Below are 141721 nucleotides of genomic sequence, written 5' to 3'. Positions count from 1 at the left end.
CTAAGTCTCTTCAAATATCCTCATCGCTTTGAAGCTTATCTGTAGTTATATAAAAAATACATATAGATTTAACTGTTTAAATATATTTAAACATTCAATAATTATGTTAAAATCAATTAATATTATATATTAATTTATTTGTTTTTTTTTTCTTCTTCTTTTAAAGGCTTTAAAGCTCTTCATTCAGACGCTCGACAATTTCGAGCAATGCGGTTGACATTGAATAGAGTATCTAAATAGAGAGCAAATCCCTTATTGTGTCATATTGAGCGCAAATTAACTGTTGGTAGACATTGAAACATTTTTCTCTCGTTCCCTCGCTCCTCCCCTCCCCCTCCCGCGCTCTGGCTCGTAAAACAAATGCAATAAAAGTGCACAAAGTCTTGCTTTTCATAGAGCTCATTGAAGCTTCGCTCACTTTGCATGTTCTGTATTTCGTATACTCTGCACTTTCGACCATTTGATTTGCCTTTGTGTTTGTCATAGATGCTGCGACTCACAAAATGAGCAGAAAACTGAATTTGGGAATTTCTAGCTCGCTTTTTATACCCTGAACCCATTGAAAATGGGAAATCAGGGTATAATGGATTTTTTGAAATGAATGTAACAGGCAGAAGGAGGCGTGGCAGAACCCACAAAGTATATATATTCTTGACCAGGGAGATGAGCTGAGTCGATATAACCCTGTCCGCCCGTATGAGCAAGCCGATCTCAGAAGATATAAGAGCTAGAGAACTGAAATTTGGCATGCATACACGTGTATACCATAGGCAGTACAAGCTTATCTTATTTTTTCGATAACTTATCCGATAGTTTTTTTATCGAGAATAATCGAAAAATCGAATTTGTTTTCTCAGCCTAATTTGAACACTCTTACGCCTTGAGACTTCAAATTTGCGTTGTATATAAAGTTAATGAATACAAAGATTTTGTAATCCTCCTACTAGAGACTTGTGCTTTGGAATGGACACACATATTAACCATTTAATCACCCTCTGAAAGATTCACTAGGATTGTATGTCTACAAAAGAAATTCTTTGACACTGCTGCGCAGCCCAAGAGCAGTCGCTGCTAACTGCGCAGTCAGCAGAGCGGGTCATATACGTGCGTGTGGATGCGTGTGTGCATAAAAGAAGTGCAGAATGAGTAGAATATCAGCTTAGAGGGTTCAGGGTATCTCGTAGTCGAGCACTCTCGACTAGAGCTTTCTTACTTGTTACTTTTTTGGTGGCTAGCTTGCTTTGGTTATTTTCACTGTCTGATCATAAATTCAGATGGTCAGCCTCAGTGGCCCATGAATAAGTGCTGCTTAACTGGTTGCCGGCAACACTGTTGCTAGCTTTATGTTGCGCATAAAATGCTACCGCGAATTGCAGCTCAAGCTGGGCCACTGGGAGACAGGGCAACTGGCTAGCTTGACAGCTGGACCGCGCTGGGCCAGCAACAAGCTTGCACGAAAATATTGTAGCATACTTTTCAGCACGCACAGTTTCATGCGAGCGACTCTGAGTGAGGGGACTGGCACGTGCTGGTTGGCATCTCAATGCGGGCAGCTGACTGATCTTTTGAGTGGGGCCGGAGCCGGAGCCGGAGCCGGAGTCGGAGTCAGAGCGAAAGCCTTTTTCACCATCATAATCATAAAATGCTGCTTAGCACTTATTTTGCTTGTGGCTCGCTGTGAATTGCACGCGCCAAGCGCAATTTTTATTACCGCTTCGCTCGCATTAAGTAAATAAGCAGATTTCGATGTCTCGACTGATGCTTTTATTTGCGTTGTTTGCTTTATTGTTGTCTGACCGGCCAGACAGCGAGCCACTGTCCACACACACACACACATGCAAACACCCACAAACACGCACACCGACACACATATGATACTTTGATTGCAGCAAAACGAGATCGTTAAATCAAAACAACGACTTTCAGCACGTGTTTGTCCATTACCATGATAAATGGCCAAGGCCAAGGACAAGGACATGGCCAGCTAGACGGTGTGTGTGTGTGTGTGTGTGTGTGTGTGTGTGCCTTGCTGATGTGCCACTGTAGCTATAGTCCCATTTATTCAGCCTGCATTTGATTGGCATTCGGCATAATTGTATGTTAATATCAAGGCGTCCAAGTGGCTCAACAGCTGGCGGCTGTTTTTACTGTTTTAACACACGCACACACACAAATGCCAGCCTAATGACAATAGCTGGCGACACACACACACACACACACACAGAGATACAGCTTAGTGCGGTTGTCATACGCGCTTATGAGCTTGACCTTGACATTGTCACTGAAAACGCTGATAAACTAAGCCCTAATCCACTGGCATTATGTACATTCGGCACTTTGCCAGACTTGGCCAGAACAAGCGCCAGCACGCACACACACAAACAAACACACACACACACACACATACACATACACATCCACAAAAATACGCAGTAAAACAAAAGCGTATGAGTCCTTCGGCCTGCCTCTACAGCCAAAAATAAGTACAGCTAGCACAAACTGCATAAGCCTGACTACAATATACCCTATATTCAAGCATAATACATACCCTGTAGAGCATATGCAGATGAGCGTCAATGTAGAGCCAAGCGCAAGCTCACATTCATTGATCTGCAAATTGCCAACTCAAAGTCGATCGCCCAGTCAAACAACCCTGCGGCTCATACTTACAGGGCATTGCGCGAAATGTGGACCACACAAAGAGCAGCAGCGAATGCGAAATAAAATCAATTTTCATTGTAATTGGCATCTTAAAGGTTTAAGCGTCGTCCATTTCTATTATTAAAGTGGCCGGCGAGCGCCTGGGCCACGCAGTAACAGAAGACATAAGTTTCGAATGTGCACAGTGGGACAGATAGCAGCCAACACGAGTATAAAACTGTTTTGGCTAACAATTTTCAATGACAAAGCTTATCAAACATGCCAACAGTTACCGATATCATAAGCAATTGCTAGAATACAGTTGTCGTAAATCGTCGTAAATCACTCCCACTCGGTCAAATTTTATAGTTTACCACAAAGAGAATTATCAATAAGTTTCAATAATTGAGAATCAGTCTTGAGCAATTCTATTATTTGGAATATATTTAAGTGCTCAATGCCTTTTGTTTACAGGTTTTAATTGTGCCCTTGTCTTGAGTAACACTAGTTCCTGTTTTTTTAACCAGTCTATAGATATATCTAATCTAATACCTAAGTTTCGTGTTTTCTAGCACTGTTCATTATTTTAGTGTTGACTAACACCGGTTTCTAGGGAGTGAAGATGCGACACATTATCATTTAATAAACTTTCTTCAACAGAATTGTTAATCGTAAATAGTTTTCTAGTGCTGCTTACCATTAACTTATCCATACAAAGCTCTGACAGAATTATAAATCATAAGCAGTTTTCCAACACTATTCAAACTTGTAACCTTGAGCAATACTGATTTCTACTTTTTATAGCCTACTCAGTGGGATTGATCTTCCCTATCACTCAATTCAATTAAGTTGAAAGTTTCTTAACACTTCTCGTAATTATAGCCGTGACCAACACTGGCTTCCAATACAGGTTTATACTTCACCGAATAGCCTATAGAGTGTCAATTATCTTATCTGTGCGCAATACACTTAAACAGAATCGTTAAACATTTACAGTTTTCCAACACTGTTCAGAATGGTTATCGGTCTCGCCCCTCCGACCAATAGAGTGCGCTGTAGTGCAGTTGCAATCAAAAAACCTCATTTGACGACTGGCCTCGTTTGTGAGTCGTTCGACGCTTGGCTGGCTGACAGCTGATGCTGAGCTGGCACATCAAGACACCAAGCGACTACTTGTGCCATGGTGGCCCAGGCAGCGGTTCCAGCGAATGCATTATCCTCGCTTATTGTCGTATATCAAATTTAATGGCTCCACTTGCCGCCTAGGCAGCTTCCTGAGCAGCTTTGCATTGTCTGCGGCTGTGCGTGCGCCGAGCTTTAATGGCGAGCTCACTGTCCCCGAGCAGCGCTCCCTCCCTCTTTAAAAGGGCCCTCTCCACGTAAGCTTGGCTGCCGGTACTCCGCCCTGGCACCGCCCGGCACCGCTTGGTCGTTGCCATTGTATGTTGGTTGTATGTTGACAACCAGACGGCGCCCATATGTATGTCGCGACGGGACGTCCCGGCAAGATGTGTTTGCCACATGGATTCATCCGTAACGCCGCCTGCCCGCCCGTTAATCAATCAACCTGCAAATTGAGAGTTGACATAAAAAAAAAAAATTGTAAAAAAAAAAAAGAAATAATTGAAAAAAGTGAAGAAAAAACAGTCGCTGAGAATCAGTCAAAAATATACGAAATAAATTAAATGAAATAAGACATGCATTGCAGACATTTCACATTTCATTAAGTGTATATATTAAGTGTTAATGTCTACAGGAGTGCGCATGCAATATAATGTAGCTGATATGAACATTTTTTTTTTTTTTTTTTTTTAAATATATATAAATGTACACATGAAAAAATATATGCAAATTAAGTAAGTCTAGTCAATGAATCTAAGCAAATTGAAACAAATTCTAGTTACATTTATTTTGCATGCAACTTTAATATTATTAAATCGAATTGAAAAACATTTTCAGATGAGTAAATATCTTGGAAAATATTTATTAAAAGCAGCTTAAAAATATTTTAAGACAAAAAATTGAATTGGGACTTTTTATGTTATTAATCAGAACAAATTAATAATAATAATAATAATAAAAGTAATTAAACAAATAATGAATAATAAAAAAAGTTTGATTTTAATTTGAAACTAATATTAATAATAAAAATTTTTAATCAATTTTATTTTTCGAATAAATAAAATAAATAATTATAAATAAAATTTCAACTAAGTTTTCAATCAAAGTGAATAAAATAAATAAACTGTTTTTTTTTTTTTTTTTTTTTTTTTATTTGAAAATTGATTTTATACACTTTGTTGATGCAATGAATTTGCTTGAAACTTCAGTTTCGATTATGTTATTTTTTATTTTTTTATATATATATATTTGGGTAGTCTAAAAAGTCTTTTCGTATTTGTAATGAAACTTCAAATCATATTTTTAAATATTTATAATAAACTTTATTAAATCAAATATGCACCATTTTGGTCGACCACCTTTTGCCATTTTTCCACTAGAGACATAATTCCATTCGTGTAAAACTTTCGTGGTTTCTCTTTGAAAAACTGCTTCAAGTGATTTTCACAGGCTTCTCTTGAAGCCAACTTTACTCCGTTAAGGGAGTTCTGCATTGACCGAAATAAATGGTAGTCCGAAGGTGCAAGGTCAGGGCTATATGGTGGATGCATTAAAACTTCCCAGCCAAGCTCTCTCAGTGTTTGCCGGGTCATCAAAGATGTGTGTGGTCTGGCGTTGTCCTGATGGAATACGATGCCCTTTCTGTTGATCAGTTCTGGCCGTTTTTTTTCGATTGCTTGCTTCAATCTCATCAGTTGTCCACAGTAAAGTGTCGAATCAATCGTTTGACCAGGCTGAAGCAGCTCATAGTGGATTATTCCTTTCCAATCCCACCAAACACACAGCATTACCTTTCGAGCCGTCAATCCTGGCTTTGCGACCATTTGTTGAGCTTCACCACTCTTGCACCATGATCTTTTTCGCACATTATTGTCGTATTTGATCCATTTTTCGTCTCCTGTTACCATTCTCTTCAGAAATGGTTCGATTTCATTTCGTTTCAGCAAAGAATCGCAAATGTTAATTCTGTCCAATAAATTTTTCACAGACAATTCATGTGGTATCCATACATCGAGCTTTTTTTTGTAGCCAGCCTTTTCTAAATGGTTCAGAACCGTTTGATGATGAATGTTTAGTTCATTTGCGATGTCATGGCTGCTTATGTGACGGTCTTGGTCAATCCTTTCCATAATTTCATCGACTTTTTCAAAGATTGGTCGACCAGAGCGAGGTGCATCTTTCACATCGAAATTTCCTGAACGGAAGCGTGCGAACCATTGTTGTGCTACACGAACTGATAGAGCATCGTCACCGTAAACATCACAAATTTCATTAGTGGCTTGCGTGGCATTCTTCCCTTTTTTATACAAAAATTTCAAAATATAGCGAATTTCTTCTTTATTTTCACTCATTTTTGAACAGCTGTAACTTTTTTCAAATTCTTTGAATTACATTTTTTTTTTTTTGGCAATCGAAGCTTAAAGTGCTACCAATCGAACACCACAATGTGTACACAATGTGATTGGTAGCACTGGAGATATACGACGCCAACGACATCTATTGGCAAAATACGAAAAAACTTTTTAGACTACCCAATATATTTTTTATTTTTAAATTTTAAATAGGAAATAAAGAAATGAACCTGATGGAAAACTTAACTTTATCTATAAAAATATCAATTAAATTGAAACTTGTATTTTTTTTAAAGGATTTTTATTATACATTTAATTTTTAGAGTATGGTTGGTTTAAAAACTATTACAATATATTTTTTGTTATCGAGCTATACATCTTTTGCCTTGCTTTTTGTTATGCATCACAGAGAGTGAATTGACCGGGTTTGCTCCCTTTGATATGCTTTACAAAGAGCTAGCTATAACCATAGAATTTTCAGTTGGTTAAAAATTCGCAAGAGCAGCAAATCGATGTCCGTGACTCTATTCATCGAAAGCAAAATTTAATGCCGATAGAATTGGAGGACTATTGAAACAGATTTACAGGCAAACTGTTTTATGAACGCTTTAATCAGGTTATTGCTAAACCTTAACCAATCAAGCAAAATTTTGGAGCGCGTATAATTTACCAAAGTACGCACTATATCTAGATTCGTATATTATTTTAATAATTTTTGAGCCATTTACTATGGGCTGTCGTAAAAAATATATTTTTATTGGCATTAAAAGTTAAATTATGTCCATGTATCTGTCCCTTAGTCTGTCAATTTACGTAAACGCCACAACTTCAAATGTCGAGGGACAACTCTAAGAGCTATAGAAAATATGCATTAATAACACAAGCCAAATATAATTTAAACAGCATTTCCAAGTTTGTTAACAATGTATTATGAATTGAAAGCAAAGTGAATAGATTTTTGGCTACATGAGGCATTCCTGTAAGATTTGTGTCCTCAGCATATTCTGAACACGCATGGGCAAACAAAATTCTCATTGTTTCAGCAATTATTTGGAAATATTTCAGCCTCCATTTGACCCGCTTCCTCATATTTTAGCCGTCGCTCAAAACAAAGTCTATTGAATAGATGCGTATGTATGGCCATTGTTTGCTCTAATCACAGCTTTTCAGTTGAGTGCACAGCGTATTTGATAGTCGGTCATGCCCCATCTTGGGCTGCTGTAACTCTAGCTGCTGCTTTTACTGTTCCTTGAGCAGATGCCATAAATTATGAGGCAAGAATGTTAAACAATGGAAAACTTTGCTTTACTTTTCACCAAAAGACTAAAGTATTTGCGCAGCTTTGGCTTTTGTTTCAGATTTTCTTGTTGTTGTTGTTGTTGTTGCTGTTGCTGTTGCTGCAGTCGCGAATGCAACAAAGCCTCCCCGGAGGCACTGTCTAACGGTTCAATGGCACACCTTTTGATTTTTCAAGTAATTTCTGCTCAGCTTTTCAGCTGTCAAATGTTGGCAACACACACGCACACACTCACCCTCAGGCCAACACACACTCACACACACACACGCAGACAAAGAATGGAAAACAGAAAATGAAGTTGTCGCGTGTTGCTCCTGCTGCTCCTGCTCATGCTCCTGCTGCTGCTGCTGATGATGACATGTCGCCAATGTTGTTGTTGATTTAAAAAAAAAAAAAAAAATTTTAGTTGAAAATCGAACAATTTTCTTGCGAGACTCAAAAATAGAGTGGGTGGTGCGATTCGACTAAAGATGTGGTGCGGGTGGTGTTGGTGGTGCTGCTGCGTTGCTTGTTTTCACTTTTCGCGCTTGTCCTTGGCTGCGGCTCGGGTGCGGGCCACGTGCCGAGCTGCTCACACGTCAAATTATGCTAATCAGGTGGCAGCCAAAAAGCTGGCACGGGGTAGGGCAGGGCAGGGGCCAGCGCCCTGAGTCTCAGCCACATCTCTAGCGCCGCTTAATCGATTGCTGCGCAGCCGAAAGACGAATGAAAAGCGCATAGAAAATGAATTTAATTTTCCAATATCCAGCCAGAGTCTAGCGCACATACATACATAGATATACCAGACAAGAAGCATACAAGGACACGAGCCGCAGCCTGAGGATGTGACAGCCGAAAAAAAAAAAAAATATAAAAAGAATTAAAGCTGTGCAATGGCAGATAAAGAGAGGCCTGCTCTATCGCCAGGCTCATCGATTGAACGCTGCTCACTGCAAGAGGACTTTCGTACGTCACTTAAATCTTGCAAATACGATCCGCCATTTGGAGTGCCTTCAGCTTGCCACGGAAATCCCCAGTTGGAGTCAGGGATAAACACAGCTTTAGCCGGGGTCAGCTCCAACACGGCTAGGCACTTGGCCCAGTTTATTTTAGTTGTGAACTGTTTTTGGAGCTCCCTTTCGACTGTCAATGCTGTCCTGCGATTTTTGAGCAGCTCTAGCTTAAGCTTAAATATGTTTAATGTTCGCTTTACAGGCTTGCTCAGGTTGAGTTTGAGAGAAGTAATATATTCGCAGTTATATATGCAGCCTCTTTTAAGAGGAGTCAAAGTAACTGCACGATCTTTCAATTATCAAACGTCGAGCTTCGTTTCAGCATCTTGCTGTTCATGCTCTGAGATTAACTCATTGATAACATAAGCAGAGAGTAAAATCAAACCGGAGCAGTTGAAATGATAAGACAGCCAATATTGAGATCAAGCCATTCTGCAGCTTAGAGTGGCAGAGCTACAGATATTGCTGTAGTCTCAGAAGAGACCTGAGAGCCGGAGCCCCTTGGAAATGGGAAATCAGTGTATAAAGGATTTACTCTAAATTTTAATATTTGGAAAAATATTCCTGCAAGAATCAAGGCAACTAAACCTTAAGAGAAGTAATGAATATACAGTAGAATTCGGTTGTAACGACTCCGCTTATAGCGTCTGTACGGTTGTAGCGATGATAGTTCTGGTACCCAGACAACTTTTATGAGCAAACTTATAGGGTTATACCGTCTTCCGGGTCCCTTGAGCGTATAAGTAGATGTTTACATATTGCTTTGAGTGATATATCATCTATATTCTTAAGGGAAAAATGAGTTTTAAGACGCACTCAACACAGCTAAAGTTGAAGGGTTCCATTTCAAATTCAGAAAAAAAAATTTTCTGCCTAGCCTTATATAATATGGTATAGAAGAGGAGCTATAAAGTAAACATCTATTACAAAACATCTCTTCTTTTAGCTACAGGCTAGAATTATACTCTAGAAACTGCTTGCATATAGAAAAATATATTTTATAGAATTTATCAGATGAGAAATCATTTTTAGAAAAATTAATTGTAATTAAATTTTGTTCTTGTTTTATTGAAGTTATTTTAAGTGCAGATTATCGCATATAGATCTATAGATTAGCAGCTCTTGAAGAGTTTTACTCCAGGCAGTCTTCGTTCATTCTAGAGCACTGCAATGAGAGAATGCCAATATCAGGTGACTTTGTAGCTCGGAATCTCAAGTCAGTTCAGTCAGAAATTTGCGTTGCACCAGAGAAAATTTAACTCTGTGAATGGTTGAGTCACTTGAATGCTTTATAGCAATATGTAATTATAAGCAACAAGAGCAACACTCGAATGGGAATTTGTAAGAGCGGGTGGGTTGCTCTCTCCTCCTCTACCCACCGCTCCCCCTGGGCTCTCGAGGCTCGCTCTCACAGTGCTCGCCTTCTGCAGTTGAGCAAATGATGAATAAAGGCATTGTTAAATTGTCGCTCCAGGCGGTCGAAAGTTATTGTGATATTTGTGAATTCATAAATGAGGGAAAGAAAGCCGAAAGTTGCTTTCACATCCAGGCATACTTTGCTTTCGCTTGAGCACATATGCAAATTTAAATTGGAAAAGCAGAGCAGAGGAAATCTCAGCACATCAACTCTCAGCTGAACTTAAATCTATTAATCTGCTGCAGCTCTTAAATGAAGAGGCGGGGCAAAACACAATGAGAAGAATAGATTTACTATGGATAGCTTAAAGTTTTTTTATGTCATTTATACTCGCATAGATTTGAGATGAGATGTTCAACTTTCTCTAGCATTGAAACTCATTTTGAGACTCAACTATGAATCGAGTGCTGTGGGTCATATCTATGTGAATGTATATAGGTTAGAATGTAATGTCGAAAATATAAATATTTTTTAAATCATGTAGAGGTCTATGAGAGTGTTCTCTGATAGAGATTGCTATGATATTCATGAAATATATATATATATTTTTTTTATTTATTTATTAGGAAGCACCAGAGCATATTATTTCTAGGGTTGCCGAATATTTTCGATGATTTTTTAAGTTTTGAAAAAATATCAAAAATATCAATATATATGAAATGCAACTTTAAAATATCGATATATCAATATTTTCCTACAATAAATTTAAAATCCGTACCAAAAAAAAAAAAAAAAAAAAAAAAAAAATAATAAAAATAATTATTTTTTTTTTTTTTTTTTTTATATGACAAAGACCACTTAACTCCAATATTTGGTACTCAAATTTATCATAGTTCCGTTTTTTTTTTCCATGTGCAACCCCATATCTGATGTAGTAGACATTTGTTAAAGTAATAAAACATTAAGGCACAAATTACATTTGGATGTTCCATTTTTATAGTCAGAATAATTAATTTTCACCATATTCAATTTCTGTACTTTTCGCTTAGTTCACTTATCACTCAAATATATTAAGAATATCTAACAAAAATATTAGATATTCAGGCAAAAAAAAAAAAAAAAAAATATTTATATATATACAGTTGCGAAAAATAAAATAGCACCACTTGCAAACGCAAAGTTTAAGAAGTTCTCCTAGGTGCATTTATCAATGTATTGATCTACTTTTTTCTTGTATATAAGCAGAAAGCAATTAATAATCGCAACAAGCAAGAATGATCCCAAAAATATTAATCCTTTTTAATATAATCCAAAAATTTCCAAAAAAGTCGTAAAAATGCCGAAAAAAATAATAGCACCACTAACCCTTTTCGAGTGAAAATCTGTATATATGTATATATATATATATATATATTCCGATGTAAATATATTTTTTATACAACAAAATATCGATATATTGATATTTTGATGTATTTTCGACATCCCTGCATTTGTCTCCCTTAAGAAATGTTTATAATCATAAGTTTAACTTATGAACAAATTTAAAGAAATAGTTGAAGTAAATGAAATATATACGAGGTCTATCTACATATAAATGCTTCTGGATATTTCTCTGAGTAATCCATACACCTTCTATGCAATCAAAATTCCTCAATGCACATTACACAGCTTAGACATCACACTTGCCTATCTCTCTCTCTCTCTCTCTGGCAAATCAACTGAGATTAGATTTGCAATTGTGTGATTGTAAAATGAATATAATTGAAGTTACTTTTGTCAGCACTCTGTCGCATCGACTCTTGATTGGTTATTTCTCTCCTTTGTGTGCTAGGCAAGTGTTGGGCAGCATTTGCCTGGCTGATGTGCAAATGCCAGCAGCTGACACAATGAAGCAAAAACAAAGTGTATAATAAAAGTGAAATTTGTCAAGGGAATCGACTGCATTCCGAGCGACGGCGACGGCGACGGCGACGGCAGCACAAAGCTCAAAAAACATCAATTTGTGCGAGGCGAGCCGCAGATAAAGCATGAAAATGCTATTGCAATGCTTCGCCAAGCAGCAACTCGGGGAGGATGGGCGTGGCTGGCGCAGATGAGGTCGGTGAATTGGGGGATGTTGTCACGTACGACTGGGTAGCATCCAAATTGATAGTGTCATCAGTTGTGAAGTGTTGCTGCAATGGTGGCTTGCTCTCCCTCTCCCTCTGCTGCTGTCTCTGCTACCTCTGCTGCCTCTGCTGTTGCTGATGTTGCTGCTGCTGCCTCAGCTGCTGTTCTGGCAAATTGTGAATGTTGCACTGCGAATGACAAAGCATTTTGCCACTGCTGGAAGTCGTGTGCGGCGGGGCGGGGCGGTAGGTGGGACACGAAACGTGTTAGACGGATTAACACGGAATAACCAGCGATTTGTAATCACATCGCTTGTCTGCCGGAATAGAGCAGCGACATAGGACTGCAAGTGCGGATTACAAATGAATATCGCTGCCCCATCAAATTGAACTGCAACATAAACGATTACCTAGAGCCATGGCAAAGCTAATGGAAGCCAAGTAAAATAATTATGATATTTATTTTAGTACAGCAATATTTTTGGAGTATATTCTACATGGCAGACAGAGAGAGAGAGAGAGAGAGAGAGAGAGAGAGAGAGAGGGAGAGAGAGAGGGAGAGAGAGAAAGAGAGAGGGAGAGAGAGAGATGGAGGGAGAGAGAGAGAGAGAGAGATTTGACTGCCAAGATTTCTAAAGCTTAGGCACAAAAGCAACTTCCGAGCTACTAAATCTAGACTCTAAGGCCTTGCTCAATTCTACTCAAATGCTCTCCTCTTTTAGAGAATAATAATATCTTGCATTTCCTTCGGCAGCTGGCCGTCCTTAACTTACTTGATTCCGAAAACTTTTGGCCATAAATACTCTCAACTTTTTAATTAATGAATTTTCGCACAATTTTAAAATAATATTTTTTTTTTTCTTCATAAATATAAATATTTCATTTCTTTAAATATTTGATGCCTGTATAGAAATTTCCATAAAGAATTTGTTTTTCACCTCTTTGTGCTCTAGTTCATTTTCATTTTTCGCTACAGCAAGCTTTTGTTGCACTTTCGCTCACTTTGCTCAGTCGTTCAGTCCGTCAATCAGTTCGGTCATTCGCTCAATCAGCAAAACTTTTTATCAGCACTGAAATGTAACTTGTTCACACTTAAAGCAAATGCTGCTCAACTTTTGAGCAAAGTTGCGAATCGCAGCATCCACTTCAAACTGCGAGCGACTTTAAATTGCCCGAGTCTGTGCTGCCACCTGAATTACTTAACTCTCTCTCGCTCTCGCTGTATCTCGCATTGTCTCTGTCTCATTCGCTGGCTGTGCCTGGTTGCGCGTCCGTCTTCAACTGGGCTGCTCGCCCGCGGCTATGCAGCCGAGCTGTTTAAAAAGCTTCGACATTTAGCTGCCGGCACTGTTTAAAGTTTGTACTTCAGGTAATTACTTAATGTAAATAATGCCCCTGGGCTAGCTACAGCTCTGGCCACCCCCTCCGCCACACAGTCATACTTTTGGACTATAAATGGCATACACTTTGTTTAGCCGTCGCTGGGGCTAGTTGACATCACTCAAGCAGCCAGCGGCTAATGGCCAACAGCCAACAGCTAACAGCCAGCAGGCCCCAGTTTGTTATCACACAAAGCCAATGAATGGCAATAATCACGGCAAACTATTTGTACCCGCCTATCGCTTAGCTACGCTTCCTGCCCACCGCCAACTGACAATTCCTGACTGCCTGCTGCCTGCTGCCTCTTGCCTCCTGCCATATTTGTGCGGCTGAGTAATGATTCAAAGAGAAGAGATCAGAGAAAAAAAAAAAAGGAAAGTAAAACAAAAATCACGCACGCATATTGCAAAAACAAAAGCCTGAAACACTTAAATGCAGTGTGAGGGGGGCGGGGTCTAAGTATCTTTGAGCTAATGTGTGAGACATGGGTAACGGTATATATGGCTGAAGGCTTATGCTATATGCCCATATATCTGAGTGTGTGAGTGCGTGTGTGTGTGTGTGGGTGTGAGTGTGCGGTGTATATGGCAGGCGACACGTCAACGGCAGCGTCTTGTGCTCCATTTGCAGGCATTTATATGTGTCAGCATGTCATGACCATCATCAATCACTTTTGAGTTATTTGTCAGTGGAGTTTCTCTTCTTTTCCTCTTCCATTTCCCTTTATTTTTTATGTTTAGATACCCTGTAATGAGCAACGATAGGGCATGGGTGGACAGTTGCACAGCTATGAATTGTAACTAGTAATAGCTCTAGGTCTTGATCTTTAATTTAATCTTAATCAAGCGATTTTATCGATTTTTTGTCAAATCGATTAATATCGATTTTAAAGCTCTATATCTATAGTTAATGTTGATACCAGTTAATTCGGATCTAGATCTATGACTAATGTCTATACCAATTAATGCAGATCTAGATCTATAACAATTAATAAAGATTTTAGGGGTTTAGATCTAGATCTAGATGTTCTTTTAGACAATATTCTAGAATGTCTATAACATGGATAAGGCACATGGCCTAAGATTAGAGTTGCTTTTTCACGCCAATAAAATGAATTTTCGTTATGGATATTTCCTATGTATATTTCCTATGGAGCTGCCTTGCGAAAAATATTGTTGATAAAATTAGTTTTCGTTTGCCCAAATATTAACTAAGTTGGATCTAACTTAGTTTTACTTAACAAACTTAGCAGGATATCAGCTATGTATAAGAGTTGTAAATTTCATAAAGATCCAGAGCTTGAGTTTACTTTCCCTATAGAGTGTGGCCTGGAATAGATTGATTCTATGAATGCTTGGTCTATCTTATATAAAAAATATCTATTATATTCCTAATCTTCTATGAAGCTTAGACCATATGCTATTATATCAGATCTATCTATCATATACTACTATATTTACTAAAAAAATCTACTATGTTCCAGATCTTCTATTTAGCTCATATACTGTTATACCATATACGGCTATATCAGATTATATCATGTACCCCTATATCTACGACTCCTTTTCCTTACTTACAGGGTATTTACTAAGCTGCTCCACTAAGGACTTGCCGTACTTTCTGACTTTGTGGTTGGGGGCTGAGCGGGTCGTGGGACACTCAATGTGGAGCTCGGTACATCTACATCTAGAGAGCTGACATTTATGAGCTGCCACTAGCCACAGCTCATGTGGGCAACTCGCACACCCCTGAACACACCCTCACACCCACACACACACAGGGGCACACACCCTAAATTTGGTTGCAGCTAGCTGCAGCGCCCCTTAAAAACTGAAAAAAGGAAGAAGAAGAAGAATTTGTTCGTCTGGCTACGTGTGGTCGCCATTTGTCTTGCTTAACTGAAGTGGCAGCATATTTGTGGCATCAATGTGGCCTACTGCCACCTGCCATGGCCCCGGGCCGGCCCAGGGGAGGCATAATTCCATCATCGATTCGTAAAGCGAATCTTTGCCTAGCGGCGAGCTGCGTCTATTTTTAGTCGCACACTAAATTAACAAATTATGCAATATATATTTTATTGTTGATTTTATTGTTTATTATCTTATTTTATACTTTGTCGGGTATTTGTTTGTTTGTTTATTTGGTTTTGGTATTGCTTTGGTTTTCTTGTTGTTGTTGTTGTTGTTGCTTGCTGTAAAAAGGGACTGCGAAAACAAACACAGCGTTATAAATAAATAAAGAAAAGTGTAAAACTTTTCAATTTATGCAGATACACGCACACACACACACACACACACGCACACTTTTAGTTGAGCTGTCTCTTTGCATATGAAAATGAGTTTGGTTTTTTAGCCATTTCTTTTTTTTTTTTTTTGTCCGATATTTTTCTCTTTAATTTTCAATTTTTTATTTTTGTTGTTGTTGTTATTTATTTTCCGCCGGTTAGCCTTTGAAAATCCAATTAACGAAGTCAAATTGAAAAACTATCAAAGTGCATTAATGTTGGAATTTTTTGACATTTTGATGGGCAGCGCTAAAATTAATTTTTTTCGCCCATTTTGCCGCCTCTTGCTAGGCGACAAGCAGTTGCCCTGCTCAGTTAATTGAAATGAATAATATATACACTGTACACTGAATCACTTATATATATATATACATAGATTCAGCTGTAGAAACTGTTGAAGCCTTTTAAAATTGTCTCAGCTTCACTTTAATGTGCTCGCATCGATTGCCTTGAGTTAGCCATCTGTCAATATTGGAATCGCTTGCTTAGGTAGGGTATGTGGCGAGCCCCTATGTACATACATGCATATATATATATATATATATATATATATATATATATATATATATATTTCCAATACAAAAATGTTTATCCATTTATTTACTTTATTTGTGATAGCGCGCTGTCAGTTTTAACTCAATCGTTAAGCCGAATTTCTGCTGTCGGGAATTAACATTTTAGCCTTGACATTTAGCTCAACATTTTTTCACGGCCTGCGAATGCTTGCGAATGGATTAAGTTCGCAGCTGTGTTGTAGGTTGACTTCAGTCAACTTTATGCAACGCAGTGCTCGAGCTGATCTAGCTGTCAATTGTTGCAGCACAGTTAGAGGTAAACCTGCTCTGCTTTGGCCCGTCTCGAATTAAATTGCATTCGCATGAAGTTAATTACTTAATTGCTTGCATAGAGTCAACGCAATTCCCAAGTCCGTTTCCATTTCCATTTCCATTTCTATTTCTAGTTCATTTCCATTTACATTTTTGGGTTTCGGTTTCGCGTTCGCCTTCATCTTCGATTCCGTGTGCTCTGTGCCCGGGCCCAGTGTTGGGTAATGCCCGTTTAATTAGCCTAATGATGCTGCGGCCGCTGCTGCTGCTTGCTGCTGGCAGCAAAGTTCTCCTTGGCAGCTGCCTCGTGTTCATAACTCATTTGCAACTAATTAAATTTTTGCAACAATTTGTCAGCAAGTTGCTCAGTCGGGTCACATAAACTTGCCAACTTTTCATTCCAGCTCATTACGAGCTGATGCTGATGCTGATGCTGATGCTGATTTTGTGCACCACCAAACAAACGAAAAGCAACCGCCGAACCATCCACGCACCACGCAGCGTCGCTTATAATTTCATTTCCGCCAATCCAGTTTTTGGCCATTGTGCATTGTGCAGGGCTGCTAGGAAATTAAATTGCAAACACTATCCGGCAGAAGCACTATTCCGACCCCAGCCAAAGCCATAAACATGACCTCAAGAGGGAACAGGGGTAGTGGCGGGGGGCTGGGGGCTGGGTGTTCCAAAAAAGTTTTGCAATTGTCTGTAGCTGACAGCAAACGCATCTGATTCGATGACTTAGTCTAGTTATATCCGTTGCGTTCTCTCTGTGTGTGACGCTATGCGAATACCCTGTAATTAAATTTTAACGCATGTTTACTTCGACATATGATGTGCTTGCTACAGGGCAACAAAAAACCTCAAAGCTCTGTGAATACCCTGTATAAATCATTTAAATCATTTTTGATACACTTTTCAAGGGTGTCACACAGTCACATTTTTTCGCTTGAAAACTCATATAATTCAATTCCAGCTCATTTTCTTTGAAATATTCATATACGAAATTTGTACAGGGCTGCTGCTGGCTGATCAGTTCATAGGTCGTCAAGCACCCTATAATTCAATTGCCACGCACAGGCATGGGACATACTTTTACAGGGTATCTACTAGTACAAAAACACTCATTTCAAATTAAATCAGAGCTTCACAAAGATCCTATACAAAATAATTATAAATTTTTATTTTGCTATCGACATAGACAGTGAAGTATGATACAAATTACAGGGTATCTAATTCTACCTGGAATCTCTGATAACATACGATAATTCTACTGAAAATTACTTCTGGCCTTACGATTCTTATATGTCCTTTTGCAAGGTTAGTATAGTTAGTATAGGGTATCTGCATGTTCATAGGCGCTCGTTCATCTTTTTCATCTTTTTTAAGGGTCACATCGTTTGGTCTTTGACGCCTGCCTCAATTTCCGTTGGGCAAAGTTTTATTTCTTTTTTTTTTCTATTTTATTTTTTATAATTATGTGCAGAGGCTTTGGCAAATGCGGACTCCACCTAGACAGTAGTTATCTCATATTTGTCAGCAGTTCGTCGCCTTTCCGTCGTCCTTTTTCGTTTCACAAATATCCTTTCTGCTTAAAGTTGGGCATGCAAAACTAAAAATGCTAAATTTGTTTACTACTTAAAAATGCGATTTGCCCAAGGATCGCAATTCAAGCAAAAATTTCAATTTAACTTGATTCCCGGAATAAGTAATTGTGAGGGAATATGTATTTTGTCTCACACTCTCTCTCTCTCTCTTTCACTCTTGGAGAAACGTCAACATATTTCTATAAATTGCTAATTGGATGTTTTCAGCTTAAGTTTTTAATTTTTTTTTTTTTTTTTTTTTTTTTTATGTGACATTAATTTTATTAATTTGTTTTTTTTTTTGTTTTTTGTTATTTCAGCTTAGTCTCAAGAAATAAATACATAAATAGATCAAAGTTGCAATCACAGCGCCTGTCCTTCGACGCATTTCTCTGCATTGCAATAGGATTTCGCAAATTGTCAGCCACAGGCAATGACTCAATTTAATCGATAATAGATCAAAGCTAATGCCAAGTGGATTGCGAATTTATCAAGCAAAGTAAGTTAGTCTATAGTGAGTGAGTGAGTTCGCTTAGAGCGAGTTTGCTAATCAACGACATCTGTTTCAGCAGTTCTATTTACTCCAGCTCATCATCAGGCTAATAGGAGTTGAAGGTATCGATATTTCGCTATCGATACTTAACAATAGTGTCCTCACTAACAGTGCCATCGATACTCAACTAGAAAGACATTAGGAATAGAAGAAGCGAGTCCCCTTTGGCAAGCAAAGGAAAGAAGATAAAATCAGAGTTGTGAATTAAAATTGAGAAAAAAACAGAAACCCTTCACAATAGTATTTAAAATTCTACAACATTCTAAAACACAAGAAATTGAATATAATAATAATAAATAAACAAGTAAGAAGGCTCCAGTCGAGACTGCTCGACTAGGAGATACCCTGAACCCTCCAAGCTGATATTCTAATCATTCTGCACTTCTTTTATGCACACATACATACACATGCATCCACACGCACGCACAAGCCTGCGCTCTGCTAACTGCGCAGTAAGCAGCGACTGCGCTTGGGCTGCGCTGCAGTGTGGGCAATATTATGAGAATTTATTTGTTGAATATTTTCTTTTGTAGACATACGATCATAATGAAAATTTTATAGTGTAATCATATGGTAAATATATGTGTACATTCCAAAGCACAAGTCTCTAGTATTTGAAATGCGTTTTTTACAAATTGGGGGAGAAGGGGGCGTGGTATCCAAAATCTGTAAATCAGAAAATCTTTGTATCGATTAACTTTATATACAACGCAAATTTGAAGACTCCAGGTCTAAAAGTGTTCAAATTAAGCTGAAAAAACAAAATCAATTTTTCGATTATTCCCGATAAAAAAGTTATCGGATGATTTATCGAAAAAATAAAGCAAACTCGTACTGCGTATGGTACACACGAGTATGCATGCCAAATTTCAGCTCTCTAGCTCTTATAACTTCTGAGATCGACGCACTCATACGGACGGACGGACGGACGGACGGACGGACGGACGGACGGACGGACGGACGGACGGAAGGACGGACGGACGGACGGACAGACGGACAGGGCTATATCGACTCAGCTCGTCACGCTGATCAAGAATATATATACTTTGTGGGGTATGCCACGCCTCCTTCTGCCCGTTACATACTTTTTTACAAAACCATTATACCCTGATTTCCCATTTTCAATGGGTTCAGGGTATAAAAAAGTATATGATAGTCTAAACCAGCTTTTTCGCAAGTGAGCTGAGGCAGCAGAAACTAAGCTAGGTGATCGAATACATTTGACTATGATGGTATTGATATTTATTCTTCTGAACCCGGGTTTTTATACCCACACTCATGCATTTTCAGCCATTATATATAGTGCGTCTATTGCTGGGTGTGTAAGGCTGAGCATTGGTCCATTACACATTCTTATCTTATCGCCGAGTTTGTAGTGTCCATCAGTCTATTTATAGAGTCCGTACATGTGACCCTTATCTTTTCACATCGCACTACCTTATAGTTGTTGAGTGCCTCGGGGGCTTGTATACGATCTTCGTATATTTGTATGTTATATCAAGCTAGCAGCAATTTATTTAAAGCTTCCACTCTCCAACCCTGTCAGAGAAATCGACATATTTCACCCACATTAAGGCGCACCTAACTAGAAACTCTCGATTCACTATTCGCTATTCATTCAAAATGAACTTATAGCTCCGATCAGAGCAAAATTCTTTAAGCTCAAAAGGTCAACCTTGGGGAATCTTTCTGCGAACGGCTTTGTGCATTGAGGGCGGCTCTGTTCGCCGCTGCAAATTGCGGCTGCGGGGCTTTAACCTTACCAAGAATATGGGGTTGGGGGCGCAGCTAACAGTATTTGCTTTGTGTGCGTTGCGTTGCGGTTAGCTGTATTGGAAAGGGGCGGGGCCGCGGTCGGAATTGTGGTTGCGGAGGAATACACTTTCGATGCTCACCTGCTGCACTTGCGAAGCTTGACCAGAAGCACAATAACAATAGAAGGGCAAGCGATGAACGAAAGAGGTTGTGCCGATCACCAGATACCCTGTAAACAGATTAAGACATTGGCTAACATAATCTAAGAAAGAAATTTAAACTCTGAATATATAAAAATAAATATGCATTCGATTTTATTGAAATGCATAGCTAACATGCTCACAGTGCTCTCCTATTTACAGGGTAGCGCCAGCCAACATATGACAACACTGGCAGCTGTTGCTGCTTCCACAATCTATTAGCATGCTCGAACATACATTTCACAGAGAAAGCCCGCCCGCCCACTCGCTCGCCTGCTTCAATGCTGTATGAACATTTAAAGTGCAAATGCAAATTTTGTTTGCTGTGAGTGCGGACTGCAACTAGGGCTATAATTAGATTAGAAAACATTAGCAACTAACTGGACTTTAACAGAATTATAGTGTTGCAAAATATTTGCTGTGCGCCGTGAGCGCTTGCAAGTGTCAACATGCAGCAGACGGGGCCAGCGACGCGGGGATGCAACGTGGTTGCAAGCGTGAAATTAAATGATGGCTACTGAGCATAGAGATACAGACACGCACACACACACATACACATACACCCTCACACTCACACTCACACTCACACCCACACTCATTCACATGGCAGTTGCGGCATCTGATATAAGCAACGTGGGTCGCACACTGTGCAACAAATATGAAAACATGATGCAAATTCATGCCTTAGCTCAGGCCCCGACAGTCGCTGGAGCGTGTGTCCACTGTACAGTGGGCGCTAGACTGGCAGGCTGGTGGCACTCTGGCTGCCTGCGAAAGGGATTGGTTGCCCAGCCGCAGCAACCGCAGTCGCCTCTCATGAATGTGACACGCACGCGACACACGGCCCATGGCACACGGCACCGGGTCGAGGCCGAGGCCGAGGCCTCAGCGCAGTTCACCCAGAGCTGCGGCTTTTGTCTTCTGTGCTTGTCATGCGACAGCGATGCTAACAGATAATTGCGATGGATATGGGCAGGGCTGTCGGCGGCAGCACTGATGGGAGTAGCATATCGATAGACGATTGTTTGCTGTCGATAAGCGATTAATGTCAGCAGGACTGCCGCAGGAGCAGCAGCGATGGTAGCATATGAATAGCTGAAAAATAAGAATTACATACGGGATTATGTCAGCCAACTGCAACTAAATCAGTTTATCGATAGGAAACTGATTGTTATCGATAAGCGATTAGTATATATTTGGCAGGTAACTAAATTTTGCAGGTAACTATTTTAGCAGTATATCGAAAGACGTTTGTTTATTTGCTATCGATAACCGATATATTTCGACATGAATTTTCCAATTTCGATGACTGCTTGTCATAGATTAACGATGAATATATGAATGTCTATTGCTGGCAAATATGATTATATTAGCATTTCGATAGACAACTACTGACTATCGATAGCAAATCGAATAAATGTCAGCTGGATTATCACACGCAGCTCCAATAGTAACAGCAAATCAATAGACAACTTCCTATAATAGATAAGCGATAAATATCGACCGTAATATTAGGCAATAGCGATGATACCAGCATGTCGATTAAAGACTGTGTCGACTTGCTATCGACAAACGACAGACATTGGCCTAGGCAACAGCGATGTTGGAGACAACGTCGATATATGACTGCTTGAAATCGATAAATGATAAATATAGACAGGGTTGTCCCAGGCGACAAGTGCCTAGGGCACTCGACCTGCTGCACTACTGGGCCCGGACGACTAACTTTTAATGAATCACTAATTAATTGATAGCTGATATTACATGCATGCATGGTTTTGCCCTGAATAAATATAGCCCAGGCGCACGAAATGAGTGAAAAGGATAGAGCAGGAGGGGAGGAGCATATACTCAAGGATATGTGTATATAATAATATATACGAGTGTTAATATGTAATGTGTGCTGGCATTGCTTTCGCCTTTAGCTCAAGTTTCGGGGTCTTAGTTTTCATTACGTGGCTGCAAAACTTTATTACACTTAACATTGAGCATTACACATTACACATTACGCATTACAAATTACTCATACGCCATGTAGTCAGGGCAACGAGCTGGGGCAAGTTGTTTTCTTGCAAATTACTTGCAACACTCGAAGCCTCGAGCAATTATTATCTGTTTTGTATCGCCCGTTGGCATAATGAAGGATGTCAACAACTTTGCCAAGCTGCCTAGCCACTGAGCCACTGAGCCACCGAGCCACCGACCTACCGACCTCTCCTTGACAAAGTAATTTTTCGTTATTTGATTTTTTTTGTTTTTGTTTTTTTTTTTTGTTTCTGTAAAAATAGGTAAATTGAATTTCGTTTTAATTAAAAGACTTTCGGCATCTTATTGAATTCTTGGCTATTAATAAATTTGATGGTATATCGTATATTCGTTACCAAGGTATTGCTTCCGTTCCGGCCCTCGTGCATATCGCAGGCATTTCAGAGTCACGGCGTGCGCTGACAATCGATCACGATATGCCATCAATCACGACTTTGCTTATCTATTCGAATCTCTGCCTGCTGTGCTCTTAATGAATATGAATAATAAATTTCTGCCCCAGCCAGACAGCAGCACGCGCCCATATTTTAGTCCAAGCACACACACACACACGCACACATTCACACACATATGCGCTGCTAATTTACTCTGTCCGGCAGCATATTATTAAAGCTAATTATGTTGATTCATAAATTAGAAACACCTTTTGATTGTACAACAACTCGTGTGACAAATGCGAGTCGGAGTCGTCCTGGCTGACGTACTCGTTGCGTGTGAGTGAAATGGTGAAATGGACGGGCGCTCACACCTGCGCGAGGCGCTATTTATGTCGACCCAGTTGCCAGCTAGGCGAATACACAAATTGAGCCTCAAATTTGAATATGACAATCTGGAGACATATAAGATATATAAATATGTAAAAATATGTACATACATATATGGATGTATATATCTATGGCTATGGTAAACTCCAGCGCTTGAGCAGGAAATTAGTGTGATTAAAGCTCTGTTTAATAGATGAAAATAATATGCCTTGCGTAAGCCAACATTCAAGACTTTCTTAAGAATTCATGTTGGTGCAATTTACATGGGAAATCATAATTATACATATATGTATATTGCCAATTAAATTCGAAAAACAATTTTAATTTGAGTAAGCCGCAAAAATTATGCGCATGTGATTTCAAGTAAGAGCACTCCAGTCGGGACTTTCCGACTAGCAGATACCCTACGCTAAGCTGATGTACCCAGAATTTTATGCTTCTTTTATACAGACGGACAGAGGGATGGTCGAATGGTCGAATGGACCAGCGGACGGATAGTCCGACAGACGGACAGTAGGACAGTCGGATAGACAGATAGTTGGACAGACGGATAGTCGAACAAGTGAACAGTAAGACAGACGGATAGTCGGACACACTGATAGTCGGACAGGCAAATAGTCTGACAGACGGGCAGACGGACACTAGATAGTCGGACAGACAGATAGTAGGACAGACGGATAGTCGGGCAAGTGAACAATCGGACAGACGGACAGTCGGAGGGACGGATAGTCGGACAAGTGAACAGTGAAACAGACAGATAGACGGACAGACGAATAAATGGATAGGCGGACAGACGAATAGTCGGACAGACGAATAGTCGGATAGACGGATAGTCGGACAGACGGATAGTCGGACAGACGGATAGTCGGATAGACGGATAGTCGGACAGACGGATAGTCGGATAGTCGGACAACTGAACAATCGAACAGACGGACAGTCAAAGAGATGGATAGTCGGATAGCCGAACAGATGAATAGTCGGTTATACGGATAGTCGGAGAGACGGATATTCGGATAGGCGGATAGTCGGACCAGTGAACAGTCGGAGAGACGGATAGTCAAACAGATGAATAGTCGGATAGATGAATAGACGGATAGCCGGACAGACGGATAGTCGGACAGTACTGTAGTCAGACACGGGTAGACGGACATACGGACAGACGGATGCATAGCTCTTAATCGACTGACCTTGGCGTCAGCTGTTTATGAATATATGTTTACGCCTACGCCCCCTTCTGCCATTTTTACCAAACCAATTTACTTAAATTTCCCATTTTTAATGCACTTGAGTTGGGTATATTAAGTAATGTGAATTGGGAAAATTTGTATAGCAAAATAATAGAGCAAAAGCTGAAGTAATATTTGCGTCTTCATTGCTGGCCAAAATGAGCTCTCGGGGCTCTGTTGTTTTTGGCCAAATGCATTAGCCAAGCACAAAAGGGCCGAATGTGCTGGTCATCGTTTAACATTATTTGGTAATGTCATGCCCGCCAAGAGTTGAATATAAATGATTGTAATCAAAGGATCTGACCCACTTATCAACCACTTGACAGGCAAGTGTTCCAGCAGCAGGAATATTAAATATATAGTCTAACTAGCAAATGGCGACAGACCTATTAATATGGCGCAATAAAGTTAAAAAAAAGGTGAAATCATATTTTAAGTTGTTAAAGAAATTTATGAAGGGGCTAAGTGGGGGAGAGAGCAAAGCAAAGTGAGGGAAAAAACTAATTAGAGTGGTTTTGGTAGGGAGCAGATATCCTGCAGTGCGTGTTTTGATTATTGATTTAGAGGATTGCTCAGCTCTGGCTAACATTTTTGTGCTCTACTGAAGAGAGAGAGAGAGAGAGAGAGAGAGAGAGAGAGAGAGAGAGAGAGAGAGAGAGAGAGACAATGAACGAATGAGCAGAAGAATGGAACAAGCCTATACAGACTCATCTATTGACGCTGTAGTTTAAGGGATCGAGCGCGTTTGTCACTGCTTGAACTCGATATATCAAAAGAGAGAACATCTTAAACACTTACCTAGGCTAGTCGTTCAGACTAATCGTAGTTGACCGTTGGATTCATTACGCTCTCCTCGCTCTGAGCAAGTGCCTTCGGTTCTATTCGTTTTTATTTCCAGTTGAGCGTCCTCAGCTAAACTTTTCGTGTGACGCTCCATTTACGAACTTCGTTTAGGGAGAGAAACGCTTGACGATCGCAAAATGAGACTCAAAAGTCCAATGCAAAAGGTCTTCACATACGCATACACGTGCACACACTGAATTCACTTATGCCATCGATGTGTTTAGCGAGCCTAACCACACCAAACGGCTTTTGGCTCAGCAACAATGAAATTTAAAATATTAGATTTTATGCGCTCAAATTATTTGCAGCTAAAATAAATAATGAAAACCACAGACGCTTACCAAGCCATAGTTCAGAGCCTGAAAACGACTTTTTAAGTTTTCGGCAAAATGAAATGGACACACAGACAGACTTGGCCTGGCCATTACACTATATGTATATACTTCATGTAATTCTAATAAATTTCATTCTATGGTCAAATTAGATGAGAGCTAACCAAAATTTTGCGGATGGCACTCTTTGAAGTCCTTCCGTCTGCTCCACTGGTTCGGCATGTCGTTGCGGCAACTATTGATGGCTCTTTGGGTGCCAGAGAGAGACACAATGGCAAAGCCGCATAATGTGCTACTGACCCTTTGGCCACACATTGTCGGTTGGACTCGAATTGGTGGCTTCTGGAACTGAACTGAACTGAACTAAACTGAGCTGCGTCAGCTGCAACGGGAGCTACTATATATCTGGCTGGACTTGAAGTGAGTTCTGTGCTAGGTTCAAATCGTTTCCATCATCCGCAGCTAATTATGTGCCAAAAGGTCATTCAAAGCACAACCGCATTTCACAATTGATAGTTCACTATGTTGGTGTGTGCGTGTGCTCCCTTTATGTTTGCTATGGCGGTTGCTGTTCGTATCGGGTTTTGGGGCTTTTGCAATTAGGGACAGCTGGACCAGGGTCAGGCGCAGCGCACCAACAACAAAGGGTCAGACAAAGCCTTCGCCCGACGTCCGACGCCCGGCAACATTTTAATTTAAATGCATGTTGCCATATTATATATGTATATTTGAGAATACATATACTATATACACATACATATGCACGTATACATTCACTCTTGTTGTTGTTGTTGCGCCTTGCCATTTGTCTGCGGTTTGTCTGAGCGTTTTTGGGTCCTTGGGCTTTATGTTTAATTGCAAGGGAATTTTTGCCATTTGGCGTCTTTTTGGCATCCGTTTTCGTTTCTTTTTTTTTCCCATTTTTTTTTTCTTTTTGTGTTTTTTCGTTTTTATTATATTTTATTTAGATGATGTTAACGTTCGCTCGTTTTGTAATTTTTGTAATTTGCGCTAATAGCCCGGAGCGCAGATATAAAACCTATTAACACAAATGAAAGGCAGTTGAAGCTTTCATTATGCTTCAGCATCAGAGATATCAACTAAACAAAGCGAAAGCCCCAACTAAATTTTATTCATTAATTAGCTTTAAGACAGCAATTAGAGCTGGCTTTGCAGTACTCTAGAAATAGTCATGGGATGTGCCTAAAATGTGTCTTTGCTATTTTCGCTTGTATTTTCACAAAACATTTCTGCAAATTCAAGATGGTTTTTTTTTTTTTTTTTTTTTTTTTTTTAATTTGGGCTAGTGTTAAATTGTTTGTGATAATTGAATTTTAGTGGATGTTAAAAGAAATTGTTTTATTTTATTTTTTTTTTAAATGAATTTCGAATAAAATTTAAAGATTTAATTTAATTAAAAGAAATTGAATTTTTTTATTAAATGAAGTTCAAATACAATTTATTTGTCATATTTTTAGATTTGTATTAATTTTGTAACTAATGAACGGGCCTAGGTGCTAATAGTATATCAACTTTTATTCCAGACTTATTTAACCTTAATTTGAGTAATTTCTATAGTTTACTGTACTCCAAGTTTAATTCATTGCCCGACCGGAACAGTGGAGGTTAGAATTTCAGTCATAGGACGTCCATTTGTTATTTGCTCACATTTGTCATGCGGATGCACAATTGTCTACACTTTACACTTGTTTCTCTGTTTAACATTTTAAGCCGTTCCCGAGGCTCATTTGTCATGCTTATGGGCTGCAGCTGAAGGATGACATTTTTCATTGCTAAAGAGCGAATGGATAATCGGATCTGTTGGAATATTTTTGTCAAGTGTTTACGCTTGAATACTTGAGTATTGAAATATTTCGTTATGCAGTATTTAGCGCTTGATTTATATCAGCTTCAAGATTGCGGAACTATTGAAAGCTTAGAGCATGAGTACATGGTCAGAGGGTGTTTGGTAGGAAGTAAAGCAGCAGATCAACTGAATAGAGAAATGGCAGAGTCAGGCTGGTGCATCAGGCAGCTGGATGTGGGGTTGACATGGCTAAGAGCTATTTTATTTAATTTTATAATTATAATTATTTTTTTTTTTTAATTTGCATATTTTATTAAATTGTTCTCTTACCTTTAGTGACATTTCAATTTAGTTTTATATCAAGAGAATTGGCAAATATATATGTATATGGAAATATTTTAACAAAATTAAATTAAATATTTTATTATTAATACACATATAGGTATATTAATAAAAGCTATTGATTGAGCAATGATTTAGTGTGAGGCAATGCATAAACCTAAGTAGAATTTCACTGGAATATCAACTGGTTAACAAATATCTGCCACAATCGACCTGAGCGAGCAAATCTGAATGCCAAATAAACAATGCCAAGGGCTCTAAGTTCCTTAATGAATAGCTGGCAGCTGGTATTACTCCAGCTGTGAGCGTGTGTGCGTGTGTGTGTTAGTGAGGCACCTAAATTCAATTCAAAATTAATTAGATACCTTTGCCGCTTGCCTGCCGGAGTGCAAAAACAATACTCAAAAGCCTAATTGCCTTTGATTATGTACGTTTATCGATGCTTGGACATTGCTGTGGGCTTAGGCGGATACGCACACACACACGCACACACACACGCACATGCACAGGCAGAGATAGACACACAAAGCCACACACAGCATTAAATTGGCATTAGGTGTCGGCAAACAAGCAGCTCTGTGGGTTCTCTAGCCTTGGACACGGCTTATTTGTTAGGCTCGGCGTTTCGCCTGAGGCTGAAGCTGAAGCAGCTGCTGGGCGTGGCAGGCGTTTGGGTGTACCTTTTCTTTTTTTTTTGTTTTGTTTTGTTTTTTTTTTTTTTGTTTGCTTCTTTCCTTTTGGCAACGGCTGTGGCAGCCTAACATGCCGCATTGTCGCTTCGACTTTTATTTATTTTGTTAGACGCATTTTGAAAAGCCAATAAGCAGCTCCTGATTGATTATCTGTTGCCGCCCGTATCAATGTTGTTATTGTTGACTTTAATATGAAACTTTGCCGCTCACGCACTCATTGCGTGTGACCGTGTGTGCTTGTGTGTGTGTGCTTGCGTGTGTGTGTGTGCCTCAATCAATTCGGAGCGAAATAAATGGGGCATGTGCAGCATATTTGTTGCCTACTTTTTGGGGCCGGCTGCGTGCAAAGGCTTAAAACTTATCAGCTGGCGTTATTCTGGCTCGATTCGCTCCTTCTTATAGCGCATATATATCTATAAATATATACATATATATATATATTTTTTATGGCTCGGCTTACGCGCACACCAAACTGCAGCCATTATAAATAGCTCACGTCTAACGAAAGCCCGACTGCGGTTAGCCTTGCCACAGGAGCAGTAGCAGAAGCAGGAGTCGAGCAGGCCGCATGCCACATGCACAGCTGCTGGCCTAAGTTGAGTGGCAGTTGAGCTTGTGTGTGTGTGGGCGTATGTGTATATGTATGTGTGGGAGTGCAACTGCCGCGAAAGTGTGGCAACTGCACTTTGCTGGTTTTTCCATCAGATGCTAAGGACATTTTCTGGCTACGCACTGCCACCAGTACACATAAACACACACACACACACACATACGCATGCACATAGGCACGCCCACACAAATATGCCAAAGGCTAAAAGCCAACAAAATCTCATGACTTTGATGAGAACTTTCAAGTGCAGCCAGCAGCTAGCACAATAAACCCAACCCAAAGAACCACCCCAACCACCCAAACCACTCAACCACACAGTCATCCAACTTAGCGAAAAGTGCATTAAATTTGAATGAAGAAACGACATTGCATTTTGCTCATGTGACTCTGCTTAACTCTCTCTCTCTCTCTCCCTCTCCCTCACCCTCTCCCTCCCTCTTCCTCTCTCGCTCTGTTGCAATTTTACTTGATAGTTGCCCATTTTTGGAACGCTTGCCCCGCCCTGCTCGTTGCATATCTCGCCTGCATTTTGTATAGCCCACACAGCTAAATGGCCCAGCCGCCCACATGGGCGTGGCGGCCATAAAGTAGTTAAGCCATCCAGCCAGAGCAGTCTATGCAAATGAGTTGGAGTCGCCATCAATTTGACACACGCTTTAGAACTTTCGCTTTATCATAGAAATGGCAGATAATGCTGACTGACTGCATAGATAATGAAATGAATGAGACGAAAGGCTTCGCGTCTCCATTGTCCCTCGTCAAATGAAGGGCTTACAATTGGCCTGCTGGCCTCGGCTATTGTTGGGCCGAAGACAAAGGTTTGGGCTAATAGTTTGCCATGGCTTATCATCAATATAAGCTCACACACACACACACACACATATATATATTTATATATAAATATCTTTGCCTGGCTTCTAAATTCCTTCATCAGGTGCTTAGACAACTAGTCCGAACAAATTTTTAGCTGCCTTCTGCATATTTAATGTATTCAACTATAAAGAGAGAACAACAATTTTGATTGCTGTAGCAAAGGGTCGGCAAGCGGCTTAAAATTGATTCAAATCGAAACTTTTATTTTGCACACACCACGGAATTCGGTAAACAAGCATCAGATAAGTAAACTGAGACTGAAATACGTACAGTGGCTCAAAACTTATTTCAAGCAACCATATTTGAGCATCTTTAAAGTCTTAAATAAAACCGAAATCATAAAAATGTTACTACATGTTTAAATGTTTAACTCATTTATTTGTAAAGTATTTTAAATATATATATATATATATATATATATATATATATATATATATATATATATATATATATATATATATATATATATGTTAAGAAATTAAAAAATAAGAAAAAATTAAAATTATTAATCTATTAATTAAAAAAATTTAATTATGATATCATAGCATTTTTAGCTTTTAAAAAATTAAGTCGTTAATTTTAAAAATATTTTAGAATATTTGGGGATTTAAAAACCGTTAAAAAATAATTCACAATGTAATTTAAAAGCGATATTAAAGATATTTATATGCAAGTTGCTAGGCGAATACTTTAACTTAGAACAAAAATTCGCTCACTTATTTTATTGATATTTTTTTTTTTAGAATATTTAAAAATTTGAAATAAAAAAATAAAATATAAAAACATATGAAAAGAAAAATGTTATTGCAAATTTTAAATATTATCTATAAGCGATATCAATGAAATCTATATGCATCTTGTTAATAAAGTGTTTTAGTTTATAAAAATTAAATAAATGAAATTAATATGAAAATATTTTAGAGTGCTTAAAAAAAAAAAAAAAAAAAAAAAAAAAAAAAAAAAAAAAAATAAACAAAAAAAAAAAAAAAAAATTAAAAAAATTAGATAAAGAGTCAAAATTCAAAAATAAGTTAAATGAATATGAACAACATAATTAAAGACTAGAAAATCAATTATAAGTAGTGCTGTTATCCTAAATTAATAGTATACGAAGGGTTAAGAGAACACTCTATCAAAAGTCAATCATAAAATTCTCAGATCTCTCCGATTTGCCATGCCAAACATTAGGCAAGTGCAGTTTCTCTCTCCCTCTTTCCTTTTCCCTCTCTCTCTCTCTTTCTCTTATTCACTCACTTTCTCTCTCTTGGCAATGTGCTCTGCCCATTAAGTCACGTCAGATCGTGTAATTCCTAACGGAATTGGGTCGATGACGTCATCGTCTGGCCGTGCTATCAAGCGGGCCATCTGTGTCAGCGTGAGCTGAGCTGCTTAGCTTTTCGCTCGCTATCAGCGCGTCGATCGCCAAACGACTTGGCGCAGTTCTCACGCGAATTCCATGTTCAACGTACGTGAACTGTGCAAGCTGCAGCTGTGGCTACCGCTTGGCCTGAGTCTGTGCCTGAGCCAGTGCCTCTGGCGGCCAATCCTCGCCAGCCATGCCCGGCTGCCCGTCTACATTCAGCGCCACATGAATGCCAGCGCCGATGCCTGCGTGGACTTCTATGAGCACGCCTGCGGGGGCTGGTCGCTGGCGCATGCCGATGACGTCTATGCCAGCCAGCTGGAGCAGCTGGACTACGAGTATCATGCAAGCCTGGCGGAGCTGCTGGAGCAGCAGCCCGGGCCGCAGGAGCCGCGCTTCGTGCAGCTGCTGCGCGACAGTTATGTTGCCTGCCGGCGCCTCGACAAGCGCTACGATGCGGCGCAGTTTGTGCGCTGGCTCGCCGAGTGGAGCAGGGGAGAGACTGAGAGTGAGACTGAAAGTGCGAGTGCGAGCGAGAGAGGGAATGGCAGTGCGTTGATACACTTGCTGAAGACCTACGGCCTGGGCGAGCTGCTGCAATACGAGAACGAAGAGGAGGAGGAGGAGGCGGAGGCGGAGGCGCTCAGCGATGCAGAGCAGCGGCTGCTGCAGCTGCAGTTGCCGTGGCCCAATCCGGAGGATTACCTGAGCGATGCAGGTGACTATGAGATGCTGACGCACGCGAGCTTCAGGCAGCTGTACCGTGAGCTGCAGCCGCTGGGCGTGGCCGAGCGCAGGCTGTGGAAGCAGCTGCACCGGCTGGAGCAGCAGCTCTGCCGCTGTGCGCAGCAGCAGGAGCAGGAGCAGGAGCAGATGAGGCCACTGATGCTCTGGCTACTGCCGTTGCCAGCTGCCAGTGCTAGGCCCAGTGCCACACGTCGGCCGGCCTATCTGAGCTGCGTGTCCGCGCTGCTGGCCGAGCAGCCGGTGTCGCTGCTGGCGGCCTATCTGCAGCTGCGGCTGCTGCGACTGCTGCAGCAGCTGCCCGCGCCGGCGTTCGGGCGGCAGCAGTGCGCGGCTCAGTCGCGCCAGCTGCTGACGCATGCGGCCGTGTGGCTGCTGCAGCAGCAAGTGCCGCACGCGCAGCGACACCACACGAACGACACAATGCACCAGCTGTTCGAGCAGCTGCGCCAGCAGTTCAAGCTGCAGCTGCAGGTCAATCGCAATCGGTTCGACAATGCCACGCAGAGCTTCCTGCTGCAGAAGCTGCAGCGCATGCGGCTGCGTGTGGGCGTGCTGCCCAGCGGCAGCCCGGAGCAGCAGCAGCAGCAGCTGGAGGAGCACTACGCGCAGCTGCAGCTGAGGGCCAACGACTACTACGGCAATCTGTTGGCCCTATTGAGGCAGACGCAGCGTTGGGCGGCGGGGGCTGAGGGCGAGGCAGCTGACGGGCTGTTTGTGGTGCAGTCGGACGGCTTTGGCAGCTATGCTTCTTGCTTTTTTCTCTTCTCGCGCAATCTGGTGGTGCTGCCGCACTCGCTGCTGGCGGCCAACCTGTACAGGTCGCATCAGCCGAAGGTGTTTACGCACAGCGGCCTCGGCTTCCTGCTGGCGCACGAGCTCTCCCACGGCTTCGATCTGAGTGGAGTGGTATACGATGGGCGTGGCAAGCTGGCCAGCAGGCAGCAGAGGCAGCGCCTGTCCTCGAATGCGCGTTTCGCCAACCAGAAGACTTGCCTGAAGCGACGCCACGCCGAAATCGCCGACGAGAAGTTCGCCGACCTGAACGGACTTTCCTTGGCCTACGACAGCTACTTCACGGCCCATTGCCAGCACAAAGAGGCAACGGGCGCCAGGTGTGGCACGGCGGTGCAGCAGCACTTCTTCCTTAACTTTGCCCAGTTCTTCTGCCGCGACGATCTGCAGCCTGAGGACACCAGCGAGCACGGCAGCAGTCGGCAGCGGGTCAACGATGCCGTCGCCAGCTCCCAGCACTTTGCGCGTGCCTTCGGCTGCGAGCGCAGTCGCCACAAACACCCGCTCTGTCAGCTCTACTAACTTGTGGTAGACTCTAGAGCACATTACTAATATACATATATACATATATAATGTATATCATATTATTATCATATTATTATATCATATAATCACTTGGATTCTAGTTGATACTTTCAGAGCTTGATTGAGGCGTTTATGTATTTAAATATAGTTTTTATATCATATATGTATATTTAAGGTAGAGTGGGCGAAGGTATCTGATATTAAAAATATTATTCATCTGTGAACATGAATCTACGTTTGTTTTTTGTTGCTCTTAGGGTCCTCAAGTTGACCTTAAAAAAATATTTAAAATATTTAGAATACTAAGCTAGTATTAACAAAGGAATATCTCAAATTTCTCGAAAACTGGTGAGTTAATTGGACCATTCATAAAGGCGTTATAGTCATAAAAAAAAGTACGTTGGTACGATGTCCGAGCGGAAATTAAAAAAAAATTTAAAAAAATATATTAAAACAAAAATAATAATAATAATAATAAAAATACTATAAAAAACAGTATTATATAAAAAAAAACTGTTACTTATCAGCAAATAAATAAACTAAACAAAATTAATTAATTAAAAAAAAGTAATAAACGATAAATAAAATAAATAAAGCTATTTAGAGCCCCATTTAAAAATTAAAATAAGGCTTGGTAGAACTTATAAGAAAAAAAAAAAATGTTAATAAAAACACAAAAACTCTTATTTACCAACAAAAAGGAAAAAATGATTAATTAATTAAAAAACAAATAAATGAAATAAAATAAAACCACGATCATATCCATACCTCAGCTCATCCGCTTCCTGATCAGGATTAAATATTTAGCTCAAGGTGTCATAGCCTCTGCTGCCTACTATATAATCTGAACAGTCCAAATGATTAGGTGAGCATAAGCTTCGGTAACAGACTAGCTGTGGGCGAATATCTTATTTTAAGTGCAGGGGAATTCTTTTTGGCTGGGGAAGTGCCCACCCGATTATTTCAATAAGGCATACAAAACATTTTAAAGTTTACACAGATTTTTTTTTATTTATTTCCATTCAGACAGAAAACTTGAAGTTTTTTTTTTTTTTTTTTTTTTTTGGTTTTGGTTTTATTTATACTTTCCCTTACGCCGCTAATTTACATACATTTAAAACATTTAAACTTGAAATTTGTTGTTTTATTTCTTGTTGTTTAAAATAAGTACTTGTACACAGACATATCAACATTGAATCGCTTTATTACTTATACAAATGTATATATGTATATAGGTATGTATGTATTTGTGTATATATGTATATGTATCTAGGCAAAAAAAAAATTACTATAACTATTAAATATCAATGAATACATATATATGCATACATATATTTGGATATTCATATATGTACACATACATATATATTTAATTTATATTTATATATAATTTATATATATATATATATATATATATTGTTTTTTCCATACTTTCTTTCATCAATTGTGTATTCGTGAAACTTATTGTTTGTCAAATTTCGAAATTCGTTTTTCTTTGAAAATATTTTGACTGTCATTTAAATTCGTGAAACTTTGGGGCTCAAAAGGTTTACGAATTTAAATGAGTTTCTGCGAAATATTTTCGTTCGTGGGTTTTTTTTGTTTTGTATTTAATTTTAACTTATTATTTTTTTTTTTTTAGCTTAGTTCAGATTAGTGCTTAAACTTTAATTAGATTCTCGTTTTGTTTGGACAACAACTCGCACAAAAATAAACTTTATCCGATGTAAATACATTAGAGCTATGCATACATAGATCAGTTTGTTTTCCTTTTCGGTTTCTCCTCCATTTCCGTGTCAATTAATTCCTGTATTTCATTTTTGTTTTCTATTTATTACAATAATTTAACTTAATTTTAAATATTTATTTTGTTCACTATTTTTGAAGAATTTCAAAAGATTTCTGATAAGCTATATGTATATACACATATGTATATGTTTGTATGTAAGTACATAGCTAAGGTTTGTGTATATATGTATATAAGTAGATCAGTTTTTATTTCGTAAACATTTTTATTTCAATTTATGTTTCATTTCTAGTAGAGTGAAATGCATTGTGAAACATTTACAGTTTTATTCGCTTTTGTAGTATTATATATATTTTTGTTTTTATTTTTATTTTATTACTAATTTGGTTATATTTAAAATTCATTTTATTTTCTTGATTTTTTATTTGATTATTTTAGTTTTAATTTATTTTTTTTATACGTGATACACATTCAATAATACACACGGCAATAGGTTTTTAACTTTATTATTATTATTTTTATTTTTATCCCTATGTCAACTAGAACAAACATTGAACGTCTATAAGATCTGTACTTGTTGCACTTGAATAGTAGAAATTTTGTTTTTGTATTAAACTGTGATCAAAGTTGTTTATGGTATTAGTATTGGTATTTAGTTTAGCTGGTTATCCCATCAGTAGAGTCCATTCCATTTTCCATAGACAGATATCTCGCTGCTGTTCGGTTGGCTCAACTAGTACCAAACTAACCAAATGGAACTTTATCGCTTTTATTTGTAATTAGAGTTGGTTTGAAACCAGAGTATTCGCACTTTTTGTTTATTTATTTTTCTCTCTCTCTCCCCCTCTCTATAATTTCATAAATCCCATTTTTCTTAGACAATTCGCTCCTCGGCTATGATTTCCATGTTGCTCGTGCGACGCTGCTGAAAATGATGATGATGATGTTGATGATGTAGATGCTGATGCTGATGCTGCGGCGCTTTGCTGATTGCCTCCGACGCGTTTAGGCCGGAGCCATCGGCAGCGGCTGCGGCTGCGACTGCGGCAGAGGCAGCGGCGGCGTTGCACGTACAGACCGCTGCGCTGCGATGCTGATCGGTGCTGCCACGCCGCGGCACCAACATCACCAATTACTAGAGGACAGTCTCGTTGGTGTTGGTGCAGGTGCGTGGGCCATTCACGATCGAGTACTTCGACGAGCTGTCCTTCTTGCCGGCCATGCGACCCATGAAGATCTCCTTGAAGGTCTCGCGAAACTGGCGCGACATGCCGCAGTAGATGCCAAAGTTGATCGGATAGCTGAGCACCAGAAAGAAGTTGGTCAGCAGAATGAAGACGTTGGCGATGCCATAGTCGAGGAACTCGATGATCAGCGAGCTGACGATGTGCATGGAGGTGACGACGGCAATGGGTATTTCGGCAATCAGAAAGACAGACACAACCACAATCAGCATGAGGGTGGTGCAGTTGGAGTCTCTCAGCTTTTTGCACTCCTTCTTCCGGTTCTCGCGGAAGAGCAGCTTGCGCCGCTCCTGCGCCTGCCGCAGCGCCGCAAACAACAAAATGTTCAGGGTCACCAAAATGATGCACGGCAGCAGATTCACGAATAACACCCGGAACAGATAGTAGCTGGTGTAGTACAGATCGACGCCGATGTAATCGTGCACCCAGAGCGACGTCTCCAGGTGGCACACCTCTGTCTCGTTGCCGTTCCACTCGATCTGAACGGGTATATAGGTGCGGTCGAAGAAGCGCGGCAGCTGGTGCAGAAATGCCAGCAACGCAATGTAGAAGGTGCACCGCTTCACGCGCGGCATCGTGCACCAGGTGCGTGCCATCGGTGCATGGCACACGTAGATGTACCTGAAATGCAATTAATAGTATATATATGAGATGTATATATATGAGATATATGAGATTTTCTTGTAGATGTCGACAACTTAAGCTAGAATGTGGTGTGGCTGTATTACGATCAAGCATTTCGAGGATACTCAAGAGAGCACTCAAATGGGTTTATATTTACAATACTTATTTATTATTTATTAGAGATTGAAGATATCTAAAACTGAGATTAACTTGAGAACTAAGCACAGGCAACTGGGTTCTTCGGTTTAGGGTCTATAGATGAACTGAATATCAAAGAAAGGTAACTCTAGTAGATATATAAATGTTAGACGAATTTGAAGTCTGTAATTGTTCAGCTTTAGCAAGATATACTGAAAGTTAAATTGTAAAGTACAGTAGTATCAGGTTATGACGACTTAAGAGACTTATACGGTTATAGCGCCTTCCGTGTATAACGACGGTCCCTTGAGCGTCCCTATAACAGGATTCTACTGTATTTGATTTTGCCTGAATTGACCTGTTCGCCCTTCTAGAAACTAATGGAGTTCAGTTTTGACGACTCCGCTTAAAGCGTAGAGCGTAGAGCGGCGGTCCCTTGAGCGTCGTTATAACCGCATTCCAATGTATATACATATAATGTTAATGAAATAATATACAAGAGCCTAGAACTGCAAAACGAGATGTTTGATATATTTATATTGCTTGCAGGGAATAGCTGCAAACATCATACTCTCTCGCTCTGAGCAAGCAAACATCATACTCTCTCACTCACAGAGCAAGTGTTCCATTCACTTTTATTTTCTGATGAGCGCCTTGAGTTGAATTGTTCGTGTGATGGTCTTTTAACGAACATCGTTAGGGAGAGAAACGATTGACGATCGCACACTTTGGCTCAGCAACTCAATGGTCTTTACATTCACAATGTGAATTTTACATACAACATGCACATACTATATATACGCTATTGATGTGCTTTTCGAGCGCAACTATCGCATACATACCAACACATATGCAAAAGACTTTTTGCTCAACTGAACCAAACAGGCGGAGAAAAATTAGAGCTGAGAAAAAAAAGGTTCTGTCCTAATGAACTCGTTGAAGAAACGTTGCAATCGGGTGCCCTCTGAGTCCTTTCTAAGAGAGTGAGCAAAATACACTTATTTGAAGACATCAAGAGCTAATCAACTGATATTTGCCAGCTATGGTGATATAGCATTCGGATGTCGATTTTCTTGTTATTTTCCAGCTTATAGAACCAGCCGAAAAACGAAGACCTATCTTTATCAAGTTACATACAATATAATATATTTAACTAAGTGAGTTAAGTTAAGACTTTCGACAATCTAAGGAGGCTGGAGAATCTAGTCAGACATTCAAGGGGAGAACCTAACCAGTTGAACAGATTTAATTCAGTTTATATTCGGACTAGAGAGAGTTTAGACCTATTGTTCCAAATTGTATAAAATATATTATTTCATTGAACACAAAGTTGTTATATATTCACAAGAACCCAACACAGCGTCCCCAATCACTAGTACTCTAGTGTGGGAGCGCTTAACTTATATAACATATATATGTACATATATAATATATATATTTCTTAGCTTCTCACTACAAATACATATAAGGCTTATACTAAAAATTGTCCTACAAATCGGGAATAAATAAAATGATAAGACGACTCTAGAGAAGTGAGAGAAATACAAGAAGTATCCCATACAAATATACCATGCTTCAAGCTTGCTCCAGCTTATTGGCTAATCAAGTAAATAATCTGTAATGGCCATCGAAATTGAGCTGGAAAGTGCGTGAATGAAATTATCTTCAGGCTTCAATTATCGATTTAAGAGCTCCGTTTCGCATAATGATCAATGCCTATCGATTATTCCCTGCCATAGGCCTGCATTGAATGGAGCTGAGTTAACAGACTCTAAAATCTAAATGCGATGCACAGATGCTTATTAAGTGCTTCAAGTGCTATTCTTCAGTTCTTGGCCAAATTTCGGGAGACGCTTTCAGAGCTGTGAGCTAGTCGCATGCAAATTTGATACATTACATTCGTAGCAACACGCACACTTAGACACGCACACACGCACACACACACAAACACACACACACTCAGACACGTGCATATATGTATGGTGCTTGAATGTGAAATGGTGTGTGGCGCATGCAGTGTCTGGCAATGGATTTTATTCATGAAATGTTATCCGAGCTGAGGCATAAAAGCGCCAGGACTGCCTCTGCACATTTGCCTAATATAATTTGATGGCCCAGCCAGCGCCAGCGCCAGCGCCGACGCCGAGGCCGAGGCAGAGGCCGAGGCAGAGCACTAACCCAATTTGGTTCGCCTCGGATTTATGATGGCAACGTGTTGACAATATTCCCACGCACCCCCCCCCACCAGGCCAAGCCCCATCAATTGACAGCCAATCGACTTGGCAGGTGAGACCGCACCGGGCAATCAAAGCCAGATCTAAGGCCAAACCTAATCAACTCTTGGCGCTAGCTAATTTCATAATTTCGTAATTTCCTAATTTTAATCATTTTAATAATTCGCGTCATTTTCGCAAAGTACTCTCGCTCGCTCGCCATGCCAACATTGAGCGCGCATGTTGCCGAGATTAAGAAAACTTTCGGTCGCGACTTTTGGGCAGCTTTTTAGTTTTAGTACTTGAAGGTCGTCCTCCCGCACCTACCTCCCACCCCCCTCTCTTTCCTGTAAGTTATTGTTGTGAGAGTATGGCTGCGCTAAGCTGCCACAGCTTAAGCTAGACTCTGTCTCTAAATGCTCTGCCTTCCGACTAATTTATGCGCATAATTATGGGCACGCCCATGCCCACGCCCACGCCCACATCCATGTCCATGTCCATGCCCACGCAGTGTCCTTTGCCGGTGCGCGTCTCGTTCTGGCTGCCATTTCAAAATGGTTTTCAATCAATCTTGCATTGAACCTTTGTCAAGCGGGGATTTCATTAAAGTTGAAAGCAATCGTAAACAAAGGACGAAACGATTGCGAGGCGTTTAGCCCTAAATGGAATTGATATTAATAATTGAATGAACAGCATTTAGCCACGCCCCACAGCCACGCTTGTGCCTCTTCGCTTGCCGCACAAAAGGCTTGGCCCGGGCGTTCATCTGCGATGCGGAATAATAAATCAACAGAGTAAACGCAATTCATCCAGCCAAATAATTAGTATGAGTAATTAGCATATTCCATTGAAGATGGATGAGCACAAATGTATTTAAAATGCGCCACGATAAACTAACACAGGACAGTTTCTCTCACAAAACGCCTGGCAGCCGAAGTAATTACTCAACTGATTTACGTTCAATGCGTCCTGATTGCGAGCGCTGAATGGGTACTTCGAATCACTCGGAGCTGTGCTCATTTGATTGAAACTTGAATTCGTTTCGTGATTTAGTCAACGACTCAGCTGAAATGGCTGCGAATGATGGCTTGCCACGCTCAACAGCCAGCAGTTCATAAGCCTTCCACTCTATTGAGTTGCTCGCGATTTTATGAGCCAACAGCCAACATTGTTTCTAACTCGACTATAAAATAATGTTGCTGCTTTTATTTTGACGACGATAAAAACATTATTGAAGAACTTTCATTCCGAATGCACTTGTTTAATACGAAATTCAGTAGAGTCCAATATAGATATATGTATGCACATATATAGTAGGTAATGTCTATCCTTCTGATATCAGAAATAGTCTCTGCTATCATCATAGAAATTGCTAGGAATGCCGTATGATATCTACAGCGTTTGTGTTCTCCTTAGTTGAAATAGAGAATGAGGACCTGAATATGCTTGAGTATATTAAGTATTTAATATATATGTATGTGTATTTAAAAATATATGTATTTTGAATTTATTTTGAATAATTCAATTTTTGAAGGGGTTTGCTTTTGTAGCTTAAGAAATCACGGCATTTAAACGGATTGATAAGTGGATGACGACTTTATGTGTCTTGAAATCACTTTTATTGTATTTGAGGAATTCAGGCATTGAGAATTATATTTTATTAAACTCTACTCGCATATTAAGGGTATAGGTAAGCTTTTAGAGCTTTCAGTCAAATCCGAAATTCACTATAATTACATACTACTGCAAATACTACTATTTCTACTATTGGTGCAAACCCTTCTAATTCTATTAATATTTTTGATTGCCTTAACTATAGTTTACTACTACAACTAGTATTACTTCTGCTAATATTTATATTTTATTTTCTACTATTTACCACCACCATTTCGACTATCATTTATTATTCTACTACTATTTCTACTACTATTACTACTATTTCTACTGCTTTTTAGTAGTGTAGACCCCACTAATTGTACTACCCTTCAAACTAGTACTACTTCTACCACCACCACTTCTGCTACTGTTTCTACTACTACTATTTCTACTACTTTTTCAATATTATTTACTACTTTTTACCACTACCATGTCTACTACTATTTCAGTATTATTTACTACTGCAACTAGTACTACTTCTACTTCCATTTACTAGCGAGACTACTAGTATTTAGTACTGCAGTGCGTTCTACTGCCACTTCTACTACTTTTACTAATATTTCTATATTATTTACTACCACCACTTGTACTACTATATCTTTATTATAGACTACTGCAACTACTACTACATCAATAATATTGTCTACTACTTTTCCTATTATTTACTACTGCAATTATTACTTTTTCTACTACTATTGCTACTACTATTACTAGACTAAATACTTCTGCTACTATTTATTCGACTAATAATATTTATACTACTACCACATTTTGTGCGCTGTATAATATACCATTTTTATTTTTATGAGCGTCTAATGCCATTAATAATGCTACTACTATTTCTTCTACTTATATTACTACATATGTATATTTTCCTTTATATGGCTAAAGCCATATTAAATTTGCTGTTAATCAATTTATCTTATCTCACATACTTACATACACACTTAAGGACACACACACAAAAACATACACACACACTTAGCTGGTTGTCACAGCGTTCAAATTGTTGTCTGATTCTTAGTTCTTTCAGTTAGCACACAAAAATCAAGTGAAATACCAAAAAGTTGACAGCAACGCAGCTGGACAACAAAAATGGCAACAACAACAACATTAACAACAACACCTACAATAACAACAATACTAACAGCAATAATAACAATAAACGTTGACTGTTTTATCGCGCTATTTGTCCTCGGGCAATTTTCAACGCATTTTACAAAATGTGAGCTGAGGGATGTCTGCTGAATGTGTCCCCAGCTACCATAGCGAATTATTTAGCTATTTGCTGCACACACACACACACACATGCACACTCACACCGCCAGAAACAGCGACCACTTGAACCGGTCCACATCGCATAATGGCCCAAATATTTATGACTATTTTTATATTGTAGAACATTTTCTTTTCTTTCTGTTGTTGTTTTTCTATTTTTCTTTTTTTTTTTTTCTGCTGCTCCTCAAAGTCCGTTTTTTTGTGTGGCTCCAAAATTTTCGGTGCGTTTTTTTTTTTTTTTTTTTTGTTATTTATTTACAGGCTGTAAAATTTATGATCCCACACATGAGTTAATAGAACAATGCGCCAGCCCTCAAGTGGCCCTTGCGCCGCGCTCGAGAGTTTTTAGATGTGAATCCGAATGGTTTTATACACAATTCACAAAGGTGCCTGGAAGGGGGCGTGGTGGGTGGGGTACACATTCACGATTTATGTTGCCAATTTAATACATATTAGTTGATTGTTTTTCATTCGGTTTTTGTTTTTAATATACATAGAGGCAATATGCATATAAAACATTTACAGCATTGACTGACCCTCGCACACGGACTGAGTTTATTTATGGCTTTGCATCCAAAACAATTTGAACAGCCTAAGCCCAGTTGACACTTGGCTTGGAGCAGCCAAAATATAAAGAACTGTTTCTTGATTGCATTATGTGACAGTCAGATGTCATAAATTTGCAAAATTAAATTATAGACTTCACATTTTAGTCGAAGAACGTTTTCTGTTGCCTGCACTAGCGAAAAGCTTAAATGGAAATTGGCCCATGGACATTGGCCAACAGTTTATAGCATGCAAATTAGAGGCAATTAACTGTTGTTGATGGCATTTAGATTTGTGTTGTGCTTGGGTTGAACATATTCATTGACAAATATTAAATTAATGGCAAAAAGGTTTTAAATCTTGAAAATAAACAAAAAAAAATAAAAAAAAAATTGGTAGCTGAAAATTTTAAGACACTGTAATCAATCAGAAGAGAAAAGGGTAAAAATATCAAGTAGGACGAAATTTGTAGCTAATAAATTTGAAAATTAAATTTCCCAACTGCTCGCTTTAAATTTCTGCTTTCACTTTGACTAGAGAGCAGAAATTAGAAGTGAGAAATTGGGAAAATATAATTTAGTAGAATTAAATGAAAAATACAAATTTGCTAATAAAATATATTGTTAAATTTATTTAAAAATACTTCAGAAAAATATAAAAAAAAGAAAAAATAAATAAATAAAAAAAACATTAAAATTGCAATTTAAATCTACATATATATTAATAATATTTTTAAAATATATTGTGTAATTAATTTGTAAAATATTTCAGAAATATATATATAAAAAAATTATATTTACAAATGTCTCAGAGTTATTTAAAAAATTTTAAAAAATATTATTAATATTTAATATATACAATAATTTCTTTGATTAATATTCTATCGCTTTTTTTTTTTTTTTTTTTTTTTTTTATCGTTTAAGCTGATGAGCAAAAAAGTAGGCAACAAAGGCAGGTTAAAAGAGATTTGTAAAACAAATGCGATTGATTGACAGACACCCACCCACATACACACACACACACACACACACACTGTAGGAGTATATGTCATGTTTATAGCCATTGGCAGAGACAACACGCACATTACTCATACGACGCGTTAACTGGACGAAAGACGGCTCTAGCGAATCAGGCCGGATTTTCTTATATTTCGTTCGTTCATTTTTTGTTGTCTCGCGCATAATTTGTATGGCAAAGACAGCGCTGAGTGTATTGGCAACACGACAGCCAACGTGACCGACTGAGCACAGCTGATTTATTATCCCCTTGACAAGTCAAGAGCTCTCACAGTCAGTCAGTCAGTCCGGCAGTCAGTGAGCCAGAGTAAGTCAGTTGTTGGATGGCCTGCACCAGAGTATGAGCACGAGCATGGACGACGACAGTTGATGAGCGAGTGATATTTAAACATGTGCGAGTGAAGGAAAGAAAGTCAAAGTAAAAGTATTTATTACATATTTACCTTTGCACGGCCAGGGCCAGAGTCAGCCAGACGGAGATGGTGTGACACATGGCGGGCATGATCTGTAAATAAAGATAAGAGAATAAAGCCTTAAGAACTGGCAGAAAGTAGGCTGAATACATAAAGCTGGTCATGCTGGGGAATATGAAAGTAACTCATTTGAAATAAATTCGTTTGCAAAATTATAATTTTATGATAGAACATTATAAAAGTTTCTTGTTTTATGCATCATTATCATGTATTTAAAAAACTCTTGACTGGCTTTGCTGGTAATATTTCATTTATTTATAAGTTAGCTCCACATATCGCGATTTTTATTATTTGTATTCATTTATTCATATTAAATTAAACATTTTTTATAGAATATTTGGAATATGAGACTCAGACTTTATTGCTTTTTCTATTGTACTATGTATATGCTATATTTATATGTATTGTATACATATTTGTATGTACAGTAGAATCCCTATAATTCGAAATAGCTAGGGGAACAGTTTTCTCTCGAGAATTATTGACAATGAATTCCTTTCGATTTATGGCAATTTTCGATATAGTGGTGTTTGCAGTTTCAAAAAAGTCTGCATTAGAGGAAAAGTGTAATAAAAAATAATAGTAATGAAAATAAGTAGGGAAATCCTAATCTTCTATAAATCCATTGCAGACAGCTTAAGGCCAAAGCGATTTATTTGTATCAAATGTCGATATTAAGATTCAAGTGCAGTTTCGATATTCCACCTGCTTATCTAGGAGTCATTGAGTTACCATGAGGATGCCAAAACAGGAATTTTCATTAATGATCTAACTACATTTAGATCTAAATACATTTAGGCTTAGATATATGATAATCAATTGGCAAATCCTGTTGAATATTGCAGACACCAACTGTTATTGATGACTGAAAAAAGTTTTGATATACATGTAGTTATGGGAAATAGTATTAATCCTTCTGAAATAGCATCAATCCTTCTATCGGTTTAGGCCAGATTTCAACTTTTACAGTTCTCTATGAGCTGAGCTTTAAATCGCGTTAATTAAATTGCATCAAGTTCAGTGCGCGAGCATTTGAAATGCTCTTAAAGCAGTACAGCACTATTCTCCGTCTCTGTCTCTCTCAGTCTTTCGGTCTGTCGGCATAAAGTGCTGGCAGCGAAAAGCTGCTGTTAGTCAATGCATGTTGCAGCTTACATGTTGTTCAACACGCACATAACTGAGTGCATTCTATGCAGCAAACTGTGGCCTAATCCGATTTATGTGGATTTAGCTAACAACTCGGCGAGAGATAAACACAAGCGCAACTGCAATTACAGCTGCCAGCGAGTCTAGTATCAGTTGTTGTTGTTGTTGTTGTTGTTGTTGGTGTTGCTGCTGTTTGTGAGAGCTTGTTAAAGAGACGAAGCAGCACTCGGCTGGCACATTAACATGACCATTAAAACGCGCCGTCCGTGCCTTTTTCGAGCGGCACATAAATTGCGAGGGAAATGTAACGAAGATGTCTTCAAGTTTAGCTGCAATGGTCGCCTGGCGGTTATTACAGCCTTTGTGTATGTGAGCTGAATTTTATGGCCGTCATACGCAGATAGCCGGAGACATGGCCGGAGACACACGGCCACTCCAAGTCGACGCCGCCAACTACTCAAGTCAACCCCGAATCCCGAATCCCGAATCCCGAACCCCGAACCCCAAAACGCCTCCGTCACATGCTCATTCCCATGCTGTTTGGCTGGGGCAGAGCATGGGATTTTGGCTGCTACAAATCCCCTGGGAGTCAAGTCACAGCACGTAGCAGCAGCAGCAGCAGTAGCAGCAGCAGCAGGAGCAGCAGCAACAGCAGCAACAGCAGCAGCAGCAACAGCAACGGCGACAACAATGGGGCACATCTTATCAGCTCGACACTACTCCATTGAAATGAGTAAACAGTTTTGCTTTATGCCGCCATCTTTCAGCATCTCGGGGCCCAACCCCTTTAGCCGGCGACACACCTTCATCAGCTGCTGCTGCTCTAAACGAGCGCCATAAATTGAAAATGTTGATTAATCAAGGCAAACGTGCGACAACGGCAACTTCGCGGGCGAAAAAAAAAAAAAAAAAAAAGAGAAATGAAATGAGGGAAAGCGTGAGCACGGAGAGTGCAAACGAAGGAATGAGGGAATGAATGAATGACTGAATACTTTGAATGAGCGGGTGGCTGGCTGACTGACTGAGTGGGTGAGTGGGTGGGTGGGTGGCTGACTGGCTTGGTTAGTTTGTTTGGTAGTCTGCCCACTCGCTTTTGACACTTCAGTTAGTTTGTGGCAGTTGGCAGCTTGCATAAAAACTTGCGCCTCTATCAACTTTTGGTCTTTCATTATGCTGACAGAAATGACACGAACGAACACACACACACACACACACACACAGTGAGAGAAACAAACATAAACAAAGTGCAAACGTAACGTAGCAGCAAATGCGATAACGATAACGATAACGATACAACTAAGGGTGGCTGGCTATAATAACGGTATTCGCAGCACTGAGAATGCCTACGCGTCATACATCAGCAACATCTACAGCAGCAACAGCAGCAGCAGCAGCAGCAGCAGAGACAAAGGACGCCAACTTGCAGTCAAGCATTTTATTTAGGTCAATGAGCGTCTATATGAGCCCCTCTTATTGCCCCGCCGCTGTCTCGCCCCTCCACTGTTAGCCAACCTGCCATCCTGCCGAGGGGTCACCTTTCGCTGCCGCCCTAAACAAACCCCACGCGCTCTACTCCAAAAGTAACCCTCTTGAACTTGCCCAAGCAATTAAAAGATGCTGCTCTTCTTCTTCGAGCTCCTCTTCTTCTTCATCTTCATGCCCATCTTCGTCTTCTTCTTCAGTTTCATCTTCATCTTTTTCTAGTTCTATGGTAAACAACACGAAACTGAGCCGCGTGCCCATTCGTGGTTTTTGTTTTTTGTCGTTGAGGTTTTTGTTTTTATTATTTTTTCTTTTTTTCTTTTTCTATTTGTTCTATTTTTTTTAGGGTTTTTTTTTTTGTTTTGTTTACCTCATTGAAAATGCTGTAGACCAGACACATGGAGGCCGGATGCATGGGCTTGTAATGATTGCCAAATGTGTACATATACCAGAGGCCAGGAGCGGGGAATGCCACCGTCAGCAGATCGCAAATGGCCATGCCTGCAAAGTAGAGAGAGAGAGAGAGAGAGTGAGAGGGAGTGAGTGAGAGTGAGAGTGAGAACAAACAACAATGTGACAAATTGGATTAGAGTGTGGATAAATGAACAATGACCAACCCATAGTTTGGCTTAAAAACACGTTTGGCCTTTCCTAATTTGACCCCTTGGCCAGGGTTCCATTTAAGCCATTTACTGTCCGCTTTCTGCTTAAGTTAACTAATTTAGTTTTGATGTTGGCCATCGGGCAGCTTTGTCTTGCGAATAATCAGATACTTAATTACGTAGAAGAGCAGAGCAACATTAATAATAGACCATAGACTCTGTTTATTGATATCATAATTTATAAACTTTTCGGCATTAGTTTGATCCGATATCCCCTCTCCAAATGTGAGAGGAGTATATTGGCTTTATGGTATGTGTGCCGTGCTCCATCAACTTGCTTCTCTTAAAGCTAGACACTTGAAATTTCAATTATATTATTGTTTATCTAAGCCCAGGCTTGTATACATTACAGCATATACATACATATGTATATGTATGTGGGGCATGGCAAGTTAAGTGAGGTTATGCTGCATCTGCCACAGCTTACGAGCTTAACTCGAGTACGTTATTGTTCAAGAAACTACTATATTGAATAGAGCTGCAGCTTGCAGCTTACTGCTGCTTCTTCCTTTATATTTGACAACGCCCCACCGCCTCTAGTTACAAACTCAAACTGATTTTATTGCAGTTGACGAGGAGAGCAGGAGAAGCAGGAGAAGCAGGAGAAGCAGGAGGAGCAGAAGGCGCTTATATGCATGCTCTTTCTCTCTTTTACTTATTCTATACGCAATGCAGTAATTGAATTGACTTAAAAGTTAGTTTAGACTTCTATTGATTAGCTCAAACTCGAAAATTTAGCTCCTTCATTAGGGCTTCTGTTATTAAACCTTTTACATTTCTTCATTTACATTCCTTTAACATTTGCGTCATCTATAACAGTTTTTCTCCTGCCAATTTTAAATAAAATATTTCTACAATTTTATAGCTTCAGAGTTCTTTCATTAAATTATGCCGACCAACTTGAATCTTTCATATTTTCTTCCGTTTACTTTCCTTCAACTTTTAACTTTTACATTTTATCTACAAGTGTTTCTCTCTCTCTCTGTCTCAATCTGTGTTGCTTTCTCACCCTCAAATTTCGAAGTACTTGCTCTACAATTTAGAGCCTTACTGGCCGTCTATCCGCATGAAGCACTTGAATAACAGACTTATCGCACAACTGAATTGACCGCAAAACAAGTTTTTAATGCCATGTTGTGACAGTTACAGGAACAAAAAAAAAAAAAAAAAAAAAAAAAATTCTAAGGAAACTAAAAATAAGTTAGTTTTGCAACTAAAAAGCTGCTGACAAGGCAAACGTGACGCGATAAACAAAGAGTCGCATAACTGAATAATAGAATAAAAGACTCGCTTTTAGCATTTTCTTGCCAAGGTTGGCCAAAAGGGCTCGACGGCTGCATTCATGCTTGGTTATTCCATGCATACATAGTTACATCATTTTGTCGAGAGTTGAAATAGTTTTCTGTAAGCTGCTTGAGAAGTAGTTTATGAAAAAATCGCATTATATAGCAGGGAAACTTTCAAACGAAGATTTTTCGATTTTTATATATTTTAAGTATGCTGAGTGCTGATTTATTTTGATTCTTTTTTTTTTTTTTTTTTTTTTTCAATAAAACAACGAGTTCTTTTTTAGAACAGACTCTGTTCAGCTTTTCACATTGTGAGCTGTCAAGTCATTTGGGAAGCATCTAAATTGCCATGAAGTAATTTTATGAAGTAAAATTATGAAGTAACGTGTAAGAGTGACACTTGGAGCATTAATTTGTAAGAGCGGAAACGTTGATATGCTGTCCCTACCCTCACCCTCACTTATTGTTAATATGCTCTCCCTGCCATCACCCTCACTCATGGTACGCTCACTGCAGCTGAGTAGTTGAGCAATAAAACCACTGTGAAATTGAATGAGCGAGAACTCAAGCTGCTATAAATACCTTCAGAGGTTTGATTGCCACTCTAACAGCTGGGCTAGATAGGCGACTTGGGTTTGTTCTGCCCGTAACGGTGCTTAGAGAAGACTTAGACGCCTTCACTCTCAAGATATGGTCAAATAAATAAATAATTTAAATAAATAAAAATATCTTAAATGTGATAATTAAAAAATTAATTTAATAAAATAAATAAAAAAAAACACTAAAAATAGATTTATATTTAAATTTATATAAACATATTTTAAATATATAAAAAAATATAAATAAAAATATTTCAAGTATACATATATTTTAAAATTAAATTAATAATAAATCAAATAATACAAAAGCATTAATTAAATTAATTAATAAATTAATGGAATGCAAAAAAAAAACAAAAAAACTAACTACTAAAATATAAATAAAATAAAAAAATTAAATAAATTGAATTTATATAAAAATATTTTGAGTATATGTATAAATAAATAAAATGAATAAAATTATACATATATAATTGAAATACATAAATAATTTAAAGCAAATAAAATATATAAAAAATAATATTAATTAATATTAATAAAATAAACAAAATTGCCTCAAATTTATAAATTATTTAAATAAATACAAACATTCTATTTTTTAATCATAAATATCATATTTATGCATATTGGCAAAAAGTTTCAGAATGCAGTTGAATCAAATATTTTCCACGGAAGCCGAATGACAGTGTTTGCGTGGCTAAATAGTGGAATCTGTAATTCAATAAGAAAATTGTCAGCTAACAGTGTTCTAAAGGAGTCAATTAAATAAATAGATGCTTTAATTGGTTGCAGCCATGCTTCAGCAGCAGCAGCAGCAGCGGCAGTAGCGGCAGCAGTCGCCACGATGGGCTAATCAACTTTGTGTTTTATTTGTATTACATTCTACTTGGCTGCTGCATTAAAGTTCAAGTTCATCATACGCCCCGTGTGACGGGAACGTTAACGACAAAGTCGCTCCGCTGCCACTTCAACTGCTCACGAACGGCGTGACTGACTGCGTGACTGACTGCGTGACTGACGGACATTGTCTCTCGACTATTCTGCAACGGCGACCTTTGCTCCACAGGGGGTTTCATGTTCAATTCATGTTCAGTCAACTTCTTGTTGCCGTTGCCGTTGCCGTTGCTGTTGCTGTTGCTCTGCAGCTAGCTTAAGTCAAAGTTCATTTCATGTTTGGACTGCTGTCATTTATTGTCGCTTAGCTCGCCTCCTGCTTGTCACCATTGCTGGCAGCCAAATGCGATTAGCCGCGTCCGGCCCCTGCCCCTCAACGCGCATTCAATGCGATTAACCCATTGACAAGCAGCGAGGGATGGCATGCCACAGTTGACAGTTGTTGGTTGTTTGGTGTTGGTTGTTATTTTTTTTTTTATTTTTTTTTTTTTTTTTTTTTTTTTGGGTTGTTTTGGCATGGACGAATATCAAAAGGCAAATGACACGGCTTATGAGCGGCTGTTTGTGGCTTACATTGTCTTATGCTCAACAGCGAACAAATTTCTTCTCTTTTTCATTTCGCGAACAGTTCTGGGCGCTTACGTAATCTGCGGCTACAAATTGCATTGCACACAGTTCAGTGCCGGAAATTGAATTACCTCGCCACTGATATCTCTGGTGGCCCACACTCACACTCACAGGCAGGTCCTTAACCCCACTGGCACCCGTTTCGCTGGCCAAGCGACTTTTCATAAATCAGTGGCAAGTGGCACATAGCACAAAGCTCCCCGATTGCCAGCCAGGCAGACAGGCAGCCAGCCGCCTAGTCAGTCAGCCATTAGCATTACACACGCTATTAGAATATCTCAGCATTACTTGAAGTTGCGGCACGCGGAATGCGTGCCACAGTCAGCCGGCTGTGGGGCGTGGGGGGCGGACCCAAATGTGGCACGCACATTGCCAGCTATTTTGAAATCTCGCAAAACTTCTGCCTGATTTAACATTGTGACGCATTAAATGGATCCGCGCGTGTGCTGGGACAGCGATGAGGGGCCCCAGCACTCTGCACAGATGAAATGACATGGAATAAAAAATAAGTAATAATCATAAATATGTTTAAGAGGCCGAGCGGGGCGAGAGGGCTGCCTGGCTGGCTGGCTGTTTCACTGGAACGAGCTTGAAGCGATTACACTGGCGCAGGCCTTGTCCTTGAAGGACAATAGAAAGCAAATCCTTTGCAATCACAATATCGATTTATCGATCAGTGTGCGTTAAATGCTTTTTAAGACTCTGCCTAGCCTCGTCGTGCGTAGTGACTAACAATGTATTCAAATTGAATCAAATCAAATAGTAGACCTATATGATTAGGTCCTAGGGTGCTGGCCCACCACAGGGCTGGATATCGTGGTCTGATTTGTCATGTGAGCCGGCAGTCCAAAAGGATTCCATCCAATTATGACAGGAAGCATTTCAAGTCACTTGAGTTTGATATTTTTTAGTACAAATTGTATGCTGTATGAAGAACGATCTCAAACTCGTCCTGTTCCGGCTCACAGCTCTCTATAAAGCACCATTCGTATTCGTACTGTCAGCATCCAGTGCAACTTCCTTTACTCTATGTCAGAATGTAGACACATCTCAAGGGCATCCGATTCAGACATAACAGAAAAAAGTTTCCTCTCAGGCATGCAAGCAGGCATGAATTAATGATTGACTACCTGACTGAGTCAATTTCTAATTATTTAAGCTGTTTTGCTTGTTCTCGATTAAAATTTCTTTTATCAAATTTTTTGTTTTCTTTGCTATTTTAAAGTAGCTTTAATATTTTTAAGAGCAAAGTTCTTATTTCGAATTACTTTCTGTGTTAGCAAGTTCTTCCCAGTTGTTTTTTTTTTACCTGTAAATTATGCCTCTTTCCCAGTCTTGTTTTACCTGCAATTCCCCCTCTTCCTTTAATGATTCACCATTAGCACGCCTTATTAATTTATGTGTACTCACTCTGGCATGTGCTCCATATATTGCATCAGTAAAAAGTCTTGGCAATATTTTTGAGTACATTGCCTTTAAATACGAGTCAAGTAGACGCTTTCTACGCGATTCTCATGAATCTTTATGTTGGTAAAAATATTGTATATTTTGTAAACTTGAACTCTTAGAATCTGTAGCAGATACAAAGCTTCATTCATTTTTGTTAACGGTGTGCCGTTATAAATGGGGTTTCCATGTATTCCTCTTCTATGCGATTCTCATTAATCTTTGTGTATAGAAAAATATTCTTCAATAGCAACAAATCTTTAGTAATTTTTTATAAGGCACTGTCGTTAAAGCGTTTTCTCCTTTCTATGTGATTCTCACGAGTTTTGATTACCCTAAGTATATTGAATATTCATATGCGTTCACACTATGACTAATTCTTACACAATGAATAACTCGTCTATGACATTCTCTTACACATCAGCCCTACTTTCTATGCGATTCTCATAAGAATGATGAGCACTTAATGCATTTTCTATAAACTTCAACCGTGCTCATAGTTTGATTATGTTTCTTGCATACTATTGTCGCTCTATGGTATATATATTCTCATATATATACCATTGACCTCATACCAATTCTATTACAAACCATCCCTCTACAATTTTTATCGTACGATCTTCAATCTCTTCCTCTCCTCTTTCACCAATAATTCAATCAATATTTGTTTCCTTCCCATTCCTCGTACTCAGCTGAGACTTGGCAACCTGTTTGAATGCCTCTTTGAACTCTAAACGCCAATTACGCTCGCTGATATTAAATAACACACTCAAAGCGGAAAAAAAAAGTCAGTTGGCAAAATTCAAGCTTTTCGCCGCACTGTAATCAATAATCGAATACCGTGTTTACTTATGAGCGATGATGATGGCTTATAAATTGCTGTGGGTGGCGTGGCACTTACCCATTAGCACAAAGTTGGTGGGCGTGGCCATGCTCTTCTTGCTGAGAACGAGCACAATCAGCGAATTGGATATGATGGTCAAGAAGAGCAGGAAGGGCATGCAGTAGCCATAGAGCGGCAGGGCATAATCCAATGGCGAATCGCAGGTAAGATTCCAGTAGGTTATATTACTGTCCATTTGGCGGCACTCGGTGCTCGCCAGATGCTGCTGATAGGAGGCATAGTCCAGACTGTCGTTCATGCTGGTCGCATAGTCCACCAGCAGAAAGTGCGTCTCATTCAGGCTGCCCGAACCAACACGTTCGGTTGCTGCCGCTGCTGCTGCTGCGGCTGCTGCTGCTGCAGATGTGTCCTGGGCGACGGCACGTGCTCCGCTGGCCGAAGCGCTCCACTGATAGAGCACGTCCGTGGCGGATATATCGTAGGAATAGACGGTATTGTTATCCATGCTGGATGCCATGGCAACAGCTCTTTAGATATGCGCTTGCTGCCGTTGCTGACCTTGCCACTAGTTCAATTAGCAGAGCTCGATCAGCGCTTTTAGCCATATGCTATGGGCCATCATATCGAGTGCTATATCCAACTTATATCACTTGCGCAGAGCAGAGCTGTTCACTGTACTCGTTGTTGTTGTTGTTGTTGTTGCTGCATTCATTCAATGTGGCCAAAAGATGCTTTTATCTTTCTTTTATTTTATTTATTTTTTATTTTATTTTTGTGAACTGCGCGCTGTTGTTGCTTCCTTTTGTTCGTCTGCAAAGAAAGAAATCAATTTCGGTTGAAAATACTTTTCACAAATAAAACTCGATGTCGAAAGTTTTACATGTACGCATGTCTTTGGATTTGTTTGTGCTCGATGCCATTGCCGCAAGTCTGTGACTCGCTCTCATCTTCTTCTTCTTCTTCTTCTTCTTATTCTACATCAACTGCTGCTGATTTAATGACCCTTTCAAGCCGAAACTTTTCCCATAACCATGCCATATCGGGCGCAGTTGCTTGAAATCTGCGCTCAGCCCAATCAAGTTGATAAAACTAAACCAACAAATTCCGCCTGCCCCGCCCACTTTAATTGCTCGCATTGTTGTGGATGTCGCTTATTCAAATTATGATTCATGTGGCTAAGGAACACACAGTTTCGTCACAATAGATTAAATGTGTGGAGTAGAGCCTGCGCTGGCTATAGCTGGGGGCTCTGCCTCACACACAACGCGATGATATCGAAAGCAATGTTTAGGATATATCTCATATAAAGGATTTTTGAATGTGAAAGCTCTGCTCGAATTAGCTGACAAGATCGTATAGAAAATCTTGTAGAATAGAGAAGATCTCAAACATATAGAAGAGAGACAATAATAGCTAAATAGTCACACTCAGCCTAGGTTCCAGTGGAGTATATATAGCGAGTCGCGGTCTCCCACCAGACTCCCTTTATAAGTACGATGTGTTAGTGTGCAGATGCGTAGATTAGATAGAGAAGACTGCGCCGACTATCAGCCGAACTAAAGCGAGCAGAGCTGCTCAGACTCAGCAGACTGTGCTCTCGTGATCAGAGCATTGAAATTCTCTCACTTACACACAATGAAAGCTTAAAATCTCCGCTCACTGCAGCAGTCATTCAGGAGTCAATCAGCTGAATTATCCAGGCTGTTTGCCAGGCATATTCGTTGGAAAACATGGTCAAGATCATCCTAGCTCCTAGTCTACTCTACGCCATTCAAGTGAATGCTAGGACCGCCAAGACGTACTCGAATAAACTGCGTGTATTTCAAGCAAAATATTTGAGGAAAATCACTGCGGCTCCTTGGTACATGAGAGCCAGATATATAGAAAGAGAGCTCAAGATTCTCTCTTTGACTCCACACTAATGTGACGAAAAAATCTGCTGGATCATGTCTGGACCTAAACACCGTCCTCATTCTTTTAGTCTTACCCATATTTTCACACTCTAAAAATCTTCAAAGATTCTTCTCTAAGCTATGACTCTTTTTTTTTTAGAATTAATATAGATTTTAGTAAATATTTAACTTAATAAACTTTTCTTTAGGTTAAGTAAGTTAAGATGTAAAAAAAAAAAAAAAAAATATTAAATTAAATAAAATAAATAAAAAAGAAAACTGAGCTTAACTCAGCCAACTTAAAATCAGCAGAGCGCATTTCTCGACATTCTCTGCATTCAATTGCAAATCACAAATATGTATATTTATATATGCATTCTCTATGTAAGCCACGCCCACTTCTGCCCATCACCAACAGTAGTAGCCTTAAGCGCTGTGTGTATTTCTGTCGCTCATTTGTTATTGTTTACGTTGTGTTCGCTTAATTTGAAATTGAATTAACATATCTGAATGCGCATTAAGTAGCTGTATGGGGGGAGTCTGCAATGCTGCGGCCTCGATAAGCCGATGGCTCGTCGTGATTGTTGTTCGCGGATTAATGTCCGGCATTAATATTAATGAGAAATATCATTTGTATATCGCATGCTCGGATTAAAATCAACACATGCCATGCCATGCAGTCGTCAGGGGCTGTGCAACTATTGAGCTGGCGCAAAGCTGCGATTGGCCATGCAACATGTGGCAGGCTTATGAAACGAAACGAACTCCAATCGAAATTAAGCTCTGGCCCATTTAATGCTTTATGTAATCCACGATTAAAGCCATAAGCCCAGCCAAGCTGTCCCCGTTCCGTACTTTGACTCCTGCCCCAGACTCAAGCATTTCGTATGTTTATGCTTTTTAATAGCTTTATTTGTCGCAATCGAAATGGCAGACGCGCACAGCGACCGGCATGGCCAAGTTTCGTCCTGGACCCATTAACCCACATAAAAACAGACCCAGAATCGGCGACAGGCGAGGACTTGAAAACAAAATTGAAATCGTTGGCAGGGGCAGATACATTTGCCCGGCCATGTTGTACATGCCTAATGCGATTTAGTTGTCCATTGATAACGAAATGATAAATATAACGCATACGCCGCATTGGCCACTAAACAATATTTAGCTGCCCAGGCGAATTAGGTCAGCATTGAATGAATTTTTAACGATTGAATTTCTATTGCGTGAAGGCATAAATCTTGTCGTCGCGATTGTCTATTCTTTTTGCAAGCGTATGAAATGTGCTTAAAAGCAAACAAATTGTGTTTTAATTTAAGAAAAAATATATACATACATATATATATGAACTAAAGTTGCTTGGGTGAGAGAGAAAATACAAATAGCATTTGAAGTAAGCCAAAAATAATGGTGGAATAAATTCTGTTGAAGGCAAGGCAGCAGACGTTTCGATTGGGCGAGGGGCAGAGGAAAAGGAATCAGGATCGCGCTGGGGAATGCCATAGATTGAACTGTGTAATATTGCTCTCAAAGATAATAGTGATAGCTCTAAATTATTATTGGCTATTTCTTGATATTTTTCTATATTCATAAACTTATTTATTTAGTTAATCATCTATCCAATCTACAACTTCCCTGCTGCACTTTGTGTAATTGTTTAACCTTTAAGAATAGCTAATCTCCCATTCAGAAGCGCTGTCTGGCGTAAGGCCCAGCTTAGGCATTCAAAGGATTTGCTTGTCCTAGTCAAGGGTCTCAGAAGTTTCCCCTCATTGTCATTTATATTTATATTATTGCTTCTTGATCGCCCTTCACAAATATTCACATTAAGCTCTCAGCCACTAAGCTCTTCGCCCAAAGAAAAACACGATTTTAACTTATAAATTCGCGTTGAGTTAATCATAAATCTATAAAAAAAATAAATAAAATGGGAAGAAACGTCGTCAGACAGTCGCCCGTCCGTCCGCTCAAGAGACTGAAAACATTATACCCAACTCAAGCAGCTATTGAGCAGGCCAGGGATAGGGAGTCTATCAATTATGCAATTGACAAGAGCTATGCGCGGGCCATTAACTTGAGAGAAAAAAAATGAAAAAAAAAAAAAAAAAAATTAAAATTAAAAAAAAAAAAAAAAAAAAAAACGAAGACAGCTGCATTATGAATTCAAGAGATTTTGTTGCTGTAAAAATACTGGAATTTCGTGGCTGCCTGATTGGCCTGTCAATCCAGCGAAACCAATTTGCTCTCCTACGACGGCCTGCAGTGTTTGCCTTCGAGTTTTGTTTAGCGGTTAGCGAGCCGCCTTAATTGGCCTTAAAAATGTAGAACGGCATTTGGCATAGGCCAAATTACCATGAAGCTCGATTCCCAATTCCAGCAACTTGCCATTTAGCCAAAACAAAACGTCAGCCAGTCATGCGTCACTCTGGCTGTTTGTCCGGCAATCGAAGAAGTTGTTTACTCCATTTGTCAAATTGAGGTGAGCAATTGAATGCAATTGTTAGCCATTCAGCAGATAATTTGATATATTGAATATTGATTGAACTAGTTCTGAATTGTTGGATTTAGTTGCTTGCTCTATAAGGACTCCAACTGACTTTTCATCAGCTGTCGATTGCCGAATATAGTTTCATCAAGATGTTGACGCCTCTGGCGTGTGGACTCTGGTTGCCATTTTAATTTGTAGTCGACATAAGCCAGCCATTAGCCGACTTTGATCAGCCACTACGTGAGTTGTTTTCACATCAAAACTTTAACTATCGCCCAGCTGTTGGCTGTGCATGCTGGCAGCATCTAAGAGTTGCTCGACAACTAGACCACCTGCTCCACATTCCTGACGTGCTGCAGACACCATAAAGGCAGGCAGACAGACGCACACGCACACGCAAACACACACACACACACACACACGTACACGTACACGTACACTCAGAATCCGCAGAGAGACATTGTGAAGACATCATCATAAAGCGATTAGCGAAACTAAAAGTGCCATTAAAGTGCGTCTCAAACACAGACTTGAATGCAAAAAGGCCTGAAGGACATTTGCCATTCAGTTCGCAGCGTGCTCAAATGAATCTCTGAATGAATATTCAATACTTGACGTTTTGGCATCATAATATTGTCTATTGTTGGCACTATATGAGAGACTAGATAGAAGAGAATTTCTGCTGACAGAGCAAGTGACTAAGCATTTTAGATAGGTTTTTAATACATCATATCTAGTCACTTGGAAAACAGGTTTTCTTTTGTTTTGTTTTTTGTCCAGGGTATATTACAGTCGTGGCTTGTGCGCTTGTTGTATGCCATCAGGCAACGCCCATTTGCCGCCCAGTTTGAAGCGCTTGTTTTCATTCCGGCCGAGCAAAACAAGTGTCAACAGAAACTAGATCAACTGGGACGAGGACAAACGAGGACAACATGAAAATGAAAACAAGTCAAGTCAAAGTTTTCGACGTTCGATTGCCGAAGATGGAATACACTTGAGTTGTTTGAAACAATTATCCGATCTTAACCCAAATTTCGAAATGTTGCACAACGAATGATGAAGACCTTACTCTTAATAATGCTGCTGGTAACGGTAATGACGGTAATGATAGCTGTTTTTTGTTTTGTTCACAATGCTTATAATAATGATGGCAATGATGACATAAAGAACTTAAAAGCAAATTGTAACGTAGTAGATATTAGTATAATAATTACAAAAATTACAAATTACAAAAATAAGTTTAAGAATGTTAATTATGGTGCCAATAAAAGCGCTAATAAATATAATTATTATTGATAAAAAAATTATAATAAAGATAAAATTCTCCGAGACATACTTATAATATTTAGATAATATCAATTACAATAATAATAATGCTAATGATGATAATGGTGATAAAAATAATATTACTAATAAAAACTAATATAAATAATAATTAAAAAAGTAAAAAAAAAAAAAATTTGTAAAAAATTTGTTTTTAAATATATTTTTAATAATAATGGTAATAATTCTTTAATAAATTAATATTTATTCAAATGATAGTCCTGAAAATATGAATAATTTGAAATAATATCAGCAAAGGAATAAATGCCAGTAATAATAAAAATATTTATGGCAATTAAACAAAATAAATATAATTTTTCTTTAATAAAATGTACAATAATTTATTAATACAACTTTAGCATTCCATTTATATGAATACCAATTATAGTAATAAAAAAAACAACGATGCTCACAACTTTATTGCTCAATGCTTATGCAGAAGAGAATACAAATTAATATAGAATCGCTGTAATGTGCAATAAAAATGAGTATAAAATTAGTAGTAAAAACAATACCATGATTAGGCTCTATTCCAAAACTGAAATAAGTATATTAAACAAATTGCAGAAATGCCTTAAATTAACTCAGTTATGAGCTGGTATTTATAGTATATACTGTACAGACAAAACCAATATACAATCTGTATATATATCAGCAGCTCTATTAATATAATCTAAACATAAAATAAACAACGATACTCTTGACGTTCCAGACTAGATTAAGAAAGTATGCATAAACTTTATTATATCGTTTTTTTTTTTTTTTTTTTTTTGAGATAAATTGTTGATGGCAAGACCTGCTGGTAGGGTATACGCAGCTTAAGTGTACTTTTTGCCGCTGAGCCAAAGCGGCGCGACATGGCAGCAACATTTTAGACACTTCACAGGACTCCGACTTGGCGTAATGCGCCCGGAGGGGTGTCTGGGGGTGTGGAAGTGCCCGAACGGCCTGAGCTGGACTGGACTGCACTGAACTGTCTGGGAACTTTTAAGCAGTGGCCATTGAATGGCTTAAGTGAGCGTAATTCGCCGTTTTGGCAACTGTAAAGTAAAGTAAAGAAAAAAAAAAAAAAAAAAGAAAAGGAAAGAAGCCAAAAATATAACCAAAAATTTGAATGCTTCGCGCTTTTGTGGTCCAATGAATAAATTTCACAGCCAGTGGGCGAAGCATAGAGCAGAGCGTATGTGCCGTGGGGCGAGTGAAGGGGAAACGAGTGAATCGCTTGAATTGCGTGTGTATGTCAGGCGAGGCACAGAATTAATTCCCTAAATAATAAATGAAAATGAAGAAAATTTGCTCGGCCCGCCTGGGGAATCGAATGCGGTTAATTTCCATTCTGTTTGCATAGCCCAGGTCAGACAGACAGACAATCAGAGCATGGGTGTTGCCAACGGGGTGCGGGGAGCGGAGGCGGTGGGAGTGGGTAAGAGGGGGGGGGATTGGCAAGTAAGTAGTTGGTCTTTAGTTGCGGCACTGTTGCAGATACAAACGCTCAGATTAGGCCAAATTGCATTTAATGCTCGACGACCCCCAAGCCCCGAGTTACCCGAGCAACCACGAACAGCTCCGCAGCCCTCGCGATTCAGTTGAGATATGGCAACACGATGCCGAACAAATTTCACGCCAAGTTGTTGACTTAATCATTTGTAATCGTTTAATGCTGCATGCTTATTGCCAGTCAGCCATTCAGCTAAGCCACGCCCACTGCCTACGAAGCGTCCCCAAATGTTCGTGCCGCAACTGCGGCTCACATTTGGCATACGGAATGAGCTCTGAGCTGAGCTGGAGCTGGAGTTGGAGCAGGAGTTGGAGCAGGAGTTGGAGGAGCTGGAGCTTTTAGCTCCGGCAATGGCTAAGGAAACTTCCCAGACATGCCAAATTAGTAGTTCACATACGCACCAGCCCCGCCCACGCCCACCGGCAACAGCAACAGCAACAATAACAATAACAGCAGCAAAAAAAAAAAAAAAATAAATAAATAAAAGAGGCGCTCGAAGCCGATTGCAGAATCTTTTTGGGTTCGGGTCGCTTACAGCGTTTAGAGTTTTAGTGTAATCGCAATGGCAAACTTTTTCGATTTGGGAATTAAAATAAAAAGCAACAGCCATGGGTAGAGCAGTCTGAATAGCACACCCCAACCTACCCCCCCACCCCTGCTGTAAGTTAAGCGAGCCGCGCGCGTACCCCTGCCCCCGCCCAGAAAAAGTTTTCGCTTGCCGCCCTAAACGCATCGCTGACGCTTTTCGCTTTTCGCTTTCACTTTAATGGGCAAATCCACAGCGTAACCTCCGTAACCTCCGGCAGCTCCCGCTCTGGCTCGAGCTTTGGCTCCGGCTTTGGCTCCGGCTTTAGCTGTGCGCCTTTAAATGCTCATGGAGGCCCTCCCTCGCTGCCGCTAGATAAGTGATAAGCCGCCATACAAATTGCTTGCGCCAGACGCCAGAAGTTGGCAACACGCAAACGTTGCCTACTTTCGGGCGGCCCTCGCCTCGCCTTGCGTGGCTCGGCCAAATAAAAGGATTGACCAGCTGAACGTGGCGCCCGTAATGCGCTCCGCCAATAAACATTTGAATGCTAGGCCAACACATCAACTGCCACGCATGTACATAGGCGCTGCCTTCAGTGCGCCTCTGCATTATTCACGACATTTGATGGCCACTAAAAACTACATTCTAAACACGAGCTGCACCTACGGCTTATCCTTTGGTAATTTGCCAACAGTTTGTTACTTTGTTGTTGTTGTGGTATTTAGGCTTCGATGCTCAAGGATATTCCATTACAAATAGTTCAAATGAATAGATATGTAAAAATGAATATTTGTAAGGTTCCCAGGCAGCGCTCTCTTTGGAAAGCATATTTTATTACGAAGCGTCTGAAGCAGAGAGAGTGAAAGGCAGAGGGCGATATATATTTATCTATATATAGAAAGAATGAGCGAGAGAGAGAGAGCGTTTTTCTTTTTATTCAGTTCATTTGTTGTTATTTTCTTGGCTGTATCAGTCTAGACAGGCTCATATGTTTGTCTGCTTGCGCTACTGCTCATTCTTCACTAAAATCTATAAGCTGCCTGGCTGGATCACCTTTTCATATATCACAAAAAATCGATCACTCTGTCAACTTCTTGCTTATAATTTATAACAAGCGTACCCCACTTTTCCTTTGGCTAACATATTGTTTATCCTTATCTGCTTAAGATGCATGTAACCTTTTAAATTAACTGCAAAAAGATGATAGCAGAAAATGTAAACAGCAAGAAAATAACATTAAGTGTGAATTGAAATTCGATAGCATAAAATCTTAACAGCCTGATGATAGCATTAAGTGTTAACAGATATTTGTTAGCATAAAATGTTATCAGCAAGGTGATAGCCTAAAATGTTAATAGTAAAATGATAATATAAAATGTTCATAGCAAGCGGATAGCATAAAATGTTATTAGAAATTGCATAGAACAGAATACGAACTGAAATTTTATAGCATAAAATATTGATAGCATAAAATGTTAACAGCAAGATGATAGATTATATAAAGTACTTATTAACAGCCAGAAGATAACATAAATTTTAAACATAAAATACATAAAATATTAACAGCCAGATGATAACATAAAATGTTAACACCTGGGCTCACCTGTCTGCCTGCATGCAAGCTGGGTCGCGGTGTATTTGCAATGAAAGTTTATTCGCCGTATTTAACCATTAGTTGGCTGACAAATAGCTAAAGTTGTAGGAGGTCAGCCGGTTCATAAGAAATCATGGTTAAAAGTAGAGCGCGTTATGTGGCAACTCGACCAAAGCAAATATATCAGTGGAGATTACAGAGTGGAGCCACGAGTTGGGGTCCTGGCGCCTGTGAGAGAGACTGTGCCAACTGCAGCATTTATTGTAAGTAGCTGCAGTGGCATGCGCAGCTATCGCATGCCGCATTAGCAATTCAATTGGAATGCGAAGCTTTGACTGGGGTGAAGATGTGCGCAGCCCGAGGGGCGTTGACGGGGTGGGGGCGATGAGCTGAAGTCAGTTAAGGCAGGCGAAGCGCCGGAAATGAAGTCCAAAATGTTCGTTCAACTTAACGTGCCACATAAAATGGGGTTCAACAAACTGACGACAGGTGTGCTAGTGCGTGGGTATGGGTGTGTGGGTGTGTGGGTGTGCGTGTGTGTGTATGGGGGGGCTGTGCGTGGGTGTGTCTACGTGGGCGTGCGTGTGCGTGTGCGTGTCCGTGTGGATTTACGTGTCTTGGCAATGCAGGTTTGTTATTTGAAAACTTGGCGCGATTTACATAGCAAAGCGAGCGAGTGAGCGTGCGAATGAGCTGGCAGGGCCAAAGCATTACTTTTACGGCAACAGTAACAGTTAGTGCAACTAAATATGCAAATTGCCGCCAGACAGAGAGGCAAACAGAGCGATAGAGAGAGAGTGAGAGAGAGGGCGAGAGGGAGAGCGGTAGAAAGAGGCGGGCAACGTTCTAGACAAGCCACGAGCCAAGGCGCTGTGGGTCGCCTTTTAATATTTAATGCGGCGTCGCATTAAATTCCATTCAGCCGCAAAACGAAATTATAAATTGACATAAAACGATAAATAAAGCAACGGCAGCGGTTCGCCTGTTCAAGGGGTAATGCAGCCAAACGCAATTTGCTAGATTTATAAATCTATTTAGCCCGAGAAAAGAATAAAATGCTACAAAACACGCGCTCGCTGTGGGGCGAAGGGCATGTCAGCAGATAAGAGACCAAGATGTGAGATTTGAGATTTGAGAAGCAAACTTTCACTTACCGAAAATCGAGCATAATGAAATTGAAAACCGATTTGTTGATGAGATATATAGTGTATAGATAGAGAGGGAGGTGAATATAGGCAGAGATAGATAAAGGAATATGAGATATATATGGGATAGATAGAGATGAAAGTAGAGATAGGTAGTGATTGATAGAGGTAGAGATAATTAAAGGTATATGATATATATATAGGAAATTGATAAAGAGGGAGTTAGAAGAGGGAATTAGAGATATGTAGAGATGCTTAAAGGTATATGAGATATATAGGAGATGAATAGAGAGGGAGTTAGATATAGGTAGAGATAGATAAAGGAATATGAGATATATATGGGATAGATAGAGATGGAAGTAGAGATAGGTAGTGATTGATAGAGGTAGAGATAATTAAAGGTATATGATATATATAGGAAATTGATAAAGAGGGAGTTAGATAGAGGTAGACATAGGTAAAGGTATATGAAATATATAGAGAGGAAGCTAGATAGAGATAGAAGTAGATAGAGAAAGGTGTATTTGCACACACCAATTTTATGTTTGACTTAGCTTGAAATTTAAAACTGATGGGAAATGTTAATTCCTGTTCTTCTATATATGTATGTATATGCGTCCCAACTAAGCTTAGGCAGTAGCTGAAGAGATCTAAAAAGAATTAAAAATTGCTCACTGAATCCTAGACAAATGAGGGAAGCTTCAGTCTTATGAGAAATTTATGTTGAAAATGAATGAATATATAACTAGAACTAATCTAAGACAGTAACTACATATCTATTTTATATTAATCCCCTAGACAAAAGTGCGAGCCATAACACTTTATTTAACCTGATTAGCCTGTCTAGTTCAAGGCATTTCGAATACAATAATTTAGGCTTTAAAGAGCATACAGCTGGCGGCATTAGTTTAGTCTTCCTGCTGCCTGCGCTTTATGTAACAGAGGGCTGGCATGCTGTCTGGCATCTATATATATATATATATACATGTATATATACAAAATGTATATATCTATGTTTATGTGTCACCAGTACAGAAGAAGCTGGCGGCACGTGCTGGCTCCGCTGTCAAATAAGAAGCAGAGCTCCAACGGCAGCAGCAGCATCAACCATAGGCAATCGCGTCGTTAACATATGTTGTGTTCAAGTTTCTCGACCAACTTGCATGCGTACGTGTGTGTGTGTGTGTGTGCCCATGTGTGTATACGTGTGTGTGTGTGTGTGTGTTTTTTTCTTTAACAATTTGGCAAATGTTTGTTGAAAATATACGAGCTTTTCATGCATACACAGACATTGGCAGGACCGTGAACGGGTAGGCAGCCGAGACACGCTAGCCTCGACTCAAAAGTGACTAAAGTGTTGGGCCCCAAACGAAGCATACAATAAAACACCAGACAACACAGCAGCAAAAAAAAAATAAAAATAAATAATACACATACATATATGTATATATATATATATATATATATATATATATATATATATATATATATAGAGAGAGAGAGAGAGAGAGAGAGAGAAGACGACAAGAGATGAGTACTCAAAATGAAAACAAAAGTCAATATGTTTAGAGTGTTTGATGCGCAGCTACCCTGTAAACAAATGTAGACAAAGTGCTCGTACACAATGGAGAGATTTTATATGTTTAAATTTGTAGTTTGCAGTACATAAAATGTAATATTCACAAGGGAAAACAACAGGGCGAACGAGAGGGGGAACGAGAGAGAGAGAGAGAGAGTGAGATAGAAATAGAGAGTAAGAGTAAAAGTAAGCATACCCTGCATATTGTGCAATATTTTGCTCAGGACTTGAACAAATTTTAAGAGCCCGCGCACATGGCTCAGAAAATATATGCCTAAAAGCTATTTACGCTTACAAACACACACACCCTTACGCACACACACACTTAGATAGGTGTACTTATGTGTGGGCGAAAATATGCTGAAAAACAATTTCATTTGCGGCGCGTCGTGTCAACCATTTGTGGGCAAATTATTTGGCCCATTTTTGTGTTTGGCAAATCGGCACTTGAGCAGCTCAACGAGAACTGGGACGATCTGGCCGTGGTGCAGCAGCTCACCCAGAGCTGACCCTTCGCGAGCTGCCGTCAGCATTGCGGCCAACTTTCTGATTAACACATCAGCAAATCAAACGAAATCGAAATTTAAATTGCCTGAACTTTTGGCCAACTGCAATCGGGCCATAGAGAAGCAATTACTTTGGACGGCCTCTCGTGGCCCGGGGGCAACAATTGAGAATCGAGAGCCGAGAATTGAGAACATACTCAAAACTTTTGCAGCTACTCAATGCCCATTGAGTTGGCGCTTGAAGTTTGCCTACTAAGCTGACTGAATGATTGTGAGCAAGTCAAAAGATTTCCGGCAAAATCAATAATAATAAAGCGTCAAACGCAAGTCTCGAGTTTCAAATCAATTTCCAGCCTCGAGATGCGGTTCACGTTTCCAGTTTTGTCAAGTTTCCATGGGTGAGCTGCCTATTTGCCTGTTGGGCTTCCATAATTATCAAGTTTGTGCTAGGTGCGAGTGCGAACTGTGCTTTTGACAGAATCGAATTCATCATAACCGCATTTCACTGTACCAGAAAAGCTGTTAAGCTTTGTAGATGTCGAATGTGACATGCAATCGAATGCCGATGCTGTGAAGAGAGAAAGAGAGACATAGCATTGCTGGTGTCGACAGGTGATTGTGTTTGGAAGTGACACTGGCTCTGGCTCTGGCTCTGGCTCTGGCTCTGGCTCTGGCCCTGTGTAAACCGAGTTGACAGCCCAAATAGGCACAGCTGTGGCATTGTCCTGCTCGCCTGTCAAGTGCTTGGATTTCGCATCGATGTGGGGCCCAGCTAGCGCCATCGACACACTGTTGCCAATGGCCAATTGGCCATTGTTGGCATACCTCTTAATCTTTGGCCCATGTCGGAGGCAGTCGGTGTGACCTGATAATTGATATTGAAAAATCGACGAGAAACTTAATACCACAAATCGCCTGGCATTTATATTAATATATTGAATCGTCTAACCACTCAGCAGCCACCCCACCCCACACCGCAGCACTTCTGGGCCTTTTTATGGGCCACTTGGTGGTTGAGTGGCTTTATTAACGCCTGAGACGTCATTTGCTGTACATGGCCGCAAATTTAATAACAAATAGTGTCCATCAGCCAAATGCCAGAGCAACACAAAAAACAAGCATCTGTATGTCTAATGTGACAAACAGCGCTGATATGAGAGCCGAATTGCCAGCTGCTGCTGTCTGCCGATATTTATGGCCCATGTCAGAGATATCGCAGCTGGCCAGCAAGCAAGAGTTCGAACATGCACATGAATTGTGCGAAACTAGCTTATCAAATTCGTAATTATGTTAATAACATTACATATCTATATTACTTGATTGCTGGCCATAGATTATAGCTGGCATGCCCACTCGAATCCACAGAGCTCATAGGCAATACTCGAGTCAATACTAATGTCAATATTAACATTATTTGTTAACTGTTTGCTAACTGTTAGCTGTTAAAAGTTAACTGTTAACTGTTAACTGTTAGCTGCTAGCTGTTAACTGATAACTGTTAACTGCTAACTGTTGTTAACTGCTAACTGATAGCTGATAACTGTTTACTGCTAACTGTTAACTGCTAACTGATAGCTGATAACTGTTTACTGCTAACTGTTAACTGATAGCTGATAACTGTTAACTGCTAACTGTTAACTGCTTGCTGTTAGCTGCTAACTGTTAACTTATAACTGTTAACTGTTAACTCTTAACTGCTAGCAGTTAACTGTTAACTGCTAGCTGTTAGCTGCTAACTGTTGACTGCTTACTGCTAACTGTTAACTGTTCATAGGTAGTGATCAAAGGAAGCAGACATTGAATGTAATGTGAGGTCTGAATTCTTCTGAATTATGTTAAGTTGATATTAACATTAACAGTAACCGTAACAGTTTGCAGGCACTTAACTATGTTAACAGTAGCTGTTAGCTGTTAAACAGAGAGCACAGGCTTGACTTCTGTTAAGCTAGGCAAAGCTCCCCTAAGATATATAAATATTTTGGCATTATTTTATAAGCAACTGAAATCAGATTTTCTTCTTTTTATGTTTACTATCTGGACATGAAAGCTGACAGAGAAAACATTACAGTTTATAATAAGAATGTTAAAAACGCTATGTAAGCTGGCATAGAGAGTATTACACATAACTGTTAAACACAGCGCTTGATAGATATCGTTATGTTTTTTTATGCTAGCTACAATTCACATAATTAGTTCTGTTTTCCTGTAGAGAGTTTACTGTAGGCTGCAACTATTTTTGTTTTTTTTTTCTGCTAAACCCACTTGCTATTTCAGTTACGTTGCATAGCCAAAATGGGCTAAATGATGACATATTGACTCTATTTTTAGAAATCAATCCATTCAGCCTTCTGCCTTTAATTCGGACTACAGGCTGAGCTTAATTATGAGCTGACAGCCTACTGAGACACTTCGAAGTCTAATTTTAGACAGAGAGCTCAACATGAAATTTCCATTAAGAGAGCTAAAAGAAATGAAATGAAGCTCAGGCTCAAAACTCAGCTGGCTCAGCCTGACATAGAATTCATTTCACCAGTTCGACAAATTGCAACTGAAAACAAAAAGCAAAGCCATCAACAATTCATAACTCTCTCTCTCTCTCTCCCTCTCTCTCTCTCTCTCAGTGCACTGGCCTAGGCCCGTTCCATTATACACAAAGTTAAATTTAAGTGCAGAGCACATAACATTTACTGCAACAGAGCAGAGTTAAGGAAACGAATCGAGACAATTGATCAAACTTGTTGTTTTAGTCATAAAACTACTCGAATTTATACAAATTGTGTCAATTACTCAACCGCAGGCAAACAGCTCAACTGTTCACTCTGCCATGAGATTTTGGTTTCCCTTTGTTCGTTTTTGTTGTTTATACAGCTGAATTGTTGTTGTTTACATATTTCACATATTTTATGGATATATATTTTTCTTTGCCAAAAAAAAAAAAAAAAAATAAATAAATAAAAATAATAAGTACGAAAAATTGAAAACTCAAATACAAAGTGAAAGCTTAAATAATAGATGCTGAGCCAGCGCATGACATGGATGTCAGCCAATCAGCCAGAAACTAGCTAAAAGCATTCGGACAAATAAACAATAAAATAAAAATGAGTTGATCATATATATATAATTATGAGATATAACAGAGGGAGAGAGAGCGAAAGAGAGAGAGAGAGGCCGTTTAAAGTCAATTTACATTCATTTTAGCTGCATTCCAGGTGCCCCAAAAATCAATAGGAGTGAACTGGTTTAAAAGGAACTAGTTCTAATTGATAGTTTAACAGCTTGTGGATATTATTTAAGACCAAAGGAAAAAAAATTAACTTATGGCAAAAATTCCATTCAACGAAGATGACAATTGTTTTCTTTTTGGCTGCCAACTGAAGAGCTGAAGTAACTGTACAGCTCAGCTGCAAACGTTGCTGCTAAAATTGTGATGCATGATTTGCTTTAAGTTTAGTCATATATAATCACTAAAATATATATATATTTTTTTTAAATGGAAAATAATAATCAAGCATCCGTCTTTATTTTTTGGTAGCTGAAACTGAGCAAGAACAAGAAGAAGAAGTAACGCTGCTATTTTGTTGTTTTTTGCTCAGCTGCTGTCATAACCCTCTCTCCTTCTCACTCCACCCTCTCTCGCTCAAATCAACCTTAAATGAAGACCCCAAAGAGTGCTTAGTACAAACCCTTTTCAAATTTGCTCTTTGAAAAGAGACTCCGGCGCTCAAGTACGAGAGGGCATCTGGGGCAGCTGCTAAGTAAATTCAACAGTTTAAAAAGGGCTGCGCGGTGCGGAGTGAGGTGGGGAGGGTAATGCTTTAAGCTAGTGTATACATATATATTATTTGGTAATTTGTTGGAGCGCGTTTTAAGTGCGGCTGAGGCTTGCCTGCTGTGGCCGAGCGTAAGCCATAATGAGTTGAGATGCAGATTATAATCATAAAAGGGTCGGTCTATGAAATATGTACAGGCAAGAGCTTCTTTGAATACTTTAATTAAATAATAATAGTAAATTAACAATTTTTATTATTATTAAATTTCTGTTGAAACTTGAACTATATTTTCATGCGGTTCCTTGACATCATCATCAGAGATAATCTTGGATGGCAATGACTTAAAGCCTTTTGAATGCTAACAAACTGTTAAATCCTTCCGCTATACATATATAACTGTATACATATCTATCGCCACATATCTGATGAGCCACGGTCAAATCTTTAATTTCGCACTGTCGCATTGTTGTTAAATTGTTGGAGAACTTCTCTGATTGTTTATCACGTTGATTGGGTCAACAATGGAAAGTACATGAAGATGCTTGATTTCATCTAATATTTTTTTCTCTTTTTTTAGGAGTGCAGCTAGATTGCGTCACTGAGGAGCGCAAGCAATGGGGAAAAGCGGGAAAATGAAAATGAAAATGGGTTGCGAATCCAGAAATGAAGTTGGGATGCAGAGGGCGCAGTACGTGCGTTGTATAAACAAAACCAAAAACATGTTTTTCTTTATATTTCTTTCATTTTTTTTTTGCCCCATGTGCATACATATCTATATATAATTATATATACATATATATATAGTTATATAAACACGCACTCATATCTCTATTTATACGTGTAGGGAAAGCGAAAGAGTGAGGGACAGAGAGCGAATTTGGGTCGGGGGCGCTAAGCGATTTACGATCTTGTCAAAGATATATGCGGCTGGTGAAAGTACATAATTGAATTTAATTAGTTTATGCTTCGTGCGCCAGCTTCCAATTAGTCTTTCTCTTTGGCGCTTCGCTTAGTTATTGTGTGCGTGGGCCATGCCCCAATCTCTGGGCTCCATGCAGCATGCCGCACGCTGTTTGGCTCAAGTTTTGATTGACATTGTGTAAGAATCTGGCAGTGCGACTGGCCGGGCATTGTGTTTCCTGCTGCTGCCCACAGACAAAAGCTTAAAGTTTTAGCACAAATTGTATTTAATTATGCGTTGCCTCCAACACATAGAGAGACAGAGACAGATAGAGAGAGAGAGACAGAGAATGTGGTCGGGCAGTGTATCATAACGACAGCAAATTCGTCAACTCTCTAATGCCCATTGCGCTGCCAGGGAAATTGCTTTGCGGCTCGCCATGAGCACTCTACTCAATTATGCACATTTGACGAGAGTTTGGAGTCTGGATGGAACGACATCAAAATGCAAAAGCAATGGCTGACAATCTCAGCGAAAAATGTGGATAATGCGACAAGCATTAAGCGCAATTACAAACAACATTTCCATTCAAAACTGGGCGTGAATAAATCTGAAAGCAGCCAGAAACAAAAAAGTTCCACCGAAAGAAGTCCACAAATGAGAATTCCTCTCTCTCTCTCTCTCTCTCTCTCTCTCTCTCGCTCTTCCATCTCTTCTCGCCTGCCTTATGACAGCTGACATCTCTGCTGATGTTTATATCTCAATGCTCCAACAACTCTTTGGCTAATCTGATGTGGGTATACCATGTGCTTGGCATTTCGGTCCTATGCCCCCATAGGGAAGTGTATATTTTGTGGTGTGGGGGGGTGAGGAGGCGAGGCCATTAGGCACGTGTCGAATGGCAGGGCTATAATTAAACCCAAAGTAAAAATGCTAAGATGTCAGCCAAATAGAAACGAATCAAAATGCCAGCCAGCCGGACGAGAATCATCTTTGTCGCCAGGACATCCTGGCGGCTCTTGTTCTTACAAGGACTTGAGCGGCTGCCGCGCAATGTTTATGATGCGTTCATAAATACCTGGTGCTTGCCTCTGCAAATGGAAATAAACATGAAAATGAGAACGAAAATGAAAATGGAAACGAAAACGAAAATAATAATAATAATAATAATAACAATAATAATCCAAATACAGTTCAGCAGACACATCAAGCAAACGGCACGTCAAGAAACGGTCAGAGCAGCCCATCCCCCTCCACCCACGCCAAATATCAAATGTCGCCGAACGGCATCGAGACGCTGTGCTGATGGCTGTGCCTTAGCCTCCGATTCTGGTCGCCCATTGGGGGCTACCAAGTGCTCCAATGGGGCGACGCTTGCTTATTGCGTATGAAATCACTTAAGTCTCGGTAAACAGCTCCCAGTGGCAACATAAATATGAACTTAAAATAGCCAAAGAGCGAGCGGATACAGTGGGAGTGAAAAAGAGAAAAAGACAGAGTGAGAGAGAGAAAGAGAGAGAGAGAGAGAGAGAGAAAAAGAGAGGGAGTGAAGCGCTGGCCTTAAGAATATAATAACAGTCCACTTGGCGGGTGTTAGCCAGAATTCGAAGTTCGAGTCGGAGTTCGAGTTTCAGCTGAAGTTTTGAAGCTGTCTATTCATGCCAGCCAAATGTCCAACTGTGGCCATTTGACTGCCAGTCCCACGCCTTCTGCCCCCCGCCTGCTGCCAATTGGCCACTGTCAGTGCCATTGACAGTTGCCCGTAGTTGACAATGGCCGCACAGCAGTTGGCCATGGACAACTTTTGGCCAGGCCAAAGATACAGTTGATAAGCAGAAGCTGCTGACAAAGATCTGGCCAGTTCACTATATATTAGACTGATATCTGGACATGTTAATGGACCGACTGATATCAAGATATTCGCCTTTATGGCCGAGCATACATAGATGGAAATATAGTTGCAGCTGAAGAGCTTTATCTAACTATGTCTTCAGCCCACCCCTCGAAAATCCACAGAGGCACCTCAATATCTTCCATAAATTTTAAGCAAGATGTGAGCGTGCAAATAACTTTTATAGAGCCTATCTTGATTATAGTCGAAGGGCTTTAAAAAAAAAAAAAAAAAAAAAACAAGTTAGAAAGCTCTAGTCTAGACTGCTCGACTAGGAAATCCCCTGAACCCTTCTCTGAATTGATATTTCAATAATTATTCGCGCCTTTCTGCTTACACAAGAAACACACACATAGGCCGCACGCATAAACACGCATGGACTGCTGTGTGGGCTTACTATGGGAACTTAATTGTTTAATAGCGTTACTTGTCGATGGACTATCTTCATGAAACTTGTAGATCGTAATCATAATATTAAAATGCGTGTATGTGCCAAATTGGATGTCTCTAGTATTTGAAATACGCCTTTTACAAATATGTGGGTGAGGGGGTGGATATAGGTGTAGATTTTAACAAAACCCGAAACTGTATAAAATATATATGTATTGGTCTACATTTCAAATTTGGACGCTCTAGCTCTAAAGGTGTGGGAGATGTAATTAAATAACTAGCTTTCGATAAGGTTTTTAATCGATAACAAAATATCGGGAGTAGTAATCGATTTTGTGAGCAAAAACTTGATATGCGCGTGATATAAACGGATCTAGGAAAAAAAAAATGAAGCCTCTAGGTCTTACATCTTCTGAGATCGACGCGTTCATACATATGGACCGACGGACGGACGGACGGACAGGGATATATCGATTCAGCTCTTCGTGCTGATCAGGAATATATATACTTTATGGGGTCTGCCACGCCTCCTTCTGCCTGTTACATACTTTTAACAAAACCATTATACCCTGATTTCCCAATTTCAATGGGTTCAGGGTATAAAAACTGTGTTGCACAAAGAAAGTTTTCTCAACTGGCCCTTTGCCAAGCTCAACTATAAATTCCGATCTGCGTCTAATATATATCTGCATGCTATATACAAAGCGAGAAACTGTTCGGTCTGCTGGTAACGAGCTAATTGAATTGAGCTGAGACGATGCTGCTCTCGATTGGCTCTCTTGTCGGCCGACATCAGTGTTGGCCATTCTTGGGGCGACGGACACAACCTGCCAGAGTCAATCGAAGTGAATCAATTTTGTGGCATTTGGCAGCACTGGCAGCCCCGACGGTGACTTTCGCATATCCCATGGGGTCGTCGAACGTTTGCTTGGGTGTCTTGGGCTACTACGAGGCGGTACGATTATGTCCTGCCATGGCTGCTTCTAATCGAACCCAATTCCCTTGACTGATGGGCACACGCACACACACACGCACACACAAATTCATATACACATGTATATATATACAGATAAAGATACATATACAATATTTATAGCGATTCCACTTCATTGAAGCGTCGCCAAGTGGGCATAATTACGTGTTGTATGTGCCTGTGTTTATGTATGTATGCGTGTGCGTGTGTGTGTGTGGGTCCATGAACTCTTAATTTCTGTAGAAATTCAATAACCTCCTCTATTTATTGTTATTTCGGATGTTGGCTTAGAGCAAGCACCGTTAAAGCGAACAGGAACTCGAAATTTGGCTGGACTTGACTTGATTTGCATATTTTAGGAAAAGTAAGAGATTAATAAATATATAAATATTATAAGAAATCGTGAAGCCTACTTGAGATAGAGTTGCTAAAGAATATGAAAATTCTGACAATATTACAGTAAATTCAATTTTGAGAATTTTGAAAGTATTGTAGGGACTCAGTAAGAGAAATGTACTTGAGTATTGCAATTTTTGGCATTGTAATATCTATAATCTAATATTAAGGAATTGATTTCGTATTGAATGATGATTAACAGTTAGTATCAAGTAATATAGTCTATAGTGCCAAGTACCTAGTATCTGTAGTAGTCTGTAGTATCTAGTTATTGAACGTAGTATTTATGTACCGAGATATTTATTATCTAGTATCTAGGAACCTAGCATCTAATATTGTACTACCTTGTACCTCTTGTACTACTATTGTAGAATATTATACTTTACTCCAATTATTGAAGTATTTATTACCAAGTATTGCATCTAAAATCGAGTATGATATTAAAGCATCCAGTACTAACATAGTATAGTACAGTCGAGTCTCGATAAACTCTCGCGATAAATCGAACAAAACTCTATCATCTTGAAAATATTCGATCTCGATAATTTGGATCTCTGATCCCCTTGCCATTTCGTGTTATTAGGACTTGATTGTAATAACTTCTATGTGTGTACATAGTATATTCTTGTGATTATATTAATAAGTATTGTAGTGCCAATATAATTGCTGGAAACTTGAGCATATTACTTATGGTTGCTATACAAAGTATCTAATAAATAGTGTAATGCCCTGCACCTACTTAGGCTTAGTACCCAACAGAATGGTAAGTAGTATTGCTGTACCTACAATATAACTATGATTGCAGTCCAGAGTACTATAATTCCGAGCACTTAACTGTCTCTTGGCTCTACCACTTAATACTGCGGTACCTGGCACTGAGCATAGAAATATCAATCTATATATGTATATATATATATCGATTTGTCGATTTGGTATCGCATTGCCAAATTACCGATAGTGTGGTACGCAGCACCGTATCGCCACGTGCTCCACGTGCGCCATGTGCAACTGTTATTCTCGGGCCAGAGCAACTGTTATGCCGGCACCTATGCTAGTTTGTAGGGTATTAATGTAATCAGCTTACGTTCGCCTCTAGTTTAGATGCAGCGTTGACTGTTCTTGACAGCCTCTCGACGAGGACGAGCACAAAGCCCCACAAAGTTGGCGCCCATTAAATTGAGTTTTATATTGAGATGGCTGGCACCCCGGCTAACGGTTATTGAATTAAATGTCTGTCTGGCTATCTGGCCAATTCCTCTGCTCCCTCTCTCCCCATTCGCCCATTCTCTCTGTGCCTGCTATGTTGTCTTAGCTGGTCGTTATTTTCGCAGCAATTAAATGAGAATTTGGTAATTCAAATGCCTGCAAACTAGTCCAAAAACTATTGATGGCACATCAAATGAGCAACGCGTGTACATGTATATATATATATATGTATCTATATAATATGAGGCGATAATCCTAAGCGGATGCCAACTAGCCATCAATTGCCACGGGCCATTGGACAGCTGCTCTTTGGGGGTCATTGAATGCTGTGGGTCAACACTCAGGCGTCGGCTTTGTCTCAAGTGCCGGCTAATTAATTAATTATTTAAAAACAAAAGAAACAAGAGCAACCCTCAATGTTTAATCAAATGAAATAAATGCGTCTAAGCTGCCAAAACTGCGAGACGTAAGTCATAAAGCTGATTCATTGCTCGGAAAGTTGTGCACTGTCACCCTGAGACTGTGATTCGAAATCAATTGATGTACTCATTCAACTGTTTTATGCGTTATGTGCACATAAAGATTATGGCTCGTCGTCGACTGTAATCAGTATTTAAGCAAAGTGCGTTAAATATTATGGACAAACAACTTGAATTGAGCTTCAGCATGCTGGACTTGCTCAAACTTTTGTTAGCAGTTCGCAAAGAAAGAGGGAGGAAATATTTGAGCATGAATACCAAATAGTTACATGAACTTGAGCTGAACTTGCGCTGTTTGTGGCATAATTGAAGTATATTTAGCACAACTATTTGCGACTAAACAATGATGCAGAGTGCCAGAGTTTCCAACTATCTTAAATTATTTTCTACATATTTTTTGCACAACAAATTCTGTTATTTGCTTCTTTAATTTTGTTGATCGAAAAAGCTAGATTAACTATTACAATATAGCAAAATGTTGCCTTTGTGTTGCACATCACTATCAGCTTTGCACATGGAACAAGTTAACAATACTTGTCTAAACAATTGAGGTCGTGCGAGGCGGAAGTGCACGACTAGAGCATACGCTGTAGTTTTTGAGAAAAACTACAAATTAACTCTAAGATGGACATGAGAAAAGTAAAGAGAGCGAGAAGATGAAAGAGACAAGGAGAGTGAGAGAGTAAGAGGGCGGTATATACATATGTATATACAACTAAAGCATACGCTGTAGTTTTTGGGAGAATTCTAAGGTAGAGGTTTAGAAATGAGAAAAGTAAAGAAAGGGAGGGGAAAGAGAGAAAGAAAATGAAAGAGTGAGAGGGAGCTATATATGCACAGTAAAGTCCCGATAATTCGAAATGGCAGTTTCTTCGAATTACATCGAAATTCAAATTATCGAGAATGATCGAGAATGCATTTTTTTCAAGGGGACAGAATTTATTTTTTCGATTTATCGTTATTTTTTCTTTAGCGGAATAAAAATTAATGAGACTCGACTGTATATAGAGAAAGAGCTAAAGGGGCAGATATATGCATAGAATGAGAGTGAGAGAGACAGAAATTCTATATGACATGAAATGAGCCCAACACTCAAATTTCAAGTTTAAATAATTATATAAAATATAAAAATTGATTTTCGGCAGAATTGATAGCTCTTTCAGATATCTAGACATGTATTTCCATTGAAATTATGTTTTATAATTATTTTCTATATGACTTGAAGTCTGCTTAAAACTCTTGCTGCTCGGTCAAAGCTCCTGGTCAAACACTTCCTCGAAATGCTAATATCGGATGTGGCTCGGAGCACATCAATATCCTTTTTGATTACTTAATCCTGATGGCTCGCGCTAATGGATAGCCAGTGAGGATGCAGCTTAGTTAGCCTGGACGAGACTTTAAAATTATGATGGCTGGGCAAGGGTATTTAATCTTGCGGAACATAAAACTGGATATTCTTTTCACTCTTTGGCTGTTGCTGTGGTTGTTGCTGTTGTTGTTGGGTAATGCTTGCACAAGCCAGCTGTACGCAAAAGATAGCAGACGAGGTCGCCCCTATATGGCGGGCCACAGATATGGCGGGGTTGGCATAGCCGGGGGCTTAAAACAATAAAGCAATATTGTGCGCGGCTGGACAGGCATTGTCATCTTTTGATGCTACCCCAGCTGTTCTACACATACGCACCAGGGTGGTGTGTAATATGTGTGTGTGTGTGTGTATGGTGTGTGTGTATATGCTTAGTGAGATTTGGCTTAATTAAATTCCGGCACAAAAGGATTCATTTGGCGCTTTAAGCTGTGCTGTGTGATCGTCTTTTTATGCCTTTTAACAAAAGTCTTAACGGCTTATTGTGGCGAAACGCACACTAGCACACACACACACACATATATATATTCAGATTCTTATGCACAATTCTCTGTGGAGCTGAGGCGAGCATAGATTTTAATTACAACTATAAATCATAGGCGAACGAAGAAAACCCTTCGACTTATATTAATGACACACACATATGTGCTTCTCATTCTCTCCCCCTCTCACTCCATCTCTCTCTCTCTCTCTCTCTCTCTCTCTCTCTCTCTCTCTCTCTCTCTCTCTGTCTGCTGGCCAACAGTTCGGTAACTGAGCCCCATTAAAGTAGAAACATACGAACATGCATACGTAAAATTTCCATTCTCATTTCTGATTACTTCTTGGCATTGTGGGCCACTGCCGCAGGCCGCTGCTGGCCGAGATCGGTTCATTGTTTGGCCATTGTTATTTTTGGTCTTTCATTGGTCGGCGCTCGTAATCAGTTGGCCCAAATTTACAGCCAGCCGCTACATAAAAGTTGTGCATTAAAAAGTTAAGAGTTTGTTAGTTAGTTCACGGCCAGCCGAACCCCATTGGCAATTCGTGCCAATCTGCAAGGCGGCAACCCTTTACCTCGTTACCCCCCCCTTGCAACCACTCCGCAGCTACAACATCATGTGCCAGGCAGACTAATGCTGCTGGCATGCTTTATGGCATCGTCTTTATGGTTTATTACTGCATTGTGGCCACACCAAGATAATTGCGGTAATGCAGCGTACGATGCCACTGGGAGCAAGCCGAGCAACCAAAGAGCCGCACTCGAAGCGCTGTAATTAAACATCGGCCAAATTTGTGGATTTCTTTATGGCATGCAAACTAGTCGAAAAGTTTTCACAAGATTTGCCTATTGAAATTGTGGGCCTTGTATTAAAGTGGCGAGTGAAAGGCAAGCTAAATTGATTTGGACTCGCCGTCTTTAGACAGGTGAATTTTGAATGTCTGTTGAATGCTTCATAACTTTGATTGATAAATGGTTTTGCTTATGCCTGACTTTACCTTTTCATACTCGAACTTAGCCTTTTACCTATTTGCTTTTCTAATCTGGCATGTGGGCTGTATGCCCTGCTTAATGGTTTGTTTAAGTTTTAAATTATTCAGCAGAAACTTTGCAACTTTTTAAAGTTACAATGTTTCATAAAATTAAATAATGTTGAAAATTGTAAAAATATTCACACATAAAAAAAGAAATTTTTTCATTCAATGTTTTACTTCACTAAAAAACTATACGACTTTTTAAAGTTACAATATTTTATAAAAAAGTTAAATCTTAGATTAACTTTAAAAATATAGAAAAATGATCTGACTGTGTATTTTTTAAGGATATTTCAATCAATGTGAAGTAAAAACATTTTTAGCAAAAAAAGATTGACTCTTTTAAAATGGTAAAAAAAACTCATTTTTTATACATATTTAATTTTTAACGCTAAGCGAAAAACAAAAAAACAAAATCATTTAATTATTTGTTTTATTCAATTTAATTATTAAAAAAAAATAATAATAATAATAATAATAATAATAATAATAATTATTATTATTATTAAAAAAACATAGATATAAAAAGATATAATTTGTAACTCTCTAAAATATCACACCATATATTTTATAATTTAATGTGACTTTAAAATGAATTAATTAACTGGAAAATTTTAGGCAATTGATGGAAAGTCCGATGAAAAATGGAATGTAGCAGGAATATTCAGCTCTCAGTCAGAACTTTAATAGCCTGTAGCCAACTAATTTAACTGCGAATATATAAATGAGAAAGTCTTCTATATACTAGTGAAATATCATCAAACCCTAAAGTTATTCTGCGTATTTTATATACGCATTCTCAAGAGCTCAGAGCTGTGGCTCGTTTACTCCTGCTCTAGACCCAACAAATCTCTATGCAGTTGACTCCATTAAATGATAATAAAAAGCTTTTTATTCATTTCGTATATTCAGCGTGGGCTTAGCTTGACCCCTAGCTCTCTCTCTCTCTCTCTCTCTCTCTCTCTCTCTCTGTTTCTCTCTCTTCCCCGTCTCTTTCACTATCTGTCTATCTTTATATGTGCAGTGGCAATCGTCACCTCGTAAAGTTCACCAGACCGAAGTTTGCTCCCAGGAGTGAGTGGCGAGTGCGAAAGACATAAACACGAGCAACTCCCACTAATTGCGCTGGGCTGTCGATGGCATTAAAAACTTGATTCCCGTGATAATACATAGTGTCGCCCCCTAGTTAGTTAGTTAGTTAGTTAGTTTAGATTTTGAACGGAGCCACTTTAGAGTCTGAGACATCAATGGCCATATCCCATACGCCATTCGCCATTCGCCATTCGCCATTTGCCATTAAGAGGCCACCAAATCTCGGCCAGACGGGCGCGTGTGCCACATAAATTTGTTGTCCTTTGTTGATGTTGCTGTTGTTATTTATTATTTGTGATTTCAGCACTTGCCACTTGTTTGTTAAGCATTTTAAAATCGAAAAAGCAGCGCTCGTCAACCAGCAACAATAGCGCCAAAGGTCATATTGTTCATTGTCCAGTGTTGCTGCTGTTCATTGTTGTTGTCGTTGCCATTGTTGTTGTTGTTGTTGTTGTTGTTGTCGTTGTCGCCCTCAACCTAAAAATGAACGCCCACATCTGTCGCTGCTGTTGAAAGACACACCAAGTGGCATTCAAAATGCCAATCAAGATACGAGCTCACAATTTACGATTGGCCAAGGCAAGCACAACAACAACAGTAGCAGCAACAACAGCAGCACCAACAACAACGACAACAAGAGCTACAATAATGTGCTTAACAACGACAACAATAACAACAGTGTGAGTGCAGCCAAAGATTGTTAATATATACATACATATATCTCGGACGTTCACTTCAGCTTCGATTCGATTTATCTGCCGCACAAATGCTGCAATTGAATTTCTGGCCATATTTCATTAATCCAAGAGCATTTCTTATAGCCTCGACTCTCGACTCTCGACTCGGCTCGGCTCCACTTTGTATGCCTGCATAATGAATATTACAAATAATCTTTTGTTTTACGAGCCAAGTTTGCCAAAGTTGTCTGCCAGATTTTATAATGCGGAATCATGCTTCGCTTTCATTTCTTTCTTTATTATGATTTATTTGATGCGAATCTATACTTACGTGTGGCGCTGTAGTACTCGCTCTCCCAGGATATTCGGCTACGGTTCAATTGACGTTGGCTGAAACGAAATGCAAAGCATTTTAGTACATATGCAGTTCGGGCCTAGTTTGAGTGCGTCTATGGTAATTTATTACTGATCCCGGGCTGGCTGACCGGCTGACTGGCTGTCAGTCTTCAGTTTCGCAGGTCGTTTATCACGCATACGCCCGATGGGTCGCGCTGAGCTGATAAGACGCGGCATTTATTCAAATCAATGCATACGCAGACCCTTTAGGGTCAGCAGCCGTGTTAAGCATTTAATATTGCTTCTGCCTCCTTTTTTTATTAGAATTTTAATTTTTGTTTTTTGTTTTTTTTTTTTTTTTTTTTGGTTTTTTGTTTTTGCATAATTTCTTGTCTGATCAACAGCTGAGCAATTTCTGTGGAGTACTGGGTCGGCGTCTGATTTCTAATTGCTTTCGGCTACATGTTGAGCTCGAGCTAATTGCAAAAGCTGCGGCTCAGTTTCGCGCGCGACTCATTAAATTTGAACTAAGGTCAGCCGTTGGGCAGCTGTTGCTGCTGGTGCTGCTGCTGCTGCTGCTGCTGCTGCTGCTGCTGCTGCTGCTGCTGCTGCTGCTGCTGCTGCTGCTGCTGCTGCTGCTGCTGCTGCTGCTGCTGCTGCTGCTGCTGCTGCTACTGTGGTTGCTGCTTACTAATTGCGCGCACACATACAGACATAAATATGCGCGACCCTTTCGCAAATGAGGGTCAATGTGAGGACATTCGCATAAACATGCAAAAAGTGGCCACAAAACCCAAAATCTTCAGGCAAACAACATTCCAGCCCACAGCTCTGATCCTGACAATGTCTTGTAGCCTTCTGGCATCGCTGCCCCGCTGGGAGTGCATTGCACCGCCTGTTGCCAGCTGCCTGTTGCCTGTTGTCTGACAGCCACAGCCACAGCAGCAGCAGCAGGAGGAGCAGGAGCAGCAGCAGCAGCAGCAGCAGCAGCAACCGCAACAGCAGTTGTAGAATTATCTAAGCTTTTGCCCAAGGACTCGTCTATATATAGAAAGAGAGAGTAAGAGAGAGAGAAAGGCTACTCTGCTGATTGCATGGCTTTTGGCTCGATATTGTCGTTGTTCTTTATGCCATTCAATTGACTGATTGGAAATCCCTTTGACTGCATTTTACCTTTTATCACAGCCCTGTATACCCTGTATTGAAATGTTGAAGAGAGTTGATGAGATAAGGATATTCACTGATCAAAGGAGAGAGATGGGATATGAGAGAATTGCCGTAAGCTAGTCGAACAGTCTGTATAACATATAAAACTATCCTAAAGAGAGTATTGCGATAGACATCTGAGCTCTATAAATATATCAAGTTGAAGAATGCAGAGAGATTTATTACAGGAGAGATATACTTATATAGGCAAATATAGATAGAGTGGGAGAGTAGAACGGAATTTGATGCTCCAAGGAATTCAAGTTGAATATATCACAGCCGAGGGTATAGGCTAGTCGAGTCGTTCATATTCCCATGAGTATTTATACTATATATATCACATTTTATTTAATTAGTAAATTGATGTAAGCTGCCCAAAGCTGCTTTGCAGGCATGAATATAAATGCTATGTACATATATACTGTTAATATATATAGTATATATATATGTATGTATTCATCTATTTAGTTGACAGACTTCAGTTGACTTGAGTCGAGTCATTGAAGTGAACTCTGATCCGCTGCTGCGGCAGTCGGCTATTATGATTATTGATAACACGTAATCAAATTATATATTTAAAGCTATTTATTTGATAATTTTGCTGATAGATGTTGAGTCAAATGGCGATGGCGATGTCGAGTCGATTTCGGCGCCTGTATGAGTTCAGTTCTTTGAGCTTGAACTTGAAAGGCTGCTGCCACTTGGCCACTTAATTTGAGAGGGAATTTGTGCAATTTCATTGGCAACGCTTGGCGTTGCGATAGCAGCTCCTTGGCCGCTTTCTCTCTCTCTCTCTCTCTCTGCTTGCTCGCTGGTCGTTGGCTTTGATATGCTGGGCCTTAGCATGAAAGTAATTGCACTCGCTTGACTGTCGACTGGACAAGGGGTCGGTGCATTATATTGAAGCTGGCAGCTAGACAGCACAACAGACAGATAGACAGACAGACAGAGAGAGAGACAGATAGACAAGTAACTTGGCTTGGGTGACAGAATATCCAGCTGGAGGGGCGGCGCTATCAAATCTGTGTGCGTCGGAGATTAATATGCAGACGCTGCGCTTTGATGGAGCTGTTGGGCAAACAGAGAGCCAACGGAGGCTGACAAAGTAAACAATTTGAATGAGGGGCTATTAGGCGCCAGCACGCACACACACGCACACGCACACATACTTAGACACATGAGCAGCTCCTGGCATCTGCTGACCTACTCCCATTAGCAACATTTGACCAAACATTGCCTGGCATCTCGAATGTGTTAATAATACAATTTTATTTATCTGCACACACACACACACACACAGAGGGAGAGACGCGCGTGTATGCAAATTGCTAGCTGAACGAGCCGAAAATTTACGATGCGTTTCGCTCACTGTAGTCTGGTAGTCAGAAATGTTGGCTGGCGTGTCTGACTATTTTTGAAAAGGGTTTGACATTTAAGGCACACGTCCAGCACTTAGCTCCCTGCCCCCTACCCACCCAATCAGCCATGACTGGCCAGCAGCTGGCTTGGGCCAGCCGAGGGGCTCGGGGGGTCACGGCTGTAGCAAAATGACAAAACGATGTCTAAACGAGCGTTCAACGAGCAGCAAAGAAATTGACCAACAAAGGAAATACACGCATACATGTATAACAAATAAATAAAAATAAACCAAAAATTGTCCAACTTGCTGCCGGACACAGCGAGGCGAGTGGGCGGGGCTGGCACGACCCTTTAGTTGGACAGTGCTTAAGGCGCATGCATGAGCAGCTCATAGAAAATTTGACACTAAAACGTAGGGACGAGTAAAAATAAAAAAACAGAAGCAAAATCTGTGCACAGTGGTGTGAAAGCATTTGAAGAATAGTTCAAAATATTAAATAAATGTGAGAGAAAATCTAAACTTGCGTTTGCCTGGGAAAAATAGAGCTTAGACCACTGTGCCGGTTCGCCTGGAAAGGGCGCGCTATACATATATTACACATGCTCCCACACACGCACACACACACACACACACACACGCACATGTGTGTGCCGAAAAAGGTAAATGGCAGCGTCGGCCTTTTGTTAAATGTCTCAATTGATGCAAAGGCGGCACACGGTGCGTATGCTTAATGTTTTATGCGCCCAGAATGTAATAAAATGAAATAAAAATAAGAAAAACAGCAAAAAAAGTAAAAAGAAAAGGAAACAAATAAATAAAGACACAATGAAATAAGACACGAACACAAGAAAACAGAGAAACCTGTTCGAAATAAAACACTTAATTCATTCCCACAGCATTCCGAGCTGACCAAAAGCCGCTTTAGTTTGCATGAGCATTCGATGTCTCAGATTTGAGACATGCCATGTGAGCATTGGACGATATTAAGTTATTATCTCATTAAATTTGGGTATAACGAAACTTATTTAGTTTGATTTGAGCTGTGGAAAATGAATGGGACTATAGTATTCAGGCGGGAACTTCATTCCGTTTTTTACATTGTTTTCTTCTGTATTCGATTTCAGCTGCCTTTAATGGGAAAGTCTTTCATTGTCATGAATTGAGCGCATGATCATGTCGATTTGCTAAGATGCCTGTAGAACATTTATTTGAGTTTAAAGGAGCTTTAAAAGAGAATGATGCAGTTCAGTTTCAGTTTCAGTTCTACTTCAATTTCTGCCGAGGAATATTTGTAGGCAGCTTCTACAAAAATCTGTTTCACTATCGAGATATGAACACAGCTCACATCGTGTTAGTTAGAAGTCAACTAAATGATATATTTGCGATTTAGGGAAGCATAATATATACCTGACTATATTTCAGAGAATTACTCTTTAGTTTTCGTTGTATATCGAAGAAGAAGAGCAAGAAGACACTAGAGTCATAAAACTGAGATTGAATGTTTCTTAGGATGGGGTTATTTATTGTATATTTTTAAACAGTTATTCAATGAAAGGTTATACAGAGATCTGCCTCTATCTCTCACCCTCTGACTCTCTCTCTCTCTCTCTCTCTCTCTCTCTATCTGGCTCTCTCACTCCCTCTGACTTTCTCTCTCACTTTCTATGCCAGTTCTTTGTCTTTCTTTGCTGAGATAGGAGAGCGTAAAGACATTTAAAAGCAGCTTCAGCCCAATGCTCTCTCCTGCTAGTTGTCAAGGGAAGCTCATTCGCATATCTCTTAGAAGAAAGGGACTATAGCACACTATATGGGATGCTAGATCTTCTTCGCAAATGCTCAGCTTGCTTCAACTGAGCATTTCATACTTTGCAAAAGAAATATTCACATAGCTTAGAGGAAAAAATAAGGAAATGAAGGAATTGTGATGTACAGGAACAAAAGGTGCTGGTAGACACATATAAACAACATCGCTACCTCAGATAGATCTTCATTTGAAAACAGCTAAAAGAACCATTTGGAATCGCTTAGTAGATAGAAAGGAAATGAAACAAAGAGAGCCTATCTCAATGGCATTGCTCGGCTTCCAAGAAACTCGCTTAGTTCTCTTGTCCCATGCGATTCTCGCTCTCAACACTCAGAAGACATGCGATTTCATGCGCTTAGCCATACAGCAATTCGATTCGTTTTCTCTGAGCATGCGATCTGCATAATTTTTTGATAATTTATGCTGGATAGTCGGAATAACAATCAATGTATACAGCTGGCCAAAGAGAAGCGGAAAGGTTCTCGGTCACGCAGCCATCAATATCCATGCTTGGGGCGTTGGCAAATGTGACAGGCTAAATTACAGGACAGAATATTTTTGAATAAAGCAATTTGTATCTGTGCGCCAGTTACATCGATCCTTGGACCCACATTCACGTTTATTTTGCAATAATGCCAATAATAACAATGGGCGCGCGTTTATTTGTTTGCCACTTGATAAATGAGAGGCTGGGCGAGCGAGCAGAGGGCAACGGCTTGTGGCCAGTGGAAGGCAAGGTTTCACTAATGACCCCAATACCATTGGCTGACCCTCTAGTCCGAGCAGTCCGGGGCCCCCCCTTACCTATAACCCTTAGCCACCTGGTCCCTTTAGCCCGTTCAGCCCCTTTAGCCCGTTTAGCCCCTTTAGCCCTATGCCACAAAAGGTGCTAACTGTCCATGGTCGCATTTGTATTTGTATTACTTTTAGTCTTATTGTTCGCTCTCTTGTTTTCGACAGCGGCCCTGCCTTTGATTAAGTTGTAGGGCGTGCCCCAGTTAGCATCTGCTCGTTCAGTGGGCGGCCAGACTGCGGCACTAGCTGGTCATACATTTATGTATATCCATAGCCTTGGAGCACACTACAATAACAATAACAACAACAACAACAACAACAACAACAACAACAACAACAACAACAACAACAACAACAACAACAACAGCAACAACAACAATAATAAGAACAACGAAATAATATATATATACGAGCAGTGGGCAAGTGAATGCGAGCAACTAGCCAACAAGATGAATGTATTGGATACTAGCTATAAATTAAGCCCATTGGAGTCTGTAGGTGACACAGAAATCTCTCTATCGTTCGCCTTCGCCATCCAAATTCACGCAATGCCCACTCACAAAGCATCTCTGACATCATGCAGACAAAGTTGGGAGCCAACTTTGTACCCATTGCTGTTAACTGTGTCGTAAGCCATAAAGGAGTTTCCGCAACTTTACTGGAAGAGCACATTGTAATTGCCGTCGAATTGGTGTTTGTTGGAGATGAAGACGAATATGTCTAGTACTATATGGAATTATGGAAAATTTCTATATGTAATGTTAAGCTAAACATGGCGAGGTGGCTATAAAATATGCTCAGCTAATATGTTAAGCAATGCCTGATAAGATAGTAGCGCAACTATCGCCTGATTGGCATTGATTGTTCGACTGATTTGTATTCAATTCAGTGGCATTTGTTAGCATTGAGTCAAATTGATTGTTAACTCTGACAGATGGCTGTGAGTTTAACAGCATTTTAGAGGAAATCGTACACTATGTTAAAGTGAGGCTAATAGCATGTAAAGGAGAGCTTAACAGCAGATTAGAGTATGTGAAATACTATGTTAAAGTGAGTTTGACAGTTTACTGAAGTGACTCTAACAGCATAGTAGAATAAAATGATTCTAACAGCATGTAAAAGAGAGCATAACAGCAGAGATAGCACATTAGAGAGAGTTTAACAACGTGTTAATTTGGATAGCATGTTAATGTGAGTCAACACAATGTTAATGTGAGCCTACCAGCATGTACGATAAAAGGGAGCTTAACAGCAGATTGGAGTATGTGTAACACTATGTTAAAGAGACTTTGACAGTTTATTGGAATGACTCTAACGGCATTTTAGAGCGAACTAAACGGCATGTCAAAATGAGCTTAACAGCGTATTAAAATGAGTATAACAGCATGTACAAGAAAGGGCTCTGTTAATGTGCTGTTAATGTACTGTTGCACATTAGAGTTAGACAGCATATTGGAGTGACTCTAACAGCATTTTAAAGAGAGTTATGGAAACACTATGTTAAAGACAGTTAAACAGCAAATAAAATGTAGCTTAACAGCATATTAGAGCTAGTGTAACACTATATCAAAGTCAGTTTAACAGCATGTTAAAGCGACTATAGAATTTGACAGATCCATGTAAGTTGCATGTGATAGTTAACATCGGCTAACAGCAGCTCTAAGGCACTTTAACATTAATAGCTAATATTTTCGGCCTCTTATTTAACAGCATGTTAAAGTGACTGTTCACTCTGACAGTCAGTAAGGTAATCTAGTTATAGATCTATAAATCAAACAAAACTGTAGCATATTTTGAATGCGCATATTCAACGAGCCAATCTTCATTATGGCCTAAGATTGCGCATATATGTATTTATGGCTAATTATATCTACATGTGCGTATGTGTGTATGCGTGTGTATGTTTGTATTTGTGATTATTATTAAACAGCCAAAAAGTGGCATTTTTTTTCTCGTTTCGTAATGTCGCTGACGCACATTTTAATGACAGCCTTTGGCTGTTGTTCATGTTGCTGTTGGGGTTGTTGTTCTTGTTGCGGTTTCTGCTGCTGTTGTTGTTGCTCTTGTTGTTGTTGTTGTTGTTGTTGTTGTTGTTGTGATTATTGCTGCTGTGGCTGTGACTGTTGTCATACATAGCTAATGTCGATTGTCAACGTGTCGCGTCATCAGTTTTACGCACCACTTGTTTCCCGGCTACATATCGTGTATTTGCTCTCTGTCGCACCCTTTGTCTCCGACTCTCTCTGTCTCTCTCTCTCTCTCTCACCCTCTCGCACGCTTGCTGCATATAGACATTTTATGTCAGTGTCGGCAACAAAAAGAACCAAAGGAATTTACATATTTTTATGCTGTTCAATTTAACTAGAATTTGTTTACTCGCACTCGCTGACGGGGTCTCCGCTCTCCGCTCTCCACTCCCCCTCTCCTCTGTTTGTGTCACGGCTCTCGGCCAAATGGCAAATGGCAAAGCGAACCGAACGAAATTGTGCGCTGTTATTGTTGCTCAGCTATATACAATTCAATTGATTTTGAGAAGCTCAATTGTTTCAGCCGCAACACACAAAAGGATGCCCATAAGCATAAGCAGTTGAGCGCTGTATGAGTGACACTGAGATACCCTGTAATAAAGTGGCAGCTGAATGGAATGTGAGGCGTAGAGTGGGCAAAGAGTGAACTCATCATATAGTAAGAGATAAGATATATTTGAAGTACATTATATATACATATAACTATAGTATATAGTATTTAATTTAGGTATATTATGTAGGATTATATGTATTTCATCTTTGACATTTTCTTATATATGTAAATATATTATTTATGTCTTTAAGCTTCAATAAAAAAAATAAAAAAAATCCCTCTGCCGCATTGAATATTTTTTATGGTATATATATAAATACTTTATACAGCAGTATTCCGTTATACAGTATATATGTCTACCTTTATCTATAATTTCAATTGAAATAACTTTTCTGTAACGATTTGATTTGGTTTCTCTTGGCTTTCTTTAAATAAGTTTCCATAACACTTCACTTCTATGGCTTTTGCCCCTGGATTCATTGATTGATCTTCCAGCATCGTGGTGTTTTCTTTGGTCTTCCTGACTACAGGGTATTAAATATGAGGGCCTACATTAAGCGCGCTGCTCAGCCAATTTATTCAGCAAACGGAAAAATGTTTCATTCTTGGCCTTATCTGTGCCAATCAGCTTCAATTGCTTTTTGTTGGCACTTAAGTGGCGCACAGCTTACAAAATACTGCTGCAGCTGCAGCCCAGACGCACTTGAGCACTATTGTTATTGTTGTTGTTGCTACAGTTGCTGTTGTTGTTGTTGTTGCTGTTGTTGTTGCTGTTGCTTTTGCTGCCGGCCACACGCTCATTTAACAGCGCTTCCACTCAAAGTTGTGCGTAATTTTTCAGCTGGTTTGCTTCAGCTTCCGTTGCAGGAACTTTGCAAGGATTTAGCTGCATTTCCACTTGGCCCCAAGTGTTTCCTCTCAATTGTTTTTCATGTGGCGTTGGCCGGAGCGACTGGGCGAGCGCCCAACTGGGATGTGAATGTGAATGTTTTATTGTTGTTGCTCTGCCATAGTCGGCTACTCGTGTATTAGCTTAATACCAGTGCTCATCTGGCTTATGTAGCAGCTAAAATCTTTTCACTAACTCTCCTTCCACACGGTCACAGTCGCCGTCGCAGTCGCAGTCGCAGTCCCGCTCACAGTCACAGTCGCAGTCACTGTGATTGCTGTTGTCCCGGCCCTTGAAGCTCATTAATTTTTATGGCGCAACTTGAATTCAAGTGAAGTCAACTTCGAAATAAACGACGACTCACCAATGCAAATCTCAGGTTTCGAGTCCCTTTTGTTAAGCGATAATAAAAAATAATAAAAAATACAAATAAAAAAAAAAAAAAAAAAAAAATAAAAAAAAAAAATTCACACTAAAGCAAAGCAGGAATAATTCTGTTGAAGCATTCTTTTATTGTTTATGCGCTTGTTTTACGCTGCTGCCGTTGGCCCCTGCCCGCTGGGCAATATATATCAAGTGTATGTAAATATTTATGTATCTATGTACGCGTGTAAAATGCGCGTGGCAATGGGCATTAGAGTCGTAGCTAAAAAGCCAGAATGCACACACAAAGCCAACGCAATAAATTACAAACAAAAAAATAACAAATGAAAATAGAATAAAACAGAATGCGAATGGCAGCAGCGCAGCCAGCGTGGCGTATACGTAATGTATGCAAGCACTTGGCCCGGATGCAGGAGCTCAGGGGCGACTGCCAGGGCGGACTGCAAGGTGGTTACGGTCTGCTTGAGCTAATGCCAAATGAGAGCAAAGAATGGATTGCTCTGGCCACATAACATTTGCATTGCATTGCATTGCATTGTATTGCATTGCGGCTATCTGCTCGGCTGAAGCAGCTGAAGCTGAAGGCAGAAGCCGTCCGTCCGTTGCTAGGGTGAATATTAAGGCACCTTATAATAAACCTATCCATTTTCCCTGCTGCGGCAGTCTTAAAAAAACACGAGCTGTCAATGCTCCACTAAAATGCATAATAAGCTCTTGTCTCCTCCTACTATCTATTTGACGATGATGCTCAGAGATTCTCAGAAATGTTTTCGCTTGGTATTTTATTTATATTTGTATTTTCTTCAGTCTCTGAATAGTCGCATAATTCATTCAAGTATTTGCTTATTATATTTCTTAGTTTACAATGGGAGTGAGAGAGTGAGAGTGAGGGAATGAGAACGGGAGTTAGAGAGAAAGAGAGAGAGAGAGAGAGAGAGAAAGAGACAATTAAAATTGACATTCTGCTGCCTTTTTATTACTTTTTCATCGACTGCGATTCAATTAGAAGAGATCCCTAAACTTAATGATGACTATGTTAGGTATTTATTAAAAATATTTTAGGGCTGTCTTCAGTTATGCGAAATAGAATGAAAGATTAAAGAGCACGTAGTAAAAAGCTTAAATTCAAATGAATTACGGTTGACATCCTGTGTGGAAGGGTGAGTCCTTTAGGAGCATGGCGTATACAGTCGAGTCTCGATAACTTGTACACCGTTAGATCGAAAATCGTAATATATCAATGAAAAAGTTTGATCTTTATAATTTTCGATAATTTGAATTTCTGTGTAAATCGAACAAAAGCGGATCCCTTCGCCTTCGATATGGCCATCGTTACTCTACTGTACTTCAATGGTAGGAGTCTTCAACACAATAAAATTATAAATTTAATATAAAATGTTTTTTAGACTCCTTAAATAACGTTCGCTGGAAAAGTGGTTAATCGAAAAAAAAAAAAAAATAAAATAAAATAAAATATAAATAAAAAAATAGTTTATCTCCCCACAGGTCAAAGTTTAAAGACTGTTTTACGGCTGATATTCTCCATTGACCTGGAGCTTTTTATCGATAGTTATATTTGTATATATACAGTGTATAAAACAATATTGAATGCTTTTTATTTATTTTAGTGTTTTACACTGTGAATAAACATTATGTAATCGCTGGCGCATTCTTACTCGTTTTCATTTAAGATTCAACAGCATAAAAACTAATTAAAATCTAAAAAAAAAATAGTAATTTAATATAATAAAGTTCAACAGCATTGCAACTAATTTTGAATGACAAGAAAGGTCAAAACAAACTGAGTTCTATCAGTTTATAATTAAAAAGAAATATTTTTGAGCAGCAAATTTAAATCAGGTAAATGCTTAAACCTGCCAACGCGAACATTTTCAACACATATAAAATTATAAATTCACGAGCAAACTGTCAGACGGATATATGTATGTATATAATCTTTTTTTTTTTCTTTTTTTTATTGTGAAAAATATAAATATTTAAATATTGTGAAAGAATAAATGCAATTTAAAGTAAATTTAATTTGAGTTTTGCATTTCAACTGAAATGACATTTTTATGGCTGGCAATTGAGATTGTTTTTTTTCCCCTTTTTTTTTTTTCTTAGCAAACAGAAGGCATACATTGTGATATATGTGCAGTGTCAATTAAATTCGCAGCGCAAGTTATTTGGATGCCGGCGATTTATCGACATTTGGCAGCTGTTTCGAGCGAAAAGTGTTGCCTACTTTAGGGCTGCCTCTGCCGCCGCCGCTTGAGCTCTATGCATAACGGTATGCAGCGAGGCAGCCAGAGACAAGCTGTAAAACTCGAAAGTGCTAGTTGTACCTTGCTGACAATGACACGCAACAAATGTCGCTCAATAGCAGTAAAAAGGCGACAGCAATAAACTGACGAGAATAGCCGACAGAGAGCGAGGAGAGGCAAAATTTTGAGGCTGTCACAGCATGTGTGTGTTTGTGTGTGTGTGTACTTGGGGCTCGTATGCAAATTGTGGGCTGAAGCTGCCTTTAATAAGCCACGCACATAATGTTTTACAGTGCCCAATACAAATGGCTATAAAGGCAGCCAAATGAGATGGAGCGAAAGATAAAGAGAGTGTGGGGGAGGGGGAGCAGGGAGTGGAAGAGGGTGGGTGGGCGAGTAAGAGAGGAAGTGACACGAGTCACGGCAGACGAATGAATGAATGAATGTATATGTGTGTGAGTGAGTGTCTGTGTGTGTGTGTGCGTGTGTGCGTGTGTGCGTGTTTATTCTTAAGCTACTTTTCCACCCAAGTCGAATAATTGTTGAAAATAATAATGTTGCAACTAATTGGCGTGGCTAATTGTCTCTCTCCCCATATATGTATATACATATATGTGTGTGTTCGTATTGGTGCTGGCCTGGGGAGTGGCCATAAAGGCAAAACTGAATAAATAAATAAAGTACAAAGGAGCCGAAAATTGTTGCAGTTACGCACAGTTTTACTGCTGGGAATGGCCCGAGCAACTACAAAAAATAATTGAAGCCATGCCGCATAAAACTTTTGCCAGCCTACCCTCAAATTAATATATGAACTGGCCACGTGTGTGTGTGTGTGTGTGTGTGTGGGTGTGCGGGTGTGCGGGTGTGTGTGTGTGTGTGTGTGTGTGTGTGTGTGTGTGCATGTCTGTCTCCCTTTTCGTTTCGTTTCGTATTTTTTTGATGTTTGCTCAGCTATAATATTCGTAATACTCATTACTTGCCTGCTGGGCAGCAGCAGCTACTCAAATGTTGCCGCACTTCTGAAAATTTCCATCGTATTTTCCTTTATTTTTATTCATTTTTATTTACTTTTCTTGCAGTTGTTGCTGTTGTTGTTGTTGCTTCTGCTGCTATTTCTTTTTGTTTTTGTATTTTAATGAGCCTCCAATGCCTTGGCAACATAAATTCCTTAGTGTGGCTGTTGCTGTCCAATCAAATGTCTCCTCTGCCTTGGCGTATCAGTTTTTGTCATTAAAATTTAAATGCTCTAGCGAAGTTTTACTTGGATACGTAGATGCGTAAGCAAGACATTGGCGTGACATAATTTGGGCAGCATCATCATCATCATCATCATTAACATGTACATCATTTGGGCGGCAGCCAGCACCACTAAGTCTTAATCAAGTTGTGGCTGCCCAGTCGACAAACTTTTTATACACACACACACAGAGTGAGAGAGAGAGAGAGAGAGAGTGAAGAGGCAGAGTGAGAGTGAGGCAGCTTAGTTTTATGCAGCAAACTTAATAACTTTGATAAAAAGACAAACAAGTTGCGTGCGCAAGTTTATGAAAACAAATTAAAATGCCCAAACGGCAAGTGGCAAGTTCAACGTGGCCCGGAGTGTGGCTGACTTAATGCTGTGATAACTGCACCACCCACAGTGGTGCTGGGTGGTTCTAGGTGGTGCTGTGTGGCGCTGGAGCATCATAAAAATGAGTGGCACCTGTGCACGCAGCTCGTAAAATCAATGAAAGTTCGCGCATTACGTATACGCCAGCTAGCCCCAAGGTCAGCGGCAGATAAAACAACGCTTAGGCGCGCTGCGGCTCAAGATTGCCGCCTACAAAGCAGCGCAGCGCAGCGCAGCACAGCGCAGCTCTGGCATATTTCTCTACGTTTATAATGAGTATTCATTACGCGAGGCGACAAAGCGGCGAAGCAACAATGTGGCCAAGCGACAGACCAGGCGAGCCGGCGTAGGCGTGTTATACATATATAAAGAGAGAGAGAGAGGGGGAGACTGAGAGAGAGAGAGAGAGAGAGAAAGAGAGTGAGAGAGAGAGAGAGATAGAAAGAGTGGCTAGTGGCTTTTGTTAGATATTTGAGTCCACAGCACACGCCAAGGCAAATGTTACACATACGCCATGTGGGCCACGCCTGAGCATAGCCTTGCAGCCAGTTGTTGCCGCAGTTCTCACTATATATGCATGTATGTATGTGTGTGTATATATTGCTTATCGCTCATTGTTTTCCACTTATCGTTTATTGCATATTATCGATGCTGAAGCTAAGGAAATGTATGTATATAAGTATATGACTTTCAAGTCCCCTTAGCAGTTCTTCAAGTTGAATATTTGATGAAGTATATGGAAATATAATATGCATTGATGTAGTTGCGGTATATGAACTATGATTTCAAGCTCTTTAAAGATCTCTTGCTGGAGGCAGTGCACATACATATGCATATCATATATATATTCCCAATACCATGCAAGCAACTCCTTCTGTTCCTCTAGCCAGGCATCTCGAATGAATTTTAAAATGCTCCAGGCGTTTGCAGTGCTTAAAACAATTTGCATAATGCAGCTGAAGTCCGGCTGTGCACTTGATAATGGCATTCAGCTCGATTACGCCTGCTAACATAATTAATTAAAAGAACATTCTGCATTCTCGCCTCGCATACGAAATTAGTCGAGTGATAAACCAATTGCACACACACACACACATATATATATATATATATTTATATCTATATTTAGACTAAATTGATGGGCCCAGCAGTGGCTCAATGCATAAATCACATTTGGCCATCAGCCGGACGCACATCGTCAATAAATCAAGGCTGTTGACCAGTCATGTGCGGCTCTGCACTGCGATTAGCTGCCATAAGCCACCACAGCGCAGCGCATTAAACAACAAACAATCGAAGCAATTGAAACAATTGAAACAATTGAAACAATGAGCAATAACCAATAAGCAATAAGCAATAGCCAATAAGCAATGACAATTAATTCGCATTTACAGTCATCAATCTAATTAGTATTTACGTTTTGCCTGGCAACAAATGCAGAGCAGAGCAGCGCACTTATTGTTTTCTTTCTAAAAGGGTTTCATCTATATACATGTATATACTATATATATATATATATATATATATATATATATATATATATATTTTTTTTTTTTTTTTTTTTATTTTTTTTTTTTTTTTTTTTTTTGTGTGTTTTTGTTGACATTTTCGAGCAACCGAGAAACACAATAATCAAACAGCAAATGGGCCACAAAGCGGCGAAGGCAACAGCAAAATCGAATGCTTTAATTCAAAGAATATTTTTTGCTGCTATTTTTCTTCTTTCCTCAGTTTTTTTTTTTTTTTTAGGTGACGAAACAACTGCTGTCGATAAAGTTGCCGATAAAAAGGGTTCGCCCGGCACATGCGACAAGGAACACGACAGCAACGAGCTGAAATGTGAGCAACAAGAAAATGTGAGCAAAAACGATAGAGCAGTACGGCTAAAAATACCCTGTAATATGTGCTGCAGTTTAGGCAAGAGATTCACTCTGCCAGTTGATTGATTAATGTACATCTATATATGTATGTATGTATATGAATTCATATATATTTTATATATTTATGATTACTTAATGCTATCTATATAGACTCTTATTACTGGGTATCCAATTCGCCCAGCAAGCCGGCAGTTTATTACACTCGATTTATGTGCGCGCCTCATATCAGCTTGGGCGGCGTTTTATGGGGCGTGAGCCAGTCAGAATGACAGACAGTGGCAGCCAAAAATGCGCACATCAATATGCGGCCGATATACAAAAAACAATATACATATATATTTACATATATATTGATGATATATGATATGCATACATATATAAATATTATACATGTGTATCTCTATATACATATATACAAAATAAGGTAAGAACGCGTTTATATGTATGTATATTCCGTACAAGTGTGTTTACATAATCAGTAAATTTGATTATATAAATAATTAAATAGAATTGATGGATGTACAAGCAACAACAACAACAACAACAACAGAAGCAACAACAACAACAGTGCTCATAAACCCGGCCGCAATCCGCAATTGCAGCTGCGTATTATTTCCTTGTGTGTGGCTCTCGTTTGTGGCATTTTAATGTCTCTATACCCATTAAAAAAGTGCCGCAAAAGGGTATCATCGTAAAGCTATGCAAATTTGCCTGTAAAGTGCGAGCGGTGCTGGCTGCATGATACTCTACTGCATAGGTAATAGACCCAGAGTCGAAGATCCGAAGAGCCATTCGATATAGTCTGTAAAGAGCAGACATGCTGATCCTATACACAGATAGAATGTATTGTCTATGTGAACGAATACACTTGACTATGATGGTGTTTAGTTGCGTATTAATCTATATTCTTCTGAGCCTGGGTTTATATACCCAGACTCATGCATAATTTCAACCCTTAAATCTAGTGCGTCTATTGCTGAGTGTGTAAGGCTCAGCATTGGTCTATTACATATTCTTATCTTATCTCAGAGTTTGTAAGGCTCCGCGTGGGTCTATTGCTATTCTTATCCTATCGCTGAGGTTGTAAGGCTCAGCGTTCTTCTCTTACATATCTGACTCTGGGATTGCAAGGGTTGGTGTCCATTTGTCTATTTATAGAGTCCGTACATGTGACCCTTATCTTTTCCCAGCGCACTACCTGCTAGTCGTAGAGTGCGTCGGAGGCACGTATACGATCTTCGTATATTCATATGTTCATGCGTGAACACTATGTATGTCTGTATGTAATGATACGATTCGCTCGCTTTTACTCTCACAATGCTCTTATAGCTCAGCTGCTCAGCTGCAGTGAGCGTACAAAGTAGAAGAGCTGGGAGACCACATTCCTGTCGCTCCTACCTCCTAGCTGTAGGTACGGCGCTCAAATCTGGCAAGTGTCGTCAGGCATAAAGACAAGACTATATACCAAATAGTTGACTGTCACAGGCTCTTAGGGAATTAACGTCTCTACATAATGATCTCAGTCTGCCTACAGCGCTGTACCATTTCTCTTTACTCGAGATCGACTTAAGGCTTAAGCAGAACGGCTTGCCAGAAAGCCGTCCAATGCCCGACTCACAAATAGAGGGAAGATTGATTAGATTCGTAGGTAGGTTTATCCGCTGACCAGTAGCAAACCTGCTAGGCCTAAGTCAATGTTTAAATTGGTAGATAATCAAAATTGTAGGTAGAAGTCAAAAGCGAAGATGGAACAAACAAAAATTATTTTGGTGCTTCCCAAAAATATATTTAAAAAAAAAAAAAAAAAAAAAAATGCTCTAATAAATTACATCATTATTTTTTACACACTTCAATAATAATAAATATTAAAAAAAAAAAATATATATATATATAAAATAATTAAAATATTTTAAAAATTAAAATAATTTTATACAAATTACTTCATATTCAAAATAAAAAATATTAATTTTAAAAATTAAAAAAAAAAAATAATTAAAATATTTAAAAAATTAAAATAATTTTATACAAATTACTTCAATACTTAATGTAATTTAAAATGTAATATATACTGAAATGCCTGAGCCTGCTCTATAAACCTAATTACCCCGGCTAGGCCTGCGGCTCTCCAACATAAATTCTATAAAGCCAATATGCTCTCTTCTCAGCTCCGCAGCGGGTATGAGTACACAGCCACAGCCACATCTAGATCGGTTCATATACTTTGTGTTTTATTGGACTTGTCAATAAAGGAAATTTGTTTTATGTGCTCTTGAGACATTAAATGCCGCAAAAAAACACTTGCCAAAAAAAAAAAAAAAAAAAAAAAAGCGAAGAAGCAAAAGAAGAAACAGAGAAAAACTCATCATAATTTGAATTTAATCTGGGAAAGCCAATTCTTTATTTATTTATTTTTTTCTCCCTTGAATTGTTTCGCATGTGTGTGGGCTAAGTCTTTCAGCAGTGGCCCAAAAAAATAAATAAATAAATAAAAATATATACATACATACATACATACATACAATAAAAAAAAGCCAGGAAATAAACCATATCGAACGAGTTGAGTGCTTAATGGCAAAATATGCTCCACCATAAATATTATTAACATTCTTGAAATGCTCAAGTGGAATGCGCTGGGCAGCATCAAAATCACGAGTTTTCCAATTGATGAACAACAAGTGAATTAAATATTTGTGGGGCTTACGCTGCGTATGCGTAACCGAAGATGACTTCAGCCAGAGCTCTATGAAATGAGCAAAGGTTAAGTGTTGCTATAGCCAGGTTGATTTGTGCTCTGCACTTAATAATGTTACAAGAATTATTAAATATAACAGATATAGAGAGATAGAGTGAGAGGGGGTGGGGAGGGGGTAGATAGAGAGGGAGATAGCAGTTTGTCTAATGATGTGTTAATTATGCTCGCAACAAGAATTGTGAATTATAAACGTTTCATTGCGTTGCGTTTGGTTTCTACAAACTCTCAGCACCTACGCGCAGCAGGTGTGCTAATTAAGCACAGGTGTGTCAGCAGCTATCTCTATATCTGTGCGTATGTGTGTGTGTGTGCAGACATAAGTAATTGCAGTTATTAGTCAAAACTTTTGATCGCAATTATTTGCCAATATAAATGGTTGTATATCTAGCACACACACACACGCACAACTCTATTGTTACTTGTGGTTAATATTTAAATACCTGTCTGTGCATGGCTGATGCCAACAATATAAATTACAAAAGCCAGCACATAAATTACACAGAGACAGAGACAGGACAGCGGCAAGAAATGTTTGCAAATCAAATCGAATTGTTTTGGCCCTCAAGTCGAAACTTTTGGCACATTCTTTGCTCAACTCGCATTTGCATAATCAGAGATATTTCAATGAAGTTGTCCTTTGTGTCCTGGCGCCTGCCAATTGCACTCGGGCCACGCAGCCAGATCCGGCCGAAGACAAAGAGTTCGACAAGGCAATAAGTCATCATGCGAGTAAATAATCTCAATAATTTATGTGCATATGCTCAGTTCCAAGCAATGCGGAAACTCAAAGGAAATTCACGAACAGCAAATACCCTAGGCAGACAATTGCTTCGGGCATGCTGAAATGGGTTTGAAGGTTTTACATGCACACATGACATGGCCAAGGACATGATTATAGTCAGCTTCTTTGAGTCTATCCAAAAATCTCTGTGCGAGCTTTTTTTACCTATTTGTATTTTCACTCATATGAATTTGCTCAAGTTTAGCATTAAGTTACCTTTAAAGAGCATGTCTGTGAACTTGTCAAATTCAAATTCTAGACGTCTTTAGTTGAAAGTTAAACACTTGAAATATATAATATATGTACCACCTATCAAGTGTCTATTTTTAAGAACTTGAATTCATAGAGACAGAACTCTATGAATACTTATCTAGTGTAATATTATATATTTTCTATTTTTGGCAATGCATTTCATTTCATTTCTTATAAATATAATTTGTCAAGTCATTCAGCTGCGATGCTGACAACAATCTTTAAAGATATCAAATTTCTTGTATATGAAATTCAGAAGGTGGCCAAGAAATAACTCGAGATATTAGATTCTCAGCCAGAATGGCTGGACTAAGTAATTCAGATCAGAATTCTGCTAGGATCCGCAGTAAAACTAGGTGAAGACACAGACTGAGATGCGTGCATACAAATAGATGATAAGAAATATGAATGGAAGAATGAACTGCTGGGCTGAGAGACAGACAGGTGGGCAGCCAGATGGACAACCAGGTAGACAGGCAGGCGGACTGACGAATGGACTGAGGAATGGGCAGATACCGCTAAATCGAGTCGGCGCATCGCTCTGATCAAGCATATTCAGTCGATTCTCAATAATTTGTACCCCGATAAATCAAAAATCGGGACAAATCGAACAAATTCTATCTCCTTGAAAAGGATTCGTTCTCGGTAATTCGCGATAATTTGAATTTCTGTGTAAATCGAAAAAATCTGATTGCCTGCCGTTTCGAATTATCAGCATTCTCGACTTATATATAGTTTATGTGATACGCCACGCCACCTTCTGGCAGTTGCATACATTCAAATAGAGGCATCATACACAAAACCCACAAACCCAATGGGTTCAGGTATGAACAAAAATAAATCATAATGCTAGCCTCATCCTCTACATATTCACAAGACATGAGACCTGTTGAGGATGCTTCAATACATGACCTTGCATCCTTTGTAAGAGATTTCTCCTTCCCGATTGCTGTGCAGGCATTGCTGAAATGCGTTGAGCCTTTTGGCAAGATTTCTTAAATTTCTGAAATAGTTGGGCATGATTTAAGCGGCGCCTCAAATATTTCAGGGCAAGTGCAAGTATTTAGAGTACTTTCCGTTTGTTTGGCTTGCTGTTTTAGAGTGTTAAATTACGTTCAGCACGGCGGCAGAAAGGAAAAGCAACATCCCAGTGGGCCAGGACTGCCGCAGTCTCCGGCATCCGCTCGACCACAGCCGCCCGTTGGATGGATGGACGGGGAGGAGCAACAGCTAACCTGTTGCTGGCACAGGCCACAGGCAGCTGGCAGCTAAATTAGAACTTGAAGCTGCAGGGCGAATGGCAGCGACGACGGCAAAGGAATGCCTGGCTGGAATCCTTTCATTGTTTGCACAATATTTGTGTGTGTGTGCGTGTGTGCGTGTGTGTGTGTGTGTGTGTGTGCGAGTGTGTGTGCGTGTTTGCCGTGCGCACCCTGGGGCCATTTCTGGGGGCATCAAAGGAGTTGATGCCTGCTGATACGTCGCTTGGCTCTGAGAGCCAAAAGCTGAGAACTAAGGCTACTTTCTTTTCATTATTGGACGCATACGCTCCCCGGACGCATCAGCTGGCCAGCTGTTGTCGTTCGCCTTGTGCCTTGTGATTATTGTTTGGATCGTAATTGCCTCTGAATACATTTACATAAGTTGCGCAGCCCTGCGGATGTTGATACGGCATCGCATGACGGAGACACTAAACTGACTAAACTGAAGCGGCGCCTCTGCCCTGTTCCTCTCTTCCTCTCTCTCTCTCTCTCTCTCTCGCTCACTACTCGCCCACTCTCCCATTTGTTATTTTTTCATTTTGCACCAGATGTCAACGAACTTGCGTCGGCATGATTTTCACTTCCTCGCAGCCTGTTTACACTTTTTCTTTCTTTCTTTTTTTTTTTCTCGACAGAGCCAGCAAACAGCAAGGAGAGAAAAAAAAAAAAGCCCCATAACACATCACATCACTAGATGCCGATTCCGCAGCGATTCAGAGGCGCGATACTAAATCCAAATTCAATATGTTCTCGATTTAACATATTTCGCTGCATCGTGTGTGTGCGCGTGTGTGTGCGTGTGCGTGTGTGTGTACTCTTCCATTTTTTGCTAGAGAGTAAACAAAGTGTTGTGCCAATATTGACATAGCCCATGAGCCATGCTTACGTCTGCAACTACGTCATCCACGCGTATGCCATGAGCCGTAAGACGAAAACCAAATCGAAATCGCAATCGCAATGGAAATCGAAATCAAAGGCGAAGCCCAGGCGCTGCTGAGGCCAATCACTGCTGACCAGCGACCGGCGACCGGCGAACGGCGAACGGCGAACAGCACAATGAAATTATTGAAATGAAATATTCGGCCGTCTGTTTATTGTGGTGTCGAATTTTCGGGCGATTATATTACCCAAGGCCACCATCAACTCGGGATCGAGACGGAACGAAACTGAGCGGCACGGATGGGCACTCTGCCAGAAAGGAATCCAATGTTTAACAATCTCAGCTGTGAGCTTTGTCACTTGATATGCCATTGGGCAAGTCTCACACTTTAATGCTCTTCACCATATGCTCAAAGCAATTAATGAGGCAATATATGTTATATATATATAAAGTGGAGATGTATATGTATTGTCATATTAGGATTACAAACCAAACAGGAATATCTTGTCCTGCCTTAAGTTATGATTTGCAGCTGTGATTATCTTTTGTATTCATTCATATATCTCTTGAGAAAGGACCTATAAATACTATAAGGCAGTATGTAAATAGATATCTTAGCAGAAAAAGTCCATGTATTAGCCTAAACTCTTAAGTTACTGTAAAATACCATTCACAATATCCTGTAGTTATAACAAAAAGTGAAATAAATTGAAATGAAACGAAATGAAACATAATCTGATTAGATTTTAGATTTAAGCTAGCAGCAGTTATACTAATCAAAGTTCACTTGAATTCTAATCATGGAACACTTCCATAATTTCGCCCAATCGGGAAGCACAGTGCAGCTTCTCTTCCTCCACTGACTATCATAATGAAACTCTGCCCTTTTTTATATAAGTATATAGATAGCTGTTATTAGATTCCAATTAAAAGCTTCTCGTCCATATGGTATGCAGGGTAATTTTATATATTTTTATAAGTTTTCTCAAATACCATTTTCACTCAGCTGCAGCTGGCCCTATGCTCATTAAGAGCTCTCGTTTGTCTTTAGTTAGCGAAGTGAAATAAGAAATGAAAGTGAGATAAACTCACTCTGATCTTATATTAATAAGAACTCCAAATAGGCTTTAACCCTGCACTAATACAACTGCAACAATTTAAGGTTTACTAAAAAAAAAAAAAAAAAAAAAAAAAAATAATAATAATAATAAAAAAAATAATAAATAAATAAATAAATAAAATATACATAAATAAATCAAATCTCACAATTATATGAAAAATTTATTTATATGGAAATGTATTTTGTATAAATAAATATAACAAGAAAAAAAAATTCACAAAATTTATGAAAATTATATTTATATAAAAATATACATATATGAATATGTAAATATAAATTAATAGTTTAATTTAAAATATAAAAAAAAAAAACGATTACACATTTAAGAAAATTCCAACGTGAATTATGAATAACAGAGTTTCCTTAGTTAAACCAAAATAATGCTAAACAAATTTTGTAAAAATTTTTAATTTTAATAATAAAATGTCCAATTAATGCCAGCTAATACGAAGTCTGACCGAAGTCAGGCAATTAGAGTTGGCCAAGCCAATTTGAGAGAGTATATATGATGAATATATAATTTCAATTATGAGTACTATATCAATTGTCTGTCAGATCGGTCCACAGACAATCTGCTTTAGTAAAATGGCCCGTCTGTTGGTCTCCTTCAGCTGCAAAGTTGTCAGCTATCAGGCCTAAGCCACGCGCACATCCACAGAGTGAGAGGAGTCCAAAGTTTGCGTTTAGAGTTTGAAGCAAATGTTTAAGGCTTGACAGGCGACGACAGCAAGCTCTGCTAATGATGGAGCACAGAAGGTCAAGTCTGCTGATGACAGAGCTGAAATGCCCAAGAACTTATCAACAAATATTTGTGCATCATATTACGAGTTTGCCTCCGATGCTCTTCGAGTTTTGGCAATTAGCCGGAATCCCTTATGAAATATTCTCGTCAACATTTTTCGTAGACTCGCTTAAATTTGCAACTTTAACGACGCCCATTTGTCACATTGTGGCTTAAATATGTGCTCAGCACTCAATCAACACAGTACAGGTTGTTCGGCCGCTGGCCAGAATCTAATTTTTGCGCTGAAGCATTTCAAAAATTAATTGCAGCCCGTGAGCAACGGCAGCAGGAGCAGCAGGAGTAGCAGCAGCAGTAGCAGGAGCAGCAGCAGCCAAGGGAACAGCAACCTTTCAGCGAGTCACTCGCAAACACGAAATCCGTCCCAGCCGGACTGTGGCCGGGGGGTCGGGGTCGGGCTGAGCCGCTGCTGGAGGTCATTAAAATCATGATTAGCAGCCGGCAGCCACAGGTGCCATTAAACGCAACCAGTCAGGGCACAAAGCGGCGGGGACAAAAGCGCACGCACACACGCTCACTTGCGGGAGGGCAGGGGGGTGGTCACGAGCAACAACGAACAACGAGCAACAACAAATGAAATGGCCAAAAGCAAGTAAGCCAACAACTGACCGCAAACAGGCAAGAAAGTTATGAGCCAAGCGGCAAGAAAAGCCAAAGTTATTTCTTCTTAATGTTTTTCTTTCAATAATTCGCGCCCCCAGAGAGTGAAGTGAATGTAGGGGGGCGGTAAATGGGGGCAATGGGGTCAAGGTCAGCCAACGAAAAGGGTTTGCTTTGCGGGCTTTGGCAACGCTTTGCTTAAATTCAGTTTCGGTTTCTCGCATTGGTTTTGCTCGATTTTCCAGCTGCCTTTGCCACAGTTTTTGTGCTGCAGTTCTGCGTAAAGAGGAAAATATGCTTGCCAATTGGGTTTTCCCCTTTCGATAGTCCTGCATATTTCATTGGGTTCGTGTGCGCCGTATGGCTTAGCCGCAGGTCAAACATCAAATGCTTATATATACAGGTATTTGTTGACTTTGTTTCTTGATGTTTGAAACTGCTCTTGTTTTCGTTTTTGCCTTTGTTGTTGTTGTTGTGTTACCTGTGGCAAAGCTTTAATAGGTGATGCGCTTACAGGCAGGATTCGTACCTGAGAAGATAAACTAAGCTGTTTCGGCTAATAGGCTTACATTTCTTCTAGAATTTGTATGTTTGAAAAGTAAATACTAGGTGGGAATTGAGGGATATGCTTGGGGGTGGTAGATGGCTGTGAGGAATATGATGGATATATGCTATTTATCTACTATCTATCTCAGAAGCCTGAGATGTAAAATTTTAATCTGAATTTTGATACAATTTCACAAATTGAAGCGTGGGGAAAATCCTGCACAATAATGATAAATGCGAGCTCATTCCTATTATTGTCACCTCTATATATATATATCCTAAAATAGAACTCATATAATATTGAGTGAATACTATTCATTCATTTAATTCTTAAAGACATCTCAGTCTGAGGATTCTAGTCAATTGGCATATCTTATACTTATGGAAGTATTTATGATAGGTGCTGAAAGTATTGAGAAATTGGTTCAGTTAGGCATTCTGGTATCATCACTTATTCGTCTGAATCGAGAGATTGTTTTTAAAATATTTTAGTTACGTCTTTCAGTGTTTTCCGCCCAAACTTTATATATGTCTGCAGTATAAATCTTTATATCGATTCGTCTTTATTTGTGTTTATCATTATTTATCTGTCTATCAATCAATCGATGAATCTATCTATCTGTCTAACCAGCTATCCATCCATCTATCGACCCAGCTCTCACTCTCTCTCTCTCTCTCTCTCTCTCTCTTAATCTATCGCTCTTTGCTCTAAACTTTTACAGGGTATTCACCATGTATTATTTATTTAGCTGACTTTCTTTCGCTTTTGGCCAACAGAGTCGAGGATGCCGAAGGTCCTGCCAACCAGTTTAACGCCACTTGGTTCATTAATGTTAATGACCGTATTGATTTAAATGTGCGGCACGTGTGCCACTCGAACGTACATACATATATGAACTCCGTTATGGTACACTACGGTTCGGTTTAGTGCGATTCGATTTGGTTCGAATCAAATCGAATTTTGTGCCTTCATTCAGCTGGCGTGGCAATTGGATTTTGGCAGCTTACTTCGTCCTAATTGCAACGTAAACGTATTTTCAGCAAATGCATTAGAAATAATTTAAATGAGATCTCAGCTGGTGCAAAAATCGATGAAAATACTCGATTGCATCGGATGCAAATCTAACGGGGCACTAAACGGCAACACTGGGCAACATCCTGCCAGCATCCTGCCATATGAATTGTGTCCTTTCGACACTTTTGCACACTTTTGCCAACATGACACGAAAAGCTACAGAGCAAAAACTTTCGAAGCGGCTGTGTCCGCCAATGGCAAGTCGAGTGCCCCAATTCCCTTTCATATGAATAATTGAGTGTATATGAATTAAATGTATATAAATATAAAATATTAAAAAAAAAAGATAATAGTATATTAATTCTATTTTGTAGAAATTCCTAATATTGATGTATGCAAAATTATTATAAAAAAATATATATATATATTTATATATATTTTTATTTGAATTTTAAATCAGCATTCAATTGAACATTCGAAAATCACTTAAAATATAGAGCATTAGAAACTAAAACCTATTCAAAAATATACTTTAAGTTTCTTAATAAATTTTGAAATTTCAATTACCAGCACAAATGAAAAAAAAAAGAGAAAATAAATAAATAAATAAAATCTTTTATATATATCTGCCAATTATATGCACATAGAAACCTCATATATATACAAAGCCATAAACTTAACTAAAAATATTTAACTTTGCTCTCGCATCATTTCACCATTTCATTACAGCAAAAAACATAAATAGCTAAAAAAAAACTATTGAAAAAAAATATACATATATATAATTTAAATTAAAAGTTGATTTTGGCCACCCATAGTTTAGTTAGCTAATGGAGCCGAAGGCAAAGCAGAGAAGCCCTGAGAAAAGTCAAGCAAATATTACTGCCGGGCAAGTTTTTAACTGAAGATTCTATTTTATTTTGCGTGAGCAAGAATAATATAAAAAAAATAAAAAATAAAGAAAAACTCATAAGTTTTATTACTTGCTTCATGCATTTCAGAGTCGTTTTCTTATGCGACTTTACAGTGGCACAACGCTGGCAGCTCGGGGGCTGCGAAAACCTCGTCAACTAGAGAGAGATTCTCGAAAAGTTGCAGCTTCCACGGCCAGCTGCAACGCAGTGCCAGATGAAGTGGCAGCGACTGCGACTGCGGCTGCGGCAGTGAATAAAATTTAATTGAAAAATTTGCTATTTTTTCATTAAGATCTGCTAAACGAACAAATAAAATAATAAGCGTGGACTGTGTGTGCCCTGCACTTGAAAGAGGCTTCAGCCAAAAGCTCTGAACTGTGGCTGCATTACGTTTATTTTCAAGCGAAACTTGAGTTAACATTTGAATAAATTACATTTAATAAATTTTAATAAAATCACTTGGATTTTAAGCAGTTAAGCTGAACAGAAATATAGCTGAATAAAATATATTTTATATATTGTATTATATATAAATATATATACTTATAGTATATATATACTTATAGTACAGTGTGCTGTATATATGCATTATACTTAACCCTTAATAGTTTTACCCCAGCAGACAATAATTTATTTAATGCTCATTTTTTGTTAAGTATTGAGAATTTTTTCAATTCTCGGTTTCTCTCTATTCTCTATTCTATTCATCGTGGAGCTGTTTCAATGCCCTTTGCCCATTTCCTGGTATGCAGCAAAGAATCAATAGCAGATTTGAGTCCAAAAATAAATCCCTTATTTTGCTGCATTCGGCGTATTGCCCAGACTCATTCTGCAGAAGCCTATGAAAGGCGGACTCTGTGCTAGGCTATACTAAAATTGAGCAGCTAATGAGGATATCGAAGCAACAGCTGAACAAAAACGTAAATAAAACTAGGTTTTCAATTCTGCAAATGTTGCTGCAATATTAAAGATGCATGATATTTGTTGTAAAATAACGTCTCACTCACGCGTATGCAGACCACACACAGGCAGCAGCCTCTGCTTCCTCTTCTGGTTCTTTGTGTTGCTTCCTGCCGTGCATTGATTTAATTACAAGCAGAGTTTTTATTGTTATAATATTATGTTCTTTAAATTCTATTTTTAATAATTTTTCAACAGAAGTCACTTCAATTGAAACAATAACTATGTAAAAATAGAGCTCGAAGCCAGCTGAGTTGCCTGAACTTTTTTTTTTTTTTCTTCAATATATGTAGATATACCAAATATACCCAAGACAAATATATTACATATTTTTCTTAATACAAGTATCTTACCTAATCTGAATCTAATCTTTCCTAAACTTATATCTGAACTTCAGCTCTATTACTATGTGAGTACGACCATATCAATACGACCGATATCTAAGGATATAGTTTGTGCTGCCTGCCTGCATCGAGTTTCCACTGAGGCTTATGCACAAAGCATTCATATAGGCAGCTTTCTTTGTGCCCACTGTGCTCGCCCACAAGGCTGGTCAAAATTAACAAAAACAAAGGGAAGAAGAATAAGCAGCAGATTCAAGCCACATAGGTGGGGAGAAATGATTAAAAACAGGCGGCCGCACGTTCTTGCATATATTACATGAAGCCGCCTTTGCGCGCTATAAAAACTTTTGTTTTTATTAAAGTTTTTAATTGAATTAAGAAACCTTTCTAGGCGCGTGCCTCGATGGAAAATTGAAAATGGAAAATGCCTGTCGAAAAGGCAGTCTAATAATACATTTTTCCCGAAATTAACTGAAAATCAAAAAACAAAAGCAGACAAAGAGACGTTAATTAAAAATAAATATTTGGCATTTGCTAATTAGTTTTTGCTGAATGTGAATTGTGTCGGCGATATTTATATGGAATCTATGTGTGTGTGTGTGTGGGAGTCTTTGTATGGTTCTCTAACATAGCAGCGATAGTGGCGGTGCCAATGGCAAATTCCTTTCCGCTTTGAAGACAAAGCATAAAGAACTTTACCTGCCAGGCAATATAGCAGCAGCCCACACCTCACTCCGGAAATAGTTGTCTAGAGATTTCATAAATAGCATTAGCTAAATATGATTTCGGTTAGACAAGGGCAAGGGCAAGGGCACGGGCAGGGGCAGGGGCAGGGGCAGAGACAGACAGCGATAGCGATTGTCTGAGCTGCCAACAATTGCGGCTGCTGTGGAAATTTTTAGAAAAATATTCGTAAAAATTTACCTGTGAATAGCATTTTCAGCTGCCCCTCGAATATTATGTGAAGCACTGCACTTTAACACCAAAGAAATACAAAAAAAAAAAATTCGAGTAAAATATTGTCTTGTTTATTTTTTTATATTTTTTACAGATTTGGATAAATTCGTTTTTTCTTCTTCTAGCAATTGTTCGAAAGATTTAAACAAAAATAAACATTTTGAAAACATTTATTTTTATCTAGTTTTTTTGATGTGCCGCATTTGTGGGGGGCCGCAAAAAAAAAAAAAAAACAAAACAAAAAAAAAAAAAAAAAAGCATAAATTGAAAGGAATTTTTGACTACGCACTTTGTTAGAAAAACTTCAATATTTATGTGTTTTTATTTTTTTATTTATGCTTTTTTGTTCGTTTGGCTTTTGGTTTATTTGTTTAATGTTAATGCCGAGTGGGAGAAACGCCTTTTACGCTGAGCAGCTCGCTCCTGGCTGTCCGTTCGCCTTTAAACACCCGAAACGACTGAATCAAAACAAACAAATTTCGTTGGTTATATTCGAAACGGTTTTCTAGGCGACGATTTTGGTTGTGGCTGCTGCTGCTGCTGCTTCTGCTGCTGCTGCTTCTACTGCTGCTGCTTCTACTGCTAGTGCTGCCTCTGCCTCTGCTGCCTCAGCTGCCTCTGCTACAGCTGCTGCTGTTGCCGCTTTCGCTGTTTTTAGTGCCTATGCTGCTGCTGCTGCTGCTGTTCCCAGCAGGCTAGCACTGTTTTATCCGCAACTGCTGTTTTATCCGCTTATCCGAAACGTTGGCGTTATCCGTGCGTCTGCGCATTCCCATTTGTTTACATCGCCCCTGCAGCCGACGCGGTTTGCATAGCTAGTCTTACTGTAACTGCTGCTGTTGTTGTTGTTGTTGTTGCTGCTGCTATTTGCTTTTCATCATATGAGCAGTGGGAACGGCGCTTTGTTTTCCACTTGGCCTCTTGCATTGTTGGTCCGCGCTCAGCTGTTGCTGTATTCGACCCGGTTGCTTTGGGTGTTTGACACTTTAGCGCAACACTCACGAAATATTCATTCACTCGCTCGCTAGCTGGCTACCGCTTAACCAAGTCAGTCACTCAATCACAACTTGGCGCTGCTCTGCCGTTTATGCAAGCATCGAATCTCTGATGCTCTTTGGCCTGAAAGAGCATCGATAATTGATAAAATAAATATAAATGCTTATGGAATATTTTTTAAAGCTTCCTAGAATTTCTTGAAACTTACTTTTGTTAATATTTTTCAAAGAGTATATTCTCGTAATTATGATTCAAATTTAGACTTAATAATATGCAATATGTACATTTATAAATGTAAATGTATGCATCATTTATAAATTTGGCTTATACTTGTATTTTGTATATATATATTATTTTTAGTTTATTATTTTATTTAAATTTAGTTTAATATATATTTATTTTTAAAATTTTCTTTCCATATTTAATTTAGTTTAATGTGTATATAAATTAATAGACATATATTTATATATATTTTATTTTTATTTTTTTTTATTATTATACTTCATTTTATTTACTTTTTATTTCAATCATTTATAAATTTGGTTTATATATTTTTCTTTTATATTTATTTATATTATTTTTTATTATTATAATTTTTTATTATTTTATATCACTTTTATTTAACTTGTAGTTTTTTGTTTTCTATCAATATTTAATTTAATTTTATTTGTATATAAATTAATATACATACATTTATTTTAAAAATATTTTTTTATTATACTTAAATTTATTTGTTTTTTATTTTATATATTTATTATTTATTATATATTTCTCTTTCATATTTATTAATATTATTTTGGATTCATAATTTTGTTTATTTCCTATATTTATTTAATGTAATATAATTTTTATTTAATTTGTATATTTATTACATATATTATTTTACTCATAGAATGTTTGTTTATATTTATTTTGTATTATTTTTTATTATTTTAATACAGTTAATTATTATTATCTTTTATATGTTTCAATTGAATTTAAATATCTCTATTAATTTATATACACATTTTCAAGCCCATATGATGGAATATCTGATGTATATTGTATATTTTATGATCTATTAACAAACTTTGCAACCAATTCGCCTTATCCCCGCTTACTAAAGTGCAATATAAAATTTGTTTTATGGCTTTAACTACGCGTTTTGGTTTTGTTATTTGTTTTTGGTTTCGTTTTTATGCTTTTTGATTTAATTTCTTGTCTTGACTTGCGGCCATTGACTGCAGCGAAAGATGTCAAAAGTCATTAACTTTTATGCGTGCTCCACATACACACGTACAAATACACATACATATGTTCCATATCTTATATGATATATAGATACACTGCTTGTTGCCATTCCTCCAGCTGTGCCTACACAAATGCAATTTCCTTATCAGTTTCATAGATTTATTTATGAGCTTTGTTGTGTCTATTAATTCCTGCGCTGTGCCATTGGCTCCCCCGTGGTTATGATTTCGATTGTGTCCTTATTTGATTATGAGTATCTATATATATAACTTTATATTTATATATATTTCATATATATATATATATATATATATATGTAGTGATTGTTGCTTTGTCCTCGTGTGCCTTGTTATCGTTGCTGTTCTTTGGCTCCTCCTGTGATTCGTCCTTTCGTCGTTTGGGCAACAATTAGTAGTTCACTTCACCTCGGCTTCGACTCAAGTTGAATGACTTTAAGCGAAACACCGACTATGCGGCCACCCTCCACCGCCCAGCCCGGTAAATTCTTTTGTAAAATTCGGCTAAATTGATTTCCTGCCGTCCATTGAAGTTTTTCATTTATTTTTTCTCTTTTTTTTTTTTTTTTATTGGGAAATGCTCAAAACATTCTTCAGACAGTCGCCATATCCGTGAGTACCACTCAATAATGTATAAAATCTTCTAATTTGACTTGCCATAGCAACGACCTGACTTCAAATCATCAACTATATACGCGGAAATATGCTCAAGTAGCTACAGATAGGCTTTTGGAGCACGAATTGAATGCTCCGCTGAATACGCTCTGAGGCCAATTAGATGTTGTTGATTTGGATGTACTCTACTCTAGCACAGAGCAAATGCAGTTTAGTTTCAAGTTCAGGCTGTTATATCTATATAGATACCTACTATATTGGCCTGACTACGAATCATTTCAAGTGGCTCGAGATACGCAGAGAGACTCGGCAATGCACTACTTTAACACACTGAAAACCAGGCGGAACGAATTGATTTAGCCCCACTGTAACGTGGACAGACATTGATGTGTTTCGCTGGAAGCAGTAAAAATCTGTCATATATTTTCATATATTTGTTGCAAATGGCAATAAATGACAGTCGACTCGTTGGCCATTGCATGCATCATGCATATATAAGGATAACGGTCAAGTTGGAAGACTGCATGGGAAGGACGTTGCCCACTGAGCCAATTAGCAATAGGTCTGCCATACGTTACTGACGTACAGAGCATATATTTTCATCTATCGCATACAAAGAGACTTTCTAATAAAACACGCAAGAGTGCGCTGGTCGGCAATGCTCGACTGGAACATGCACTCGGCTCAGTCAAAATGAATAAACGATAATGAGGCTAGTTATTTAAGAACCATCGATAGGAGAGTCGACAATAGTGGGTTGAATAGTCGAGAGTATCAAGAGCAAAAGTCAAGAAGAGAGAAGATGAAGAATTTTTCCTATATAAATCAGGTTTGTTACTTTTAGAAGCTAACGAGAAAATCCCACAAATTGTTTCAACTTGGGATGTGAAGAGATGATGAATAAGACATAAAATTGGAGCATTAACTAAAACAACCCTTTGACTATCAGTGATAGTTGATGAGCTCGAATTTTTGATGTACCCCAATAAATTGACAATTTCCTACAGTTCCCAGTTAACAGTTGGCAGCAATCTCTGCATTTTAGCTTTGTGCTCAGAGAAAAAGAGATGGCAGAGAGAGAGTGTGTGTGTGTGTGTGGGAACAAGCTGGCAGATATGTGGCTCACATGCAGGCATTATAATTGCATTTTTGTGCGTTGGAACGTGATCAAGAATCAGTGGACGGGCAATTGAATTGGGCACGGCTCGAGCTGTCATGTGGAATTCGGGGTCTCGGACTCAAGTCGCATGCGGAGCACCTGGAGTGATTTATATTTATGATGTAAGTCAACACTGCTCGCCACAGCAGCAGCAGTGGCAGCAGCCCTAAGCAATTGCCCAAATTCATATTTAAAATATCAAAATGGCCAATGGCTTTGCGTGCGGCGCCAGGTGCAGCCAGGTAATGCACATTGAGTGCTCGTTAACATATGAACTTGCTGCTTATGGCTTGGGTAAGCTCAGCTCTTATTCAGTTACAGTTACAGTTACAGTTACAGCAGCAGCTACAGTTAGAAGCACTTCCGCTTCCGGTTAGATGTGTTTGCCCGCCTGCAGGTGGGTTAGCTGCTGCGTATTCAAATTTTACTGTAAATCACTTGAGGCAATAACAAAATACCAACAGCTTGATACAAATACACACGCACAAACGCAACCACACGCGCGCACGTATACGCATTTATGTGTATTTGTGCACGCAGTTTGATAACGCTGGAAATATCCTTGACTCACATGTGCTTTGCAATCCTTTTTCGACGATTTGGCCTTGCCTTTGGCCTTACCTTTTCCACGCAGCAAGGCACAAAGACTCTGGTCGGGCATGCACGGCTAGCAGATGCCCTTGACTAAAGTTGAACCAAAATGGCAATCAATCTATATATATATAGGAACTCCAGCTGCAAGCTGCCCGCTCTGTGGGTCGGGCATGCAGAGAGAGAGAGAGAGAGAGAGAGAGAGAGAGAGAGAGAGGTAGAGTCTGCTCTGTATAGGGTACTTATTAGCTTCGTATTTGAATTTACTTTCCATTCGCCATTGCTCTTGCGCTCCTTTTGCTCTATGCTTTCGCCTTTGAGCTGTTGGCATGCCCATTGGGTTTCTTCAAAGATTTCGCCCTGCTGCACGTAAATGGCTTTGTTGTTATTTCTTTCAGCTGTGCCCCGAAGCCCCATCCTCAGCCTCCTTTGTTATTTCGCTCAATATGGTGCTATGGCTCGCCTCAGGATGGCGGGGGGGGTGGAAGCTGGGGGGCTGGGGGCCAGCGCACAAATATCTGCCGTAACGCGTCTATTTTGTTATTGGCATTTCTTTGCGGCCAACTGCCTGCCCGCCCGGCTCTCCCAGCACTCCCATCCGGCAGTTAACCCCAGCATGTGCGTGTGCGTATGCGTGTGTGTGTGTGTGTGTGCGTTAGTTACAAATTGAATTTATCGTATTTGCTTTAAACGCCTTTATGGCCTTTGCCCGTTAAACACTTGAAAATTTCCCGCTTGCATATTTAATATGCAGCCATCGGTGGCTGGGGGCTGGAGGGGGCGGGTCTTCTGGTAGCGTTCGCTGACCCTGGACCGCTATCCAAACTTAAAGGCGCGACACTTCACGGCTTGGTGCATGCCATGCGAAGACTTTTATGTGATTTACTTGAACTTCAACGGCACGTAGCGCACATATGAAGCGTGTGTCGGAAAATTGAAGTCGAGCTAAAGCGATGGGGCGAGCATCGAGCGTCGAGTGTGAGGATATAAGTGGAAAGGAGCTTAGCGCTTAAATCATGATTACCGCAGCAGCAGCAGCAGCAGCAGCAGCAGCAGCAGCGGCAGCAGCAGCAACAAACGCCGCATGACTTTCCGCAGCAGTAATTAGGAGATACATATTTGTTGAGCTCAGTACGTGCAGTCAGGCAACCAGTAAAGCCGACAAAAACCGACAGAGCGAACAACCACCAATAGAGGCGGCACCACTACTAGCAACCCCCACTAGCACCACCAGCAGCACCACTGACAGCAGCACAACTGGTATAACTAGTCGTAGGAGTGCAGTTGGGTATCTTGCTACGAGGCATTCCACATTGCGGACTTGGCCAGAAATTTGCTATTACTTATCTTGGTTATTGTGCCCTTCGTGTGGGTGTGCGTGTGCGTATGTGTGTGTGTGTGTGCATTTGCCTATGCTGTTTCTGTATAAAAAGCGAACAGGAACTAGACTAGACTAAAGTTTGCCTGGGAGCAGACGAAGCAAGCCGGATGTATGGCATATTTGTGCTTGGCTCAACAGCGGCAAGAGCTCAAGTGTAGAGGGGTATGCACGACTAGTAAACATATCGATAACATATGTAGTTATCGATAGACAGCTCTGCCGCTAACTCTCGCTTTGAGTGGTTAGTCAAGAGCTCAGGCGACTAGCCGATGCACTTTAAGCTATACAGTTAGTAAACATATCGATAACAAAGTTATCGATAGCAACAAAAGCAGCTCTGTGGCTATCTTTCTTTTTCAGTGGGTCGCCGGGTGACATCGCTTCCAGTTAAGCAATCGTACGCATACACCCAACAGCAAGTAACTGCATAGTTACAGGGTAGCTGGAGCATATATTTCCGCATTTCATATGAAGGCTCATGCAAAAGCCAAATGCTTAAGCAGACGTTAAGCGAATTTTAATTTAATGTCCTGGGCAAAGACGTCGTCCAGACAAATTCACGCACGATAACAAGGGGCTGTATGCTCCCCCCTCCCCCCGTCCAACCGCTTGGCCAGCAAGGGGTATGCCCTACGAACAGCAATTATATCTGTCTTGTTGACAAATAATTTATTTAAGTGTTTGCCTTCGCCTTACATTGAAGCCAAGTTTTATCTTGTGTGCGGCAATGCAATGATTTAGCTTAGTTTTTGCTATTTCGCGATTCGCTTGGTAGTTGGTGGAGCCGCATTAAAAATGCAGAACAAATAAAAGCTCTAGAAGAGATCTGGTTGTAATTGCAGTGGAGTTCAAACATAATGGGAATCAATCGAATGGGCTTCGTACGCGCTGCTCGTTCACTCTGCGAGTTCAAAGTAGTTGACAAAAAAAGAGAGAAGAGATTACAAGTTTCTTTTTTTTTTTTTTCCTGCAACGAGCGGAAATCACTGGCAAAAGGTTTTTCTGAAAGGGTAAAGTTAAAATCGTGGCACAGACAAAGCCGGATATTGCCCGCTGTGCAGATGCTTTGATACAAAATTCCGCTGAAGCTGATGCCATGCTGCGCCGTCAAATACAAAAAAAAAGAAAAATCAAGTTTCTTCATGCTGCTCTTCTATGCGCTTCTCACAGTGCTTTCAGATTAACTAATTTGCAGTGACAAAGTATTGAGGTGCATGGGAGTGCTCAAAAGGCTGGTGAAACAAAAATGAAAATGCAATCGTACTGAGCTAACAAAGTAGATATGAACTTATGTTATGAACTTATTATGAGAGCGCGCAGTTAATAGACAGAGCAGGGCAATTAAAGAGTGCAAGAGATGGCACAGCAAAGAGGTGGGTTGCGGAAACGAGCTTAGCTTTTTCTGTATGTACGAGAGTAGTGGGTATTAGATGAGAAAGTCAATTAGAGAAAAAATAAATATATATTGTATTGACATATACATTAAAGAAATACAAATCTTGCAGTCGATTGCTAAGTATCTCAGAATACTCAATCACCGCCTAAGAGCAATTGAATGTTTTTTGAAGAAGGAGGACTCTTCGCTAGTTTAACTGTTCCATTGTGCAACTTAAGGAGTGTTAGGTGGATGATATCCATAATTATCCATGACATATTTTCCACAACCCCCCCCCCAAAGAGCTTAGATATAGCCACCGCATTTTGTTAATAGTCAAAGCGATTATCAACTCCAAATATGAAGTTTCAAGAGTTTTCAAGAATAGCAGCTCGGCGATATTAGATAAACCATTTCCCAATTAGCCATGCTCTTAGTGGGCGTATATCCTAAATTTCAAGCAATGAAACCGCTGTTGTTCACACGTACAGCAATATGATAATTGCGCATGAGTATAAAGAGCTCAACCAATTTATCCCAATTTGTACATTAGAAAGGTATTTTTCTGTTTACCTCCTCCCACTACATAGATCCCATTTCCATTTCCATCGTGTTATCTGCATCTCTAGCTCTCCCATAATATATCAAAATTCTCTCGCACTGGAACTTTTTCATTTTAAACAGCTGAATCTAAACAAATGGCTAATTTTTTAGCCACATGAGAGTTGGAGTTATTAAAAAAGCTAGTTTTCACCCACGGGCTCACCGCAGAACTCTTAGAATGCAAACCGTGAGCCGAATATTTTAATTTGCTAGTTAGTGGCAAAAGTTGTAAATGTTCGTTGTTGAAATTTTATTATAATTATAATTTCAGCTGCAATGGCACAAAGCGAAGCTCGCTGCGAGAAGTTAAATTGCCAGCACAAACAAATGTAAATTATTTACGCTGCGAAAGTTAAATAAATTATTATGAAAATTGCAAATTTAAATTTTAAATGAAAAGCAACAAGCAAGAGATGAAAATAAAAAACCAAGTAAGAAATCTCTAGTCGAGACTGCCCGACTACGAGATCCCCTGAACCCTTCGAGTAACTGATATTTCAATAATTATTCACACATGCACACACACACACGCAGACACAAAGACATACGCACGCACGCATAAACACGCATTGGCTGCAGTGGTGGCTTACTAAAATTTTGGCGACTCTAGCTTTAAAGATGTAGGAGATATAATTTTATTACTGGTTTTCGATAATGATTTCAATCGATAACAAAATAATGGGCCAAGTTATCGATTTTTTTTACAAAATTCGATATGCGCGTGGTACACACGGACCTAGGAAAATGTTTCAAGTCTCTAGCTCTTATATCTTCTGAGATCGACGCGCTCAAACACACGGACAGATGGACGAACGGACAGACGGACAAATTTAAATCGAATCAGCTCGTCGCCCTGATCAAGAATATATATGCTTTATAGTATATCTGCCACGCCTCCTTCTGCCTGTTACATACTTTTAACGCAACCATTATACCCTGATTTCCCATTTTCAATGGGTTCAGGGTATAAAAAAAACCCAGCCAACGATCATATTTCAGACATGCAGGAAGAAACTCAATAAAGACCAAAAAAGATTAATGAGAACAGAATATAATGCAGACATATATAATATATGTGTATATGTGTATATATGTATGTATATGTATATAGGCCCTCGGCTGCTAACGAGCTAAATTAAAAGCATTAAGCTCGAGATTATATCAATATTAGCGGCACATAATTGTCTGATTAAGTAGATGCTATGCCATTTACAGCCCACAAGCTGAGTGATACACTCACACACACACATACACACACACACACGTGCGCGCAGACATGTCTGGGTGTATGTGGCGTATGCGTGACGCCGCGCTCGGCAAACGTGTCGTATGCGTAATGTAATTGCCAGCTTTTCGATTTGGCCGTCGAGGAGGAGCAGCAGTAAGCGGTAAGCGGTAAGTCTGTCTGCCAACTGAGCAAGGATTTCGCTTTGAAGGCTCGTTCACGTTGGCAATTAGCACGTGGCTCACTTTGCCTGCTGCCATCTGTTAAGTCAGCTAAGCAAACACGATACACATCGCTATATACAGATGTCGATCTCTATGCACTCATAAGCCAAATATAGTTCAGAGTCACTTAATGAGCTGGAAGTTCGATCGATTACGGAATTCGTTAATGACTCTAATGAATCTCGAGTCGATTATCAGCGCAGCAGCAGCAGCAGCAGCAGCTCGACGACTTCAATGTATGTGCGCTACAGTGTATTTAAGTGCGCAGTCTTTCACATGCGTCTGGGCGCTCAGTCTTTCGAAGCATGATAAGTATGTCGCCTCAATTATAACTTCAAACATTTGTTTAGTCTAAAGGACGAACCCGTCATAGACTCGGCCCACATAATTGAAAGCAATTTCCACATAGCTGCTGCCACTCCCACTTTTCCTCTGGTTGCCTTTCTGAAAACCCGAAAAGAAGTACACACCCAGAATGAGAGGCAAAAAAAAAAAAAAAAAAAAAAAAAAAAAAAGCAAAAATAATAAGTTAACGTTTTAAGCGGCTTGGTAAGCGCATGACCTTGTCCTTGCCATGGGCAAAATGGAAATTGCTATGCGACTGCCTCATTACAATTTAATGTCCTTTGTTTCGACTGTTCGCATTGCAGGCTTAGTCAAGATTTAAATGAAATTATGTACTTAAATGACATGTTCCAACTTGCGCCTAGGAGCCGAGACACAGGACCCAGGACTCGGCACTTGGCACGCGGCACGCGGTATCCGTCGGCCTGACGATCTAATGCCATGTCCTGTGTCCTGTCATTAAACAAGCGCCCATTAAAACGCTTTCGGTTAATTAAAATGCCATCCGAGCTGTCACCCACATCCATATGAGCCCACTGGGATCACTGGCAACGCGTTAGCGACAACTGATGTGGCTCATCTCCTTGATTAGCTGCAACTGTAATTAATCACGAATTCGTCTGTTTGATTTTGGGGGAGCATATGGAGCAATAGATTAGCGCGTGCAACTGAGCTCAAACTCACCCTCAAGGAAAAGCTGGTGGAATTTATGCATTCCCCAAATATCGCATTGACCTTTGCTGGCTGAATGCCAAGGGACAAGCGTAAAGCAGGTCAACCATGATTACACTCGCGAAAGGAATGAAAAGACTCTCAATTGGCACTTGAGTACAAGAGAATCGCATAGAAAGGCAATATTCAGAGATGTGAAGTGCTCTGAGAGTAAGCACTGCGGGATAAGATAATAGGTAGAGAGAGAGAGAGAGAGCGAGAAACGTCGAGAGCTAGAACAATAGTTGGAAAGAGCATTTAGTCATACGAAAAGAAAAAATTAGGACAGAGTGAGAGAGAGTGAGAAAGAGAGGGGGGGACTTTGAGACATACGAAATGAAGCAAATTATGATATAGAGCAAGAAAAAGATAGACAGAGACAGAAAATATATAGCTGAATAGTAAGAGAGAGAGAGAGACAGAAAGACAGAGATAGAGACAGAAAATGGAGAGATAAAGAAAGAGCAAGAACGAAAAATACAGAGAGAGACAGTGGCGAGAAAGAGATAGAGAGAGAGATGACAAGAGACAGAGATATAGACACAGGCAGAGACAGACACAGAGCGAAAGGTAGAGAAAGACTGTCACAAGTAGGGGCAGAGAACTTGAGTGTGTGAAAAATGAGACGTGTGAATAAAGACAGGAACGGAAAACGCGAGTTAGAAAAATATTTGAATACGTAACCGGAGAGAAAATAGCGAAGCTTAGAAAACAAGAGTCAAAACTGTGTGAGCGACAGTCCGCGGGTCTATATTAAGAGCAAGTAGAATGGAAAATAGAAAATAGAAAGCTATTAACACTTTATAATAATAATAATAATATATATTATTATTATTCAGTATTATATTCTATGTTGCACCTAACGAAGTCATATTTGAAAGCAAAATGCTTCCAGAGTATCTCCCATAAGTGAAGTCTCACACCTGAGACGCAAATAGGATGGCTGAAGGACTCAAAGTAAACCTGAGCTAGCACACCTGCAGCTGCATGATGATATTCTTCGTTTTACTATGTTCGTTGGGGGCTGTAATTCGCTTTGAGCAATATCATAAAACTTGAAGCAAAGTGCTCTGGCCACCTGCTCCCATTTCCCGTTTCCTGCTCCCCAGTCAGCTGCTGGCCGGCTGTCTGTCGTGTGGCGTGGCCACTCGACCAGGTAATTTATGCCTGGCATTAGGAGTCGCAGCCTGCACCTGGCCGCCCTTGGCAAATGCAATTGGGGCATTGGCACTGGCTTGGCCACAGCAGAGCACGATTGACTCGCAGGTCAAATGTTGAGCATTCATCACTGCAGCCGTGTGTGACATGGCATGTGGGCGTGGCAGCAGGTGAGTGCGTGTGCGTTGTCTTTGAGCTGCAAATAAATTGCAATTTGTAGTGCAAACTAATTGAATAATTGGATTTCTCTAAGCACTCAAATCGATGCAGTTCCTCATAATAATCATAAATCCCGGCAACGAATGCAACTTCATTGGATATTTACCCCCCACCTAGCTGTACGGCAATCGTCATTCAGTGCACATCAATGCTATTTCATAGGTAAATAATTTAATTAATGCAGCCACTCGTAATACGGAATTCAATTTGACGACAGACAAAAGCAGCCATTGCATTTCCCAACGCACTTTACATAAGTCACAATTAATTGTGTTGTGTTCTTAATTTCAAGTGAAGGAGCGAAGCTGAAAGAGAGAGAGCGAGGGAGCGGGAGGGAGAGGGAGCGAGAACAAGAGCGTTGTCAACACGTTAAACAGTTTTAATTACAATCAGTCAGGTAGGACAATTGGCTTATATAAGGGCAGCACAGCAACAGCAACAACAAGCCATGCATCCACTCAATCAATGTGCTGCACATACTGCGATAGGTGGCATGTAATCCCGGCTGGTAAACACTGAAAATAAGCCCTTTGACAAGGTATATGGACATAATAAAGTTCCCGTAAATCAACACGAATGGCAGCCATAGTTGTAGCTGTGGCTATATATATGTACTATACATACTTATATTACATCATATAGTATATATAGCACATAGTTATATACATAGTTTCCTTGTCCATTTGCATAACTGCGAAGGCAAACAGCTTTACATATGTGAAATTAATCAAATAAAACTTGTGATTGCCTCCAACTGTCTCAAAAGTTTCGCTGATATCCAGGTTTTCCATTATGTTTAAGCAGATGTAAAAGAAAATTGAATTCATTCTCATAATATTCTCTCTCAAATAGCCAACTGCAATTGTACGCCTGATGTGATATATTTATGTTTTATATATAGATTAGTGTGTATCCATTTATTATAAATAATATTTTAGATACGACATTGTGACGTGATATTGTTTTATGAATAGAATATTCAATTTTCTTAGTCTTATAATTGCTATAACCATTAACTAAAGGGTATAACATTCAGTCAACATATTGTGTCACTTTGTCATAATAAATGCAAATATACAAATACCCATATATACATTAAAAGACCACATAGAAATATATAAACACACCAGCGCATATATAATACGATCCATCGCCGATCCTAGCGCGTGGGAAACTCTGTCAATGCCTTCTGCATACATATGTACATATACACTAACATACATAACATATATGTAAATATAGGCACCCCGTGTTAGACTTAAGCAGAAACGAAATTGAATAATAACAAGTAAGAAGGCTCCAGTCGAGACTGCTCGACTAGGAGATACCCTGAACTCTCCAAGCTGATATTCTAATCATTCTGGACTTCTTTTATGCACACATACATACACATGCACTTATAAGCACGCGCTCTGCTAACTGCGCAGTAAGCAGCGGCTGCGCTTGAGCTGCACTGTAGTGTGGGCAATATTATGGGAATTTATTTGTTGAATAATTTCTTTTGTAGACATATGATCTTAATGAAACTTTCTGAGCGTAATCATATGGTGAATATATGTGTACATTCTAAAGCACAAGTCTCTAGTACTTGAAATGCTTTTCTACAAATTGGGGGCGAAGGGGGCGTGGTATCCAAAATCTGTAAATTACAAAATCTTTGTATCCATTGACTTTATATACAACGCAAATTTGAAGTCTGCAGGTCTAAAAATGTTCAAATTAGGCTAAAAAAAAAACAAAATCAAATTTTCGATTATTCTCGATAAAAAAGTTATCGGACGAGTTATCGAAAAAATAAGATAAACTTGTACTGCCTATGGTATACACGAGTATGCATGCCAAATTTCAGCTCTCTAACTCTTATATCTTCTGAGATCCTTTTGCTCATACGGACGGACCGACGGACGGACGGACAGACGGACAGGGCTATATCGACTCAGCTCGTCGTCCTGATCAAGAATATATATACTTTATGGGGTCTGCGATGATTCCTTCTGCCTGTCACATACTTTTCACAAAACCATTATACCCTGATTTCCCATTTTCAATGGGTTAAGGGTATAAAAATCAGAGATATATGAGCAGCCGAAATGAGCAGAAGCTCAAGGCAGAAAAATATAAAGAGTTAGTCAAAATATTACAGTAGGCTGAGAGTTTGTTTAGTTGTTGCCTGACGTAAAACTATTATTCGAGTGAGTTTGCGTCTTGGCTCGCCGATTCTGATTTCTGGCTTTAATTGTCTTATTATTACAACGCGACAGAGAGAGTAAGAGAGAAAGAGACACAAGCATAACTATGTGAGAATGAAATGGCTATTGAGGACATTATGGAAGGGTCGTTATGATGATCAGTGGATGCTGTTGTAAAGTATTTTTAAAATGGTGAGTGACCAAATCGAAATCGATCCCATACTCAACATAAATCTGTCTCTTTTTGAACTACATGCATATATATGTATATTTAAACATGCATGACTGCCGCATAGCATTTGGACAATTAAATAGCCTGCCATAGCAATTAAATGGTCGCAAAAGCAATCGAAAAGCAATTCGCTGGCACCATTAAAAGCCAGCGAACACAAATTAAAACGATTACAGCTAAAGTTTTTCCCAATTATACGAGAATATGCTGCCAGTAAACGAAGGCAATCAAAACGACCACGTGGCACGAAATCGGCTTTCTTTCAATGAGACCTGGACTAAGTAAACAGGTCCATTGAAATACAACTGCTTGCATTCAAATACCCTAGTCAAAGCAAACCGGTGAACGTGTCTAGAGAATCGATTGATTAAATATCATCGATAGCACCATTTACCTTTAGATAGATATATTCAGGATTCTCCTAAGACCACTCTTGTGTGCATAGTTCATTTCAAGCCATTCGACTCTTCACATTTACAGGGCATCAACAATGAGCTAAGCACTTGGCACTTAAAAAATCATTTAAATGACAGCGCTAATTGCTAATGGCTATTGATATAATGGGCTTAGGTATATGCGTCAATTAACCAGACCGATGCCAGTGCCCAATAGATCTGATCACGAATGTTCGGACAATAAACAAAATTGTTGCCCTCCCGCATTTTGTTTATGCTTTGAGTGCTCTTGCCTAGTGAGCACTCCCATTAGCTGTGACGAATCGCATTTCACAATTTTAGAGAAAAAGGGATAGACAGGAGAAGTACATAGAGAATTTATATACAACAATAGATATTCGATTTGTGTATAATTTAAGAAATTCAAATGCAGACTAATTCATTATACAAAATATAGATACAGATACAGATACAGATACAGATACAGATACAGATACAGATACAGATACAGATACAGATACAGATACAGATACAGATACAGATACAGATACAGATACAGATACAGATACAGATACAGATACAGATACAGATACAGATACAGATACAGATACAGATACAGATACAGATACAGATACAGATACAGATACAGATACAGATACAGATACAGATACAGATACAGATACAGATACAGATACAGATACAGATACAGATACAGATACAGATACAGATACAGATACAGATACAGATACAGATACAGATACAGATACAGATACAGATACAGATACAGATACAGATACAGATACAGATACAGATACAGATACAGATACAGATACAGATACAGATACAGATACATATTGCAATTCCTTTCTTTCATTCCATTCCCTTGGCTAAGCCCAACAACAATTATCTGTTTTAATTAGCTACTGCTGAAAGGGCATTTGTATGCTTGACTTGGAGCGTGAGCAATCCGAATTGTTACAGCTCCATGAATATATGAAATTGAATTCGAGTGCATCCGGCTTTTTACTAATTCAAATGCAAAACGAAAACCAGCAAATGCAGCAGGCAATGCCCTAGAACAGAAATCGTTGCCTTAAAAACAGTTTCGCTCCGTATATCAGCTTTGGCACACACCCAAAACTGTGGGTCCTAAAAAAGTTGGCGAATTGACAGAGAAAGAGAAATAGACACACCTCCACACACACATACAAACACACTCTCACAATGTCTGACTGCTTTACAATGCGCTTAAAGTGCATAGCCAAGGCAACGTTTTCATTGCTCATTGCCCATTCAGTGTACTAACTTCATTTAGACCACACTTGGCAGGCTGCCCAGAGCCACTCCCAGAGCCACTGTTTTGGACTTTGGACTACCAATTGAATCCGTGCTGGTTTCCATTTCCATTGCCAGTTTCAGTTTCAATTTTATTTTCATTTTCATTTTCAGTTTTTCACTTCACTTCCAGGTACTGCAACTGGGCGCCCCTTCATTCGGCTCTGGCTTTAATCGTAGCTCGGCTTCGAGCCATGTTTTCACTCAACATGCTGCACACACACACACACGCAGAGAAAGAGAGGTAGAAAGAGAGAGATAGATGCAGGCAACCCCACAAGCTTGTATGCGGAAATGTTAGCAAACGAATTGCCGAGGGCTGGGGCTAGCTGCAAATTTGTCGTAAATATTAAAATTTTTCATACGTTTATGCAAATTTACTTTCGACAACTTCACTTCCTGTCGCCGCCATTTTCTTTTGTCATGCGTCTACCTTTCAGCATTTCCTTCGCCATTCGCCAGCGCCGGCTTCCGTAATGAGGCAGCCCGTGCAGCTGTCTCGACTGCCTGTTTAAACACTTGGCCAAGTTGCTGAGCTGCCGAGTAGTATGTGCGTACGAGTGTGCCTCTGTGTATGTGTGTCTGTGTGCGTGGCTGTCTGTGTGTGCGCCAATCGGTTTGCAAGAGAACGTGTCGTTCTTATATGACAATTTATTAAGTTGAAATTACATTTCAAATAATTTTCATATTATTGTAATGCATGGTAGAAAGTTACATATGTATTTGCACAGACTAAGGTACACACACACACACCCACATACATGCAAATACACATAAGTAGCAAACACACACACACACACAATCTGTGCCTTTGGCTGTGTTAGTAATAGCCGTGTAATATTTATGTAAATATGTAACTGTTGCCTACACCATCTCGGCCTATATTCCTGCTCCTGCTCCTGCTCCTGCTCCTGCTCCTGCTCCAGCTCGCCTATCTCGTCTAGGCCGTCTGGGCTGTCAGTCAAAGCCTCTTTTGCCACTTGCTTATTTATTCATTTGCATGAATGTTTTCACAAAGATTTTCATTTCATTTCGGCTCACAATCTGTTTGAGCAGACGAAACAAAACAGAGGCTATGGCAATCAATGCCTCAGCTACTTCAGGCTCCTGCTGGGAACTCTTTTATCACTTATGTATATCTGCAGCTCACTAACTTATTGAATTGAATTAGCAAACAAAGGTAGAAATTCAATTTCAATTAGACAATGAGCAATTTCTGCCAATTGTTAGGATCTAATTTAATTATTTACGTCTCCTCAAATGTTTTTTGTTTCGTTTTAGTAAATTGTGCAATCATATTTGCTTTAAATTGAATTTTGTTGCAATCGCAATAATTTTCATGGAAATCGGATTGTTTTTTTTTTTTTTTTTTTTTAATATATAACTGTCTTGTTTTAATTAAGCCTGTTGTTAATTCAACACGCTGCGGTCGCCATTTACGCTGCATACAAATTAATTAGCGATTATTCATCAGAGACAATTTAAGTCAAATATTTATTGGTCCTTTAAATACAATTTAAATGCAACAAGGGCAAGCGCACTCGCTCCTCGCACCAATTGAAATGGCATATAAAAATATCAATAAGGGAGCAAAAGTATATTCTATGTGTCAGCCCATGATCGACATTAGAATACCTTATAAGAGAATAATATATAAAATTAAAAATATAAGAATATAGAATAAAGAATATAAAATATAAGATATAAAATATAAAGTATAAAATATAAAATATAAAATATAAAATATAAAATATAATATATAAAATATAAAATATAAAATATAAAATATAAAATATAAAATATAAAATATAATATATAAAATATAAAATATAAAATATAAAATATAAAATATAAAATATAAAATATAAAATATAAAATATAAAATATAAAATATAAAATATAAAATATAAAATATAAAATATAAAATATAAAATATAAAATATAAAATATAAAATATAAAATATAAAATATAAAATATAAAATATAAAATATAAAATATAAAATATAAAATATAAAATATAAAATATAAAATATAAAATATAAAATATAAAATATAAAATATAAAATATAAAGTATAAAATATAAAATATAATACTAAGATATTTTAATGGAGTATCCCGTATGGCTCTAATAAACATTTAAAAAAAGCAAAGATATTTAGTCTGAGCTACCCGCTTTCCACTTTTCACAGGACAGTGTTGAATGAGCTGCTTGAATACGGCTGCATTTAAAATGTTTGCCACGATGCAGCAGCAATACGCCTATGCTGTAGCCTGTGCCACGCCCACAAGTGACGCCCCCCCCTTCCCAGAGAGAGAGAGAGAGAGAGAGAGAGAATAAAAATAGAAGCAGGAGCTGCGTTCGCACGTCCGCAAGCTCTTGCATTGTTTGCGCCCACATTGCGCATACGCAGCGTTGTCCCGGCAGCTGCACTTTTTGTTGCCACGCACACAACACAAAGCCAGTTGTTGTTGCTGAACTGAACTGGTCGTGTATTGGTTTGTTTTTGTGTTTGCCTTCGCTGGCTGACACTGTTAAGGTTGCCGGACAAGTGTTGCATACCAAATGCGTCACGAGCTCTGCTCTGCTCTGCTTTGCTCTGCTTTGCTTTGCTCTGGCCTGTCAGGCAGCTTCACCCAGACACCGCAGTGTTGTTGATGCAACTGCCACTTACCACACGTAGCATACCCTATACGGCCACTCTCCACCTCATTTGTTAGCTAGCCCCAGTTAACCCCATTTGCATGGCACGAATCTCCTGGCTTCTCTGCTGTTGTTGCTGCTTTTTCGCTTTGTTTTCTTATCTCGCACAAGGGGCTTTCATTGAGTGCTGCATACTTTTTGGCTGCACGCAGAACTTCTAATTAAGGCCAAATGCTGAACGCTCAGCTCGACAATAATAACTATCTTGCCATTGCACTATGGGTCAAAAGCCCGTTTTTTTGGAATTAATTAATAACTTTTGAACTAGTCAAGATAATTAAATTTGTTTTTTTGCATTTGACTTTCGTTCGCAACACTCAATTTTGGTGAAAAAATGGGTGTGGTACCGCCTCTCTTTTATATTATTAGCTGTCATAACTTTTTAGCTTTTTAAGATATTTACACCAAATTCACATATTAGATGTGTTATCATGTTTTAAAGATCCTGTAAAAAAATTATCAAAATCGGTTAACTATATCATATAGTTTTTGTATGTAGAAGTTGACAAAAAATTTTTTCAAGGAATAAAAGGTTATATTTTATGATTTTAAGCACAAATAACATTAAAATATATCGCTTTTATTGTTAATCATCGTATTCTTCATTATCTGAAGCTAGCATGCCATACACCTCAAAATTTTAAAAGTCCTGCCTTTCGGAAATGCCTTTTTCCTCTTCCTCGTCTGCGACGAGGTTAGTTGCTGAAAAATTAAATTGCTCAAAAAGTGCGCAAAAGTGCATGTTGAACTTATAGGTGTCAGTTCAGAATTGAATACTCTATAAAATGTGCGTAGTTTCATTGCTACAAAGTGCTACAAACGCAAGTTTTCTCTTATCAAAGACAAAAAATTTTTGTTTTAATGATGTCAAAGACAGCTTTTTGACTTACATAAAACTTCACATCACATACAGATTTTGGACAACACAAACACGTAAACATAAAGAACAAGCCCAATTCCGTATTTTCCACCAAAAATTTTAAATTAATTGTCATTATTTTGATTTCAATTGGCGATTGAAATTCATAGAAAGTTTTTTACAAAATGATAATGTGCGTGTCATGCATAACAGCTCTGTTTAACAGCAGTTTAGTTAGCAGATCGCGCCTCTGTTAAAATTCTAAGTATGTAACATTTGCATATAGGGTATTCTTAATGGAGTGGCATTAAAATTTTGTAAATTTTTTCAACTTGAAAATAGGACTTTTTTCCAAAAAATCGGGCTTTTGACCCATAGTGCATTGTTATCAATGTCTCACCTTAGCTTTCAATTCAGCGAGGGGAGAGGAGAGAGGAAGAGATGGGGAGGCTATGTGGCAGCTTATGCATTAGCTACACTTGCCACAAAATTACTTTTAACACTCACGCACACACAAAAAATTCATAAAACAAAACGAAGAAGAGATTGTATACACACACACACACACACACACACACACACTCATAAAACACAAATGGAGCAGGAAGAGAATCGTGCACTTATATTGAATTTTAAGCTGTTAGCGATAAAGGCGGCTGGCTGACTCCCTGGCTGACTGGCTTTGAGCCACCGCCCGTTGCCCATAGACCGGCTGGGTGGCCTGCTGGCGCCCGCTCACATCACAGCATCTCCAGCTTGGCTTGTGTTTATTTGCCAACATGTGGCAAAATTATTTCCGCTCAAAAATCCACTTCCTGCATTCCATTTTATGTGCCACCGCTGCTGCCGCAATCGCTCGCGCTCGTTTCACCATTTTTATTTTTATTTTGTGTTTTAAGTAAATTGGAAATAAAATGAAGCAGTGCGCTCAAAATAAATCACGGATTGCCAGTTTTCCTACAGCTCTCAGCACAGTTGATGTCGCTGCCGCTGACAATGAAGCCCCATTGCAAAAAATGCAAAAAAAAAAAAAGAGCAAAAACCGAAGCGAACACCAAAAAAAAAAAAAAAAAAAAAAAAAAAGGCTCCTGCTTCTGTCACATTGTCAGAATTGAATTAAGTTTCGCTTTGAAATTTTTCATTTACTAAAGCACACACACACCTATCCCCACGCACACCTGTTGATGAGGCATACCGGCAAAAACAACAAGAAAAGGGAACCAAATTGATAAAAAAAAAAAAAAAAAAAAAAGCCAGGTGAAACGCGAGCCACGTTCGCAGCTTAGCTCATGACCGTAGCACCTTATCAACCCATAGCCCCTGACCCCTTGCCACCACCCACCACACCCACCTCTCTGCATTATACATGCGGTGGCTGTCCACAGTCGCGTTGCTTAGTTTTGCTTGCGCACATCACCTGCAATTAAAATGTGAAATCTGAGAATTCCTAAATTGTATTTACATTTCATGCTGTGAACAGGTCAGTGTAACGGTGCGTCGGTGTCTATGTGTGAGTGTGTGTGGGTGTGTGTGGGTGTGTGTGGGTGTGTGGCTGTTGCATTATTAAGTTCTACTTGGTCCAACCACCAACAGTCAAGCATAGCGAACAGCGAACAGCTGGAATGCCTGTGGCTACACAATGCCAACAAGCTGTTCCCAAAGGGGAGCTGTTCCCAGCATTAGCCAACTGTTCCCAGTATTTGCTCTCTTACGCGCGCTCTTAACGCCAGTTAAGCAAGGCACTGCGAGACAAAACTGTACCCAAGCACATATGAGTACACTACAAGTGAAATCACTAGGCATTGAGTTTGTGAATATTATTGTAAAAAATAAAATGATATTAAGTTTAATACTTAAATAAAGAATGTACATATAAAATGAAATTTCATATATGAATATATATATATATATATATATATATATATATATATATATATATATATACATATATATATATATATTTTTTTATATATATATCAGTATATATATTTATTATATACTCTCTATTGCAATCCACTTTCTACTCAGTTAGGTGACTTGCTATGTCGACGAGGCAGCACAGTTAAGTACAGTTTCCCCTCTGGGAACACTTGGGTATGCCTATACTCCTCCAACATTAAGTCGATCTGAATAATGCACATTGTGCAATGGGTGTGTAGAGGGTATACAAATATACAACTAAAGCAACTCAGCGATTGATTTCGGCTTATCGAATGTGATTTTCTGCGAAAAAAACCGTTTTTTGTTTGCGATAACGAAAGCAAGCGCCAGCTCATGCATTGTGTTTACTCAGAGTGTGATAGCACTCGATAGAAATGATATTACGTATGTCTTTTTAAAGTATATATTCATATAAATTATTGACATGATATTAATGAATGTACATAAGCCCATTCATGTTGCTTATATATTGTTAGAGTAATTATAGTTCGGGACTCCCCTCGCTTCTTTAGCTCTTATCTATCTATTTGACAAAACACTAAAATTACAATGCAAAGCAATGCGTAATTGACTTTGCTCTATTTTTTTTTTTTTTTTTTTTATTATTATGTGTTATAACAAAGGTCTGTAATCACAGCTAGTCGTCATTTGATTTAAAGAGGACACTCAGCAAATATGTGAATGGGCTTTTGCCACTGTAATTAAGTACTTACCGATAAGTTCTAATACAAATGAAATATGAATTTTAATTGGATGTGAGATACTTATTACTAATACTAATAAGACATTACACAATTTAAAGCAATTATTATGCTCTTCCACTTAAGTGAAATGAGCGTATTGGCTTTATGCCGGGTAACCCGTCCGCAACCCATTTCGACAATGGCACATTAAAAAATTAATTTTTCAGTATCTCAGAAGCTATTTAAGGTAAACTGAGTTACTGGGGATGTCGTCTAAAGACATCCTCCGACAACGTTTGTGCTGTGAACGAGCATTCTGCAGTCGGTAACCCCCGATTGTAACGTTTTCCTTATTTCCGTCTCGAAACTCAGAAGCTTGTAATATATTCTTAAGATGAGCAGACCCTGTTTTTCCTAAATGTGAACTCAAAAAAACAATTTTATAAAATGGAACTTAAGTTAGCAGTAAATACTAAGCATAAATTTAGATCTGAAAAACTGCATTAATTTTTCTTTTTAAAATTTGTAAGATTCCTCAAATATCTTAAATAAATAAGAAATTGTAGAAATTGAAAATGTTCGATTCTCAAAACTTAAACGATTCTCTCTGCCTAAATCACTCTATTTCATAAATATTCCATATTTAAATTTTGTGTTTTTAAAATGAAATGAAATAATTCTTTAATGTGGCATACTATATAAAAGTATGGTCAAAGCTTGAAATACTTTGGGTTGGCAATTGCAGAATGCAAATTGCGTGATTAAGTGGATTATTTTGGAGCTTAATAAGCATAAAACTATTCTAGATAAATAATTGCCTATTCAGCCTGGGGCTCAGCAAAAACTGAAAATTGATTTATAATTTGTTGTGAAAAATATGTATAAAGATATACATACATATATACATATACATTATGCCCATTAATATAAACCCATTTCCCAAATGAAACTAAATTATTTGCTTTGTTTTATTTATAATATTTATTTTGATAAACATTAGATTATAATTGCAAAACAATAATACGATATATATATATATATATATATATATATATATATATAGATAAATAGGTTTTTTTTTAATACATTTTCATTTCATATTATTATTATTATTTTTTTTTATTTTTTATTTTTTTTTATATAATTATATATAGGTATACATATTGTTTTTAAATATAATTTTTTCGTTTTATTGAAGATATATATATATTGTTAATATACGCGTAATGTGTGAAAAATAAGGTCGTAATGCGGCAGCTTTTCAGTAGATATCGTTGGGAATCAGTGGAGTCGGAGGCAGTGCGTCAGGCCAATCCTTTCATTGCTTGTCATTGCCCTTGTTCTTACCCTTGCCCTTGCCCTTTCCTTTACCCTTTCCCTTGCTTTTTCCCTTGCTTCTGCCCTTTCCCTTGCCCTTGCCCTTGTCGTTGCAGTGCTTGCCGTGCTTCTTGGACTTCTCATGGCACGGCGAGTCTGAACGGAAAAGCTGTTCGAGGTCAATAAGCTCGAGGTCGAATTCTTTCCGATGTGGTCCTTGATGAGGACCGCGACGGTGGCCGTATCCTTGACGGCAACGTTTCTGCTTCTTCTCACTAGCAGAGCTAGAGCTAGAGCTAGAGCTAGAGCTGGAACTGGAACTGGAACTGGAACTGGAGCTGGAGCTGGAACTGGAACTAGAGCTGGAGCTCGAGCTGGAGCGACTCACTCGACGCTCATGGTGACCACCCTTGCGGCCATCTCCGTGTCCGTGTCCGTGTCCCTGACGGCGCTTGCCCCGTTTGTCTGCCCTGCTCTGTCGGGCACCCGATTTGTCAGGTGAAACGGAGCGCGAGCTAGATCTCGATCGGCTCCTCGGCCAAGCCGTGCTCGCATCCAAGGCCCACGGCAGGCTGCTGCTGCCCTGAAAAAACTGCTTTTCCATTATTGGCCAAGGGTAGCTACCGAAGCCACCGCCTCGGGCCATTAAATTGTGCGGTCCAGAGCGGTACGGTCCAAAGTGATGGGGACCGTGATGGGGTCCGTGATGAGGTCCGTGATGGGGACCGCGGTGCGGACCATGACCATGACGCGGACCATGGCCGTTCCTATGGCCATGGTGGCCATGCTTGCGCCAGTGCGATGGCGACCTGGAACTCTCGTGTCGTCCATGATGACGATGGCCGTGTCGTCCAAGCCAGCCAGGGAGTCCGTAGCCAAAGACCTGCTCCGAGCTGGAGCTCGAGCTGCTCGATGAGCTGGAGGAGCTCGAGGAGCTCGAGGAGCTCGAGGAGCTCGAAGAGCTCGAGGATGTGGAGCTGACACTGTTGCTGCGGTCGCGTTTCTCTTCGTTCGCATCCTGGCTCTGGTTCGGCTGCTCCTTCTGCTGCTGCTTGGCTTGCTGCTTGGCTTGCTTCTTCTGCTGCTTCTTCTCGTGCTTCTTGGCCCGCTTGGACTGACGCCTTTCATCCTTAGCCAGCTGCTTCATGACCGTCTGCATGCATCGCGCCTTATACTGCGCTTCGGCCAGCTGTTCCATGGCCTCAAATAGCATGCTCTGCGCCTTGTGCGCCTTCTTCAGAGCCTTCTTGATGAGCTTGTTACTCTTGGGCAGTACGGGCCGCTGCGTGGATTCCGGCTGCTCCTCCTCGACCTCAATGTCACAATCGAGGACCTCCGCCTGAGCGTCCAGCTGCTGCTCATTGTGTTTAGCTGCCTCAGCCATGTTGGGCAAATATGCTCTGCTTATCCTTGTTGATGTGCTTTAATTGCAATAACAATAGCTCCACTCTCTTGTGTTGTCTTCCTAGCTCTATCTATTGTTCTCTCTCTCTCTCTCTATCTCTCTCTCTCTTGCTATCGCTCTTTGAGTGACCCACAAAGCTCCAAGCTTCTAACTGATGTTGAACGCTTTCCGGCAGGCATCTTTTATACGCGTCGCTAAACGTTTGTAAACGTTTAATGCTGGCAACAACGCCGGCCGCAAAGAGAGAGAGAGAGAGAGAGCAAGATAATGAGCGAGAGCGAGCTAAAGATAATGATAAACAGAGAGAGCGAGAGAGGGCGCGCGCTTGACTGAGCTGTGGAGTCGCAGCCAAATCGTGAGAGCTTGGGCTTATAAAAATAGCCCGTTTTGATATGAACAACTACATACACACAGACACACAGACAAATGCATACATAACTTTAAAAAATATATACATAAATACATATATATAAATATATATTCCCATATATAATTACATACACCTTTCATGCTATAGACTTTGGGTTTCACAAAATGGTGAAATATGCTAGTGAAACTCTCTAGCAACGTCATGAATCAGCAAACGAAACTTGTCGTTTGCCTTTCTGATAGACATTCTACTTTAAGCCCTCTTAGTTCTGGATGGTTCTATAGCCATAACCCCATAGTTGCTTAGTTCTAATTGGATGATCTCTCTGTTAATAATGTAATACCCTGTTCGATGTAATGCTCCACAGTTCCATATGCGAAACGGTTCATACACTAATTGAACTGGTTCATGTTCATGTTCATGTTCATCATGCATATTGACTGCTGATCAACTTAATGCTCCACAGCCACAATATATTGTGCATTGGGCTATTCATGCATTAGTCAATTGGTCAATATATTGATGGTATTGTATTGCTGAAACTGGGTTGAACAATTGAGGTTATGTTAAACACTTATGAGGTTAGGTCGAAGTACTGAGTCTAAGTTGAGCATGTTACTCTTTTGAGCATGTTATTTATTATATATGCACTTAAGTTGATCAGTCCCAAGCAATATTTTAGTTATTTACTTCATTTCATAAACATTTTTGAAACATTTCTGAGAAGCATTTCAAAAGTTTCACATAGACTCTGCAACGCTTATTCAATTTAGTTCTTGCACTTTAATAAACTTCTTAAAACTAAAATTATTAACATATGTCTGAGTCAGCTTTATTTTGAGGTTATAAAAACAAAAGTTGAAAAAAAAAAAACAGAAAAAAAAATAATAATAATAATAAACGATAACACTAAGTCCTTTCTAGCTATGGCATTCAGGGCAGATTGAAGATCCTTCACTTGATCGCATATTTTTATGTATATATGTATACATATTTATATATTTTAATTAGATCACTTCACAATTCGGATCAAGTGGAGCATAATTTTAAACACAACTAGATATACGTTTACTACAGGTATATCTCAATGCTTTTCGCTTGTCTTTACTTATTGTGTTTCATTCATAGCACAGTTATGTACATATACAATAGTGGAGACATATCAAGACTCTTCAGTACTTTGGGTCCACTGAATTGTAGAGACAACAGCTTGGGCACACTGTAGATAAGAGACTGAATAGCACAATCTTGCAAGATAGATTTATTGCAACTCAGACAACTATATACACACCCATACATATATATATATAATTGATGAATCACATAGATATGTGAATCAGGGGCTCAGTTTCAGACACTCATGCATAGATCAATGCATCTACTATAAATATACTATAATAACATATAGATATACTATATATTATGATATAGTACGTTCTATGCAACCACTGCGCACTAGTTGTTATAATTTCATCACAACATGCACAACGAAAACAAAAAAAGCAGACAGTCCAAATCGAACTGAACAATGTTTCACAAACGTTTGCTTCGGTTCAGCTGGCGTCACTTAATGAAATCCCCCTGAAGCGGGCAGAGGCCCCAAAGTCCCATAAGCTGACGGCGTCAGAGCGCTAGCGACACGAGCGAGAGCAAATGGTGAGAGACAGAGAGTGGGAGAGTGGGAGAGAGCCACAAAAAGATTAACTCGCAAAATGTTCAAAGAGCTTTGAGCATACTAGATAGTAAACAACTGCCTACAGTAGTGGCCATAAGAGTCGAGCCAGCTCTTATGTTAAGCGTATTGCGCATTATAATACTTTCTTGAATCAAATGTGAAGTCTTGTTTTGTGAATGGCAAAAAAAAAAAAAAAAAAAAAGCTTAAAATATATACTTAGTAAAGAAAAACATGATATATTTTTATGCAATAAATTTCGACCTATATTAATAATTATAGAATAAATAAATAAAGGAGTTAAATATATTAAATTTTTTTAATTGTTTTATATATATATATATATATATATATATATATATATATATATATTTTTTTTTTTTTTTTTTTTTTTTCAAACTAAAGCTTTTATAAAAATCATATATGTATTTAAAATCATATATGTATTTTTATTTTAAATATATTATAATAATATATTTTAAATAGACGACAATATATTTTTACATTTTTATTTAATTTTTTTAAATTAAAATAATTTTTTTTATGGATTGGAATGTCTGCAATTACTTTTTTTTTTTTTTTTTTTATTAGACCTACAAAATATATAATTTATTATTATAATTAAAAAAAAAATACAACAAACTTTTTTATTTTAGTTGTATTAATCAAAATAATTTTATATTATAGTATGGAAAGTCTACATTTAATTTTTTTTTATTAACCAAAAATACAAAATATAATATATTTTCTATAATATATAATTTCTATAGCTTTTATAATATTAAAAAAATTTCGTTTACACAAAGAATTGTCTATAAATATTTTATTAAATATTTACCATACAAAAATATAAGAAAAATTACAATGCTTAATAGTTTTGTTGTTATACATATAAATAAAAATAATTTGCAATTAATTTTTAAAAACTCTTGGATCACATTTCGTATACACTCATATGTAACAATTCATAATTCCCTTGAAGCTAGCTGCTTATTTCGCACGCTACTGTAATTTGAGGCACATGCCCATTCCTGCAAGCGTGTGCAGAGAGTGACTCTGTGTGGGAGCAATTGGATGAGTTATATGCCGCATATGAGCTTCAGATTGGGCAGGTTCTGGCTGTTGCGGCAAAAGCGTTGCCAGCCATTCCAATGGCGAAATCCGTCGGAAGCCAGAATACGTTTCGCGCAGGCAGCGGACTCACGCAGATTCTCGTCGAGCAGGTCTTGAATGAAGTCAGAGCATTAATAGGGGCATGAGTAATAGGACGTGCTAAGCCCGGCTCACCTTCACACTTGACATTGCAAACGCCGCCACGTCGACTCTCCTGGCAGTAGCGTTCATTGATCTGGAAGAGGCCGTAGTTGCGCGACCCATTCGGATTCGTTGTCAGCTTGGCTGTGTCCAAGTCGCTCTCATGCTCCAGCAGACATATCCCTGAAAGTGCGGAAGTTAAGTCTCTCCCCCTCTCTCTCTCTCTCTCTCTCTCTCTGTCTCTCTTTCTGTCACTCACAATTGCTGAGCAGGCTGCGCTCGAAGCTGTGCTGCTCCAGCAGCTTCCTGGCCAGCTCGCAGCGCATATAGCGCTTGCCCAGCACCTGAGCTCCCAAACTGAGCCACAAGCCCACGTAGAACAGTGCAAGCACTGCCGATCTCATATTGCGACTGCCAACCAGCTGTGCTCCACCTTGAACGTGATCTCCAGGCCCAGCTGCTGCTGCCTCTCTCTCGGCCTCTGCTGCTGCTGTTGACAAACGATTGCTGATAAGTCGCATTTTGCGTTGTGCCGAATGCGATTCGAATAGATCTAATTACTGGCGGGTCTAATGGGTTCGCTGTTGGCAGCAACAGTTGCCGGGCTATTCCCATGAAATTTCAGCTCTCTAGAATTGACCTTTACCTGATGAAGACCTCATATATTATAATGCAGCATTTTCCTTTATTAAATCTTACGCGAGAGTTGCAATAGAGTTGAGCTCTCATTAAAAAGCAAGTATCATGTAATACCGTGTATATACGGCACAGGGCATATTGCCAGCAAGACGCGAAACTTCAGTAAATAGCCAATTCACCCATCTTTTAGACTACAGTTAACTCTAATTCTGTATGTTTATATATTTGAAAAGAAAGAGGTTTCAGTTAGAAATCGATTTTTAGACTTTCATCTTGGCGGGTAGAAAGAGTTAAAGATATTTTAAAAATTTATGAATCATATTTAGCTCAGTTAATATTTCAATAAAAATGTATCCTAATAAAAAATCTAACAATCTTGCGAAAAGTATTCTAATGGAAAACAAATTTTATAATATTCCTTCAAGATCTAAATTTGAAAAGCCTAAATTTAAAAGATAACAGCTCTAATATAATCAATCTTAATAAGTTGCGATTCTGTGGCTTTTTGATAGCTTTTCACCTCAGTTCAGGCAACAAAGTTAGTTCTTAACGACAGATAGGCACTCAACGAAAGTATAGACATAAACCACTGGAAAGCGCATAGCTGAGACATACACCAGGATAAAGCGTGCAGCTAAGACACAAACCGCTCTGTATGTATGTATGTAATCAGCAAAAGTAACGACTGATCGATACACTATAACGGGCGGACAGTTTAATAGCTGCAAAAACCGCAATTGATGTGTTAAAAAATAATTTTTGAAGCATTATATAAATTGAATCTGATGTCCGATTATAGCTGATAATAATTAAAGCAGAAATCTGCTCCCGTTGTACATACCTCAACAAATATTTCAAATTCTAGAAGCCAATATACTCGTAATTATGTTGGAACAGGGTATATTTTTAAGAGAGTGGAAACTATTCTCAACTCAAATTCATCGGTGAAGTTAAGCTCGACGATTGAAGAAATAATTAATTACGCATGAAATATGATAAAATGTTGAAAATATCTTCACTCAAATTAAACTTCTGAGAGTTTTCCATTGCTTGCATGAAAATTGTCTTTTAACTAAAGCTACAAATAGTTTTAAATTTGAAAAAAAAAAAAATAGTTCTGCTTTCAAAAAAATTTAAATTTCTTATTGGCTTTAATTAAATAATAATACAATATTACAATATCTTTACTCATATTTAGATATAAATAAGTAGTAAAGTAAAAAAAAAATTATTTTTTTTACATTTTTCTATATTATAACTAAAAAATGTAAAAATAAAAATAATAATAATAATTGAGAAAACAAAAAGGATTTTTTTTTTTAAATACTGAGTTCATAGCTGAGATATTTTCATACTCCTTTGAAAAACTGAATTTGGGCAATGGGTCTGTATATAAGATTTGACACATGAAAAAAAAAAAAAAAAAATCTCAGTTAATTGCATGCTACATATAAACATATACGTATACATATACATACATATATATGTATTGTAAATTGAGTGTGATGAAATGTAAAATACTTAAGCTCATAATGTTTCGATTGCATTTTTGCATACTTCAGTTTTTTATTTCTCTTATCTTCAATAGTATTATAGATAGGGCATCACAAACTGTACGCACAGTTTTCAGATTGCAAAAAGCAAACATTTAAGTTAAGCTGGATATTTCAAAAGTGAATGTGAGATAGAAAATTCGTTATTTTTGAAATAGAATCTATGCATAGGGTGTTACGATCACAGGATGCTGTGAGTGAATTTGTTATTGTTGATGAATACATATAATTGTATAACATAAATACAATAAACATATGTAATTGTTATCAAATTTATTAACTACTTAGACTAATTTTTGTGTAGATAATTAGTCCCGATAATTCGAAATTACACAGAATTCCAAATTATCGAGAACGAATTTTGTTCAAGGGGATAGATTTTTTTTGTCGAACTATCGCGATTTTTTAGCGATTGTTATTTTAAATGCTGTTTTTTTTTCACAAATTTAAAAATATTTTGCTTACAAATTTAAAAATGATATTTGTATATATTATATTACATTTTTTATATTTTTATTTAATCATACAAATCATTGGTTTTATATGCACATTTTTTATTAGACTATATATTTTTTATTGAGTAGGATTTTTACTTGAATAAATAAATTCAGATACTCCGATTTCGAGTGAGCTTGACTTTAACCGATATTTTTCGAACGAACAGATTTTGAGAATGTGTTCCGCTCTGTGTGCTTATAAACATACATACAATTTTTCGAACTCGAATTTACTGCGACATACAGATATTTTATTGATTAAAGGGGTGATAGAAAGTTTCGTGATATCTCCTACAATACCTAAAAATTTTTACGATATTTATTATTTTTTTTGATAAATAATTTTTTAACTTTGTTTAGCATAGTCTCTAGCATGCCCAAACGTTGTAGTAAAGTGGGAATAAAAATAAACTAGACTAATTGTATTCTCAAAATGTGACTATAATAATCTTTCAGATATGATATAAAACTCGATTTAGAGCAACAATGGGATTGCTGAAACTTATTTCAGATTATTCTACTGCAGTTCAAGCAAAGCAATTTGACAAGCAATTCATACTTATTTCAATCAAATATGTTCGGTAATACATTTCAAAAATATTGCTTAAGAACTGCTATCACTAGGCACGAACTAGTTCGCTTGATAACGCAGCTGGTTCCAGTGCAAGTCGAGCTTTTCATTCAGCAACCCTCAAAGCATATATGGAGCACCTGCTGCTGCTGCTTTGAGCAACACACACACACACACACACACACACACAAAACACATATGCATGCAGGCACACACTCACACACACACATATACACACACCTACACACCCTTACGAATTTCCATCCCCTGTGGCAAGTGCAAGAAGCAACGTTTCGCACTTAATATCGATTCGAATGGGCAGGCGCATGCGCCATCTGCCGTAAGCTATGGCTCGAGGTCGAAGTACCGAGTCCGCGAACCGAGAACCATGAACCGGGAACCGACTCCGGCAAAGCCAACGAGTTATCCGTCCAGCCAGCGCCAGTTGCAGTCGTTTGTGAGCGTTCGCAGCGCTAGGTACTCAGCAAGTTTCCTGGTGCATTCGAAGCATAACTGTGACTGAGCAGCACAAGGTTGTCAACCTGCTTCACACACACACACACACACATACACACATATATACCAAAACAGAGAGAGAGAGAGAGAGCAGGACAGAGAGAAAGAAAGAGAGAGAGCACGTAAGGAAGGCAGCTAAAGGACTTGAGCGAGTGCCAGTTACAAAATTCTACAACACAGGAGACAGAGAAAGAGAAAGAGAGCGACAGTGACAGAGAGAGAGAGAGTGACCAAGTGAGCGAGAGTGAAATACTAAACTTTTTTTTGTTTTTTGGCTCGTGTCTTGTGTCGGCGTTAAAATTGTTGTTGTATTTGATTATGTTTTTTTTTCGAGTGCGTGTCGAAATCAATGAAGAAGAAACACAGAAACAAAGTGAAAAATAAGCAAAAGCCATGAAAGAAAGCTAAACACAAAAGAGAAAATAAATAACTAGAAAAATATATATAAATTTATTGTGCAAAAAACCAAAAACAAAAAAAAAACAATTTTTTTTTTCGCTCTGTCTTCGATTTAAAATTACGGCTTTTTTTCCAAGTGGCGCAAGGAGTGAAAGCGAGAGAAAGAGAGCGTGTGTGTGTGTGTAAGAGCGTGATTGTGTCTGTGTGTGCTGTGCGTGCGCACTTCTTTCAGATGAAACCAGCGAGTGTGAGAGAGTGAGAGAAAGAGAGACAGAGAGTGACTAAATGTGGGCTGTGCTGGCGACGCTTAATTCTAGGCGAACTAACTGCAGCTGTTTTTCCATGAGTTTCCACGAACTCCGATTGACTGCCAAGTGCAAATAGTTTTTCGTCCGAATGGGTTTTTTGCCCAACTGTAAACAGACATACCTGCCAGATGTACAAGAGTGAGAGAGAGACAGAGAGAGAGAGAGGGAGAAAGAGAGAGTATATATAGAGCATAAGTAA

General features: G+C 39.0%; 5 protein-coding genes across 6 annotated transcripts in view; 2 read left to right on the top strand and 3 right to left on the bottom strand.

Moving 5' to 3' along the window:
• Positions 1-31403: 31403 nt before the first annotated feature.
• Positions 31404-33641, top strand: LOC6584529 (neprilysin-1). Its single transcript, XM_032732528.2, has one exon. It carries the CDS (start codon positions 31441-31443, stop codon positions 33406-33408), a length of 1968 nt encoding a protein of 655 aa, XP_032588419.1. The 5' UTR covers positions 31404-31440; the 3' UTR covers positions 33409-33641.
• A 2081-nt stretch (positions 33642-35722) lies between these two features.
• LOC6584527 (sex peptide receptor) lies at positions 35723-108927 on the bottom strand. The gene is made up of 6 exons (XM_002010146.4): positions 108802-108927; positions 80874-80932; positions 53393-54145; positions 47345-47475; positions 44317-44378; positions 35723-37023 (listed from the first exon to the last, which is right to left on the bottom strand). The coding sequence occupies exons 3-6, from the start codon at positions 53850-53852 to the stop codon at positions 36294-36296; spliced, it is 1383 nt and encodes a 460-aa protein (XP_002010182.2). The 5' UTR covers positions 53853-54145; positions 80874-80932; positions 108802-108927; the 3' UTR covers positions 35723-36293.
• Positions 108928-132338: 23411 nt separating this feature from the next.
• On the bottom strand, positions 132339-133721 carry LOC122757179 (hornerin). The gene is made up of 2 exons (XM_044008617.1): positions 132726-133721; positions 132339-132506 (listed from the first exon to the last, which is right to left on the bottom strand). Exons 1-2 carry the CDS (start codon positions 133719-133721, stop codon positions 132339-132341), a joined length of 1164 nt encoding a protein of 387 aa, XP_043864552.1.
• A 2854-nt stretch (positions 133722-136575) lies between these two features.
• LOC6584525 (lysozyme) lies at positions 136576-137575 on the bottom strand. The gene is made up of 3 exons (XM_002010144.4): positions 137299-137575; positions 137073-137222; positions 136576-137010 (listed from the first exon to the last, which is right to left on the bottom strand). The coding sequence occupies exons 1-3, from the start codon at positions 137558-137560 to the stop codon at positions 136865-136867; spliced, it is 558 nt and encodes a 185-aa protein (XP_002010180.2). The 5' UTR covers positions 137561-137575; the 3' UTR covers positions 136576-136864.
• Positions 137576-140729: 3154 nt separating this feature from the next.
• Positions 140730-141721, top strand: part of LOC6584522 (amyloid-beta-like protein) — a 63941-nt gene continuing 62949 nt past the window's right edge. Inside the window, exon 1 of one of the 2 annotated variants that reach the window (XM_044008158.1) lies at positions 140730-140832. The gene's annotated coding sequence lies outside the window, so the exon portion shown is untranslated. The remainder of the gene's footprint in view (positions 140833-141721) is intronic. The other variant, XM_044008162.1, reaches the window with a different exon arrangement.

The sequence above is a fragment of the Drosophila mojavensis genome, unplaced genomic scaffold, assembly GCF_018153725.1.
Source record: "Drosophila mojavensis isolate 15081-1352.22 unplaced genomic scaffold, ASM1815372v1 contig_136, whole genome shotgun sequence".
Classification (NCBI taxonomy): domain Eukaryota; kingdom Metazoa; phylum Arthropoda; class Insecta; order Diptera; family Drosophilidae; genus Drosophila; species Drosophila mojavensis.
Note: the sequence above shows the minus strand (reverse complement) of the source record. Positions and strands in the feature narration are given on the sequence as shown.

What these genes read in the sequence shown, in the direction of transcription:
- LOC6584529 (XM_032732528.2), top strand. Translation starts at nt 31,441, where the DNA reads ATGTTCAACGTACGTGAACTGTGCAAGCTGCAGCTGTGGCTACCGCTT.
- LOC6584527 (XM_002010146.4), bottom strand. Translation starts at nt 53,852, where the DNA reads ATGGCATCCAGCATGGATAACAATACCGTCTATTCCTACGATATATCC. An exon ending in CACCAACTTTGTGCTAATGG is followed by an intron (nt 47,476 to 53,392) that starts GTAAGTGCCACG and finishes TCTACTTTGCAG; the next exon opens with GCATGGCCATTTGCGATCTG. An exon ending in CTGGCCCTGGCCGTGCAAAG is followed by an intron (nt 37,024 to 44,316) that starts GTAAATATGTAA and finishes ATTGCATTTCAG; the next exon opens with GTACATCTACGTGTGCCATG.
- LOC122757179 (XM_044008617.1), bottom strand. Translation starts at nt 133,721, where the DNA reads ATGGCTGAGGCAGCTAAACACAATGAGCAGCAGCTGGACGCTCAGGCG. An exon ending in GTGGTCACCATGAGCGTCGA is followed by an intron (nt 132,507 to 132,725) that starts GTGAGTCGCTCC and finishes GACCTCGAACAG; the next exon opens with CTTTTCCGTTCAGACTCGCC.
- LOC6584525 (XM_002010144.4), bottom strand. Translation starts at nt 137,560, where the DNA reads ATGCGACTTATCAGCAATCGTTTGTCAACAGCAGCAGCAGAGGCCGAG. An exon ending in GCGCAGCCTGCTCAGCAATT is followed by an intron (nt 137,223 to 137,298) that starts GTGAGTGACAGA and finishes CCGCACTTTCAG; the next exon opens with GGATATGTCTGCTGGAGCAT. An exon ending in TTGCAATGTCAAGTGTGAAG is followed by an intron (nt 137,011 to 137,072) that starts GTGAGCCGGGCT and finishes ACTTCATTCAAG; the next exon opens with ACCTGCTCGACGAGAATCTG.